This window comes from Erinaceus europaeus, chromosome 15, assembly GCF_950295315.1.
Source record: "Erinaceus europaeus chromosome 15, mEriEur2.1, whole genome shotgun sequence".
NCBI lineage: Eukaryota > Metazoa > Chordata > Mammalia > Eulipotyphla > Erinaceidae > Erinaceus > Erinaceus europaeus.
This window is the reverse complement of record NC_080176.1, coordinates 20,386,773-20,508,668: the sequence shown is the minus strand read 5'-3', so window position 1 is coordinate 20,508,668 and position 121,896 is coordinate 20,386,773. Positions and strand designations below refer to the sequence as shown.

Genomic DNA, 121,896 nt, shown 5'->3' with positions numbered 1-121,896 from the left:
CAGTGCTTTGTGGTCTCTTGTTGCTTTCTCCCTTCCTCTCTTTCATAACATAAGGAATAAAAAGTTGGGGGCCAGGTGGTGGCAGACCTGGTTAAGCACACACATTACAGTGTGCAAGGACCCGGGTTCAAGCCCCTGGTCCCCCATCTGCAGGGGGAAAGGCTTCAAGATGAGTGACATAGGGCTATATGTGCCTCTCTGTTTCTTTCCCCTTCTATCTCTCCCACCCTTCTCAATTTCTGTCTCTATCTAATAAATAAGTAATTTAAAAAATAAGTAATATTTAAAAAGATTTAAAAAGAGAATAAAAAGTTGGAGGGGCCAGGCAGTGCCACACCTGGTTAAACAAACATGTTAGCCTTCGCAAGGATCGGGCTCAAGCCCTCGTCCCCACCTACAGGGGGAAGCTTCACCAGCAGTGAAGCAGGTCTGCAGGTGTTTCTCTCACTCTCTTTATCTGCCCTTCCCCTCTCAATTTCTCTCTGCCCTATCAAATAAAGTTAATATTAAAAAAAAATTCTTAAGAAATGAATAAATTTCGCCTGGGGGGGGAGGGGCAAGTGGTAACACACTGGGTTAAGCGCACGTGGCACGAAGTGCAAGCACCAGGGCAAGGATCTGGGTTTGATCCCCCATCTCTCGATCTTCAGGGGCGTCACTTCTCAAGTGGTGAAACAGGTCTGCAGGTGTCTATCTTTCTCTCCCCCTCTCTATCTTCTCCTCCTCTCTCGATTTATCTCTATCTTATCCAACAACAACAACAGCAGCAACAACAACAATAAAAAATGGCCTCCAGGAGCAGTGGATTCATAGTGCAGGCACTGAGCCCCAGCAGAAACCCTGGAGGCAAAAAAATAAACAAAACCCAAAAACCCTGTAGACTAGTTTTCCCAGTTTTCTTTTATTAGAGATGCCTAATAAAAGATTAAGTTTTTCCCTGGGAAACTGAAAGTTACTTTTGATAAAAAGATGACAGTTAGAATTTGATTTAGGAAAGTTGTTGAAACTTCAAAAGGTTTGAACATTTGACTAGATAGAATCCTTGATTACTATGAAATAATTGACCATTTAGCCAAAGTGATAATAGAAAGTCAAAGGTCAATACAAACACTCCATGGTTTGTGAACAAAACTTAACTATTTTGAAACTGAGAAAACTGGTTTCAGGGACCCGGTGGTGGCACACAGGGTAAGCACACATAGTACAAAATGCAAGGACTCGAATAAGGATCCCGGTTTGAGTTCCCGGCTCCCCACCTACAGTAGGATTTTAAAAAAATATTTATTTATGTGTTCCTTTTGTTGCCCTTGTTGTAGTTATTGTTGTTGTTGTTGATGATGATGTTGTTGTTGGATAGGACAGAGAGAAATGGAGAGAGGAGGGAAAGACAGAGAGAGGGAGAGAAAGATAGACACCTGCAGACCTGCTTTGTGCCACCTGTGCTCAACCCGCTGTGCTACCACCAGACTCCCTAATTTTTGGAATTTTTAACTGGTAATTTTATAGAGGTTTACAAGATTTTAAAATCACAAGAGCATAGTTCCACACTGCCAGCACTCTCAGAAACTCTTAGAGACAGTTTGGCTACTTCACCTTCTCTTTCATCTCCTTCTCCTCCTCCATAAACTTTGTGTGTTTTCTTTTTTCTAGATATCAGTGAAACCATCCAATAGTTGTCTTTCATGTCTTTACTTACTTCACTCAGCATCCAAGAGGGAAAGGGACAATGGGACTCTTGGGGTTCAGGCGGTAGCTCAGTAGGTTAAGGGCACATGGTGCGAAGGGCAAGAACTAGCGTAAGGATCCCGGTTCGAGGCCCCCTTACCCCCCTGCTCCCCACCTGCAGGGAGGTCGCTTCACAAGTAGTGAAGCAGGTCTGCAGGTGACTACCTTTATCCCTTCATCTCTCCATTTTTCTCTGTCCTATCCAACAACAATGATAGCAATGACAACAACAACAATAATAACAACAATAATGATAAAAAAACAACAAGGGCAACAAAAGGGAAAAAATAGCCTTGAGGAGCAGTGGATTCATAGTGTAGGCACTGAGCCCCAGCAATAAGCCTGGAGGCAAAAAAAGAAGGAGAAGGAGAAGGAGGAGGAGAAGGAGGAGAAGTGAGACTCTCCTTTGATCTGGCAACTTCTCCCCTAGGGATTTACCCAAAGGGGAAAAAAAAAGCTATCTCAAGAGACCTGTGTACACCTGTATTCAGAGCAGCAGTTTGTTCTAGCCCAAACTTGGAAACAACCCAAATGCCCAACAACAGATGAGTGATTAAGAAAGTCCTGGACTGGGAGTCGGGCTGTAGCGCAGCGGGTTAAGCGCAGGTGGCGCAAAGCACAAGGACCGACATAAGGATCCCGGTTCGAACCCCGGCTCCCCACCTGCAGGGGAGTCGCTTCACAGGCGGTGAAGCAGGTCTGCAGGTGTCTATCTTTCTCTCCTCCTCTCTGTCTTCCCCTCCTCTCTCCATTTCTCTCTGTCCTATCCAACAATGACAACAACAATAATAATAACTACAACAATAAAACAACAAGGGCAACAAAAGGGAATAAATAAATAAAATAAATATTTAAAAAAAGATTTAAAAAAAAAAAGAAAGAAAGTCCTGGACTGTCTACACAGTAGAATACTACTCCACTGTAGAAAACAATGAAATCATCTCTGTTACTCCATCTAGGATGGCACTTAAAGGAATCCTGTTAAGTGAAATCAGTCAGAAGAAGAACAAATACTAGGTAATCTCACCTATAGGTGGAACTTAAGAAACAAGGGAAGAGTGAGAAATGTAAGGTGAAATTTCTGTTGAGAGTCATGTATTGCAGCAAAGCAAAGGACTCTGGGAAGGAAGAGATGGAAAGGGACAGAGAGGGTCCTGGGGACCCAGTGCATGATGCTGGAGAAAGACTTAAGTTGTTGGTGGAAGAGGTGTGCAGACACCTGTCAAAGGGAAATAAGAAAATCTCCACAAGACAACAAATAACCCCATCCAAAAATGGGGGGAGGACAGGGACAGAATATTCACCACAGAAGAGATCCAAAAGGCTGAGAAACACATGAAAAAATGCTCCAAGTCTCTGATTGTCAGAGAAATGCAAATCAAGATAACAATGAGATATCACTTCACTCCTGTGAGAATGTCAGACATCAGAAAAGGTAACAGCAGCAAATGCTGGAGAGGGTGTGAGGTCAAAGGAAACCTCCTGCACTGCTGGTGGGAATGTAAATTGGTCCAACCTCTGTGGAGAACAGTCTGGAGAACTCTCAGAAGGCTAGAAATGGACCTACCCTATGACCCTGCAATTCCCCTCCTGGGGATATATCCTAAGGAACCCAACACATCCATCCAAAAAGATCTGTGTACACATATGTTCTTGGCAGCACAATTTGTAATAGCCAAAACCTGGAAGCAACCCAGGTGTCCAACAACAGAGCAAGTTGTGGTATATATACACAATGGAATACTACTCAGCTATAAAAAATGGTGACTTCACTGTTTTCAGCCGATCTTGGATGGACCTTGAAAAATTCATAAAGCATAATCACTACAGAATTTTTCCACAAGTTAGGAAATCATGAAAAGCAAAGTGGAAATGACAACACAAATGCTAACATTTCACATCTTTTTTTTTTTTTTTGCCTCCAGGGTTATTGCTGGGGCTCTGTGCTAATCCACTACTTTTCGAGGCTATCTTCTTTCTGTTGTTGGTTGGATAGGACAGAAAGAAATTGAGAGAGATGGAGATGAGAGAGAGAGAGAAAGAGAGAAAGATAGACACCTGCAGACCTGCTTCACCACTTGTGAAGTGATCCCCCAACAGGTCGGGAGCTGGGGGCTTCGAACCAGGATCCTTGAGCTGGTCCTTGTGCTTTGTCCTATGTGTGCTTAACTTGCTGCACTCCCACCCAGCTCCTCACATCTGCCTCTCTCTGCACATCCATGCAGACATAATCTTTTAAAAAAATATTCATTTATTTTCCCTTTTGTAGCCCTTGTTGTTTTTTATTGTTGTAGTCATTGTAGTTATTATTGTTGTTGTTGGACAGGACAGAGAGAAATGGAGAGAGGAGGGACAGAGAGGGGTAGAGAAAGATAGACACCTGCAGACCTGCTTCACCGCCTGTGAAGCAACTCCCCTGCAGGTGGAGAGCCAGGGGCTCAAACCGGGATCCTTATGCTGGTCCTTGTGCATTGCGCCACCTGCACTTAACCCGTTGCGCTACTGCCTGACTCCCCAGACATAATCTTAACATTGGGACCATCCAGTATATACTTTTGGATCCTGCTTTCTCTTATTTTTATAGTGTAGGCATTCAGGAAAAAGATGTGAGAGTGTGACAGTTTCACAGGTCCTGAAATACACTTTTACTATCCTGGGGACTCTGCTTCCAATATGGAGGTTCATTATCAAAAGGCTGTGGGACAAAGTGATGGCACACCTGGTAGAATGAGCACATTGCTGTGCACAAAACCCCAGTTTAAGCCCCCGGTCTCCACTTGCAGGGGGACAGTTTCATAAGCAGGAAGCACTCTGTGTCTCTCCCTCTGTTTCCTTCTCAACTTCTCTCTGTCTCTATTTACAAAATACAGTAAATTTGGGGGGGCAGACAGGGAACAATGGCTGCTGAGAGAAGTAGATTTTTTATGTATAAGCTTTGAACCCCAGACATAAACCTAGTAGTAGTAAAAGAAGGAAGGAAGGAAAAAAAAAAAGGAAGAAAGAGAGAAGAGAGAAAGTAAATTTTTTTTGGTGAGGATGAAATGGAAACCAAATGAGGGTTTGGTTTCAATTTTGGCTTACTGTCCTGCATACCAGAAAGCCAAAAGCTATCACAGCAGAGTTTGCAAGAAGGGAAAAACTTTACTCCAATTCCAAATACATTGAAGGCAGGAGCAATGTTAAAGCCTCCCTTTCTGTCTCTCTGTTTCAGGAAATATTTGTACAGGTAAGGAAGACCTTGTGGACTGGCATAGGATCCCGGTTTGAGCCCCTGGCTCCCCACCTGCGGGGGGGGGTCACTTTACAAGCCGTGAAGCAGGTTTGTAGGTGTCTTTTTCTCCCCCTCTCTGCCTCCCCTCCTCTCTCAATTTCTCTCTGTCCTATTCAACAACAACAATACCAATGGCAAAAATAACAATAAGGACAACAACAAGGGCAACAAAATGGGAAAAAAAAAAATGGTCTCCAGGAGCAATGGATTCATAGTGCAGGTACCAAGCCCCAGCAATAACTCTGGAGAAAAAAAAGGAAAGAAAGAAAGAAAGGAAGAAATAACAAAAGAAAGAAAGGAAAAAAGGAGGACCTTGGAACTTCTGTCTTGTCTTTTTTTTAAAAAAAGCAGGAGGTGGGTTTCAGGACAAATAGGATGGAGGGATCTTGAGCAAAAACAGGAATTTGGCTTTAGGATAAATAGGATAGGGAACTCCAGGTCATCAAGGTCATAAGGCTTCCTGGATTATGATGTGTTTCTCTTCCTCTTTGTTTCCTCCTAACATATAATATGTAAGTGGGACATATAACATATAATATGTAAGTTTTTTTTTTAGCTTTTTTGAAAGTGGCAAACAGGAACTGAGGGGTGGAGGGTGTCTGAATGAATTTCTGCTTATTCCTTTCTGCCAAAACCGCTGAAGCATTTGCTTCTGCAAAGCAGCTCTTATAAAACAATTGTAAGGCTTGAGAGATAAGTCAGTGGGGCCTTGCCTCGCCAAATGTGCTTCTGGGGTTCAAACCCTAGCTCCACATGATGTGACAAAGCAACAGTGCAGTGGTTTCTCTCCCCCTTTGAAGCAAAAAAAAAAAAAAACAAACACAAAACAATGAAAAAGTTGGCTGGGATTGGTGACATCAAGCGTGGTGACATTCAAAGCCCCAGGTTCAATCCCCTGTATTACCATAAATCAGAGCTGAGCAGTGCTCTGGTAAAAACAAAACCAAACCGGTGTTATTTTTGTTTCTTCAAATGTATACATGTCAGATTGCTTTGTCCTTGTAAGGTTCTTGTTTCAAAGAAATATTTTAATTTTATTATTATTATTTTGGCCAGCTAACTGGGGGCATAAGCCCCTGCTCCTTGTGGTTTTTAGCACCAGCAATGCCATGAGGGAGTCCTGGGCTGCAAATGTGTGTTCCAGGTGACCACAGATGGAGGTCCAAGGTCAAGGACATGGCTAAATTTCTACGACAGCTTGCCACTAGCATTGGAAGTTAAGAGGTTTCCTGGGCTCACTAGGTGTCAGGAAGAAATGGGGAGGCAGTGTGGAACCAAATTAGGCAGTACTTATTACCTGTGCTCTAGGACCCAGATTCCAGGAAAACTTCAATGTCTTCTTCACAAAATTTCAAATGGTGCACATTCTACTGTCCTGGGGCACAAAAGACTTCCATGCCTGCAGCTCCAAGGTCCCAGATTCAATCCCCAGCACCTTCTCCAAATAAGCCAGAGTTGAAAAATAATAAATAAATAAATTTATTGTTCCTTAACTATTTGAGCGAGGTTTTTCAGAGTACTAGTTTCCCCTTCTTTAGCGAAAAAAATAAATGTCGCTTTAATTATGTGTGTGTATCCACTTCCTGCCTCATGGACCCCGGGAACTATTGCTAACAATTTTAGAACTGTTGGTATGCGCAGGGTAGAGTCCAGTCATCTCTGTTTGGACTGCAGGTTCTGGACACATTGCAAAAGCGGAAGAAAGAGATGCAAGGGCAGGGCAGAGCAGGGCGTCACGGAGCCCAGGCCCTTCGCCCTTCTGGGCTGTGGCTGGAGGCTGGAGGTCATTCCCCTGATGACTTTAGCTTTCAGTTGGGAGGAAGGACTCCTCTCAACTTCTACCTTTGGTTGGCAAGCAAGCAGTACGCATGCTCCCAGTAGCCCGGCTCCACTCCCGGGCTACTTCAGGCCTGGCAGTGCCATCAACAAACATGGCGCAGGTGGCCTCAGACAGTATACGTCACCACGCCCTACCTCGGCCCCTCCCACCGGCGGCGGCTGGCAGGCTGCTGCAAGGCTACCGGGCGCGGGCTGCGGCGCAGGAACCATGCTCCCGGCACTGGCTGCTACCTGGGCCACGCTCGGCCCGTTGCTTTGGGGGTGCGGGCTGGCGCTGCAGGGCGGGATGCTGTACCCCCGAGAGAGCCCTTCGCGGGAGCGCAAGGAGCTGGACGGCCTCTGGAGTTTCCGCGCCGACTTCTCGGAAAACCGACGGCAGGGTTTCGAGCAGCAGTGGTACCGGGCTCCGCTGCGGGAGGTGCGGGCCGGGCGGGGCTCTTGGGGACCCGCAACGAGTGGGTGTATGGGCGGCGCTGCGGATCGGGAGGCGCCAGACCTGCGGGGCCGGGGTGCACCGTCCTGGGGGTGCACGGTCCTCGGGGTGCACGGTCCTGGGCGTGCACGGCCCTCCGGGTGCACCGTCCTTAGGGTGTACGATCCTCGGGGTGCATCGTCCTCTGGAAGCGGCTGCGGCGGGAGTGGGGAGCAGCCGGCTCTGGGGAGTTGGGGCTCGGCTGTGCCCTGGAGCCCCGGCAGCCCCACACCGCGTCTCCGCTCAGATCTGAAGTCCGCGTATCCGTGGGGCCCGGACTGGCCTGTATGTGCACCGGGCGCCCCCCTGAGATCTGCACCGCAGGCCCCGCAGTCTGCCGTGCTCTTTGCCCCGCAACCCGGGGCTGGAGAGGAAGAGGGGGCGGGGCTGGTACCAGCCTTGAGCCCTACTGTTTCCTCAGCCGGGGCAGCCCTAGCGCCTGTCAGCTGACCATCTTCCTGGATTCAGGGTCTGGACTCTGCAGCTCCTCCTCTTCCCAGTCTGGGTAGTGAGCCTAGGCTCACCCTCTCCTCTTCCCAACCCCCTCTTTCCCCCCTCTTATCTATTTTAACATTTTATTTATTTGTTTGGTCATCGCTTGGGGCTTCGTCTCCTGAACAGCCTCCCCCCACATATAGTAAAAGGGAGACTGAGAGAGGGAAAGACACCACCGCCCAGGAGCTTCTTCCAGTGCAGCAGAGACTGGGCTTCTACCTGGGTGACTGGCACACATCACAAAACAGATGCGCTATCAGGGGAGTGAGCTTGTCAGTCTCACACCACCCTCCCTCCCCAGACTCAGCTCCTCAGAGCACTTGATCAGCAAATCAGCCTGTCAAGACCTGTGTATGTGTGTGTGTGTGTGGGGGGGGGGGCAGGGTCTGACCTATGACTGGGGGATACAGTCCTAAGGAGCAGAGAAAATCCCCGCCTCCAGATGTCTGGGGAAGCTTCCAGGCTCACTGAGCAATGTCCTACTCCTGTCAGGATGCCGGGAGCCAGTGTTCTGTGGGCCCCAGCTCCAAAAAGCCTTCTTGGCTCCTGAGATAGTTCTGGTCATGCTCCATATCCTGCCCAGCTTTAGTTAGTTGTTTTTTCTTTTCTTTTTCTTTTTACCAGAGCACTGCTCAGGTCTGGCTTATGGTGGTGCAGGGGACTGAACCTGGGACCTTGGAACCTCAGGCATGAGTCTCTTTGCATAACCATTATGCTATCTACCCCAGCTCCCAGCTGTAGTTTCTAAATAGCCCTCATTACCTGACAGCAGAAGCCTTACGCAGCAGCCACCCACCCCCTTTTTTACATTATGGGCCTGCGGTGGAGCAGCTCACTTGGATAGTGTGTGACCCAGGTTTGAATCTGGCCTATACTGCACTGAAGGAAGCTTCAGTGTTGTGGTGCTCCTTTCTCTTATTCTCAGTCTCTAACCAAAATAATAATAACAGTAATTGTTATTATTTATTAATTTATGGACCACCAAAAGAGCTAACTTGATTTGGCTAGTGGGCTGTTTTGCCATATGTGTGGCCAAGGTTCAAGCTTGGCCCCTACTGCATTGAAGGAAGCTTCAGTGCTGTGATCTCTCTCTCTCTTCCTTTTATGCCTCTATCAAAACAAACAAACAAACAAACCCCCCAAAATTATTTATTTGAAAGAGAGAACAAGAACCAGAGCACTGCTCTGGCACATGCAGTGCTGTAGATTGAACTCAGGACCTCATGCTTGAGAGTCTGACACTTTATCCCGGCCACCACCTCTGGGCTGCCTGTTCGCCTTTTTGCTGGCTCAGCGCTGTGGGTGTTCTCCCAGCACCACTGAGTCCTGAATGGCTGGGGGGCCGCTTTTGCCGGAGGGGTCCCCTGGCACAGAGTGCTAAGCCCAGTGTTTCTTCCTGCAGTCGGGCCCCACCCTGGACATGCCGGTACCTTCCAGCTTCAACGACGTGGGGCAGGACGCGCGGCTGCGTGGCTTCGTGGGCTGGGTGTGGTACGAGCGCCAGGCCGCCCTGCCCCAGCGGTGGACTCAGGACCCGGGCACCAGGGTGGTGCTTCGGGTGGGCAGCGCCCACTACCACGCCTTGGTGGTCAGTGCAGGGGATGGGATGGGGGGTGCACCCCTGTGCGGGGGTGGCGGAAGGGGCAGTACCTGGCTTCCAGTGTGCCCCCCACCCTGATGGTGGCCTCTTGATGCCCCTGCCCCCCCCTACGCTGGGACCTGTGCCCCGGGTTTCTGTGTATGTGTGTGTGTGTGGGGGGTGCCTGGCCGACCGTCCCCTCCTTACCCCGGTGCCCCCACCCTGTCTTCAGTGGGTAAACGGGGTCCATGTGGCAGAGCACGAGGGGGGCCACCTGCCCTTCGAGGTGGACATCAGCAAGCTGGTCCAGAGCGGGCCCCTGTCCTCCTGCCGCATCACCATCGCCGTCAACAACACGCTCACCCCCAACACCCTGCCGCCAGGGATCATCCTCCACCAGTCAGATACCTCCAAGTGAGCACCCCCTTACAGGCCCCCCAAGCCCCACCCACCAGGCGGGGCGCCCCTGACTCTGGGAGGCGGAGGTCCAAGGGCCCAGGGTGAAGGCCCTGCTGGCTTCTGGCCTCTTGATGCCCTAGATACCCCAAGGGTTACTTCGTCCAGAACACATACTTTGACTTCTTCAACTACGCGGGGCTGCACCGGCCAGTGCTCCTCTACACCACACCCAGCGCCTACATCGACGACATCACCGTCATCACCGCCCTGGACCAGGACATCGGTAAGGCTCCCGGGGCTGCCCAGCCAGGCCTGGCCACACTCAGCTCCCTGTGGAGGCCATGCTCTGGGACTAAGGATCTCCGAGGAGTTCTCTCTCCCCGCTCCCTCCCTTTTTCCCCCTTTTTTGCCACCAAGGTTATCACTGGGGCTCAGTGCCTGCTCTGCTTACCATTCACATTTCTTTATTTTTTTTTAAAATTATTTATTGGATAGAAACAGCCAGAAATTTAGGGGGAAGGAGTGACAGAGGGAGAGAGAGAGAGAGAGAGAGAGAGAGAGAGACCGACCTGCAGCACTGCTTCACCACTTGCAAAAGTTTTTCCCCTGCAGGTGGGGACTGGGGGCTTGAACCCGGGTCCTTGCACATTGTAGCATGTGCGTTCAACCAGGTGTGCCAGCACCTGGCCCCATTGCTCACATTTCTTAAACTATTTTTATTTGGGGGGAGTCGTTGGGTGGTAGCACAGTGGGTTAAGCGCATGTGGTGAAAAGTGCAAGGACCTGCTTAAGGACCCCGGTTGGAGACCCCAGCTCCCACCTGCAGGGGAGTTGCTTCTTTCTCTCTCCCTCTCTGTCTTCCCCTCCTCTCTCCATTTCTCTCTGTCCTATCCAACAATGACGACATCAATAACAATAGTAACTACAACAATAAAAAAACAAGGGCAACAAAAGGGAAAATAAATATGAAAAATATTTTTAAAAACTATTTTTATTTGAAAAAAATATATATATATTTGTTTGTTTTATTATTTATTTTTTTCTTTCTTTTTTTATATTTATTTTATTTATTTATTCCCTTTTGTTGCCCTTGTTGTTTTATTGTTGTAGTTATTATTGTTGTTGTCGTTGTTGGATAGGACAGAGAGAAACGGAGAGAGGAGGGGAAGACAGAGAGAGGGAGAGAAAGATAGACACCTGCAGACCTGCTTCACCGCCTGTGAAGCGACTCCCCTGCAGGTGGGGAGCCGGGGTTCGAACCGGGATCCTTATGTTGGTCCTTGTGCTTTGCGCCACCTGCGCTTAGCCCGCTGCGCTACAGCCCGACTCCCTGTTTGTTTTATTTTAATGTGAGAGATACAGAGACATAGATGCAGAGAGAGAGAGAGAGTATGGCCAGAGCACTGGGGAGCTCTTGCTTTTGGTGGTGCTGGGGATTGAACCTGGAACTTTGGAACCTCAGGTGTGAAAGTTTGCACAGCCATTATGCTGTTTCCCTCACCCTGAACCCTCACATTTCCATATTTTTCTTTCTTGTAGCTTGAGGGTCCGAGACAGAGCAAGATAGAAAAGGAGCAGGTGGGCAGGTGGTGGTGCACCTGGTTGAGTGCATATGTTACAATACTTAAGGACCTGGGTTCAAGCCTCCAGTCCCCACCTGCAGGGGGAAAGCTTTGCAAACGGTGAAGCAGAACTGCAGGTGTCTTTCTGTCTTTTTTCCTCTCTATCACCCCCTTCCTTCTCAATTTCTGGCTGTCACTATCCAATAAATAAAAAAAGATAATAAAGAAAATTAAAAGAGAGAGAGACCACTACTACTAGTGAAACTATGCCCCCTGCAGGTGTTCCCATGTGATGGCCCAGAGTTTGAACCCAGGTTCTTGTGCATGGTAATAGGTGCGCTTCACTGAGTGAGCCTCCTGCAGGCCCCTCTCCCAATATCTAACCTTCCCAGCTTCTTGTTCCACTCAAGAAGCTGAAAATCCGACCTGCCTCAGCCAACAAAGGCGTCAGAAACCACCCATCTTGCCTAAACTTCATTTTATAAGGACAGGAGATCTGGGGAGAAGTGGGGCTTCCTGAAACTCCAAAGCTCAGGAAGAGTGACTCAAGACTCCTGTAAGGACTCCTTAACAGAAATGACCTGTGGGCCCCTGTAGAGCACACACATTACCACGAGCAAGGACCTGAGTTCAAACCCCTGGTCCCCACCTGCAAGGGGAGAAACTTCACAAGTGGTGAAGCAGTGCTGCATATGTCTCTTTATCTCTCTCTTCCTCTCTACCCCCTCCTTCATTTTCTCTCTTTATCAAAAAAAAAAAATTAACAAGGCTGGGGAGACAGCATAATAGTTATGCAAAAGCCTTTAAGCCTAAGACTGTAAGATCCCAGGTTCAATCCCTAGCCCCACCATAAGCCAGAACTGAGTAGTGTTCTGGTCTCTCTCTCTCCCCCCCTCTCCGTATCTTTCCCTCTGTATCTACTCTTATCATTAAAATAAACTAAATAAAAATATTTTTTTAAAAATCTTTAAAAAAAGCTTTAAAAAAGAATTATCAACAACAAAGGAAGAAAAAATGGCTGACAAGAATGTTAGATTTATCTTGAAAGCACACTAAGCCTCAGAGACAACCCTAGTGATTAAAAGAGAGAGAGAGAGAGAGAGAGGAGGAGGAAATGAAAAAGACTCCCATTAGCAGCGGGTTCATCATGCAGGCGCCGAGCCTGAGTGATAACCCTGGTGGCAATAATCTATATATTCCATATCCCCTTCCCACCTTTCCAACTGTGCCAACATGGCCCCTGGTTGCAGACTAAGCAGAAGAAATAAACTCCTGTTGGCGTGGAGCTTGGTAGTGGCTGCAGGGCCACAGTCCAGGCCGCCAAACCCAGTTCTCACCCCTTCCTCTTCTCTTATGAATCCCTCTCTCTCTCTCTCTCTCCCTCCATCCCTCCCTCCTCACAGGGCTGGTGAACTACCAGGTCTTTGTTCAGGGCAGTGAACACTTCGAGCTGGAGGTGTTTCTCTTGGATGAAGACAGCAAGGTGGTGGCCAAGGGTACGGGAGGCCGGGGCCAGCTGCGGGTGCCGGGTGCCCACCTCTGGTGGCCGTACCTGATGCACGAGCGGCCGGCCTACCTGTATTCGCTGGAGGTAATGGGGGTTCACGTCTTCTGTCCACGCCCAGCACCCCCCAGCCTCCAGCAGGTTTTGGAGCTGGAGGGGCAGCCCTGGTCCTCTGAGCTTCCTGGGCCACTGGATGGGCTCCCGACCTGAGTTTGTTTTTTCCAGTTTTTTTTGTTGTTGTTGTTCTTGTGTTGTTTTTTTGTTTTTTTCCTTTTGGGAGTAGGCAGAGGGTACTAAGGGTTGAACACAGGGCTTGTGAGGCCCAGTCAAACACTGGGCCCCAAGAGGCCCAGTTTTGAAAAACACACCCCTGAGGCAGAGGAGGGAGAAGGCTTCTTTTACTAATAGCAAAAACCCATAGTTTCTCTCCCCTTTTCTTTCTTTGCTTTTAATGAATCTTTCTTGTTCTTTTTAAAAATTAGTTATTTATTTCCTTTTGTTGCCCTTGTTGTTTTGTTGTTGTTATTGGTGTCGTTGTTGTTGGATAGGACAGAGAGAAATGGAGAGAGGAGGGGAAGACAGAGAGGGGGAGAGAAAGACAGACACCTGCAGACCTGCTTCACTGCCTGTGAAGCGACTCCCCTACAGGTGGGGAGCCGGGGGCTCGAACCAGGATCCTTACTCCGGTCCTTGCGCTTTGTGCCACCTGCACTTAACCCACTGTGCTACCACCTGACTCCCTCTTTCTTGTTTTTTTAAGTCTTTCATTTTCTTTTTGATAGAGTCAGAGAGAAATTAAGAGGGGAGAGAGACAGAGAGATACCTGCAACACTGCTTCACCACTTAGGAAGCTTCCCCCCTGCAGGTGGGGACCAGGGGCTTGAATCCTGGTCCTTGTGCACTGTGACATGTGTTCTACCAGTTGTGGCATCAAACAGTACCAAATTTCTGCCTTTTTCTGGTTGCAGTGGTTGACTACTGTGTGTGTGTGTGTGTGTGTGTGTGTGTGTGTGTGTGCCTGCATGTGCTTGAGGGCGGTCCTGCTGAAGGGTGGGCTGTGTGTGCTGCCCTCAAGGGTGTCCCCCTCCTGTCAACGTGGCTTCCACAGGTGAAGCTCACCGTGCCCATGGCCGCTGGCTCCATCTCTGACTTCTACACGCTTCCTGTGGGGATTCGCACTGTGGCTGTCACCGAGAGCCAGTTCCTCATCAACGGGAAGCCTTTCTATTTCCACGGGGTCAATAAGCATGAGGATGCTGATGTGAGTTGGGACCCCTGAGGTGGGCTATTTCTCTACTTCACCCCCCCCCCCCATAGAAATTGAGGGCAGCTCAGAGCAGCTGAGCAAGTTGCTGGGCTGGATAGGCTCATGGGGTGACTAGAGGGACCTGACTATCTTATTTATTTATTATTATTTGTTTGATATTATTTACTTATTTATTATTGGATAGAGACAGAGAAATTGAGAGAGGAGGGAGAGATAGATAGAGAGACACCTGCAGACCTGCTTTGTCACTCATGAAGCTTCCCCCTTGCAGATGGGGACCAGGAGCTTGAACCCGGGTCCTTGAGCACTATAATGTGTGTGCTTAACGAGGTGTACCACCACTTGGCCCCTGTTTATTTATTTATTATTATTTTAATATTTATTCCCTTTTGTTGCCCTTTTTTATTTTAGTTATTATTGTTGTTGTTATTGATGTTGTTATTGGATAAGGCAGAGAGAAATGGAGAGAGGAGGGGAAGACAGAGAGGGGGAGAGAAAGATAGACACCTGCAGACCTGCTTCACCGCCTGTGAAGCGACTCCACCGCAGGTGGGGAGCCCGGTCCTTGCGCTTTGCACCGCCTGCGCTTAACCCGCTACGCCCGACTCCCTATTATTATTTTTTTTACCAGAGTATTCTTGAGATCTGGTTTATGGTAGTGCTGGCATTGAATCAGGGACCTTAGAGCCTTAGACATTAAAGTATATTTTTTAATATTTTTATTCCTATTCAATAAATAATATTTATTGGTTGGAGACAGAGAAATCGAGAGGGAAGGATTCAGCGGAGAGGGAGAAAGAGAGAGACACCCGCAGCCGCGTTTCATCGCCCATGAAGCTTCCTCCCCCTTTGCAAATAGGGAGCAGGGGCTTGAACCCTGGGGCCTTGTACCTGGTACCAGGTGTGCTCCAAGGGCTGGGCTATCTCTCCAGCCCAAACGGCGGGACTCTTACAAGGGTCGCTGTCCCCTGCCGTCCCCCAGATCCGAGGGAAGGGCTTTGACTGGCCCCTGCTGGTCAAGGACTTCAACCTGCTCCGCTGGCTGGGCGCCAATTCCTTCCGCACCAGCCACTACCCGTATGCGGAGGAGGTGCTGCAGCTCTGCGACCGCTACGGCATCGTGGTGATCAACGAGAGTCCCGGCGTGGGCATCGTGCTGCCGTGAGTGCCCGCCCCGCCCCGCCCCGCCCCGCCCCGCGCGCCCTTCCCCGCGGTCGCTGAGTGATCCGCCGCCTCTCCCGCCCGCCACCCGCAGCCAGAGCTTCAGCAACGTGTCCCTGCAGCACCACCTGCAGGTGATGGAGGAGATGGTGCGCAGGGACAAGAACCACCCCGCCGTCGTCATGTGGTCTGTGGCCAACGAGCCCATGTCCTCCCTCCAGCCCGCGGGTTACTACTTCAAGTGAGTATCCCGGGTCAGGGAGCGAGCACAGGGGGTTCTGCAAAAAGACTTTCCTGCCTGAGGCTCCAAAGTCCCAGGTTCAATTCCCAGTGTCGCCAGAAGCCAGGCTGAGCAATGCTCTGGTTAAAAACACAAACAAACAAAATGGGGGCCCGGGTGGTGGCGCACCTGGTTGAGCGCACATGTTACAGTGCACAAGGAGCCGGGTTCGAGCCCCTGGTTGGAAAGCTTTGCAGGTGGTGAAGCAGTGCTGCAGGTGTCTCTCTGTCTCACACCTCCCCCTCTCTTATTACCCCCTTCCCTCTCGATTTCTGGCTATCTCTAGCCAATAAGTAAAGATACTAAAATAAAAAGTAGGTATCTTCATGTCCCGCCGGACTGGCTCAGGGATGCCAGCACAGCCTTGACCAGCACCCATGTGAGAGTCAGCTTCCTCTCCCACCCGAGATTTGAGGATGACCAGACCTCATCAGTTCAAAGGAACCATATCCTTCCCTGTTTGAATTGTCATTCCAACCCAGTGAGACCCAGGTTTTCCTTTTCAGAGTTAAGTTTTGGATGCATTGCTTACATTGCTTTAAAGAAAAAAAAGTCAGGGCCTGTGATGCAAAGAAGACATGGTTATAAAGTGATATAGGGGACCAGGGAGATAGCATAAGGGTTATTGCAAAAGACATTCACACCTGAGGCTCTGAGGTGTCCCAGGTTCAGTTCCAGACACCACCATAAGCTAGAGCTGAGCAGGGCTTTGGGAAAGAAAAGAAGGTGTGTGTGTGTGTGTGTGTGTGTGTGTAGGTGAAAGGGGAAGCAGGGCTGCAGGTGTCTCTCTCTCCATCTCCCATTTCCCATTTGATTTCTGTCCTATCAAAATAACTCTTTCAGAAGGGCATTTTGAAAAGTGATGCAGAGCTGCACAAGCCTGACTCCCCCAGAAGACCCAGTAGGCGGTCAGAGCTGCACCCAGATGTGAACTCATTCTCGAAGCACAGCTGTATGAGCTGGTGGCAGGGCTGCCACCGCATTCGTGACTGGTGCCATCTGTGCCAGTTTCCGTCTGCGCTGCACATTTCTAAGATGTTGGACCACGCTGGGGAATGTGTCAGACAAAGCAGAGTATGATCTTCCCTCACTTTTATTCATTGAAAAAAAAATTAATTATTGATGATAAAGGGCTTCTGCCTCTCCCCCAGCATTGCAGTGCACAGCAGCGCCACTTGGGGGTTCACTGTCTCTGACACAAGTGAGGACAGGGGCTGCTGCTCCTTGACCTCCTTGTCTTCCTCCTCCTCATCTTCCTCTTCCTCCTCCTTTTTTTTTAAAAAAAAAAATCTATTTATGTTGGATAGAGACAGAGAAATTGGAAGAGGAGGGAGATATATAGAGAGAAGAGACAGAGACACCTTCAGCCCTGCTTCACCACTTATGAAGCTTTCCCCCCTGCAGGTGGGGACCAGGGGTTTGAATCTGGGTCCTTGTGCATTGTAATATGTGCACTTAACCAGGTGCACCATTTCTGTCTCTGGGGCCACTTCTTACAGTCCTGCAAGGACATCTGTGCACCTGCCAGAGGCCGTGGGCCATGGAGTCACACCAGAAGTAGCCAGTGCCCCCTAGTGGCCCTGAGCAGAGCTTCTTCTGCAGTAGCTGCCAGGCTGTGAGAGAGGCATTATCCCACATGAACACGAAAGTATATGGGGCTTGGGGGGCAGTAGCTGTGCCAGTAGACAGAACTTTTGCTGCAAAGGTGAAAGTGGTTAGGCTCCGAGGAATGAATGCCTGAGGCTTTAGATACGCTTTGGTGCGAGGGGGAGAGGGAGATGGCTGAGTTCGGGAGCAGCACAGCCGGGCCAGGTAGGGATAGGTCCACCCGGGCTGGAAACCGCAGTGAGGCCCTGCAGCTTCTCAACCAACAGACGGTCAGCGCGGGTTTGGGACTTGGGGGTGGGGAGTCACAGTGTGGAAAGCGTAGCCTTCTAAGACGAGGAACGCTGGTGGGGGGCGGGGGGGAGAATGAGAAGAAGAAAGAGGATGTGAGGCCAGAGAAACAAAGTGGAATGAGGTAAGCCCACAGGGGAGCCTGGCTGCAGGCCGCTCCCTGCGTCAGATGCTGCTTCTCACCGTCCCTCCCTGAGTAACACGGCTCAGCAGTGAATGCCATTATTTCATTTATTTGTTTTGAATAAAGACAGAAAAATTGAGAGGGGAGAGGGAGAGAGACACCTATAACTTTGCTTCACTGCTCACGCAGCTTCCCCTCTGCAGGTAGGGATTGGGGGCTTGAACCCAGGCCCTGTGCCTTCAGCCAGGTGCACCACCTGGCCTCATATACCGTTATTTTATTTTACTTTTTATTTTATTTCATTTTATCTGTTTATTTTGATAGAGACAGAAATTGAGAGGGAAGGGAGAGAGAGAAAGAGACCTGCAGCCCTGCTTCACCACTTGTGAAGCTTCCCCCCTGCAGGTGTGGACCAGGGGCTTGAACCCAGGCCCTTATGCATTGTAATGTGTTCGATCTACAAGGTGTGCCACCAGCCTTCAATGCCATTATTTTATTTATTGATTGATTGATTGCCTCCAGGGTTATCACTGGGGCTCAGTGCCTGCTCGAATCCACTGCTCCTGGAGGCTGTTTTTTTCCTTTTGTTGCCCTTGTTGATTTTTATAGTTGTTGTGGTTATTATTATTGTTATTGATGTCGATGTTGTTGGACAGGACAGCGAGAAATGGAGAGAGGAGGGGAAGACAGAGAGGGAGAGAGAAAGATAGACACCTGCAGACCTGCTTCACCGCCTGTGAAGCAACTCCCCTGCAGGTGGGGAGCCAGGGGCTAGAACCCGGATCCTTACGCCGGTCCTTGAGCTTATGCCACATGCGCTTAACCCGCTGCACTACCACTTGACCCCCAATTGATTTATTTTTATTTCATCTTAATTGAATTTTGTTTATTTTTTGGCATCAGGGTTATCGCTGGGGCCTGCACAGCTTCAAAGTCCATTCAGTGGCCATTTTGCTTTCCCTCCCAGTGGCTGTTTCCCCCTTTCCTCTAGATATTTATTGGGTGAGAGACAGTAGAGACATAGGGAGAGAATGAGAGAGAGAGAGAAGGACACCTCAGTACTGTTCCACCACTCATCGGCTTTCCCCTGTAGGAGACCCCAGATAGTGGTGCCCTGGGACTCCAAGCCGGGTCCTTGTACATGGTAATATGTGTGCTGTACCAAGCAAGCCACCTTCTGGCTCCCACCTTTTCTTAAGAGAAGCCGTCACTGACTCTCCATCTCAGTTCTGTGGCCCATTATTGTCGCTCAGACCCCTGGGCCTCCAATTTGGTAATCCTGCTGCCATGTCACTGGTGAGGAGCCATTACAGGAATCCTCTGTCCCTGCTGCTCTGAGGAGCGAGGCTGGAGCTGCGCAGGGCTCCCCTGGGTGCCTGGCCCACCCCCCATGGTCTGTCTCCCAGCACGCGCCCCTCAGTGTTTAAATAACGTTCCAGTCTTTTTTCTTTCCGCCACCAAGCCTGTTATTGCTGGCACATACTGCCCACCCAACAGCTCTACCCCACTGCTTTTGTTCCTTTTCTTTTTTCATTTATTTATTTTTAGACAGAAACAGACGAGAGGATGAAAGAGACCACAACATCAAAGCTTCCTTCAGTGAGATGGGGGCCGGGCTTGAACCTGGGCCACACACAGGACAAAGCAGCACACTATCCAAGTGAGCTATTTAATTTTTTTTTTTTAATATTTATTTATTCCCTCTTGTTGCCCATGTTTTATTGTTGTAGTTATTATTGTTGTTATTGATGTTATTGTTGGATAGGACAGAGAGAAATGGAGAGAGGCAGGGAAGACAGAGAAGGGGAGAGAAAGACAGACACCTGCAGACCTGCTTCACCACCTGTGAAGCGACTCCCCTGCAGGTGGGGAGCCGGGGGCTCGAACCGGGATCTTTACACTGGTCTTTGCGCTTTGCACCACGTGCGCTTAACCTGCTGCGCTACCGCCTGACTCCCCCAAGTGAGCTATTTCAGTGGCCATTTTTCTTTCTTTACTGATAGAGAAAGAGAGACGGAGAGGGAGGGCGGGAGTCCCAGGTTCAATCTCCCCACACCACCATAAGCCAGAGCTGAGCAGTGCTCTGGTAAAAAAAAAAAAAAAGAGAAATGGAGAAGGGGAAACAAAGAGAGGTAACTGTAGCCCTGCTTCACCACAGGTGGGCCTCGGGCATGGCAACTTGTGTGTTCTACCAGGTGTACCACCGCCTGGCCAATACTCCATTCCAGCCCATACCCCATCCATCCTGTTTTCAAGAGCTCAGAGACGCAGAGGTTGTTTCTGGGCAGTGCCTATTCACCCTGTGAGGAAGGCCCCTGCCCTGGACATTGGGATTTGGAAATGGATAAAAACCAATTTTAGCGTTTTTTCCCCCCTCTACCAGAGCACTGCTCAGTTCTGGCTCATGGTGATGCTGGGGATTGAACCAGGCCTATATTAGCTTTTAGACTCTAGACCCTGCCTGGCCATCTTATCTACCCTCTGAAGTGGCAACCTGCCAGCCTCTGAATGGCCCACAGTCCCAAGACCCTCTGTGAGGAGGGAGATATGTCTTTCTCCTTTGGGAATACTTCTCCAGGGCAGGCTGAGGGGGGACCCAGGACAGGGGTCCTGCCTGGGGAGTCTGATTTAAGGTTAGAGGACCGTGTACTGTACTTAACTTAAGCCGTCCGTCCCTCAGGGTGGTGAAGAAGACTGAGCTTTTGTTTTTAGTTTGTGTTGGGGGAGGTGTGGGGGGAGGGGACCGCTTCCCGAGACTGATGGCTCCTGTGTGCTCTGCCTCCCACCCCCTGTGGACAGGACGCTGATCGCCCACACCAAGGACCTGGATCCCACTCGGCCTGTGACCTTTGTGACCAACTCCAACTATGAAGCCGACCTAGGGGTGAGCCTAGGGGGTCTCCACACCCCTCCCGCCCTTTAGTCCTGCCTTGGCACTTGCTAACACCAACTTCAGGGAAGAGCCAGGAGTGACCGGGCCCACCATGCCCACAGGTGGCCTGTGAGAGGCCCGCTTACTCACAGGTGGTGTGTGACACCGCAAGTTTGGGCACAGGGACATCTTAATTTATTTGTTAATAATTTTATTGAGGGGTTAATGGTTTACACACATAGGTATGATTTCTCATCTGTGACGGGTGAACCCTCCACCCCACTTCCCCAGAGTCCTTTGCCATGGTGCGATACATCAAACCCAGTCCATGTTCTACTCTGTGTTTTCCCTTTCTGTTCTTGTTTCTCGACTTCCATCTATGAGGGAAATCACTCATCCTTCTCTTTTTGGCTTATCTCACTTAGCACGATTCCTTCAAGCTCCATCCAAGATCAAGTAAAGACTTTATCCTTTTTAACAGCTGAGTAGTAGTCCCATTATCTTAGCTACCCATCTATTGTTGGACACCAAGGTTGCTTCCAAGTTTGGTCTGTTGTAAGTTATGCTGCTATAAACATAGGTGTACAGAGGTTTCTTCAGATGAGTGCATTTGTCTCCTTGGATATATGTCCAGGAAAGGAGGTTTTTTGTTGTTGTTTTGTTTTTACTAGAGCACTATACAGTTCTGGCTTATAGTGATGTGGGGGATTGAACCTGGGACTTCAGAACCTCAGGTATGAAAGTCTATTGCAGAACCATCATGCTGTCTCCCCTTCCCTGCACAGGGAAATTTACTTCATACTCAGTTCATAGTTCTGCTTTCTACACCTTGGTTCACTTTTCTGTACCTCAAGACGCCCCCAGAATGGCAGCAGTTTTTAAAGGAAGGTGCTCAGTGTCATCAGTGGTCAGTGTTTCTTCTGGCTGGTGATCAGAATCACTAAGGGAGGCATTTTGGAGGTATAGGTGTGTGGGTTCTGAAACACTGATGGATGGAATCTATGATGTGAACCTCAGCTCGCACCATGCTCCTCAAGGGCCCAGTGGTGGTGCGTCCAGTTGAGTGTACATGTTACCATGCACGAGTACCTGGGTTCAAGCCCCCAGTCCCTACCTGCGGGAAGGGTGTGTGTGGGGGGTGGGGTGGGGAGGGACACTTCATGAGCAGTGGAGCAGTGCTACAGGTATTTCTCCTCTCTCTGTCTCTCTTTCCCTGTCAATGAAAAAGGAAAAAAAAAAAAAAAAAGGCTGCCGAGTGATAACCCTGGTGCCAGACTAACAACCGAAACTCCTCAGTGTCCACATCACCACTCTTCTGTGGGAAGCCCTGATAGGACCTTCTCGGGCTGCAAATGGAAGGGACAAGCTCACACAGTGATCCAGCCACAGGGCCTCGCTCATGTTCATGGCCATAGCTCTTCTTCAGGAACTTGAGTGGCACTGAAGCTCTGAATCTTGGGAACAAGAATCTGCTCCCTCACTGGAGAACTGAAGGCCAGTGTTTAAGAGACAAAGTGCTACAGGAAGGGAAGCCATCTTTAAAATGATGGATGTGAAGACACTATGTCCAATAATGATCATAAAAACATAGACCTTGTGTGGGGCACAGAGACAGAGCAGGCCGGGATGTTCCTGGAGCCCCTCCTGTGCTCGGGTTGGGTGTGGTGGTGGTAGGGTGGGGACTTCATATGACACTATGGTTGCAGGTCCCCCTCGCCCTGGTGACACTAGAACAGTGTGTCCACCCAAGGCCACCTCCCCTCACTTCCTCTGCCTCTCCCCCCATTTCTGCTATGGTCACATGGGAAAGAGGGGCCTCTGAGAGGAAGTGCAGGTTTGGGAGGTTGACGTCTGTCCAGGCGACTTGAGTGACCAAGCATTTGAGCTCTCCAGTCAGCTGCTCGGACCTGGCTCAGCTACTCTCGGGCCCCGCCTGGCCATCTTATCTACCCTCTGAGGCAAGAGCATGGGACCACCCCAGATTCTCTGTGAAGAGAGAGAGACAACATATTTTTCCTTTGGGAACACTTCTGTGGGGCAAGTGAGGGAGCATCAGGACAGGGGTCCTGCCTAGTGAGGAACAAAACCCATTTGGGATGGGCCCTGGGCTCCACGGAGGCCATTGGTCAAGTGCCCTCAGAGCTTAGCTGCAGCCAGGCTGCGGTGTTGCGCTTGCTCCATGCAGGCCGTGCCTGGATTGTCTTTCCTGTTTATGTGAGCATCACAGTTGTGTTCTGCTTCTCCCACTCACCCTCTCTGCCACGTCCCATGAGTGTGAGTCCTCAGACCCTGGCAGTCTGGTGAGCGCACTCCACTGCCCTCGTCTAGGTGCTGTATGTGGACGTCATCTGTGTGAACAGTTACTACTCCTGGTACCATGACTCTGGGCACCTGGAGGTGATTCAGCTGCAGCTGGCATCCCAGTTTGAGAACTGGTATCGGACCTATCAGAAGCCAATCATTCAGAGCGAGTATGGTGCGGAAACCATTGCTGGGTTTCACCATGTAAGTGATGCAGAAATGCATGTGGCTGTGGCAGCCCAGGAGCTGGTACAGTGGATAAAGCATTGGACTCTCAAACTTGAGGTTCTGAGTTTGATCCTCAGCATCAAGTGGGCCAGAGTCTCCAGTTCTCTCTCTTCCATAAATAAATGTGTATGTATATGTAATTGTGAGACACCAGAGCTCTCCCCTGCCGTAAAAGATGTCCTGTGAGGGTCAGGCGGTAGCCCACTGGGTTAAGCGCACATGGCGTGGACCTGCATAAGGATCCTGGTTCGAGCCCCCGGCTCCCCACCTGTAGGGGTCGCTTCACGAGTGGTGAGGCAGGTCTGCAGGTGTCTATCTTTCTCTCCCCCTCTCCGTCTTCCCCTTCTCTCCATTTCTCTCTGTCCTATTCAACAACAATGACATTAATAACAACAATAATAACAACACCCATAAAAAAACAACAAAGGCAACAAACGGGGAAAAAAAAAGATGTCCTGTTTATTTTAAAAAAATAACTTTATTTTAAGGAGATACACAGAGAGAGACCAGAACACCGCTCAGCTCTGCCTTATGGTGGTGCTAGGGCTTGAACCTGGGACCTCCAAGCCCTTGGGCGTGAAAGTCTTTTGCAGAACCATTATGCTGTTTTCCCACCCCTGTCCTGTTTATTTTGACATGATACTGGAGATGGAACCAAAGCATGTTATATACCACTATGTCACTTCCCCAGTCTAATAATATTATTATTATTATTACCCTCTCAGATAGTGATGTCATTCATTGCCCCAAGCTAGATATACCTCCTTCTTTGCCACTCCTGCTTCCCAGCCCTTCAGGGTCCTCAGTGGCTCCCTACAGGCTTTGAAGGCTGGACTGAACGGGGCTGTTCCTTCTACCTGGAACATGTCAACACCTGTTATAGCCATAGGTCCTTGCTGTGTATGGGTCTCAGCTGAGACGCTCCCTCCTGGCCAAGTCTCCCCGGCTGCCCCATGTGGAGACTTCTGACTTCTGTCTGCCCAGTCTCCAGCTCAGCATTTCACTGTCCCTTCATAACAGCTATGTTTGTTTGTTCGTTTGTTTTTACATAAAGAGGCAGAGAAAGAAAGACCACAGCACCGAAGCTTCCTTCAATGCAGTGGGGGCCGGGCTTGAACCTGGATCACAGAGCAAAGCAGCGCACTACCCAAGTAAACTATTTCACTGGGGCCTTGAACCTGGCTCCTTGCGCATTCTAACTTGTGCGCTCAACTGGGTTTGCCACTGCCCCTCCCCCCATTAAGACTTGAGTTTTTAAATTGTCATCTTAAGACATCTTTACTTTCAGTGTAATCCTGCTTTAAGATGGCACAGTGACCAGGGTGCTGGACCTGCAAATACAAGTTCCTGAGTTTGATCCCCAGCATCGCATGTACCAGAGTCATGCTCTGGCTTTTTCTTCTCTCCTGTTTCTCTCTCTCCTATAAATCAGTCTAACAAAAGAAACTCGTTGAAGGCTGGTGAAATAGCTCACTTGGGTAGTGTGCTGCTTTGCCGTGCGCATGCCCCAGGTCCAAGCCTAGTTTGATTCTGACACTGTGGTCTCTTCCACTCTGCCTTCTCTGACTCTGTTGAGAGATTAGCTGAGACCCTGGAGGTGGTGCAGCAGGTCAGTGTTGGACTCCAGGCATGAGTTCCAGAGTTTGATCCCTAGCATCGCGTGTACCAGAGTGCTGCCCTGGTTCTCCCTCCCTCTTTCTCATCAGTGTCAATAAATAAATCTTAAAAACAAACAAACAAAAATGGTTTACTGCACCAAAGTAAAAGACTCTGGGGGTTGGGGGAAGGAGTTCAGGTCCTGGAACAGGATGACAGAGGACCTAGTGGGGGTTGTATTGTTCTGTGGAAAACTGGGAAATGTTATGCATGTACAAACTATTGCATTTACTGTCGAGTGTAAAATATTAATCCCCCGATAAAGAAATTAAAAAAAAATCCAACCAAAAAAAAAAAAAGCCTGTGACTGGGCTATGTCACCTTTTCCTGAAACCTGTGAAGGGGATTGGAAATAATGCTTTGCAGTTTCAGGTAATGATTCCAAATAAATATATTTTTTTGGGGGGGTTGAGGGGGAAAGAGGGAAGAATAGGATAAGGCAATTACAAATTATGTTTAGAAATGAAGCAGTTGGGCTGGGGAGATAGCATAATGGTTCTGCAGAAAGCCTTTCATGCCCAAAGAACCAAAGGTCCTAAGTTCAACCCCCAGCCAAAGTCAGTGCTCTGAGGGGGAAAAAAAAATGAATTTTTGTTCCTAATGCTATTTCTTTTCTTTTTTTTCTCCTTTTTTTTTTTACCAGAGCACTGACCAACTCTAGCTTATGGTGGTGCAGGGGATTGAACCTGGGACTTTGGAGCTCAGATCTTTGCATAACCATTATGCTATCTACCCCCGCCCTTAATGCTGATTTTCTTTTTTTATATATATATGTTTATTTTATTTAATTTATTTATTCCCTTTTGTTGCCCTTGTTGTTTTATTGTTGTAGTTATTATTGTTGTTGTTGTTGGATAGGACAGAGAGAAATGGAGAGAGGGAGGGGAAGACAGAGAGGAGGAGAGAAAGATAGACACCTGCAGTCCTGCTTCACTGCCTGTGAAGCGACTCCCCTGCAGGTGGGGAGCCGGGTTTCAAACCGGGATCCTTATGCCGGTCCTTGCGCTTTGCGTCACCTGCGCTTAGCCCGCTGCACTACAGCCCGACTCCCTAATGCTGATTTTCTACACAAGCACAGGGAGTTCTATGGTTACTACCACTCACTGTGAGGACACAGACTTTGATCACCACCAGGCAGCTCCTTGATCTAACACTTTCAATGCTGCTGGTTCAGACTCTTAAGAATCACTCTGCCCTGAACCCCCAGGATCCGCCACTCATGTTCACCGAGGAATACCAGAAGGACGTGCTGGAGCAGTACCACTTGATCCTGGATCAGAAGCGCAAAGAGTACGTGGTTGGGGAGCTCATCTGGAATTTCGCTGATTTTATGACTGACCAGAGTAAGTTGCCATCTGGCTTATGGGGCTCCAGTGGTTTCTCACCTTCTCCAGGTTGGCGTTTTAATTCAGGACGTTGGGTTGTGAGGGAATAAGGGGAAAAGCGGCTCTGATCAATCAACTATGTGGAGACTTTACTCCAAGAACTTGAGGGTAGGAAGCAGTAGTCTTCCTGCTACCCAAATCACTTTGTGGAGGGAGGAAAGGAAGGAAGGAGGGAGAAAGGGGCCAGGTGGTGGTACACCTGGTAGAGCACACTCTGTCATGTGCAAGGACCCAGGTTCAAGCCTCCGGTCCCCACTTGCAGAGTGGTGAAGCAGTGCTGCAGGTGTGTCCCTCTCAGTTTTTCTGTTCTATCAAATTAAAAAAGAGAGAGAGAAAAAAATTATTTTGAGAGACGGACCACAGCATTGCTTGGCTCAGGTTTATAATGGTACAGGGATTGAACCTGGGACCACTGGTCTCAGGCATACAAATCCTGTGCTCTAGTACACTGAGCTATCTCCCTGGCCTGAACAAAGCCAGGACACCTATTATGAAACCCACCTGCCATCCAGGGTGTTTTTCAGGAGCTGCTAATCTTACCCGCCTAGCCACGCAGAGCTGTGTGTTCTCACTCCCTCCCTAGGTTGCAAAGTTTACAGTCTTAAGAATCTCTAATAGGAACAGGTGTATAAAGAGGGAAACGTGGATCTGGAACTTAACTGAAATAGCCCTCACACATCCCCGCTTGAGAGAGAGCACTGATCAGATCCTCTTTGAAGATTTAAAGTGACACCCAAAACAGCTTGAAGCTTAGCTATAGTCAGTGAATCTGCTTTATAGACGTGAGTAATAAAAAGATGGGAATAGCTTTAACTTCTTAGGCATAATGAGCAAATCTATCCACAAATAAATCCAATGCGAGGTCCAGACAAAAGATATTTGTGTCTTAGACAGCAGTCTCTCCCTTTTCTTGTTTTATTTTATTATATTTGCATTCAGGGTTATTGCTGGGGCTTGGTCCCTGTGCTACAAATCTGCTGCTCCTGGAGGCCATTTTTTTTTTCCACTTTGTTGTTATTGCTGTTGTTGGATAGGACAGAGAGAAATGGAGAGAGGAGGGGAAGACAGAGAGGAGAGAAAGATAAGACACCTGCAGACCTGCTTCACCGCCTGTGAAGTGACTCCCCTGCAGGTGGGGAGGCAGGGGCTTGAGCCAGGATCCTTAAGCCAGTCCTTGCACTTCGTGCCATGTGCGTTTAACCCACTGTACTACTGCCCAGCACCCGTTCTTTTATTTCTACTTATTATGATTTTATTTTTTGGCACAAGGGTTATTACTGGGGTTGGTGCCTGCACGACAAAACCACCACTCCTGGCAGCCTCCCCCCACTCCCACCCCACCCCCCACCCAGCCCCTCTCAATCTTTAAAAAGAAATCAGCTGTTTGACTGTAGGCAAGTCACCTAACCTTTTCTTATGCCTGTGAAGGGGAGGGAACGAGGGTTTGCAGGTTGAAGTAAGGATTCTGACTAAAGTGCTTCTCTCTGCCCATCAATCTGCTTATTATGGAGAACATTATTGTCTTGGATTTCTTGAAAAGACCTATTTTCCATAAGCAGAAACTGTTCTTTTTAGAATTTTCTTTTCTTGCCAGTTTTTTTTTTTATCCTTTATTTATTGAAGAGACAGACAGAAATTGAGAGAGGAGGGGGTAACACAGAGGGAGAGAAAACACCTGAAGCCCTGCTTCACCACTTGTGAAGCTTTCCCCCTGCAGAAGGGGACCAGGGGCTTGAACCTGGGTCCTTGTAACATGTGCACTCTACCAGGTGCACCACCACCCAGCCCCTCTGCAAGCTGCTTCACTAGGACGTGCAGGACACAGCCCTCCTACTTTGGCCAGATTTGCTTCTGTTCAGCTTCAGCTCCAGCTGGCCAGCTGCCAGCCATAGGGGCCCAGCTAGAAGCTGGACCTAGGGGACTCTCCAAACGAAAGTCAAAACCCCACCTGGGCACCTCTGACTGAATTAGTGTCCACTAGAGGTGCAGTCTCCTGAGAGGTCCGGGAGTCATCCTTCTAGTTCAGCATTTAAACCATTATTTTTTGCAAGTAAGCAATCATTTTGGGTTTCCTCCCTACCAGAGGAAAATGAGTACCATTTGTGGCCTGGGTGGCTGGGCAGTGGATCAAAGCATTGCACTCTTTAAGAATAAGGCTTCCTCTGGTTCTCTCCTCCTCTTCCTCTCTCTCTTAATCAGTACCAAGTCGGTGAAGTGTTTTGGGAAGTGGTAGCATTTTTATCTTTAACCCATGAAGTGGCTACTTTAGACCCAGTAACATACACTATATAAGACCACATTTCTGTTTGAGTGTTCAGCTTGGCTCCAGGGTGCGTTTCTGTTTGGCCCACTAGAAGTCACCTGGCCCACTTCTGTTTTTTTTTTTTTTTTTTTTTGCCTCCAAGGTTATTGCTGGGGCTCGGTGCCTGCACCACGAATCCACTGCTCCCTTTTGTTGCCCTTGTTGTTCATATTATTGTCAATGCTGTTACTGTTGTTGGATAGGACAGAGAGAAATGGAGAGAGGAGGGGAAGACAGAGAGGAGGAGAGAAGATAAACACCTGCAGACCTGCTTCACCGCTTGTGAAGCGACTCCCCTGCAGATGGGGAGTGGGGGCTCGAACCGGAATCTTTACACTGCTCCTTGTGCTTTGCGCCATGTGCGCTAAACCCTTCTGCTTTGTTTTTTAGCCATATACAGAGTCCTAGGAAATAAAAAGGGGATCTTCACTCGCCAGAGGCAGCCAAAAAGTGCTGCGTTCCTCTTGCGTGACAGATACTGGAAACTTGCCAATGAATCCGCGTATCATCAGTCAGTTGTAAAGTCACAGTGTTTGGAAAACAGCCTGTTTACATTGTAAAGCCAGAACTCTCTCTGCTTTAAGCCCATTCTGCAGCCCCTCTTCAAGTAAGAGGGTTTCCACAGCGCACAGAGCAAGTGCTTCCTGGACTGTGTGAGAGACTGGAAAGTTCCTGGTCTGGATAGTGTAGTGATCTGTGAGAAGGGAACACTGAGGTGGAAATAAAAGCTTTTGTAGTCTGGAAATAAAGAGTTGGCTTCAGAGCAAACCATTCATAAGCGGAGTGATCTGTCCTGCCAAAAGGCATCTGAAATCATTTTCCTGTGTCAGGCTGTTTTCATAGCAGTTACTGTGCATGGATTCCTAAGAAGTGTTTGCCTCAATACTCCCACCAAACTCAACTCTGCGCAGGCCCAGACCAGGTAAGCCTTGATCCAGTGAGTCAGCGTGAAGGACAATGGCTAAGTTCCACACGAGCCTAACTCCCACCAAACTTAGAGAAAGTGGGTTTTGTGCTGGACCCCAGTCTTCACAAACTGCAAATAAGCATAAGAAAGGTGAGCATTGGGTGGGGGGTAGATAGCATAGTGGTTAAGACTCTCATGCCTGAGGCTCTCCAAAGTCCCAGGTTCAATCCCCAACACTACCACCAGCCACCAGTTGAGCAGTGCTCTGGTTTAGCCTCTATCATAGTCCAGCAGAAAAGGCCATCAGCCTGATCATAAACAATCCCACTCAACGTGATGACACCTAAGTCAGGGTGACACACAAGCCTTCCAGGCCTTTGTCCCCTCTAAGCACCACTGTCTGCCCTGCTCCCAGAGGATGGCCTGTCTTCAAGAACTATCTTCTTCTGCAGGTTTTTTTTTTTTTTTTTTCTATTAAAGTCAGTAAACCATACCACCCCTAAGATTTTGGTATTCATCAATCCTGGTTTTAAGTCAAAGGAATGCTTTGGAAAAAAATGTTCCTTTTGGTGTCAAGTGGAAGACCATGAACCCAGAGCTCTGTCAGACAAAACTTGATTCACTTTACTTCTGGCTGGTCCTACATATACCAAGCCCCTCCCCGCCAACTTTCCAGACTCTCTGAAAAAGATAATAAAGATAATCCAACATTATTTTAGTATGTGTCTATAGACTACTTTATAAGAAAAGGTAGTTGGTTCAAACACTAAGCTTTCCAGAGGTTTTGTGTTTCTTTTGTCACCACTCAAGTTCTTCAAATCAAGTTTTGTGCCCTTCTTTATGTAAAGGAGTAACAGGTAAAAAACACCTTACATGACAAAAAGTTTTAAAAACACACCTCGAAACATTTTATAAATCAGGGAAGTTAGGGGTGCAGTCCATTTCATAGGTCCGAAGGTTCTATTCAATAAAATATAGCCAGGGAGTTGGGCAGTAGCACGTGGCGCAGACACAAGGACCGGCATAAGGATCCTGGTTCAAGCCCCCGGCTCCCCACCTGCAGGGGAGTCGCTTCACAGGCAGTGAAGCAGATCTGCAGGTGTCTGTCTTTCTCTCCCCCTCTGTCTTCCCCTCCTCTCTCCATTTCTCTCTGTCCTACCCAACAATGAACGACATCAACATCAATAACAATAATAACCACAACAAGGCTACAACAACAAGCAAGGGCAACAAAAGGGGGGGGAATACAGCTAAACCATTTCAAAAGGATCCCTCTTTCTTGCAAATGTAACCTTCTTAGAAGACCAAGTGGCATATCCATGTGCTAAAGTAAAGCTGTGGAAAAACAGCTGATTTATACATTATACCCAGAGACAGAACTATATATTATCTCTTCATGAATTCTTATCATCAAACACCAGGAGTTTCAGAGAACTACAGTTCCAAACTCTGCATCTTTTATGTTGCATATTTAAGAGGACAAGAATCTCAGTTCATCTGCAGAAATGAGGTTACCGTATCAATTCCAAAAAGTCTGGACTAGGGAGATAGCGTAATAGTTCTGTAAAAGATTGCCATGTCTGAGGCTCTGAGGTCCCAGGTTCGATCTCCAGCACACCATAAACTAGCTGTGCAGTGCTTTGGCATCTCTCATTAAAAAATGAAATGTAGGGGCCAGGTGGCGACGTACCTGGTTAAGGACGTAAGCTGCAGCGCACAGAGCTGCGGGTTCGAGCCCCTGGTCCCCAGCTGCAGGGAGAAGCTTCACGAGCGGTGGAGCAGGGCCGCAGGTGTCTCTCTCCCTCTCTGTCTCCCCTCCCCTCTCAACTCCTCTCTGTTTCTGTAAAATAGTAAATAAAGCATTTAAATAAAATAAAAATGAAACATTTAAATATTTTTTAACGGGAAAAGTGATTTTCAGATGCTCTTGAAATATATGACACTACAGTGGTGCGGGAGATGGTACAGTGGATAAAGCATTGGACTTAAGCATGGGGTCCTGAGTTCGATCCCCAACAGCACATGTACCAAAGTGATGTCTAGTTTTTTCTCTCTCCTCCTACCTTCCTAATAAATAAATTAAAAATCTTTAATATAAATGCCACTACAGCAGAAGAATGATGGCAGCACGACGCCCACAGGTAACATCTACATTTATTTTATACCAAAAAGTTATGTGGAACAAATAAACATTCTTACATATTTACATTTTTCTTTGTTTTATTTTACCAGTCAGCAAAACTGCGTCCTAATTTTCTGATAACGAGTTTCTCTCCAGTAAAGGGGCAACCTGCCCAGTGAACTCCATTTGAAATGAATGTTCCTCTGGAGCTAAGAGCACTAGTGACAGACACTTCTGATGGGACATACGATACAGACCATGTACCTGATACTTGGGCCATGCTTAATACAAGTGTATAGCAATATTTCACCTTTTCTGGGCCAATTTGTCAGGGAAATAAAAAATGCTTAGCCAAGCTCTCCACCCTTCCTTCCTTGTATTTAGTTGAAAGGTAGTTCTCATGGATAAGGGGTCCAAAGTGTCACCTAAAATGTCTGAATAGAAAGGATTGCATCAACACTTGTAGTTGAAGGGGGCAGAAGAGATACATAAAGGTTGTAACCTGGGTATTCCTCCCTAGACAGGTTACTAAAAAGTGAGAGTGAATTTCTTGTTGGCATTTTGTCTAATACTGACCTTAGAGACAAAAACTGTCAGCATCCACTGGGTTCAAACAGTGGCAAATAACTGCTGAAGGTAACTACAGCTTTGCTGGTCATCTTGACAATAAATGTAGATCAACTGTAAGCAAACTAAGAGCCAACAATCAACTGAATTTCAGTGCCATCCTGATCCTAGCTCAGACTGTCAAGGATCTCTAGAATCAAATGTCAGACTTTTGTCTATTTGTATGGGAGTAGCTGATGCTTTCAACACTTATCGTGGATTTAAAGAGAAGTTACATATATCGAGTAAAAGTGGTTTCTGGCACACAGCTAGTTAGACCTGAGTTGTTTTACTGGAAGTTCACCCTCTACTAACTGCAATGAGAAACCAAATGAGATCCTCCAAGCCACCTAGGTTCCCTAGATTCTGTCGCCTGACCACAACTTCTCATTTCTTCAAGTGATATTTAGTATAACTATCAAGTAAAGAAGGTTTCACTTGCTACAGATCATGTTAAAAAACAAGAGGCATGGGATCATTGCTAAAAACAAAAAATTCATTTCCCCTTCAATCAGTTCTTCAATTTTACTATTCCTCTAAAGTAGTCATAATAATCCACAAATTTTAAAAACATGATCACTCTCCCTCTTCTGGGATGGAACGTAGAGGGAAGCCGAAATTCCTCCAGGCAAAATGATCAAATCACAGCCACTAGGGTTCTATTGCTTTCAGAGATATTGGCATCACAATGCTGCATCATCATCATCATCATCATCATCATCATCATCGTCATCATCATCATTTCCGGGCAACACATGTTCGTCATTCAGTGAGGAGAAAGGATATTATTCTACTGGGGTCACAGGAATGTGGCAGAAATTCTTATACAAATCAAAACTGGTGTTCTCCCCAAGGCTTAGGAGAAGCAAAGGAAAAACCAGAAGAGTCTTTTACATTTCCTTGAGTAAGAGTTGAAGACATCTGCAAGAATGCAACATCAGGACAAGCTTTAACTACACTCTGCTGAGTTACACAGAGTCTGATGCGAACCCAGTATAAACTGGAACATGAGGGACTAGTTTCGCACAGCTGGTGTTACATACAAACCACAGACGTGTTCACCGTTAAGCTATTCCCATTCTACCTTAGGAAAGAGGAGCACTAAACTGCTTGGAACAACTGGTAGCACTGCTACAAGATGGTCTCACTGTTTTTCCATAAACACCAGCCATCCTATTAATGCTTTCTAGAGTTCTCTTAACTATAGAAAGAAGAATACATACATAATAAAACAAGCACTGAAATATTCACATTCATGGGAAAACATAACTCTTAATGGAATCTGAATTAAGCTATCTTTTACAAAACTGGTTAAAAGTTCATTACAATCAAATGTTCCATCTGTCTTGGACCAGAAGAACATTGCATCAATTATGACAGTTGGAAACTGAACAATTGCTGACTCGACGTGTTATGGTTTACAAAGCAGAGCCTGTACCCTCCCTTCAAAAAGAAGGCAAATGAAGTATTCAAATGACCAGACTTTGTTCTTTTTAAAAAACATAATAGTTAATTGAATCGGAAGCAAAACACTGCTACTACTTTCTCAGTCATGGAAAAAAGGATGGTACAGACCTTTCTCCAGAATGCATTAAGAAAGGAAGGAAGGACACTTCTGCCCAAGTTCAACGCACAAAATATTTGGTTTGAGGTTTAAGACAGAAGGCACTTTGGACATTCTGATGGAAGATGCTGACTGTGGAAACAAACTGCCGCCATTTCATTTGGCTTTAGTCTAATCACTTGAAATGCTGCTCTCGTGTGATTATTAGAGCACTCGTGTGTGGCTGCTGCATTCCATCTTCAGAGCTTTATTTCCACTGGGACTCCTCTTCCCGATCATGCAAATTGAGCAGTGTGTCAGCCCTAAAGTTGAGAAATTCATCTATGACTTGAAAAGAAACTAGATATCGGGTTAGTTAGCACAGAAAGAAACAGGGAAAAGCCATGAAGAGCTACCCGAGAGCAACCCTACTCTGAAGCAACTAGCTTCAAACCGGTGATTTCAAAGTCCTAACACTGTTTGGTTGATGGGCACCAATGTCAAGGAAAAAAAGTATATATATATATTTGCATGAAAATGCAATTGCTATAAGAGACATTACCTAAAAATGCCATCTTAGTATTTCCAGCTTTTCTCCGAGAAATGTCATTTCCTCATCTCTCAAGTTCTTAAGGTCTGGTGGTCACACTCTGGTTATAATTGATCCAGTTTTATGACTAGGCACAAGCTTGATTTTTATGTCCAAATTTCGTTTCCTTTCAGAGGAGATGAAAGGGAACCAGCCACAAGGTTATCCTCACTGCTAATGCCAGACTGACAGCTGTCAGTACTTTTCACAAGATGCTTTGAATGGACCCACTGGTTTCACTGTTTCTTCCACCAGTGTTGAGCTGACAAGTCTTCATCGCTACACTTCAACTAAACTGTACAATAAGTTCTGCAGGGATGGATCCAATATTTCTACCTTTATTTACAAATATCACTGAAATGGATTCTAGTTGAATCTACAAGTTTAAACCCATCAGCTAAAAACATATTACATATTGTAAACATGGCAATATTTAATACAGTATCTATTCTAAAATAGTTTCATGTCATGATCACATTTTGTTATACCTGAAATTTAATTTATAAACATTAGAGAATTACTAGCAATGGTTGCTCACTTTACAATTAAGGGCCGGGGGCTAGGGCTACATTTTATTATTTCAGAAACATCTCCAAAGTAAAGTTAAAGCTTGTCTTTGATTGGCTCAGCATATCCTTGTTTGTGTGTTGGTTTCCATATTTAAAATGAAGATTGACACAGAAGATAGGGCCCCTTCTAATTCACAGGAATTTTAAAAAATCAGTTTAAGATTCTCAGGGGGGAAAATGTCTGTTGTGAAGAATTAAAAAAAAAAAGTTTCAAAATAAACTTAATGGAAAAAGGGATCTCAGACTGTCAGTTAAGAGTCCGTAAGGTTGTCAGTCCTGCTTGGGCGGTAGTTGCCGTTTCCAGGCCTCGTTCAAGTAAACTAGTCGTTTGTAGTTGATGATAAGAAGAATGAAGTTCAGCACGTATGTGATGATGCAGATGATGCAAAACTCCTTCAGCACAAAGTACAGAATGTAGGCCAGGTACAAGGAGCCTACTACAGACACGATGGAGGAGGTCATGAGGATTAAAGCTGCAACTGCACTTGCTGTCATGCCTGCAAGAGAAGGACACAGGGCTCAGTCACATCTTGACCCCGGTGAGAAAACTTCCGGGTCAAATAGTAGCATCTCGTCACTGACTGCAGTGCTGGGATCCCAATCTCCCAGCTACAGACTGAAATCTGAACGCACTATGAAGAGACTATTGGTCTGTTTTTACTAAGGTTCTGCAGGTTGACCCTGCATGTAAGATACCAGTTTCACAGTTACAATATCTATGACTTATCAAAATTCTAAGACACACAGGAAACATATGCAATCTTACACTCACACTATGTTGTGAAGCTGATTTGGAAAAGGGAGGGTCCCATCTCTCCTGACAAGAGAACCCAAGGACCCAAGCTGCTTCCAAGCAGGACACCTTTGCTTACCTTTCCCTATTTTTTCCACCATCTGTGCAAAATACAACTGGTTTGCCTGTGTTCAGATCAAGTCAATCGAAAATCCATAGAAAGGGGAGGGAGGGACAGCATAATGGTTGTACAAAGAGATTCTCACGCCTGAGTCTCCAAAGTTCCAGGGTCAATCATCCTGCTACCCCCATAAGCCACAGCTGAGCAGTGTGCTCTGCTTAAAAAATAATAATAATAATATCTCCATCCACTTAATCTCTTCTTAGGCCCCTCTCTCCTCTCTGTCACCAGCCACGCGTGTTTGTACTCAGGGGTGATTTACTGGGTTTCTGTGGTCATTCTAGTCCTGTCTTGTTTCGGTCCGGGTGGTCTCCTTTGGTATTCCTAGTTCTAATATCTCCATCCAGAGGAGATGATTATACCAACATGTTGCAAAATAAGGGAATAAAAAAAATGTGTTTTCTTCCCTTCAGAGAAAGTTCACCATAGAGAACAGGGAAGCCACAGTGACTATCCAGCCGCTGGTGGGTCTAACCACGATCAAAAAAGGTGATACTGTGTCCTTTGGAACAAAAATGGATGGAACTGGAGGTGCTAATACTTAGTGAAATAAGTAGAGATAAAAGACAACTATCAGATATAGTTGTCATCTATGGAATCTAGAGATCTGATTTACATGAACTTGCCAAAAAAGGGGGGGTGGAGTCCAAACAAGACAGAAGCAAGCAAACTGTTTTCTGAGACTTATGAGAACTACGGTGGTCATCTTTGGGTGGGAGAACTTTGGTGGTGGGTGTGATGTGGACTATACACTGTCATCTAACAATCTGGTAGCCTACGATTAATCACAAATAAACAAAATAAATACGCATTTTAAAAATTTTGCATAAGAAAATAGCAGAATTAAGGGAGCGGAGAGATGGCTCACCTGGTGAAACACATATTTCACCAAGCAAGAGGACCCATGTTCGAGCCCCTGGTCAGCATATGGGAGCTCCAAGCAAAGAAAAAAATCCAAACAAAGCAGAAGCAAGCAAACTGTAAGACTGGTGAGAACATACATGGTGGTTCTCTTTGGGAGGTTGGACGGTGGGGACACAGAACTCTGGTGGTGGGTGTGGCGTGGAGCTCGACATTGTCATCTTAAACTCTTGTAACAAACTATTAACAAAAATTATTTTAAAATAATAGTGTATATAATGAAACCAACAGGCTAAATAATATGTCTCACCTCTAGCTTCAAAAATTTAGTGAGAACAGTGACTCTGGGCTGTCAAGAAAGCTCACCTGGGAAGGTGCCTACTTTGCCCTGTGTGGGGACCAGGTCGCATCTGGCCCCTGCTGCTCTGGGGAAGCCTGGGTGCTGTGGAGTCTTTCTCTCTCCCCTTTCCCTTTCTGTGTGAATGAATCAGCCTGGAGAAGTAAAGCCCCAGTGACGGGGTGGGGGATGGGGTGCTTAATTTGGGCTTTTAATTTTTTAAAAAATATTTATTTATTTCCTTTTGTTGCCCTTGTTTCCATTGTTGTTGTAGTTATTGTTGTTGATGAGGTTGTTGTTCTTGTTGGATAGGACAGAGAGAAATGGAGAGAGATGGGGAAGACAGAGAGGGGGAGAGAAAGAGAGACACCTGCAGACCTGCTTCACCGCCTGTGAAGCGACTCCCCTGCAGGTGAGGAGCCGGGGGCTCGAACCGGGATCCTTACACTGGTCCTTGCGCTCTGCACCATGAGCGCTTAAGCCGCTGCGCTACCGCCTGACTCCCTGGGCTTTTAATTTGCATTCTTCTTTAGAAATACCAAACAGTCACCCATCCCAAGATCCTTTTCTATGCACTGTCATTTGTCCGTGTGTACACACAGACACGCACACGATCCCATACCTGTTACACATTATTAGCTTTTCTTCACTAAACTATGTCTTGATCTTTCTAGAATATCCATATGCACTTACTTTTCAGAGTATTTTCTAGTCTGGATGTAACCTAGTTTACTCAACCATTTCATTTTGTTAAACTACCTCTAAGTTTTGCTCTTTTAGACTGTACTGCTTTGATGTCCTTTTGTGTAATTTTGTATTTCTCTGGGAAAAATATACAGCAGTGGAACTAGGCCCACTTGACAGAAATATCTAAATAAATTTTTATTTACAAATTGTCTTACAATAAATCAGCATCAGGTGAACAAAGGAGCTTAGAAGAGGTGTCAGATAATTGTCTAAAATATAAATACACATATGGTCTGTGAGATCTTAAGTTCATTTTCCTGGCATTATGTGTCCTAAAGTGATGTTCTGGTTATCTCTCTCTCCCTTCCTTTCTTATTTTCTCTCATGTAAATAAACAAATCTTTTACAAATAGTAACTTAGAATAGAAGGGTGAAAAGGATACATTTTATTCTTAAAGTATAAAGCCCTTTGTGCAGTCAAAATACAAAATTGAAATAAAAGACTGGGCAAGGTGTAACAGATAAGTTATTTTCTGGCTCTTAACTAAATCTACTAAAGTATAGTGAAATTAAAGACAATGCTACTTGGATGTAACCATAAAATAAAAATGTATGGAAAACAATTTCCTTTTTTAAAAAAAAGATCTGCTTATTTAACTTATTAATAGTAGGGTGAGAGAAAGAGACAGACGTCGGGGGGTGGGGGGCAGCCTGAGAGCCTAATTCTGACAAGCGGGGTGCCTGGGATTAACTCCGGAACCACATGTTTGACAGCTGGATGTTTTATCCACCGTGCCACTTCCTGAGCTGATCTTTTAAAAGATTTAGTTATCAATAAGAAAGAGAGAACCATGGGGTTCTGGTGGTGGGAACTGTGTGGAAATGTACCCCTCTTATCCTACAGTCTTGCCAACATTTCCATTTTATAAATAAAAAATGTTAAAAAAAAAAAAAAAAAAAAGGGAAAGAAAAGAACTAGGGCCCAGGCACCTGGTAGACAGCACACGCTACAGTGCACAAGGACCCAGGTTCAAGCCCCTGGTGGCCCCACCTGTGGGGGAAAGTTTCACAAGCAGTGAACGCAGCGCTGTAGGTGTCTCTCTGTCTCCATCTCTATGTACCCCCTTCTCCCCTCTCAATTTGTCTCTACCCAATAAATGAATAAGATAATAAAGAGAGAGAGAAGGAACTAGAACCTCACTGTGTGGCATATGCAGTATCAGGGCTTGAACTTGGTACCTTGCACCAGAGGAGTCAAGACTATCCACCATGCCACCTCCTGGGTCACAGAAGACATTTTTTAACCTGAAGATGGATGAAGCTAGAGGGAAATTTGACCACGGAGGGGAAAACAAGTTGGGAGATGAAGATCTTTGGGGGTACTCAGGAGGGGGCCTGCACTGCCAAATGCGGAAACCAGCCGGCTCTGTGGCCCCATGGGAAGCTTCAGTGCCGGGATAGCTTTCTGTTTCTTTCAAAGGGGTCGGCCTAAGGCAGCAATGCCCAGATAATACAATCAACCTGTTTTCTACAACAGGATACTTACCAAGTAATAGCTGTAGTATATAAAATATAAGTCCAAAGACACTGTTCGGCTGATTTAATACACCATCCTTTCCAAAAATGGAACCCAAAAGACCAAATCCTCGACCCCATCTGTAAAGCAAGGAAAATCAGTCAGTCATCTAGATCTGCATTTCCTTGCTTTTTTTTTTTAAATGCAAAACTTTCTGAGAGTGTTGTGCCAGTATACCCACCCCATTCTCTAAGTTGCTACTTTCTACATATCCTCTTTTCTGAAGGCATAAGACAAAGGCTTCTTTTTCCCAGATGGCATTACTCACTGCAGAGAAAGGGCTCTCTTAATGGGAGGCACGGTCTCTCAGCAGTGGTACCACTGACACTCACGCCCACCATTCATCCATCCACTGTGCCGTGGCTGTTCAGTGTTTCTTGCAGGGTTTAGCGTTGTGCTGAGTTTCCCTCCACTATAAGTTAGTGTCACACACTCCCCTTCCCACACTGTGACCACAAGAAACATCTTCAGCCAATGCCAGAGATCCCCTGGGAACAAAACCACCCGCTTTTGAAAGTGTCTGACACTCGCTGTTCTCATTCAAAGTATGCAGACTGAAACTTTTTTTCCCCTGACAAATTTCACCAGAATCTGCATAGGAAACACCTCAGATGAAGGACAATTTCAGGTGTTCTAGGCCTTTCCTGGAATCACATCTAAAGAGCGAAAAACAGGGAGTCGGGCGGTAGCACAGCAGGTTAAGCGCAGGTGGGGAGACAGCATAATAGCTATGCAAACAGATTCTTATGCCTGAAGCTCCCAGGTTCAACCCCCCAGCCCCCACCAACACTATATGCCAGAGCTGAGTAGTACACTGGTAAAACAAAACAAAACATGAAAGAGAGAGAATGAAAGAGATCACAGTACTAAAACTTCCTTCAATGCTGTGGGCGCTGGGCTTGAACCTGGGTTGCACACATGGCAAAGCAGTGCAATATCCAAGAATACTATTTTGCTGGCCCTGGTGATTTTTTTTTTTAATTCATTTACTATTGGGTAGAGACAGAAACTGGGAGGGGATCGGGGAGATGCAGAGATACCTGCAGACCTGCTTCACCACTCATGAAGCCTTCTCCATGCCGGTGGGGACCAGGGGTTAGAACCTAGGTCCTTGTGCACTGTCATGTGTGCACTTAACCAGGTTCACTACTGCCTGGCCTCTGCCCTGGCGATTTTTTTTTTTCTTCCAGGATTACTGCTGGGGCTTGGTGCCTGTACTATAAATCGACTGCTCCTGGCGGCCAACTTTCCCATTTTTGTTGCCCTTGTTGTTGTTGGACAGGACAGAGAGAAATCGAGAGAGGAGGGGAAGACAGAGAGGGGAAGTGAAAGACACCTGCAGACCTGCTTGTGAAGCGACTCCCCTGCAGGTGGGGAGCTGGGGGCTTGAAGTGGGATCCCTGCTTCATGCCATGTGCTCTTAACCCAGTGCACTACCCGCATCTAATACATAAATCTTTTTTTTTTATATTTATTTTATTTATTTATTCCCTTTGTTGTTTTATTGTTGTGGTTATTATTGTTGTTGTTATTGATGTCGTCATGGAGAGAGGAGGGGAAGACAGAGAGGGGGAGAGAAAGATAGACACCTGCAGACCTGCTTCACCGCCTGTGAAGCGACTCCCCTGCAGGTGGGGAGCCGGGGCTCAAACCGGGATCCTTATGCCGGTCCTTGTGCTTTGCGCCACCTGCGCTTAACCTGCTGTGCTACAGCCCGACTCCCTAATACATAAATCTTGACTGTAACTTTGGGAAATGAGCACATACCTGACTGACCTAAAGTCCAACACCATATAGAGGGGCTCCGCTTTCCAGACTCAATCCCGACTCCTTCCCATCCAGAAGCAAGAAGCTGGTTTGGTTAGCTTGTAGGAATCCACTACCCAAACCAGAGTTTGCTCATGCTATCTATTAATATGTTCTTTCTGCTACCTCACATTCAGTTATAAAAGGCAATGACTACTACAGAGCTTTGACTTCCTGATAATTACAACAGTTAACACAGTTGATTCAACTAAAAGGTGATGTGATTATAACAGTCAAGAGAATTGACTGGCATTACATAAGGTTCTTTTTCTTGGAAAGATGAATCAGAGCCGATTTTTCACAAATGAGAATACAAAACTGCTAAGGGCAGTGTGAGTAATTTCAAAGTCCTCTCAGTGGGAACATTTAAAAATACCATACTTTCTCCTCATCATCTGTCTCCACGCCACCCTGTTACAGTTAAATGAAATATTTTCTCCTCAAGTTTATTTTAGTTTCCAAACCATTTTCTCCTTGTTCCATTTCTCCCACAAAAGTTCTGCTGTACTCCTTATCTTCAGAACTGCCCCTAAGCAATTTATGGAACAGGGTGGGAAGAAAACCAGCCGAGCAAAAAAAAAAAAATGTTGCTTTAAGTAACACTTAAAACAAAAACCGCAAACTGATGGTTATAACAACACTGGTCTCCTAGTACCGAAGGATAAATCTAACTTTTTTCAGTCTCCAGGGCTATTGCTCCAGGTTACTGCTGTGCCTGCACTATGAACCCACTGCTCCAGGAGTCTATTTTTCCCCTTTTGTTGCCCTTGTTGTTTATCTTTGTTGTTATTATTATTTTTATTGCTGTCGTTGTTGGATAGGACAGAGAGAAATGCAGAGAGGAGGGGAAGACAGACGGGGAGAAAAAGACAGACACCTGCAGACCTGCTTCACCACTTGTGATGTAACTCACCTGCAGGTGGGGAGCCGGGGGCTTGAACCAGGATCTTTATGCCCGTCCTTGCGCTTCACGTCAGTGCACTTAACCCGCTGCGCTACCACCCAAATCCCTGCTATGTTTTCTTTAAGCTTTGCCATCAGGGCTTATCAGTGGGGTCGAATTCCTGACTGCATCACGACTCCACTGCTCACAGTGGCCCTTCCCAGTCGGTCCCTTCCCTCCCCTTCCCTTCTTTCCTTCCTTCCTTCCTTCACAGAGAAAGAGAAAAATGGGGAGGGGAGAAGAGAAAGAGAAACATCTGTAGTACTGTTTCGCCACTCATGAAGCCTCCCCCTTGCAGGTGGAGACCGCAGGTTTGAACCGGGGTCCTCAAGCTTGGTAACATGTGCTTTCTACCTGGTGCGTTGACAGCCAGCACAGAATTTACTGTTTTGTTACTGCTGTTTCCTCTCTCTGTCTTCCTCTCTCTCTCCCTCTCTCTCTCTCTCTCATGGGAGGATGAAGGAGAAACACCAGAGCACAGAAGCAGCCTTCCCCCACCCACACTTAGTCCTCCATCCTTGTGCTAAATACATAGGCCTTTTTACATGCATGTGTGTTTTAAAATGTCTAATATAGTAAATAACAAAAGCCAAATCCAACATAACAGAAACATTTTGGGTTCTCAGCAATAGTTTTTAAAAGATTTGCCATTCATCTCTGGCTTTGACGGTGCCGAAAATTCAACCTGAGACCTACCTTAAAGGCCTTGGGCATATAAATCCTGTGCTTTCACACACTGAGGTAACATCCACCCTGGTTTCTTAATATTTATTAAAAATATAAAGGAGTAGGGGCCAGGCAGTGCACATGGTGCAAAGAACAAGGACCAGCTTAAGGATCCCAGTTGAAGCCCCCACCTGCAGATGTCCATCTTTCTCTCCCCCCCTCTTGATTTCTCTCTGTCCTATCCAACAACATACTAACAACAACAATAACAATAATGTCAACAACAAGGGCAACAAAATAGGAAAAGTTGGCCTGCAGGAGCAGTGGGTTCCTTGTGCAGGCACCGAGCCCAGCAATAACCCTGGAGCAAAATAAATGAGTTCTAAAATTAAAGAAGTTTGAAAATAGCTGATAGCATTAGCCCCATAAAAAGACCACAGCAGATAAAATCATTTACAATAAATTACTTTTGGGGGACCAGGTGGTGGCGCACCTGGTTTAGCACACATGCTACAGTATGCAAGAACCCAGGTTCAAGCCCCTGGTCCCCACCTGCAGGGAGAAAGCTTCACGAGTGGTGAAGCAGGGCTGCAAATGTCTCTGTCTCTCTCCCTCTCTATAATCAGCCCCTTCCCTCTCGATTTCTAGCTGTCTCTATAAAATACATAAAGATATTTTTAAAATATTTAAAAAAATAAATTTCAATTTTAGAAGGTTCCATGGTTCCAATAATTTTTAAAAGCAACAGGAACGGGAGCTTGGCAAGAGCGCAGCGGGTTAAGTGTACGTGACGCAAAGCGCAAGGACAGGCCTAAGGATCCCGGTTCGAGCCCCCGGCTCCCCACCTGCAGGGGAGTCTCTTCATAGGTGGTGACACAGGTCTTTAGGTGTCTATCTTTCTCTCCCCCTCTCTGTCTTCCCCTCCTCTCTCCATTTCTCTCTGTCCTATCCAACAATGACGACATCAGGAACAACAATAATAACTACAACAATAAGGGCAACAAGAGCAACAAAAGGAAATAAATAAGGAAATAAATTTTTTAAAAAATAATTTCTTTTAAAAAGCAACAGGAACAGAAATCAATAAATAAATGAAAGTAGTGACACTGGAACTCTTACACACCATTAGCAAGTAAAAGCTGGGTGGTCCAGGAGGTTGCACAGTGGGTAAGATGAAAGCACTGGACTCTCAAGCATGAGGTCCTGAGTTCAGTCCCCGGCTACACATGTACCAGAGCGATGTCTGGTTCTTTCCCTCTTCTCCTGCCTTTCTGATTAATAAATAAAATCCTAAAAAAAAAAAAAAGGCACAGTTGGTTTAAAAAGGGCTTTGGAGGCTCATCAAAAAGTTAAGCAGAGGGTGTGTGTGTGGGGGGGGGGGGGGTGGGTGTCCTTTGACCAAGAGCACCACAAGACAACAACAATTACAGAATAAGTCAAGCCACGGATGCAGGGTGCTTTGCATGCTTCCTCTCCTTAAAAATATAAACACAGACTTGCCACATGGGGCCCGGGAGACAGCTCGGCAGCAGAGCATACGACTTCCATCCCAGGCCCCACATCTGAGCCCTCAAATAACATGTGCCAGGAATCAAGGCTCTCGCATTCCTCATTAAATACACTTTTAACGAATTTTTTAAAACTCTTTCCCCCCCTTTGTTGTTTATCATCGTTGTTATTATTGTTGTTGGATAGGACAGAGAGAAATCGAGAGATGAGAGGAAGACAGAGAGGAGGAGAGAAAGATAGACACCCGCAGACCTGCTTCACCGCCTGTGACTCTTCTGCAGGTGGGGAGCCGGGGGCTCAAACCAGGATCCTTTCGCCAGTCCTTGCGCTTTGCCGACACCTGAGCTTAACCCACTGCGCCACCACCCAGCTCCCATTTTTACGAATTTAACCTAAACACACACCGTTAAGCTCTGTCATACAGAGGAAATGGTGCAGTGGTGTGAACTTGTGGGGTTCAGCCCTGCCCCAGGTGCATTCATTCCCTCTGGCCAGCGAGCCCAAGTCCTGCGTTGCCCTCCGCACCACCTATGACAGCAGGGTGCACACGCACACGCGCACACACACACACACACACACACTCTCTCTCTCTCTCTCCCCCCCAATAGAACAGATAAATAACGAATATACTCCTCTCATCCCTAGACCCCGTTTACTGGCTACAAATTTTTTTAAAAAACATGGTTAAGATACAAAAAGCAACTACTTGAGGACCCTGAACAACAAGTGGAAAGAAGTAAAAGCTGAAGTCTCACTGGTGCGGCAAGTTTTTCTGATTTTTCCCCCTTGTTTATTTTCTGTCTTTGAACCAAGTTTGAGCCCCTGGCTCCCCACCTGCGCACGGCAGGGGAAGGAAGGGTTGGGCGCTTCACAAGAGGTGAAGCTGGTCTGCAGGTGTCTATCTTTCTCTCTCCCTCTGTCTCCCCTCCTCTTTTGATTTCTCTCTGTCCTATCGAACAACAACAATAATAAGGGCAACAAAACGGAAAAAATAGCCTCCAGGAGCAGTGGATTCGAAGTGCAGGAGATAATCCTGGTGGCAATAAATAAATAATAATAATAAATATATATATATATATATATATAGCTTAAAACAAATTTTTGGTATATAAAAAACTAAGTCATTCATATTTATTTACTTATGGATGTGGGGCTGCATGCATGCATTTCACCACTGGCGGGTGGCTTTCTCATCCAGAGACAAAGAGGGAGCGAGACCACAGCACCAGAGCTCACACTCCCTGGTACCGTGGCGCCTCCCATGTGGAGGTTGGGGCTCCAACTGAGCCGTGTGCCTGGCAAAGCACATACCCTCCTATGGAGCTATCTCTCCAGCTTGAATGCAGGTCGTCTAGATATTGATATTATTTATACCTGCCAAAAAAAAAACAAAACTAAGAAACAAATGTTTTGTGATTTTTTTTTTTTTTTAATTGCTGGGGCTCAGTGCCTGCACAACAAATCCACTGCTCCTGGCAATTATCTATGTTCTTTTTTTTTTTTTCTTCATCTTCTTTGATAGGATAGAGAGTTTGAGAGGTATGGGGGAGACAGAATCAGGACGACAGAAAAATACCTGTAGTACTTGCTTCATCACTTGGGAAGCATCTCCCCCTGCAGGTGGGGAACAGGGGGCTTGAGCCCAGGTCCTTGGCATGGTAATGTGTGTGCTTAACCAGATGTGCTACTACCTGGCCCTGAAAAGTTTCTTCTAAATGATATTGTTAGGTCAGGGCAACAGCCCAGTGGTAGAGCACAGGGTTTGTAAGCTTGAGGTGCCAGGTTCAATCCCTGACACCTCATATTCCAGAGCTGAATGGTGCCCTGGTCTCTTGATCCCAGTCCCCACAACACTGGAGGAAGCTCCAGAACTGTGGTCTCCTTACCTCTCTCCCTTTGTCTTTCCACATTCTAGAAAGAAATAAATACTTCTTTAAAAAAAAAAAGTGACCCTACCAATGTGTCCTGGAGCTCCACTTCCCCAGAGACCCACCCTACTAGGGAAAGAGAGAGGCAGACTGGGAGTATGGACCGACCAGTCAACGCCCATGTTCAGCGGGGAAGCAATTACAGAAGCCAGACCTTCCACCTTCTGCAACCCACAACGACCCTGGGTCCATGCTCCCAGAGGGATAGAGAATGGGAAAGCTATCAGGGGAGGGGGTGGGATATGGAGAATGGGTGGTGGGAATTGTGTGGAACTGTACCCCTCCTACCCTATGGTTTTGTTAATCAATACTTTCTTAAATAAAAAAAAAAAGTGATATCCTTCAAGGAGAAAAACAAAGACTAATGCATTTTACCTCACTGTTATTTTAGAATTACTTAATGATTTTTGGTTATCAATAGTAACCAAAAGCTAGTTTGTAACTATTATATCTCAGCTGAAAAACCATTAGGGCTAGGGAGATAGCATAATGGTTATACAAAGACACTTTCAAGCCTGAGGCTCTGAAGTTATAGGTTCAGTCCCCTGTACGTACCAACATAAGCCAGAGCTGAGCAGTGCTCTGGACTCTTTGTCTTTGTCTTTCTCTCTCATTAAAATACATAAATAAAATATTAAAAAAAGAAAAACTGTTATTGGCTGTACTGTGTCATAGAACAGGCATTAAAAAGTATTTTAAAAAGATGCATTGAAGAGCGGGGTGGTTGGTGCACCTGGTTGAATGCACAAAGACCCAGGTTCGAGCCCCCAGTCCCCATCTGTAGGGTAAAAGCTTCACAAGTGGTAAAGCAGGGTTGCAGGTGTCTCTCTTCCTCTCTACCTCTCCCTCCCCTCTCCATTTCTGACTATCTCTACTCAATAAATAAAGATGATAGCAAATTTTAAAAAAAGATGCAGTGAACACAGTCAACAATTTTACAGAGGTTAATAGTAACCTCTAACTCACAGTCATTTACATGAGATCAGTGATGGTCTATAATTTTTTTTTTTTTTTGTTATAAATCTGTGGTGACATACAGATCAGAAACTAAAAAGCACATTCTTAGAAACTTTATAGAAGTCTGGCACTGCTGTGACATCTAAGAGCCAATGGTTCGATCTTGTTGGGCAGAATACGGACAGATCCCAGAGCAGCCAAGTCATGTGATGAGGTGCCCAGCACAGGACATGCGCCAAGCACACTAGAATTAGTTACATGTGTATTTTATCAGCTACCTACAGGTGTGTACAAAAATAGGAAGAAATGCACAAGTCTACATGTTTTTTTAAATTTATTATCTTTTATTTATTTATTGGATAGAAACAGCAAGAAATTGAGAGGAAGGGGAAGATGGGGGGGAGAGAGACAGAGACACCTGCAGCACTGCATCACTTATGAGGCTTTCCCTCCTACAGGTGGGGGGCTGGGGGCTTGAACCTGGGTCTTTGGGCATTGTAATGTGAGTGCTTAACCAAGTGTGCCACTATCTGGCCTCCAAGTCTACACGTTTTTATAGCTAGGTAATCATATACTTAGAACTATTTTAGTTTAACATAATTAGCTAAGCTAGAGAAATGGACATATTTCTGTGGACATTTTAATGCACATATAGACAGAAAAGCTTTAGTGGATTTGTCAGCATCTTGTTACATCAGGATGTACAGGTAAGAGTAAAAGGAGAGGATGAAGAGGTGATTCTGAAGAGACAAAGACCAAAATGTCCTCATATAATGAGTTCAGTTCTGAGTCATACCAGAGGACAAAGTGTGAACATTGCGGTGTACTCATTAAAGAGATAGAGGGACGGAAGGAGGGAGAGGAGGAAGGTAAAGGAAAGGTTGATTCATTAAACTGATCTCAGAAGCAAAAAAAGTCTTTGAAAGAAAGCAATGGATTAAAAAAAAAATGAGGGAGCTATTCAGTATTTCATCTACAAATTTGTTTCCTATCCGAGTCTGTTCAATTATTACAATTTTATAAAAATCATTATCATTATGTTAACAAATTATTCTTTTGGTCCAGTTCTTCACCTTTAGCTCAAGTAGATGTCTAGACTACTGCCACATGACAATCATTGCAAAGAAAAATACTAAGCCCAAACTTACAACTAGAATTCTTACGGCACCACACTAACTGTGTCAACGTGATGGAGCGCAAAGCAGTGACTTACAAATGGACACGCCACTTTATTTTTTGGTTCTACATTGCTTAAGAACATACTGGGGCCAGGAGACAGCTCACACAGTGGCGCCTGGTGAAACTCCACAAATGCGAATGTCTCTTCAGCTACACTTTCCCCCACTTCTACCCCCATCTTTGCGCTATCGATCTCCCTCCATCTCCCTGTCCCTCTCCCCCTCTCTCTGAAGTGAAAAGAATAGGGGGTGGGGGGGGGGAGAGAACCAGCCAGAGAGCAATGGAATCATACTTGCAGAAGGTGCCACAAAAAAATGAAACAACACATGCTGATGGCAGACTACCCTAGAGATGAAGAGAGACGGGGAAATCTGCCGGTGTGGAAAGGCCAGCAGAGGCAGGAGAGACGGCTCACTGGCTCACCGGGGAAATGCCATGCCGGGGGCCCCCACCCTCCCTGTGTGTGTCATATAAAGGGTTTGCACTGTTCAGCTCTGGTTTACGGTGGTGCTGGAAGGTGGAACCTGAGACCTTGGTGCCCTCAGGCACGGGCCTATTTTTGTATTGCCTCTATGCTATCCCCCCAGCCCCCAGCCGCTATCTGAATGAAAAAGCAGGCCAGAAAAGATGAGGCTATGCATGTATGAAGCCCAGATACAGCAAAACAAACAAGCCAAACCACCCTTGCATTCCTCAAGTAGCTGGCTTAAACTGAGGGAAAATAATTAACTGCATGGCCCCAAGCCATCATGAAAGTGAGCGCAAACTGAGACAAGGGAGATTTTAGAGATGAAAAAAAAACGATCTGCCAAACATACTTGTGTGGAACACAAGACCTCTTGCATGTGCAGCCTCCATTGCCCTTTCCTTTTCTTTTCTTATTATGAGAGGAGGGGAAGAGAAGAGATAGACACAAAGAGATGAAAGACACCACAGCACCACTCTGCCATACATGGAACTCTCCATTATTGCTTCTAGATCATGCCATGATGTCAAACCCAGGGTCTCAGCCTAACAAGACATGCACTCTATCCACTGAGCTACCTACTGGTCCTTGCCAAACTCGAAGCAGCACTGGAGTATTACCAAACAAGACTTAGTGGCATAAAAATTAAATGAGCTATCCCACAACTCTAGTCAAAAGGACAAAACAGATGAATATGAAAGAAAGTTTGAAAAATTATCTAGGGGGACTGGGTGGTAGCACACTTGGTTGAGTGCAGATGTTACCATGAGCTATAAAAAATACAGAACACCAGAGTTGGGCGGTAGTGCTGCGGATTAAGCACAGGTGGCACAAAGCGCAAGGACCGGCATAAGGATCCCAATTCAAGCCCCAGGCTCCCCACCTGCAGGGGGGTCGCTTCACAAAAGATGAAGCAGGTCTACAGGTGTCTATCTTTCTCTCCACCTCTCTATCTTCCCCTCTCTGTCCTATCCAACAACGACTACATCAATACAACTGTAATAACTAAAACAATAAAACAAGGGCAACAAAAAGGAATAAACAAACAAACAAACAAACAGAACACGTTGGTGGTACATTCTAGGACCTTAACATCTAAGAAGTACCTGGAGACTTAACCCCGTGGGCAAGGTAAATTAAAGCAAGATTAATTAAATGGGATTGTATCAAATGAAAAAGCCTCTACACATCAAAAGAAAAAAGCCACAAAGAGAAATAGGCAACCCAGCAACTGGGAAAATTATTTGCACACCATACATCTGACAAGTGAGTGCTATCAAACACCTCTGAAAAACTCATACAGCTTAACAAAAAGAATAACCCAATAAAAAAGTGGGCAGAGGATATTAATAGACAGTTCTCTAAAGAAGAGTATGCATGGCCCACAGACACATGCAGAAATAACTCCACCTGACTCATCATTACAGAAATTAAACCACACTGAGATTCCACCTCACATGTGTAAGAATGACCTTCATCGGGAGTTGGGCGGTAGCGCAGCGGGTTAAGCGCTTGTGGCGCAAAGTGCAAGGACCAGCTTAAGGATCCCGGTTCGAGCCCCTGGCTCCCCACCTGCAGGGGAGTCACTTCACAGGCGGTGAAGCAGGTCTGCAGGTGTCTATCTTTCTCTCCCCCTCTGTCTTCCCCTCCTCTCTCCCCTTCTCTCTGTCCTATCCAACAACAATAACTACAACAATAAAACAAGGGCAACAAAAAAGGGAAAAATTAATAAATATATTTTAAAAAAATTTTTAAAAAGGATTTTCATCAAAAAAACAAGAAACAAGTGCTGGAGAGGATGCGATGGAAAAGGAATTCCACTACACTGCTGGTGGGAATGCAAACTGGTGCAGCCGCTAGCTATGGAGAATTCTTAAACAGCTAAAAATGGCAAAAACGTATGACCCAGCACCACCACCCCTAGCCATTTATCCAAGACGTGAAAACACTAATTTGAAGGGACACACAATTAACAACAGCCACAACACAGAAGCCACCTAAATGCCCACTGACAGGCGACTGGGTAGAGAAGTCATGGGAGGGGCCAGGCAGTGGCACACCAGGGTAAGCACACATAATACAAAGCACAAGGACAGGCTTAAGGATCCCGGTTCAAGTCTCAGGCTCCCCACCTGCAGAGGGGTCACTTCACAGGCTTCAGGTGAAGCAGGTCTGCAGGTGTCTATGTTTCTTCCTTCCTCTCTATTTTGCCCTCCCCTTCAATTCCTCCCTGTCCTATCCAATTAAGTAGAAGGGGGGAAAAGGAAAAAAATGGCTGCCAGGAGTGGTGAATTCGTAGTGTTGACACTGAGCCCCAGCAATAACTCTGTTGGCAATAAAATAAAATAATTAAAAAAAAAGTTATGGGGGAGTCGGGCGGTAGCGCAGCAGGTTAAACGCATGTGTTGCAAAGCGCAAGGACTGGTTAGGATCCCAGTTCAAGCCCCCGGCTCCCCACCTGCAGGGGAGTCGCTTCACAGGCGGTGAAGCAGGTCTGCAGGTGTCTCTCTGTCTCTCTTTTTCTCTCTATCTCTCCCTTCTCTCTCAATTTCTCTGTCTCTACCCAATAACAAATAAATAAATTTAAAAAAATTTTTAAGTTATGGGACATATAATCAGTAGAGTTGCTACTCAGTAATTAAAAAAAAGATACTGCACATTTTGTGATAAAATAAATGGAATGATTATGCTTAGTGAAGGATAACTATTGGATGGTTTCACTTTTATGTGAAATACAGAGAACTGAAACACATGAACTTGGGGAAAAGAAAAAGAAAAGGCCTGTCTCTAAAACCATGGGAGAACTACAGGGTTACTGTTGGGGGTGGGGGGCGCGGCAGCAAAACTTTGGTGGTGGGAATGGTGTGAACTACAGCCTTGTTGTCTTCAAACTTCATAAATCACTAACAACAACAACAATGTGGGAGTTGCAGTCACAGCTTTCCCCAGACCACAGCAGCTTGCTGAGGGACAGACACCCCACAGCCACTTTGGACTTGAGTTGTGGGCCAGAGCCAAGGAGAAGCTCCATTTACTCTCCTGCCTGTCAGATCTGTCCCCAACCAACACCACTAACCTCAAACCTCTAGTCACAGCCAGGTCAGCACATACTTGTGCAACAGCCTCTTGTGACTTTGAATTCCTCCTGGTCCCCTCTTTTCTTTTTCTTTTTTTTTCCCCCTCCAGGGTTATTCTTTTCTTTTTACTTTTTCTTTTCTCCAAGTTCATGTGAACATATTACAGAAATCAAAGTTCACAAAGTAAAGAACCTTAAGAATATTGTGCTATGTGAAATAAGTCATGTACACACAAAACGCTGTTTCTGCTTTTACAAAGTATACAGGCGTTACATTACAGAAACAGAGTTTCTGGTTGCCAGGGATGGAGGGATGAACAGGGGTTTAACTGGTCAGAAAGTTCTGGAGAAGGGCCCGGGTGGTGGCACAATTATAAAGCTCCTAATGAAATAGTGTCTACTTAGACTTAGATACCCTCCTCACCTACTTGCTATTATACTTCCCTTAGTCACTCCAAAACTAACTTTATCAAAGCAAGGACTGCAAAAGCTGAATAAGGGCAAGAGACTGGCATACTTTAATGATGACTCTTTGTCACTATCAGGCCACCTCATCAGCAGGGCCCTAGTCAGGGAGTTCTGAGATTCCCAAACAGACATGATGGGCCTAGACCTCAAATAAATCCCTCTCTCCATTGTTACTGGTCATCTCTATCAGGAACAAACAACACAATAGACCCCTCTATGGGCCCCCATAGGACCTTGCCCTCAACATGGATCAACAATGATAGAGAATGTTCCATCCTCTGAAGGGAGGCTGGATAACATATTCTATCCTCCACCTAAGGAAGATGGGTTCTGAAATTGGGGCAGCTTGAAACGTTCCTACTCATGACCATAGAATGTGAGCTCAGATCTACACGGATGCAGAGGTCACATAGGCTCAGGAGCTGAATATGGGCCCCAGATCACACCAAATCGATGGGTTTTACAGTCAATAATATTTATACACCTTTCCCATATCTAGGAGCTACTCTCTTCCCTGATCCAGATTTCTGGTCCTTTTTCCGGCCACGACATCATCTCCCCAGACAATAACTTGGATCCACCTGCATATCAGATTTCAGGCTCAGACCCAAAAAAAAAAAATTAAAAAAAAATATATATATAGTATAGCCACAGGCCCTTTGGAATATAACTAAAATATGCCTACTAGCTATCTACAAAATGGAGACCCTCCCAACTCTTCATCTGCACTACTCCAGCCTTTAGGTTCATGATTAGTCAACAATTTGTTTGGCTTTGTATGTTAACTCTCTTTTCAGGTACCAGGTTCCAGATGCTACCGTGATGCCAATCAGACTTCCCTGGACAGACAACCCCACCAATGTGTCCTGGAGCTCCAATTCCCCAGAGCCCTGCTCCACTAGGGAAAGAGAGAGGCAGGCTGGGAATATGGATTGACCTGTCAACGCCCATGTTCAGCAGGGAAGCAATTACAGAAGCCAGACCTTCAACCTTCTGCATCCCACAATGACCCTGGGTCCATACTCCCAGAGGGTTAAAAAATAGGAAAGCTGTCAGAGGAGAGGGTGGGATACGGAGTTCTGGTGGTGGGGACTGTGTGGAGTTGTACCCCTCTTACCCTATGGTTTTGTCAGTGTTACCTTCTTATAAATAAAATTAAAAAACTAAATAAAAAGAGAGCATTACTGAGGGGGGAAAATAAGGAAGGCCAGCAAAAGAGAGGTGTTCATAAATTGAGAACTTAACAATACAAAAGAAATACTTAAACTATTCCTAGTCTTATTCAAGGTAATGTCAATTAAAATACTACCAGGCATTCTTGTGGGACTTCAAAGTTGATTCTAAAATGTATCTGCAAGTGCCAAAAATAATCAAAACTCAAGACTGTAATAAAAGAGTAATGAGTCTCAAACTTTTGGCTTACATCCTCACAAAATACTGAATTTCCAACAAGTCTTAGTTTAGGGGAGTTTACCCATTTGATTATTGCTTTCAGAGTGAAAACAGAAACATCTGAAATAATATATTCACTTAAAAATAACAAGACATAAAAAGGAACTAGATAATATGAACAGGCCCATCACAGCCAACGAAACTTAAACAGTTATCAAAAACTTTCCCAAGAATAAAATTCCAGGACCAGATGATTTTACAAGTGAATTCTACAAAATCTTCAAGGAGGAGTTAATACCTCTACTTTTAAAAGTCTTCCAGAAGATTGAAGACACTGGAATACTCCCTGCCAGCTTCTATGAAGCCAACATCACTCTGACACCAAAAGCAGACAGGGAAACAACAAAAAAAGAAAACTACAGACCAATATCTCTGATGAACATAGATGCTAAAATATTGAACAAAATTCTAACCAACCGGATACAGCAGTGTATCAAAAAGATTGTTCATCATGACCAAGTGGGGTTTATCCCAGGCATGCAAGGTTGGTTTAATATACGTAAATCAATCAATGTGATCCACCACATCAACAAAAGCAAGACCAAAAACCACATGGTCATATCAATAGATGTAGAGAAAGCCTTTGACAAAATCCAATATCCCTTTACTATCAAAACGCTGAAAAAATGGCAATAGATGGAAAATTCCTGAAGATAGTAGAGTCCATATATAGTAAACCTACAGCCAACATCATACTCAATGGTGAAAAACTGGAAGCATTTCCACTCAGATCAGGTACTAGACAGGGCTGCCCACTGCCACCATTACTATTCAACATAGTGTTGGAAGTTCTTGCCATAGCAATCAGGCAGGAGCAAGGAATTAGAGGGATACAGATTGGAAGAAAAGAAGTCAAACTCTCCCAATTTGCAGATGACATGACAGTTTACATAGAAAAACCGAAAGAATTCAGCAAGAAGCTTAAAAAAAAATTTCTTTATTGGGGGATTAATGTTATACATTCGACAGTAAATACAATGGTTTGTACATGCATAACATTTCCCAGTTTTCCATATAACAATACAACCCCTACAAGGTCCTCTGTCATCCTTTTTGGATTTGTACTCTTGCCCCCACCTACCCCAGAGTCATTTACTTTGGTGCGATATGCCAATTCCAGTTCAGGTTCTACTTGTGTTTTCTCTTCTGATCTTTTTTTTCAACTTCTGCCTGAGGGTGAGATCATCCCATATTCAGAAGGACTGTCTGCATGTACAAACTATTGTATTTACTGTTGGATGTAAAACATTAATTCCCCAATAAAGAAATAAATTTTTTTAATAAAGGACTGTCTCTGACTTATTTCACTTAACATGAATTTTTCAAGGTCTATCCAAGATCGGCTGAAAATGGTGAGTAGTATTCCATTGTGTATATATACCACAACTTGCTCAGCCACTCATCTGCTGTTGGAACACCTGGGTTGCTTCCAGGTTTTGGCTATTACAAATTGTGCTGCTAAGAACACAGGTATACACAAATCTTTTTGGATGGGTGTGTTGGGTTCCTTAGGATATATCCCCAGGAGAGGAATTGCAGGATCATAGGGTTGGTCCATTTCTAGCCGCCAGAGAGTTCTCCAGACTGCTCTCCACAGGGGTTGGACCAATTGACATTTCCACCAGCAGTGCAGGAGGGTTCCTTTGACCCCATACCCTCTCCAGCATATGCTGCTGTTACCTATTCTGATGTGTGACATTCTCACAGGACTGGCTACGGAAGAAGGGCAAACGCTAGAAGAAGAAGAAGGAGTCAAGTGGTATCTCATTGTCTTTATTTGCATTTCTTTGACAATCAAAAACTCGGAGCATTTTTTCATGTGTTTCTCAGCCTTTTGGATCTCTTCTGTGGTGAATATTCTGTCTATATTCTCTCCCATTTTTGGATGGGGTTATTTGTTTTCTTGTGGTTGAGTTTGGCAAGCTCTTTATATATTTTGGTTATTAGCCTGGCAAGAAGCTTTTGGAAACCATCAGGCAATACAGTATTGCATCAGGCTACAAAATTCACATACAAAAGTCAGTGGCATTCCTCTATGCAAACACTAAGAAGAAGATGAAATCCAGAAATCAATTCCTTTTACTATAGCAACAAAAACAATAAAATATCTAGGAATAAACCTAACCAAAGAAGTGAAAGACTTGTATAGTAAAAATTATGAGTCACTACTCAAGGAAATAGAAAAAGACACAAAGAAGTGGAAAGATATTCCATGTTCATGGGTTGGAAGAATTAACATCATTAAAATGAATATACTGCCCAGAGCCATCTACAAATTTAATTCTATCACCATCAAGATTACAGTGGCCCTATAATACAATTTGAGATCTGGAAGTGTGATGCCTCTGATTCTGTTCTTTCTTCTCAAGATTGTTTTGGCTATTCTAGGTCTTTTCTTGTTCCAGATAAACATTTGTAACAATTGTTGTATTCTAAAAAAATGTTGTTGGGATCTTGATGGCTAGTCACAGTAGCCAAGTTAAGCAAACAAGCCCAGAGCCCACAGCAGGTGAGAGGTGGTAAAGAAGTGGTGTTTATACACGATGGAATCCTACAAGGACCAGATCTTGACTTTGCTCCTACACGAGACCTAAAGGTAGCCGCGCTAAGTGAAATGAGTCAGAAGGAGGTGCAAGGACACAGGGTGATCTCAGATGTGAAATGAAAGGAGGTGAGGCAAAGAACGTCAAACAGAAGTGAACTCTGAGATTTTGATGCAGAACTGAGGTCAGCAAAGTGAGAGGGAGAGTGTCATGTGGGCTCTGGGAGCGGCATGCTGGCACACCGGTGAAGGGCATGTGGTGTGGTAACACACAATCTGATGAAAGGTGAGGTCACACCTATAAGGTACACACAGTTTTGTAAAGCAATGCTATCTTGGCAAATAAAAGTGACCTGGTTGAAAGCCACTGCCATGCTCCTGCGCCCCTCTGATTTTAAACTGTTAACATAATTATTCTGAAAAGAGGAAGCTGGGGCCAGGAGGTGGTGCACCTGGTTAAGCGCTCACATTACAGTTGCGAGAACCCAGGTTCAAGCCCCTGGTCCCCACCTGTAGGGGGAGCCTTGCGAGTGGGGAAGCAGGGCAGCAGGTGGCTTTCTGTCGCTCTCCCTTACTTTCACCCCTTTTCCTCTTGATTTCTGGCTATTTCTAGCCAATAAATAAAGATGACAAAAAATTTTAATGGGCACAATTATGTGCCCAAGGAAAAAACACACGAATGGCCAACAGATGGTGAAAATATACTCAACATCACCAGTCATCTGGAGAGCCAAATCAAAGCCACAACGAGCTGCATTGCTGCCTGTTAGAATGACTATGACCAAAAAGACAAGCGTTGGCATGGGTGCAACCTAGGTTTAGGCCTGGCCCCCACAGCACTGAAGAAAGCTTTGGTGCTCTGGTCTCTTTCACTCTATCTCTCCACCTCTCTGTCTCTACCTAAAAAACAAAGACCAAAAGCAACAAGGAAGTAAATAAAATAAGACCCTTCTGCACTGTTGATGGGAAAGAAGAGTAGTATAGTTACTACGGAGAATAGAATGGAGACTCCCCAAAATATTAAAAACAGAACAAGGGTAGGGGGAGATAACATAATAGTTCTGCAAAAGACCTGTATGTCTGAGGCTCTGACGTCTCAGGTTCAATTTCCCGTACCACCATAAGCCAGAAAAGTGCAGTGTTCTGGAAAAAAGAAAATAACTGAATGATCAAGTGAGTGGTAGAGAGCATAATGGTTATGCAAAGAGACTCTCATCCCTGAGGCTTCAAAGTTCCAAGTTCAATCCCCTGTACTACAAGCCAGAGCTCCATTATTAAAATAGAAATAAAAACCTGCATAATCATATGCATCATCAGTTTCACTTCCAGATATTTGTCTGAAGGAAAAAAACACTAAATCAAAAAGGTATCTGAACCCTAGTGTTCATTATAGCATTCTGTACAGTAGCCAGGTAAATGTTTTTATTAAGTGTCCACTGATAAATAAATGGATACAATGAGGTACAAGTCTCCTCAGTTTACACAGATTGCAAACCCATCTTCCGGTGGTGGGGCACCTGGCTGAGCGCACGTTACAATGTGCAAGAAACCAGGTTCAAATCCCCCTCCCCTGCCAAAGCTTTGCAAGTGGTGAAGCGGGGGCTGCAGGTGTCTCTTTCTATTTCTCTCTTCTCTCTCAATTTCTGACTCTCTATCCAATAGAGATAATTAAATTATTTTTCTTTTTTTTAAAAAAATTATTTCTTTATTGGGGAATTAATGTTTTACATTCAACAGTAAATACAATAGTTTGTACATGCATAACATTCCCCAGTTTCCCATTTAACAATACCACCCCCACTAGGTCATTTATCATCCTTCATGGACCTGTATTCTCTCCATCCACCCACCCCAGAGTCTTTTACTTTGGTGCAATACGCCAATTCCATTTCAGGTTCGACTTGTGTTTTCTTTTCTGATCTTGTTTTTCAACTTCGGCCTGAGAGTGAGATCATCCCATATTCATCCTTCTGTTTCTGACTTATTTCACTTAACATGATTTTTTCAAGGTCCATCCAAGATCAGCTGAAAACGGTGAAGTCACCATTTTTTACAGCTGAGTAGTATTCCATTGTGTATACAGACCACAACTTGCTCAGCCACTCATCTGTTGTTGGACACCTGGGTTGCCTCCAGGTTTTGGCTATTTTACAAATTGTGCTGCCAAGAACATATGTGTACACAGATCTTTTTGGATGGATGTGTTGAGTTCCTTAGGATATATCCTCAGGAGAGGAATTGCAGGATCACAGGGTAGGTCCATTTCTAGCCTTCTGAGAGTTCTCCAGACTGTTCTCCACAGAGGTTGGACCAACTGACATTCCCACCAGCACTGTAGGAGGGTTCCTTTGACCCCACACCCTCTCCAGCATTTGCTGCTGTGACCTTTTCTGATGTATGACATTCTCACAGGAGTGAAGTGATATCTCATTGTTGTCTTGATTTGCATTTCTCTGACAATCAGAAACTTGGAGCATTTTTTCATGTTTCTCCGCCTTTTGGATCTCTTCTGTGGTGAATATTCTGTCCAAGTCCTCCCCCCATTTTTGGATGGGGTTATTTGTTGTCTTGTTGTTGAGTTTGGCAAGCTCTTTATATATGTTGGTTATTAAACTCTTATCTGATGTATGACATGTAAAGATCTTCTCCCATTCTGTGAGGGGTCTCTTGGTTTGGGCAGTGGTTTCTAAAATTTTTTTTTTTAATATTTATTTTATTTATTTATTCCCTTTTGTTGCCCTTCTTTTTTTTTTTTAATTGTTGTAGCTATTATTGTTGTTGTCGTTGTTGGATAGGACAGAGAGAAATGGAGAGAGGAGGGGAAGACAGAGAGGAGGAGAGAAAGATAGACACCTGCAGACCTGCTTCACCGCCTGTGAAGCGACTCCCCTGCAGGTGGGAAGCCGGGGTTCGAACCGGGATCCTTATGCCGGCCCTTGTGCTTTGCGCCACCTGCACTTAACCCGCTGCGCTACAGCCCGACTCCCTAGAATTTTTTTTTTAATCTCAGGATGTTTCACAATATCAGTATCTTTAGAATGCATCCTCTTATCTCAGTATATATACTGAAAATGCACTTCAGACACCTAACCTACCGAGCGACACAGGTTACTCTTGCCTACCTTAAACTGCTCAAAAGACTTTCACTAGGCTAATGTTGGGCAAAGCCACGCCAGGGATCAAGCTCATTCATGCCTGACAGTTCAGCGCTTCGTCCACTGCACCACCTCCTGGGCCACCAGGCAGGTGTTTCACCATAAGTACTGACTGTCTCATGCAACACACTCAGTACTGCTGAAAGTGAAAACTATTCTGTAGAGGATTGGCTGCTCACCCCTGTGATCCCTTGCCTCCCTGGGACTGTCACTAATTGCTGCAAGGGAGCAGCAATTAACTCATCATCAGAGAGTCTCTCAGTGCACTGAGCTAGCCCAGAAAGGATTACAGGTTTTTTTTATATCTACTGAATATGCATCACCTCTACACCATCATAAACTTTTCTTTAAAAATAAAGTCAACAACAAAAAGAGCAGGAGCAGTGGATTCCTACTGCAGGCAGCGAGCCCCAGTGATAACCCTGGGGGCAAAGAAAGAATAAAAAAACCACCGTATTTAGGAGATTTAGGTGAATGACTATATAATACAAGAAAGTATTATTCAGTCATAAAAAAATGAATGAAATCTTGCTGTTGGTAACAAAGATAGACCCTCAGGCTACTATACTAAATGGAAGAAATCAAAGTTGAATACAGAATAGTCCCTCACACACAGAAACTAAAGATGGCAGAGAAAACACAGAAGAAGCAGATGATTAAAAGTCATTTGGGGGGTCGAGTGGCAGCGCAGCAGGTTAAGCATAGGTGGCATGAAGTGTAAGGACTGGCGTAAGGCTCCCAGTTCAAGCCCCCGGCTCCCCACCTGCAGGGGAGTCGTTTCACAGGCAGTGGAGCAGGTCTGCAGGTGTCTGTCTTTCTCTCCCCCTCTCTGTCTTCCCCTCCTCTCTCCATTTCTCTCTGTCCTATCCAACGATGACATCAATAGTAACAACAATAACTACAACAATAAACCAACAAGGGCAACAAAAGGGAAAATAAATATTTAAAAAAAAAAAAAAAGAAGTCATTTGAAAGGAGTGGGAAGGAGGGGAAATGTGTGAAGGGACTCAAAGGGGAGAAAACTCAATTCTACTACATGGTGACTATAATTAACAAACCTGTATTATATATCTGAAAGTTTCTTTAAAGTTTTCATCACAGTAACAAAAGTTTTTGTTAACTATATATGGTGACAGATGTTAGCCATTCACTATGGTTACTTTGACCTTAAATTTCCTAGCAGAGAAAGAATACATAGTTTCCAGGAAGAATGCTCAAATTGCCCATCTACAGGTAAAATATCTAGGGGAGAGGACACACACTCTAGCCCAGCTCCTACTGAATATGGGGGACGTTTCAATGCTGTGGTCTCTATCTTTAAAGGGGGGGGGGGAGTCACAGAGACAGACTTGAGACTTGAAAAAAGGAGGAAGAATAGAGTTAGGAAGTAGCTTAAGAAAGATTCTTATTGCGGGAGTTGGGCGGTAGCGCAGTGGGTTAAGCGCAGGTGACTCAAAGCACAAGGACCTGCGTAAGATCTTGGTTCAAGCCCCCGGCTCCCCACCTGCAGGGAAGTTGCTTCACAGGCAGTGAAGCAGGTCTGCAAGTGTCTTTCTCTCCCTCTCTGTCTTCCCCTCCTCTCTCCATTTCTCTCTGTCCTATCCAACAACAATGACATCAATAACAACAACTACAACAATAAAAAACAAGGGCAACAAAAGGGAAGAAATAAAATAAAGAAAAAATTTTTTTAATTATAAAAAGAAAGATTCTTATTGCACCAAAGTAAAAGACTATTGGGTTGGTGGGGGAGAGAGTACAGATCCAAAAGGGATGACAGAGGACCTAGTGAGGGTTGTATTGTTATGTGGAAAACTGAGATATGTTATGCATGTACAAACTACTGTATTTACTATCAAAAGTAAAACATTAATCCCCCAATAAAGAATTTAAAAAAAAGATTCTATGAGGTGGGGCTGATATCTAAAAAGTTTTCATTCCTGATTTTCCAGAACCCCAGATTCAATCTCACACACAAGGCAGAAAAAAAAAAAGTCTATAGAATACTGACAATCATCTATTAATAATCTGAATGTTGGTTACAGGGGTTATATTTTTTCAATTTTAAAAAATATTTATTCACTTTTGTTGCCCTTTTTTTTTTTTCAGTTTTATTATTGTTGTTATTGATGCCATTGTTGTTGGATAGGACAGAGAGAAATGGAGAGAGGAGGGGAAGACAGAGAGGGGGAGAGAAAGATAAGATACCTGCAGACCTGCTTCATCGCTTGTGAAGTGACTCCCCTGCAGGTGGGGAGCCGGGGGCCTGAATCAAGATCCTTACGCCAGTCCTTGCGCTTTGCGCCACATGCACTTAACCCACTGCGCTACCTCCCGACTCCCACAGGAGTTGTATTTTATAATAATTATATCCAAAAAAAGAGGCAGATAACTCAATGACTTCTCTGTATTTATGTTGTAAATCATGGCCAAAAGAAACTTTAATTTTTTTTAATCGCTAAAACAATCCTAAGTGGGGGGAAAGCTTAAAAAATTAATTAGTCCTAGTGGTAAGATTTCATGGGGGAGGAGTAGGTGGACAAACTACCAGAAACAACACCCAAGTTTCTGTCTCATAACTGCCTAAAGGATTATGTCTTTCACTAAGATAGAAAACAGCAGTGAAGTCATGTTGTGTTTACAGTACTTCTGACACATCCAAGTAGAGGCGTTCAGCAGGCATTTCGATATGCAGTTCCAAGGTGAGGTCCAGGCTCAAAACATAATACTGAGTTTATCCATAAGTGAAGTCATGGACATGGGTGTGAATATTTAGGAAAGAAGGTGTGTTGGAAGGTGTAAGGCTCATCTCTGATACATCAAATCTTAATGGACAGTTAAAAGAAGGACGTGTTAGAGAAAATGGAGAGGAAACAAGGGCTAGGAGGAAAATCATGAATATGTCTTGAACCATTAAGCAAGAGAAGAGAACATCTCGTGATGTTCTCACTCACTGCAGGTCAGTGCATAGCTAATGAGTTGTGTGCAATACTCAGCAAGCCAGTTTTTACTCCACCTCTTCTCAGTTGATGTGAAACAAGCAGTTTACCCAAGAGAAAACCAGTATCTCTGGGTGTGACGGGGTTTGTCTTGTCGTTAGAAGTAAGGAATCAAGGCCCCTCTCTTCTTTCTCCTCGAATCAAGAAAGAGCACATTTGAGAGCACTGGTGATTGGGTCTGTACTATTGGCTAGAATCATCCAAAGGTCAGCTTGTATATGAGGCCTACTTCCGTCTGACTAAAGCGGAGTGAGAAGCCTCTAAGAGGAGCTCCTCTTTTCTCCAAAATGAGAATTAGGACCAAACCAACCAGTACTTCCGCAGAGAAAGGCCTGAGGCAGGTGGCCAAGGCGAAATTAGCAGTGAGCCAGAGCAAATGGGCTCTCTCTGGTTACATGGCCCTGAGAACTGATCGGAGCGTGTTACAGTAGGCTCTGCTCACACCACACAGGGGAACGCTGACCGGGTTTGAGAACGGGGGAGATGGAGGTAGTCATGGTTTGTTTCAGTTGAGACAAGTTAAGCTTCACTTAATTAGGGGGGAGAGAGGGGAGAGACCACCCAAGGCTCATTTTGTAGTCCTCAGTCTTGGAGTCTGGATCACCCAGTTGAGAATAAAGTGTGAAATATTTTGTTTTTTCATTTGCCAGTGCAGATATTTCACAGAAATCTCTCCCTCAGGGACCCCACAGACTTGAAAACAGTGATTATAGACTGGAGAAAATTCTAGTATTCCCAAGACCCTGACCGGAGAAATCACCATCAAGTTTCTCGATTTCTCACGTCCCATAAATCAAATACAAAGTAAAATAAAAGCACAATGCTATCTATGTTCAAACAGTTTCCAATTAGGAGCTCCAGAACAGAAATCGGTCTGCACCTGATGAGAACATCTGAGTGAATGTGAACTCTTTTCTAAGTTTTGCTATAAAGTCGGTGCAATTCCAAATACAGAAAATTCACCTGCAACAGCAAATATGTAAGAGGAAGGCAAGAAAAAAGGTCTTCAAAGAGCTTGTCTGCCATATCAGGCATCAGTCTTCTCACATCCAGCTAGAGCAGAAGGGGACAAAGGGCACTGAGACTACAGAAAGGAGCCCTGTGTGTACAGGACGTGCCTTTGCTATTTCAGATGTAGAGAAGTCAGTGATGGAGCTAGACAAAAGTCTACGTTCACACGTGCCCATAAACTAGGGCAAAATATAGACCTGAAAGCAAAAGTACACAAGAGTCTGCAGTGAGTACCCCCCAACACTTCATCTGCACTATTCCAGCCTTTAGGTCCATGATTGCTCAACAATTTCTTTGGCTTTGTATGTGAACCCTCTTTTCAGCCACCAGGTTCCAGATGCCAGCATGATGCCGACCAGACTTCCCTGGACTGAGGAACCCACCAATGTGTCCTGGAGCTCCACTTCCCCAGAACCCAGCCCCACTAGGAAGAGAGGCAGGCTGGGAGTATGGATCAACCTGTCAATGCCCATGTTCAGCGGGAAGCAATTCCAGAAGCCAGACCTTCCACCTTCTGCACCCCACAATGACCTTGGGTCCATACTCCCAGAGGGATAGAGAATAGGAAAGCTATCAAGGGGAGGGATGGGATATGGAGATCTGGTGGTGGGGATTGTGTGGAGTTGTACCCCTCTTATCCTACAGTTTTGTTAATGTCTCCTTTTTTAAATTAAAAAAAAAAATTAAGTCTATCAAAATAAACAAAAAAATCTTAAGGTTGGCTTTCCTACCTCACACCAGATACAAAAGTAAATGTCACACAAAAAGAAAGAGCTAAGTAGGAAAATAAATATCTTTGAAACAAAATATGAGTTGATTGTTGGAGGGTGGGGGAGGGACCTGCATACAAGCAGTCCTGAGTTCAATCCCCGGGGCCACCAATAGCCAGCTCTGAATGGTGCTCTGGTAAATAAAAATAACAAATGTGGAAAGGTGGTGATTTTCCTAAACAAGATTAAAGGAAAACACAAAATTCAAAAGCTACAAAGTCAAAGATATGACACAACACATACAAGTTTAAACTTCTGGGACCAAGCGATAGCTCACCTTGCCAGTCACTGGGTTCAAGCCCTGCCATCACATGGGAGGAAGCCTGGTGGCAATAAAATCAAACTTTTAACTTACAAAATGTTCACAGGGGTCGGGCAGTGGTGCATCAGGTCAAGCACACATAGTACGAGGACCCAAGAAAGGACCTTGGTTCAAGCCCCCAACTCTCCACCTGCAGGGGAGTCTCTTCACAAGAAGTTCTGCAGGTGTCTGTCTTTCTCTCCCTTTCTGTCTTCCCCTCCTCTCTCCATTTCTCTCCTATCCAACAACAACATCAACAACAACAACAAAATAATTACAACAATAAGACAAGGGCAACAAAAGAATATTTTTTAAAAGTCATTTTAAAACACTCTTTTTACATATTTTGTTTATCCTAAAGAGGAACACACACACACACACACAAGCACTGGCTCATGGTGGAGATAGAGGCTGAGCCTGGGAGCTCTGAACTTCAGGCATGAAATCTGTCGGCATAATCATCATACTGTCTCCCCAGCCTTAAAACACTTTAAAATAGGGAGTCGGGCAGTAGCTCAGTGGGTTAAGTGCAGGTGGCGCAAAGCACAAGAACCGACGGAAGAATCCCAGTTCGAGCCCCCGGCTCCCCACCTGCAAGGGAGTCGCTTCACAGGTGGTGAAGCAGGTCTGCAGGTGCCTTATCTTTCTCTTCCCCATCTCTCTCCATTTATCTCTGTCCTATCCAACAACAACGACATCAATAACAACAACAAAAAAAAAAAAACTAGGGCAACAAAAGGGAGTAAATAAATAAATATAAAATATTTAAAAAACTTTAAAATAAATAAAAATAAGAAAGACTTATGAGCACTTACTATTCTGCCAGATGCCATGCTACAACTGTTTGCACACAGTGGTGCACTTCACCTGATATTCACAATGAATCCTGAACTAGACATGACTATATTCATTTTATGGAGAAGGAAACCGACAAGGAAGAAATCGAGTTTTCAACCCATGAACTCTTGCTCTAGAGTGTTCAAGCAAGCTTAACTATTTGTACAATGAACTGGATGAAATCAATCAAACTCATGTGACAGGGTGGAGGTGAACAGAGTCAAAATCTTGATTTTGTCAAGGAACATGCAGCTTTTAACTTATCAAATGCAATGACTAGGGTTTTGTTTGTTTGTTTGTTTTAAGGTCAATAGCTACTCAATCCAGGATGATTTAGCTTTGCAATCCTGGGCTTGGTCCCTAGCACTACATATGACCCAGTAGTGTTTTCTCATAAATAATTATTTTGATGGGGCCAGTGGTGGTGCATCTGGTTGAGCACAGTGTGGGAGTAGGGCAGTAGCGCAGTGGGTTAAGCGCACGTGGCGCAAAGCGCAAGGACCGGCATAAGGATCCCGGTTCGAGCCCCGGCTCCCCACCTGCAGGGGAGTCACTTCACAAGTGGTAAAACAGGTCTGCAGGTGTCTATCTTTCCCCTGTCTACCCCTCCTCTCTCCATTTCTCTCTGTCCTATCCAACAATGATGACATCAATGACAACAATAACTACAACAATAAAAAACAAGGGTGGCAAAAGGGAATAAATAAATAATTATTTTTTAATGTTACAGTGTGCATGTAGGACCCAGGTTCAAACCCCTGGTCCCCATCTGCAAGGGGAAAGCTTTGCAAGTGGTGAAGCAGTGTTGCACGTGTCTGTCTGTCTCCCTCTCTATCACTCCTTCCCTCTTGTGTTCTGGCTGTCTCTATCCAATAAATAAAGATAATAACATTTTCTTCATTATTATTTTGAGGGCCAAGGAGATAGCTTGGCCTGTGTGAGCACTGAGGTGCATGCCTGGGACCCCAGGTTCCATCACAGCACAAACTATGCCAGCGCTGAGCAGTCTCTGGTCTCCCTGTCTCCTCACCCAATAAATAAATACATCACTTTAACAAAAGAATTAATTTTACAAATGTTTAAAGGTTGGGTCAGGAGAATAACACCAGTGATACCATATTTCACTCTCATGCCCAAAACCCCAGAGGTCCCAGGTTCAATCCCCGGCACCACCATATGTCAATGCTGAGCAATGCTCTGGTCTTTCTCTCATGAAAATAAACAGATCTTTGGGGGGTAGGGGAGAAAAACTTTAAAGGTCACACAGAAGCTTAGAATAAAGTTCTTAAAATTCTAAGTTATGAACACACTACAGTAACAAAAGTTATAGCAATTTTTTCCAAGTGAAGTTTTCTGTGTATTTACAATATGATCAACACAGACTAAGGCAGGTTTTTTGTATGATTATTATTCTATCAGGATACTTTAAGAGCTCAAATATCTAAGTTTCCCAGTAAGGTTCTTCTGATGAATACAAACTTTTTGATTACGGTTGATAAAGGCGGTCAGAGCAGATCTGCTTTGATTACATAATATCAAGAAAAATATGATTCCAGAGACTAAGCAGTTGTAAATGACAGGGATTTTATTATTATTATTACTTAATTTTGGGAGAAGATTTTTAGAAGAAAAACCTTGCAGGCTGACTAAAAGGCTTACCCGGGTTCAAGCCTGGCCCATACCACACTGAAGGAAGCTTTGGTGCTATGGTCAATCTCTCTCTCTCTCTCTACCTCTTAGCTCTTAAGAAAATGAAACAAACAAAAAATAGTGCAAAGCTGTTAAGAAAGTCCTCATCCAAAAGACAAGAGAGAGGCTGGCAAGATAACACACCCAGCAGAGTGGCTCCCTTGCCAGGCCATGAGCCCCTGGTACACACACCACAGGGTGAGTGGGGAGGGGTGGAGAAGGGAGCTTCAGCGCTGTGGGACCCTGCCCTCACCGTCCACCTCTCACTGGAACAGCAGGTCCTGGACAGTGAAATTAGGAGCAGCAGCATGGGGAGGGAGATCTCGTTCACCAACACTGAAGCACTGCTACAATATCTCTCCTTTTTCTCTCCCTCTGCCTCTCACACTCTATCTAAAGGGGAGGGAGGGGAGTCTGCCAGAAGCATGGAATCATGCAGGAACAGAGTCCCAGTGATAACCTTGGCCACCACACACACACACACACACACACACACACACACCCTCATATACATGGGGGGGGATGTGTTAAACAGCATTAGTTATGCAAAAAGACTCTCATGCCTGAGGGTCTAGTGTCCCAGATTCAGTCCCCCACACCATCATAAACCCGAGCTGAGCAGTGCTCTGGTAAAAAGAAAAAAATTCGCTGATCTTTTATTAAACAGTTTGTCCTGCCTCATAACTAAGTACCTTTCAGACACCAAGCTGCAGATGCTATGATTCCATCCCACACTGGGCAGATGACCAATATGTCCCGGAACCTTACCTCTGGGGGGTATGGATCAACCTGCCAACACTCATGTCCAGCAGAGAAGCCAGGACTCCCACCTTCTGCACCCCAAAAAATTTAGGTCTATACTCCCACAGGCAGAGAAATATTAGGGGAAGATGACTAGAGGGCTCTGAAAGCCAATTCCATTAGGACCCAGAGAGAGAAGAGCAAAAAAGGACAGACATCTGGGAGCAGTAACAAGTGTAGCTGTGACTTAAAGTGGAAGAGAAAGCAGGACCATAGAAAAAATGGACAGATAGATACATAGAAAGATATAGAAATAACAGTCAAGCCGTATCTGTAACCTTGAGAGAATCACTGCAGTTTCCAATGGAGGGAATAGGGACACAGAACTCTGGTGGTGGGAACAGTGTTGGAATGTAACCTTGTTATTTTTGAATTTTGTAAATCACTAATAAAAATGTTTAAAAGAAAATATTTTAAAAAGAGTGTTAATAATGTTCGTTATCAGTATTAACAAATACTGTTGTGGACATGGAGACAAGGGGACCGTTGTGCAATGCTGGTGGAATTGTAAACTGGTACAGCCACTATAGAGTGTGGAAGAGTCACATAAACTTCAGAACTAGAATGACTGTGGGGGATGGGCGGTAGCTCGCCGCTAAGTTCACATTTACAGTGCACAACGACTCAGGTTCAAGCTCCCGGTACCCACCACAAGTGGTGAAGCAACGCTGCAGGTCTCTTACTCTCCCTCTCTCTCTCTCCCATCTCTCTCAATTTCTCCTTTTTCTTTTGTCTTTTTTGTTTTTATTTTAAAATAGCCTCCCTTCCCTTTCCACTCTCTTCCTCCCCCCTTCTTCCTGTTATTTATTTATTGGATAGAGACAAAGGGAAACCAAGAGGGAAGGGGGAAGACAGAGAGGGACAGAGACCAACAGACGTCAGTAGCACTGCCTGTGAAGCTTTCCCCCTGCAGGTGGGAAGTGGGGTTGGACCCAGGTCCTTGCGCACTGTAATTTGTGCCCTCAACTAGGTGCAGCACTGCCACCCCCACTCAATTTCTATCTCTATCCAAAGTAAATATATATATATGTATGAAATAAATTACAAGAATAACTATGATTCAATAATTCTTCTGAGACCATACCCAAGGGAGATGAAAACACAAACTTGAGACACTACCTTTACCCTCATAGTCTTAGCAGCATTATTTACAATGGCCAAGACACAGAAACAACCGTCAACGGTTTTATTTTATTTTGTCATAATAAATGAGGCAACCCTACCATTTTAACTGCATGAGTGAATCTTGAAAGCATTAAGCTAAGTGAAATTAAATCAGAAAGACAAACCTTGCATGATTTTACTTAGATGGGAAATCTAAAAGACAAAATAGAACCAAAACAAACCAAACTCATGGGGGGAGGGGAACAGATCAGATACGTGTTGTTTACCAGAGGCAGAAGGGACTGGAGCAGAATTGCCAAAAGGTACTAGCTTCTAGTAATAAGCAGTAGAAATGTGATGCACACAATGAGTTATTAAGAGAACAAACCTCACAAACATCACAAAGAGGAAGAAAAAACTTTCCCCCCTCTTGTTTAAATTGTTTTTTTTTAATGTAGCACCAGAGAACAGGTGTCTCTCCCCTTCCCCTCTCCCCTTTTGATTTCTCTCTTTACTCAATAAATAAGGCATATATTTTAAACCAAGTACTGTGCATAATGGTAGAGAAGGATTTGAGTTGGTGGTGGGAGACACCGCTCATGGAGAGACAAGAAACTGTAACCAGGGGGTTGGGCGTTGGTGCACCAGATTAGGTGCACGCAGTACAAAGCACAAGGATCCCAGTTTGAGGCCCCGACTCCCCACCTGCAGGGGGGTCGCCTCACAGGTGGAAAAGCAGATCTGCAGGTGTCTTTCTCTCTCCCTATCTTCTCACTCCCCTCTCAATTTCTCTTTCTCCTATCCAATAAAAAAATAAATAACTAAAGGAAAAAATGGCCACCAGCAGTGGATTTGTAGTGCCAGCACCCGGCCCCAGTGATAACCCTGGAGGCAAAAAAAAAGAAACTAATTATATGACAACTGTCTTGTAAAAGGTTTATTATTAATTAATTAATTTATTATTGGATAGAGAGAAACTGGGAGGGGGAGATAGAGCGGGAGAGAGTTAGACACCTGCAACACTGCTTCACCACTCGTGAAGCTTTCCCCCTGCAAGTGGGGACCAGGGGTCTGAACCTGGGTCCTTGCACACTGTAAAGTGAGTGCTTAACCAGGTGCACCACCGCCTGCCCCGTCTTGTAAATAGTTGTTTCACTAATGAAATGATTTGAGACAAGAATACAGTATATTTGTGCCCTCTAAGAATGTTATTACAAAAATCTAAGAAACAGAGTATATCTAAGTTAAATCTCTAATTCTATGAAAGGTGAATGCTTAGTAAAGCAATAATGTTTTTAAAAATTAGATCTCAAATGCACACTGAAAATAAATGCACAGTGCAGTCATGTCATTGTAGATTTCAAGGAAAACTCTATAGGAATGAGTCTATAAAATTTTACATGAGCACATAAGCACTGGATATACATATATATATATATACATACATACACACACACATATATATATAATTTATTTATTGGTTAGAGACAGAGAAATCAGGAGAGAGGGAGAGATAGAGAGCCACTTGCTTCACTGTTCCTGAAACACATACACACACTGTGGGTAGGGATGGAGGGCTTGAACCTTGGTCCTTGCACATTGTAACAATGTGCACTCAACAAAGTTTCTGGTCTGAAATTTTTTAATGTTACAATCTTTCCAGCCAAGATAATGTAGGCACATGTTACTAATAGTTTCGAACTCGAGTGCACATATCAAGAAACCAAGAGCCTATTTATTACCCATACTGTCAGCCCAGGTGATGGCATTACAGATTTTTTTCCTTTTGTGCTTGCTTTCCCTCAAGTATTCTTGATTTTTTGTTTACTTTTTATTCTAAAATAATTGTATAAAGCTGGGGAAGTAGCATAGAGGTAATGCAAAATATTTTCCTGCATGAGGTTACCAAGTCTCAGGCTCAATCCCCAACACCAACTTAAGTCAGAATTAAGTGCTCATCATGATAGAAAGAAAGGAAAGGAGAAAAAAGAGAGAAAGAAAGGAAGAAATTAAAGAAAAGAAAAAATAAACAAACACAGATGCCCAGGGAGCTCCCCAGCACCATGGTTATTCCCTTTAAACCCCCCTCCCATCTTGCATTACTCTCATCCAACAGCACAGCCAGCAAACTGACCTGGGTACAATCTGAAGAGTATATTCAGAGGTTTGTTTTTTTAAAAATATATATATTTATTTATATTATTGGATAGAGACAGAGAGAAACAGAGAGGAGGGGAAGATAGAGAGGGGGAGAGGCAGAAAGACACCTGCAGCCCACTTTACCACTTGTGAAACTTTCCCCCTGCAGGTGGGGACCAGGGGTTTAAACCTGGGTCCTTGTGCACTGTGATGTTTGTGCTTAACCAGGTGCGCCACCACCTGGCCCCGAGAGTGTTTTTTTGTTTTTTTTTTAATATTTTTTACAGGGAGTCGGGCTGTAGTGCAGCGGGTTAAGCGCAGGTGGCGCAAAGCACAAGGACCGACATAAGGATCCCAGTTCGAACCCCGGCTCCCCACCTGCAGGGGAGTCGCTTCACAGGCGGTGAAGCAGGTCTGCAGGTGTCTACCTTTCTCTCCTCCTCTCTGTCTTCCCCTCCTCTCTCCATTTCTCTCTGTCCTATCCAATAACGACAACAATAATAATAACTACTACAATAAAACAACAAGGGCAACAAAAGGGAATAAATAAATAAAATAAATATTAAAAAATAGATAAATAAAAATAAATAAAAAATAAAAATATTTTTTACAGAACAGACAGAAATAGAGTGGAGAGGGGTAGACAGAGGAGAGACACCTGCAGAGCTGTTTCATTGCTCCTGAAGCGTCCCCTGCAGGTGGGGACCAGGAGCTTGAACTACGGTCCTTGAGCATAGTAGCAGGTGCGGGGTAACAGGTGCACTCAACCAGGTGTGCCACCGCCTGGCCCTAGAGTGCTTTTTGTTTTGTTAATTACATTTATTTATTTATTCCCTTTTGTTGCCCTTGGTGGGGTTTTTTATTGTTGTAGTTATTATTATTGTTGTTACTGACATCATCATTGTTAGATAGGACAGAGAAGAGGGTAAGTCAGAGAGGGGGAGAGAAAGACAGACCTGCTTCACTGCCTGTGAAGCGACTCCGAGGGCTTGAACCAGGATCCTTGCGCCCATCCTTGCACTTTGCGCCACGTGTGCTTAACGCACTGTGCTGCCACCCAACTCCCCAGAAAGTGTTTTTAAAGACTTATCTGTGAGAGTGAAAGAGAGGGTGAGAGTGAGAGTGTAAGAGAGAGAAAAACAGTTAGCACTCTAGAACATCATCACACTGGAGCCTGCAACACCAGGGATCAAGCTCCTGCTTGAGACAATGCGTTATCCACTGCGCCATCTGTCCGTGGGCTTAGTCAAATTCCATGAGTTTTACGTGTACGTCTATACAATTTTATCATTTAGCTGAGAGTAACCACGAGGCAGACAACAAAGTGTTCCTGTTCCCACAAAGCTACTTCAAATCTCTCTAGCCACACACCCCTTCCCCAATGCCTAAAACCTGACAAACATGCAGAGTTTCTTTCCCTTCCTCCCTTTCTTCTTCCCTTCCTTCCTTTGTTTTACCAAAGTGCTGCTCAGCTGACCTCCGCTCTGGTGGCACCAGGATTTGGACATGGGACTGCTGGTGTCGCAGGCATGAATGTGGTGTCGCAGGCATGAATGTCACTACTGTTGGTGCTAAGCCCATGGCCTTTACTCCTTTTTTTTTTTTTCCTTTTAATTTTAAAAACAGAAAGAGGCAGAAAGAACAACAGAGGCATCATAGTACTGCTCCACTATCCATGACTTTCTCCTGGCGCTATGGTGCTCTTATGTGGCTCCGGGGTTCAGGGCTCAACCCAAAGCACCAGGCTGGTAAGGCTTGGTGAGGCACATGCTCTACCAGGTGAGTCACCGCTCAGCTCCCAGAAAGGTCCTTTCCCGAGAGAGTTCTTCTGAATCATGGAGGAAATGCATTCCTCTTAAATGCCGGTGCCAAGTTCCTGGCCTGATTCTCCTGTCTCCGTATGACTCAACAGTCCCTCACAGAGGGGGACTCCACCCTGGGAACTCGGATTCCCCTTCTCCACACCCTCAACCTGCAGGTGCCTAAACGGATTTTATCTCTCTCCCCTAGAGTTTCCTGCAAGTCTTCCTCATAGCTCAGCCCACTCCTAATCTGTTCACTGAGTATGCCAGGCCCCAGGCAAGCCTACTTGAATACTATGCCCCTGTTTTTCCACCATGTGCGCTTAACTCACTGTACTACCAGCTGACCCCCTTGCCCCTGCTTTTCCAAAAGAATCCCCTAGACAAGTTAAAACTATAATGCAAACTCTTAATATGTTTTGGCATATAGACACTAAAATAAAATGGTGCAAAAGCTTGCACACTTTCCAAGTGCGGCTGCTAAGGGCAGTCTGATCTAGTACTGTCAATATCAGATCTAAATGCAATTTAAAGTAGTGATAAAGAGATTTCCGGAGGGAGATTCCCTGGGTTAGAAGCGGGCTTCTGCCACTCTATGTTGGGATTAGATGTCACTCCCATCTGGATGCCTGTTTTCTCAGCTGTAAAATGTTGACAGAATGTCTAAGCCTCACCTGGCAGGCAACACAGTTTCCCATGTGTGAGGACCTGGGTTTGGGCCCCATGCCACCACAAAGATGCACCACACAAAAACAGCAAGTTTCAGAAGTGGTAAAGCAGTGCTATGGTGTCTCTCTTTCACCCTCTTATCTTTAAGGGGCAGAAAAAAAGGTTCAAAGGGATTGATGGAATCAATCATGCAGGTACCAAGTCCTAAAAAAGCTCTAGAAGAAAAAAAAAAAAAATTAGAAGCTCTGAACCCCACAGGGCCACTATGAGGATGAAATCACATGTGGACTGCAGCACTGCCTGGCACACAGCACTATGGGAGTGTTAGCAGATACTCTAACACACGGAGGTCCAGAGACAACCCTGAGCTACCTTTCTGCTCCTCCTACCCTCTTTGGTGCATAGTCTAATGCACACCAATAATAATGGGAAGAAAAGAATCCATATCTCAGGCATTAAATTCATCTTGGTCAAAACTACTAGAATGAATTTCCCATTACATATGACCCGTTCTTAGCATTCAGAAGTCTAAGCACCACCCAGAAGTACAGGAGTGACAGAAAGAATGCTAGCAGAGCATAGCCAGAAAGTGTAAGCACTAAAGTGTGTGTTCCAAATGGAGCAGGTAATGAAGTCATGCTTCTGGGAAGTTTCAGGGCGGCTCACCCAGAGGGATGAAGAAGCCCATTCACTGTATATGGCTAGTATCTTTCCATGGGAAGCAGTGGCTCTATTAACTATACATGAATTTAACTGGAAAATGGGGGAGGAGAGACTCCACTCAAGTGCTCTGAAAGCTAGACTTCCAGTTCCAAACTGCTTGCATTGAACCCTGGGGATCTCAGCTGGATGAAGAATGGAGCAGAAAAGATTTCTGGGTTCTATTCTGATTCTAAAAATGGATGATATCTCAACTGAGGGGACAACAAATAGATGGAACTGAACTTTCCAGAGACACACCAGTCAATCCACCTATCAACAACTGGACTGTAAGCCATTAACCCTCCCACAAAATGAGGTCTAAAAACAAACAAAACAAAAAAGGACACCTGTTGAATATTTTGCAAAACGGGCAGCTGAGAACTTAAAATGATTTCTGTCGGGAAATTGTGTGGATGTGGTTGAGCTTGGCAGGGCTTGACTTGAGGAGTGTGTCTATCCTGTCAGTCTCTCTCTCTACCAAGAGGTTGAGCAAAGAGGGACAAGAGTAACCCCAAAGGTGTGCCTTGTCATATTAGACTCCCTGCCTCACAATGCATACCGCATTCCTGATATTATGGCCATTAGATAAAAAGAAAGGGGGAGATGTTGGGAAATTGTGAGGAGCCTCACAAAGCACCCTGCATTCCTGATACTAAGGCCTATCTACATAATCATTGTTTTGCCTGAAACATCCCCACCCATTCCATCCATTCCTTTGATCTATCTTCTTTCTACCCTTGAGACCCTCCCTGCCTGCAGGACAATATTAATCCTACCAGTTAAAACCCTTGCAACAGTTGCTAAGGAAGTTTCTACCTTCCCAGGCCCTTTTGCCTTTCTCCAGCCCTTTCCTAGTGATTTTCCATTTCCGACTTGCCACTTCTGGGTCTGCCCTTAAAAAAGCCTGGGCCCTCTGATCAATAAACACATTGCATTGTCTCGCCACCACGTGTGTGTTCCTGAGTCATCTCCCTTGTGTCGCTGAGTGAGTAGCAGCCCAGGCTGGTTCCAGTCGAGTTCTCTCCAACCCAGAGAGTACGCGCCCGGGAAGAGACACCCCCACACTAGCCCGGTATCTAGCACCCAATGTGGGGCCTATCCCCCCTCAGCTCCACATAAGTGGCAGATGTATGAAGGCGCCCCAACCCCAGGTAAGTACACAGCTGCTTTGCTCTCTGCAGACTTGTGTTTACGAGGGCACTGCGGTTCTTTTTCTCTCTCTTCTTGTTTTCCTGAGACGCCTCTGTCATGGGCAACCTTTCTTCTTATCAGGAGGATTCCCAAATCCTCTACTCCTTTTTCACTAGACAGGCTCTCTGTCTCTGGGACATTTTGCTCTGGGCCACACCTTGGTTCCTCTTGACCATGATTGTAGCTTTCAGGAGATATGCAGGGCCCTCTCCCAAAAAGACCAAGGAAGTTCCCGCTAAGACTTCCCTGGCTCCCTCTCCCGTGTCTCCCGCAGAGAGTGGCAACTCTAACTTGGAAAACGGCCCCAGTCTAAGGGACCTTGAGGCTGCGATCCAAGATTTAAAGGAGAAGGTCATTCTGCTTGCCCAGCACCATACATGCCTTCTAGAGAAAGCAAAACCTCCCCAGCCTGCCTCCCCCCCCCCCCCCCCCCGATCCTGACCCACCGTAAGCCCTCTGCACTTGGCCCAGCAGCTGCCTTTTAGGCAGACCCATCTCCGGCTGCCCCCTGCCGCTTCTGCAGCTCCTTATACCGCGGCTCCTCCCCCTGCCGCTACGCCACTATCTGACACAGAATACCTTTGCCGGCTTCGTGACAGAGCTTTTCCTCCGGAGCAAGTCCACACATTCCCAGTAAATGTTAGCCCCAATAGACAGAGACCTCAGACGTGGTATCCATATGCTTCCACAGATCTTAAGGAACTTTGTCAGGTACTTAAAGAGGATGGAATCACGCTCCATGGACCAGATCTATTTTACAAGACCTTCTCCAGAACCTTAACACTCCCCAAGACCAGAGGGACGTAGCTCGCTCTATGCTCCCAGGCCCACTCTTCCTTCAATGGGAAGCCTTTTTTCAGGGATGAATGCCTGCAGCAATCCCGCAGGAAGAGTCAGAACCAGCCTAACTGGGATTTTGAGGCCCTTTTTGGAATAGGACGTCGGGAGACAGGTCTCCAGCAATCGGAAGCAAAATTTTCCCCCTGTCATTTTGATCAGGTATGCCTCTGTGCATTACAAGAGTGGGAGCGGTTAACACCCCCCACGGGAGTGGCCTCAGCCCCCATTCTCTCCCTTCGCCAAGAACCTGATGAATCCCTAGCTAAATTCATTACCAGGGTCCAATCAGGTTTGGAGAGAAAGATTTCTGATCCTGACGCCCATTTCCTTCTCCTGTGCTCTATAGTCTGGGATAGCATACTTCCTGATTTCCGTCAGGCATGCCTCAGTCTTAAAAAACAAGCACCCTGACAGATGGACTGTGGCAACTTAAGAGATAAATTATAAAACCTACCAAGCTTTGGCCATGGCACAAGCCTTTGCTGCTGCTTTAGAGAAGCAAAAAGGGGACTGCTTTAGGTGTGGCAGTTCTGGCCATTGGAGGAATGAGTGCCCTAATCCTAGGTGTAACTTTCGCCCTCGGCCGGATTCCCGGAAGCCCCGAACGCCTTGTCCTAGATGCCGGGCTAGCATGGGGGTGCCTCTTCCCAGGCGCGTACTCTCTGGGTTGGAGAGAACTCGACTGGAACCAGCCTGGGCTGCTACTCACTCAGCGACACAAGGGAGATGACTCAGGAACACACACGTGGTGGCGAGACAATGCAATGTGTTTATTGATCAGAGGGCCCAGGCTTTTTTAAGGGCAGACCCAGAAGTGGCAAGTCGGAAATGGAAATCACTAGGAAAGGGCCGGAGAAAGGCAAAAGGGCCTGGGAAGGTAGAAACTTCCTTAGCAACTGTTGCAAGGGTTTTAACTGGTAGGATTAATATTGTCCTGCAGGCAGGGAGGGTCTCAAGGGTAGAAAGAAGATAGATCAAAGGAATGGATGGAATGGGTGGGGATGTTTCAGGCAAAACAATGATTATGTAGATAGGCCTTAGTATCAGGAATGCAGGGTGCTTTGTGAGGCTTCTCACAATTTCCCGACAGATTTCTCCTTTTGTTTTTGAATGAATAAGCTAGAGCTAGATAAAGTTAGAATCAGAGACTGAACACCAGACCTTCCCTGCAAGGCCTGTGCTCTACTGCTGTGCCACCTCCCAAATACCAATATTAAGAATGCCAGGACCAGGAGTCAGGCGGTAGTGCAGTGGGTTAAACGCACGTGGCGTGAAGCTCAAGGAACAGCATAAGGATCCCAGTTCGAGCCCCCAGCTCCCCACCTGCAGGGGAGTCACTTCACAGGTGGTGAAGCAGGTCTGCAGGTGTCTTTCTTCTCTCCTGTTCTCTGTCTTCTCCTCCTCTCTCCATTTCTCTCTGTCCTAACAATGACAACATCAATAACACTACAATAAAAAAGACAGCAAGGACAACAAAAGGGAAAATAAATAAATAAAACTTTAAAAAAAAAAGACTGCTAGCACCACCTAGACTACTAATAACTCAAGATCATCCCTACTATTTTTACACAAAAACCCTCCCTAGAAGGAGTCTAACTGGGTAGAGCATAGACTGTGCATGGAGTCGCAGTCCCAAGGCCCCAAATTCATACAGCTCAGATCAGTTCTGGTTTCCCTCTCTAAAAAGTAATGAAATGAATCCTAACAGTAAATAAATAAATAATTCACATTGTGGAGGCCCGGAAGGTGGCAGTGGACAAAAATTTGGGCTCTCAAGTATGAGGATCTGAGTTTATGCCCAGCATGCCCAGTATCACGTGTGCCATGTGGAACTCCGGTTCTTTCTCTTCTCTTCCTTCTCTCTTTCCCATAGATAAACAAATGAACTTGACAACAACATTAAAAAAGCGGTGAAGCAGGTCTGCAGGTGTCTTTCTCTCCCCTCTGTCTTCCCCTCCTCTCTCCATTTCTCTCCCTCCTATCCAACAACAACGACAAGAACAATAATAACTACAACAATAAACACTAAGGGCAACTAAATGGAATAAATAAATAAATAAATAATTTTAAAAGTCTTTAAAAAAAGAAAAGCTGTTGATGCAGCCCAGCTGATAGAGTGTACTCGTTACCATGTGCAAAGACCCAGGTTCAAGTTCCCTGTTCTTGCCTGCAGGAGGAAACTTCCCCAGCAGAGGAGCAATGCTGCAGGTCCCCCCCCCCCAACTTCACCCCTCACTCCTTCCCCCTCTCTGCCTCTCACTTTCTATTAAAAAAAAAAAAAAAAGGAAAAAAACAAAAATTTTAAAAAGCCCACCAGAAATGGTGGACTTGTACAGGCACTGAGCCCCAGCAATAACCCTGGTGGGGAAAAATAAAGAAAAGGCTAAGTTCTGAAATTTTATCTTCAAATGATTTGGACAAAAAGGAACATGTGATTTCGCCTTATTAATTTACCACTGGTTTACAAAAGTATATGCTTCATTAGTATAGCGTCACACCTCAAACAAGTATCAACATATCACATGGTACCAACATATCACATGGTACCAGGCACACCCATCACCTAAGCTTTCTTATCAAACAGATGCCTTCTACCCAGAACTTACACCATCTTCCCTCCTGCTCTAGTTATCACTGCTTTCTGTCAGTCTAAAAGTTATTGGCATTGGGTTTTGTTATACTGATACATTATAATTTTAGGAACATATAAAAATACCTTTCTTTTAGGGGTCTGTCAGTGGTGGACGCAGTAGAGTGCACGTTACCATGTGCAAGGACCCAGGTTGTAGGCCCTGGTCCCTACCTACAGGGGGAAGCTTTATGAGTGGCAGAGTAATGTTGCAGATAATAATGTAAATATTCTTTAAATATTAGAGAAAAACTTTTATAAATGAAGTGATGATGGCTGGCAATAGATAAAAGTATGAGTTACTACTGCTTTTTTTTTTTTTTTGCATATACCTAGCAGAACAAACAAACAAAAGCAACTCTACTAAAACTTCCCAATTTTGATTTTTTTTTTTTTAACCAGAGCACTGACCAACTCTGACTTATGGTGGTACAGGAGACTGAATTTGTCGGAGACCAATGCAGGACCCCATGCTTGAGAGTTCAGCACCTTAGCCACTGCACCACCTCCCAGAACACCGTTAATTTTTCTTTTTTTTGTTTTTTAGCTTCAACCCCTTTCTCAAACGTGAGCTCAAACTTCACTTTCCTAATGATCAACATATTCTAGGAATACTGCTACATGGCAATCAACACTTCAGTCAAATAAAAAGCTCTCTCCCCTGGGGACCCAATAGTCTGTTTTGACTTACAGCACTTCTGCATACTTCCAGAAGAAAACCAGTCTATTAGTCAGAGTCGGACCACTTGAATTTGCAAATTTCTATATTGCCATAGGCATATATGATGTTGCAGTTTGTGAATAGGCTAAGGGAACAGGATCACTTTCTTGAAAAGTGATATGTACACATGGCAAGTAGATTATTTACTCTATTACCATCTGTCATTTCTTATCTGTCTTTAGTGACCACCAAGTTTAAAGTACTGTAGGCAGAGCTGGGTAACGTATGCTATACCACCAGCATAGATCCAGGACAGAGCCCCAACATCACCTGAAAGCAGCCCAGAACAGAAGCAAGCTCGACGAATGAGAATGCTCCGGCTGTGGTCAGATCAGCATGAGAGACCCTGACCAGCAGAAAGTAATAATAATTGATTTTATGGAGCGCTACGGAAGAAACACTAGTTCCGGTAGCAAAATATTAAATTCACATTAAAAACTAGAGAGCAATCCAGTTATTTACATATGTCTCTACAGACAGTGTTAATATACTACACGAAGTGGTTTAACATTATCTCAGGCTGCTTTATAAAAAAGTGAAACTTGGCTTTCGGGGCACACAACTAAAAATATCTACAATCTACACTTGGTTCAGAAGCATTCCACTTAAAGAAAAGAGTTTAAGCTTATACAGCTTGGATAATGTAACTGTTTCCATGTCCAAATGTTAAAAGATCCAGTTAAATTTAGTACACACAGACACATATTACAGATGTTTCCAGAATCTAAAATCGGTATTAATTTTGCCTACTAAAGCCCATATCTACCTAACAAGTTGTTTCCATTTCTTTCTTTTTTTAAGATTTGAAATGTACTGCTGGATTGTCTTTTCCTTATATATTTATTCATGCAACTAACTTCAGGTGTAAGGTATCTTTAAGTGCAAATCTTTCCCAATGACTACGGTCCTTGCATGTTATACTCTCAGGAGTACCTGGGCCTTTTATTAAGTGTCCTAACTCGGATCAAAACAGCCAACCACTGAATGGTTTTTGTCACACTGATGTATCTTCCTGTAATGGGGTTGCTACCATTGTAAAACTCATTGAGTTCAATGTGACTATAATGATGGCTATTTCCCACTAAAAAGTTACAGTGTTCTAACTTAAGGGTAAGCGAGGTAGAGTACCTGACTCCTGAGAATTTATAAATAGTGGCAAGACACACTACTACGTGTTGGTTCTGTAATCAGCAATATGTAGGTCAAAACAGCAAGCTCTCCATTACCGGCTACCTAGCAATTTACGGATCAACAGGAGGGAATGGGAAGAAACTGCTCCAACATGACTCCAAGTTCAAACACCGAGCCAAAGTGTGTCTCTATTAATATCGTAACCTATCAATTTGAAAAGAGCAAACCCTTCATTTTCCTGTTCTCAATGAGTCCTCAAAAAGCAGCAGTGACTTTTAAATCCCTTCCTTTCAAAGTCACTTGCCCAGGAAAATCCAGCGCAGACGATCAAAGTGTAACGGGGGGGGGGGGGGGCGGGGGGGGGCTTTTTTTTTTAAAGCTAAAAATTTCTGCACAGCGACATCACCCCGAGTTTCAGCACGACGTGCCTGCCACACATCACCCGCAACGGCCCGAGAAGTCGCCCTCCGAGCCCCCAGCAGATGCGGCCGCCGCTGGCAGGCGGAGGCGGCGAGACGGAGCCCCCAGCTCGGGCCACTCACCGCCCGGCACGGCCGCTCCGAACACACGCCAGGGCGGCGGCGGGGGACGGCGGCGGGCGAGGGGCGGCGGGCGAGGTCCGAGAAACCAGATGCGCCGGGCGCCGGCGTCCGCTTCCAGAGCCGGGTCGGACGCCCGGCCCCGCGGGTCCGCACACCCGCCCCGAGCGCCACAAAGAGGCCTGAGCGCGGAAACACCTGTCCCGGCCCCGGGCGCCCGCAGGGCAGAGCCGCCCCGAGCCCACGCCGCCCGCGGACCCGCCTCCCGGCCCTCCCCGCCGGGGCGCCCCCTCCGGCCGCCTCCCATCCCACGTCCAGAAGCCCCGCGGTCCGTCCAGCCGCCCGGACCCGGGGGGAACCACACTCCCTCGCTCCCTCCGGCGCCCTCCCGGCCCGGCTCGGCCTCCCCGAGCGCCGCCGAGCCGCGCCGGCCTCCCGGCTGCGCGCTGCCACCTCATCGGCGTCGCGGCCGCGGCCCCGCAGCTCCCCGCCGCCCGGCCCGCGCCCCCCGCGGCCCCCGCGCCCGCCCCGCCGAGGGTCCCCGCCGCCTCAGGCCCCGCGCCGCCCGCCCGCGCGCTCCCCGCCCCCGGCCTCCGCCCTCGCCCCGCTCGGCCGCTCCCGGCCCGCTTCCCGGCCCCGGCTACCTGGAGGCGAGGGCGGCGGAGCACTTGACCCAGGGCCCGAGGTCGCAGAGGGCCCGGTGCTCGGGGTCCCGCTCCTTCTCCCGCTCCACGTGGTAGGCGTAGATGGACAGCAGGATCCCGGCGGCGCACACCGCATACCGGGCCACCCGCTCCCACCGCGGCACCGACACTCTCAGCAGGACGGGCGCCGCCATCTTCCCCCCTCCGCCGCGGCCGCCGCCGCCTCGGCCGCCGCCTCCACCTCCTTCGCCGCCGCCGCCGCCGCCTCCCTCCGCCTCCACCTCCGCCGCCGCCGCCCGTCGGGGCCCGACCCAGCCGCCGCCGCCGCTGCCGCCGCCGCCGCCACCGCCGCCGCCAGCGCCGCCGCCGCCGCCGAGCCCCATTGGCCCGATCGCCTGCTCCGGGCCCCGCCCCCACAGGCGCGCGGCCCAACCGCCCAGAAAGGAGAGAGGCGGGCGGCGCGGGGCAGCGCGCGGCGCGGGGGGAGCCGCGGAGCGCGCAACCGCCGGGCGACGGAGGCGGCGCGGCGCGGGGGCGTGGCCTCGGAGGGGCGCGCCCGCTCTGGGCGTGGTCTGGGTTGAGGGGCGGGGCCCGGAAGGGACGGGAGGACACGTGAGCAAGTTCAGCGGTACCGCCGTTTGTGATGGGACAAACCCTTGACGCTAGAGGTTGTGATCGGTTGCGGTCTCCTTTTTTTTTTCCCTTTTTGGCTTGATGTTTTCTAAGCCAATCCCAATTATCTTATTTTCTCCACCACCACCCCTAGGCGCTTCGTGTTTCGCAAGAACAAACTTAAATATCTAATTAGGAATGCCTTGCTTCACTGTAAAACAGAACTCGAGGTGGATTAGCATAAATCATGACATAAATACATGAAGACAAGAAAGACAGCTTATAATAAATGGAAAGACAGCAGAGGAGTAAGAACAGACTACAGGGTCCTGCACGATTAGCAAAACAGCCATAAGCTAGGCTCTGAGCTTCCGAGTAGCCAATATTCAAAAGAAAATGTGTGTGTGTGTGTGTGTGTGTGTGAGAGAGAGAGAGAGAGAGAGAGAGAGAGAGAGATTTCCCGTATCTCTAGAAGAAAGAAGAAGAAGAAAAGCATATACGATTCATGGAGCTTCACAGAGCACAGCTCAACTCCAGTTTATGGCGATATATAGGCTTGAACCTGGGACCTCAGAGATTCAGTCATGAAAGTTTGTTTTTGTTTACATAACCACTATGCTATCTTGCCTGCCTGATTAACAGCTTTTCCTTGGTTGCAGCTCTCAGATTTTCCAGGGCATCACATGATGATGATTTTTGAGTAATAAGCAATGTCTTTGTACTATTAATCTATTGTTGCATAGAAAATTACCCAAAACTTAGCAGACTGAACAAAAAGCTCTTATTTTTCTCACAGTTTCTGTGGGTCAGGAATCTAGTTGCTATTCACATATTCTCTGACTCAGATTCTTTGACAAGACTGCAGTCAAGATGCCAATCAGGACTGAGGGGGCTCACTGACTTGAAAGAGCAAGGTGACTCACATGGCCATGGTTAGCCCTCAGGTCCTCTTCAGCTATTGACTTCAGCTGTTAGCATTTACCAGTTCCTTGTCACCCGCACCTCTCTATGAGAAGCTGCTAACAATGGATATAAGAGAGAGAAAGGTGGAGTCACTGTCTTTTCTGTAACCTAATCTCAAGAGAGATTTTACTGCTATTACTTGAAAATCAGGAGGTGACACAGTGAATAAAGCATTGACTCTCAAGCATGAGGTCCTGAGTTCAACCCTCAGTAGCACATGTTCCAGAGAGATGTCTGGTTCTTCCTCTCTCTCGTATCTTTCTAATTAATAAATAAAATCATAGCACAGCGGATTAAGCGCACATGGCGCAAAGTGCAAGGACTGGCATAAAGATCCCAGTTCAAGCCCCGGCTCCCCACCTGCAGGGGGAGTCGCTTCACAGGCGGTGAAGCAGGTCTGCAGGTGTCTTTCTCTCCCCCTCTCTGTCTTCCCCTCCTCTCTCCATTTCTTTCTGTTCTATCCAGCAAGGACGACAATGATAATAACTACAACAATAAAACAACAAGGGCAACAAAAGGGAATAAATAAATAAGTATTTAAAAAATAAATAAATAAAATATTTTTTTTATTTATTCCCTTTTTGTTGTCCTTGTTGTTTTTATTGTTGCAGTTACGGACGTTGTTGTTATTGGATAGGACAGAGAGAAATGGAGAGAGGAGGGGAAGACAGAGAGGGGGAGACAGAGACACCTGCAGACCTGCTTCACCGCCTGTGAAAGCATCTCCCCTGCAGGTGGGGAGCCGGGTTTGAACCAGGATCCTTCCACGGGTCCTTGAGCTTTGCGCCACCTGCGCTTAACCCGCTGAGTTACCACCCGACTCCCAAATAAAATCTTTTTTAAAAAGAAATGATTTAACTAGAATTGCCCATCTAACTATGAGTGGATAAAGGAAATGTGATTTGTGTATGCAATGGAAGGTAATTCAGCCATTAAAAATTAAATTTTACCATTTGCAACAACATAAATTAGCCTCAAAGGCATTATACTAAGTGAATAAATTCAAAAAAGAAAAATACTATATAACTAGTTATATGTGGAACCAAAGAAGTGGGCGTGGATGGGGACATGTTGGTCAAAAGGTACAAACATTCAGGGACCAGGCAATGGCAGGCCTGGTTGAGTGCACACGGTTACCCAGGTTTGAGCCTCTGCTCCCCATCTGCAGGGAGGAAGCAACATGCAGGCACCAGACCCCAGCGATAGCCCTGGTGACAAAAATGGAAAAAAGAAATAACGGTTATGCGAGAGGGGCCTGGGCGATAGCACAGTGAGTTAAGCGCAGGTGGCACAAAGCGCAGGGCCTAGTGTAGGGATTCAGGTTCCAGCCCTGGACTCTCCACCTGGCGGTGTCGCTTTGCAAGCGGTGAAGCAGGTCTGTAGGTGTCTTATCTTTCTCTCCCCATCTCTGTCTTCCCCTCCTCTCTCCATTTCTCTCTATCCTATCCAACATCAACAGCTATAACAACAATAACAACTACAGCAAGGGCAACAAAATGGGATAAAATGGCCTCCATGAGCAGTGGAGTCGTGGTACAGATACTGAGCCCCAGCAATAACACTGTAGGCATAAAAAAAAAAAAAAAAAAAAAGGAGAAGGGGAAGGGGAAGGGGAAGGAAGAATACATGGTGGGGGTCAGTGGTAGTGCAGCGGTTTAAGCACACATGGTGCGAAGCGGGCTAGGGATCCCAGTTCCAACCCCAGTTCCAACCCCTGACTGGAACCCACGGCTCCCCACCTGCGGGGGAGGGGGGGTGGCTTCGCAAGCAGTGAAGCAGGTCTGCAGGTGTCTATCTTTCTCTCTCCCTCTCTGTCTTCCCCTCCTCTCTCCATTTCTCTCTGTCCTATCCAACAACGACAGCAATAACAACAACAATAAACAACAAGAGCAACAAAAGGGATAAAATGTCCTCCAGGAGCAGTGGATTTGTGGTGCAGGCACCGAGCCTCAGCAATATCCCTGGAGGGAAAAAAATGCATTAGGAGCATTCTAATATACAGAATGGTGACTTTAGTAATAATACTGTAGTGTATATTTGACAGGTGTTAATGGCCCGAGGAGATGGGAAAGTAGTAAGGATCTTACATGTATGAGCTACTGGCACTACATAAACAAGAAAGACAATAAAACATCATAAATGGTGGAGCAGTGCCTTTATGTCTCTCTTACACACACACACACACACACACACACACACACACAGAGTTAAGAAAACATTAATAACTGTTAGGTCTCACACACAGGAAGATAATTATGTACCAGGAGTCAGGCGGTAGCACAGTGGGTTAAACACACAAGGACCAGGCTTAAGAATCCCTGTTCCAGCCCCCGGCTCCCCACCTGCAGGGGAGTCGCTTCACAGGCGGTGAAGCAGGTCTGCAGGTGTCTTTCTCTCCCCCTCTCTGTCTTCCCCTCCTCTCTCCATTTGTCTCTGTCCTAACAACGACGACATCAATAACAACAATAATAACTACAACAAGAATAAAAACAAGGGCGACAAAGGGAAAATTAAAGTTTATTTAAAAAAGATAATTATGTATCACCTAATCTTATTGTTAGTGTAGCATATGTTTATATACAGAGTCGTTATATTATACACTTTAAATGAATAGTGTTATACATCAATTATAGCAGGCTAAGAGGTGGTGAAGTGGATAAAGTTCTGGACTCTCAAGCATGAGATCCCAAGTTTGCTTCTTGCTATCACATGTGCCAGAGTGATGCTCTGATTCTCCATCTCTCTCTCTCTTATCAATAAATAATCAATAAAGCTTTGAAATAACCCAATTATATCATAATAAGTCTGGAGGAGAGGATTAATACACAGGTCCAGACCACACTCAAAGGGAGGGGATGACATAAAGACATGAACACCAGCAGGAAGATAATTAACTTCCAACTGTAGGAGTCAAAACGATGACCACTCTTGTTCTAATGGTTTGCACAAAGCTACATGGTTTAACTGTCCCTCTCCCACTCCTTTACTTGATTGACTTGATGACTAATATTATTCACCTAAATTCTTTTGGTAATTATGTCTGTGAGGTTTATCTGTGCTTTATGTAGTTATTTTTCATCATCCTTATGTGGCTAGCCATACTTTGATGTTATGTCCACTAACGGTGGGCTTTTGGCCTATTTTTGCCTATTACATATGAGGGTGTTCTATAAATACTTTTTTTTTTGCCTCCAGGGTTATTGCTGGGGCTCGGTGCCTGCACCACGAATCCAGTGATCCTGGAGGCCATTTTCTCCTCCTTTGTTGCCCTTGTTGTTTAGTCACTGTTGTGGTTATTATTGTTGTTGCTGCTGTCATTGTTGGATAGGACAGAGAGAAATCGAGAGAGGAGGGGAGACAGAGAAGGGGAGAGAAAGATAGACACCTGCAGACCTGTTTCACCACTTGTGAAGAGATTCCCCTGCAGGTGGGGAGCCAGGGGGTCGAACTGGGATCCCTACGCTGGTCCTTGCGCTTAGCGCCACGCGCGCTTAACCCACTGCGCTACCGCCAAACTCCCTATAAATACATTTTTTTCTAGAGCACTACTGAGCTCTCCCAATAAAGGAGAAGTAGCCCTCCCCACAAAGACCACACTTTTTTTTCTTTTTTGCCTCCAGGGTTATCACTGGGGCTTGGTGGCTGCACAATGAATCCACTGCTCCTGGCGGCCACTTTTTCCATCTGTTGTTGTTGTTGCTGTTGTTGTTGTTCGGTAGGACAGAGAGAACTTGAGAGAAGAGGGGAAGGTAGAGAGGGGGAGAGAAAGACAGACACCTGCAGACCTGATCAACTCACTACTTGTGAAGCGACCCCCCTGCTGGTTGGGAGCTGGGGGTTCGAACCAGGATCCTTGCTTGGGTCTTGTGCTTAGTACTATGTGTGTTTAAACCAATGCACTACCACCTGGCCCCCAGAGACTACATTTAAAAAATTTTATTTATTTATTTATTTTTATTTAAGAAAGGATAAATTAACAAAACCATAGGGTAGGAGGGGTACAACTCCACACAATTCCCACCAGCCAATCTCCATATCCCACCCCCTCCCCTGATAGCTTCCCCACTCTCTATCCCTCTGGGAGCATGGACCCAGGGTCATTGTGAGTTGTAGAAGGTGGAAGGTCTGGCTTCTGTAATTGCTTCCCCGCTGAAAAAAAAATTTTTTTTAATATTTATTCATTTTCCCTTTTTGTTGCCCTTGTTTTATTGTTGTAGTTGTTGTTATTGATGTCGTCATTGTTGGATAGGACAGAGAGAAATGGACAGAGGAGGGGAAGACAGAGAGGGGGAGAGAAAGATAGACACCTGCAGACCTGCTTCACTGCTTGTGAAGCGACTCCCCTGCAGATGGGGAGCCGGGGGTTCGAACAGGGATCCTTACTCGGGTCCTTGTGCTTTGCACCACCAGCACTTAACCCACTGAGCTACTGCCCGGGTCCTGAGACTACATTTTTTTTTTGGACTCTTTTTTTTTTAAATATTTATTTTATTTATTTATTTATTCCCTTTTGTTGCCCTTGTTTTATTGTTGTAGTTATTATTGTTGTTGTCGTTGTTGGATAGGACAGAGAGAAATGGAGAGAGGAGGGGAAGACAGAGAGGAGGAGAGAAAGACACCTGCAGACCTGCTTCACCACCTGTGAAGCGACTCCCCTGCAGGTGGGGAGCCGGGGTTCGAACCGGGATCCTTATGCCGGTCCTTGTGCTTTGCGCCACCTGCGCTTAACCCGCTGCGCTACAGCCCCACTCCCGAGACTACATTTTTTAAACAGCCCAACACAATAGACAAAGCTCAAACTTTCACCACAGCCTCAGTTTGCTCTCCTAGGCTCCATGGGTGCTGCTGCCCTAAAACTATCAATATCTGTGTGGACAGTCATGTAAGTTCCCTAACTCCCAATCCCACACCTTCTTTGGCCCATAGCACCTCTGTCTCCAATCCACTTGAGCTGCCTGTGAGAGCGACCCTTGTGCTCCTTTCCAGCAGCCAGATAGTAGTTGTCTCCTTTTTGTACTCACCTTCCACGGGAGACAACATTTTCCCCAGATGGCTGCAACAAGAGCATCCAAACCACAAGCTCTTCTCTGTGGCCTCCAGAGCTTGGGTCTATATTTCTTCTCCTTGAAAGCAAGAGGGTCTGTGACTTCAGCGGAAGTGTTCTTAGCTTGGGTTGGGGAGATAACATAATGGTTATGCAAGAAAACTTTCATGCTTAAGGCATCAAAGATCCCCAGATTCAATCTCCAGCACCATCAGAAGCCAGAGCTGAGCAGTCTTCTGATAAAATTAATTAATTAATTAGTCAGTTGATTAATTAATTAAAGGTGATCTTTGTGGTGTGCTCATTTTATAAATAAACTTAAGACACTTAGGCAGCATTGAGACCATCCAGCTGGTAGCCTCAGGTCTCAATCACTAGACACGTGACCACAGAAGCCCTTGAGATGAACCCGGCATCCTGACAACACAAGAGACTCAAGTGGACACCACTGAGCTGAAGCCAGTCACTGCCCAGAACCATGAGAAATAAGAGGGGCTGAGGAGATAGCGTAACACAAAAGGCTTTCATGCCTGAAGCTCTGAAGTCCCAGGTTCAATCCCCAACACCACCATAAACCAGAGCTGAGCAGTGCTTTGGTCTCTTCCTCTCTTTGTCTTCCTTTCTGTAGCTCTCATTAAAATAAGTAACGAAAATAAGAGGGAGTCAGGCGTAGCACAGCGGGTTAAGTGCAGGTGGCGCAAAGCGCAAGGACCGACTTAAGGATTCCGGTTCGAGCCCCCGGCTCCACACCTGCAGGGGAGTCGCTTCACAGGCGGTGAAGCAGGTCTGCAGGTGTCTGTCTTTCTCTCCCCCTCTCTGTCTTCCCCTCCTCTCTCCATTTCTCTCTGTCCTATCCAACAACAATGACACCAATAACAAGAACAATGATAAACAACAAAGGCAACAAAGGGGAAAATAAATAAATAAATAAATAGAAAAAAATATTTAAAAAAAGAAAATCTAAGAAAGAATAAGTCATCTTCCTGATGTAATACCAAGCGAAATGATTATGCTTAGGGTAAAAGTTTTAGACTCTTCTTTCCAATTCCTTTGAACACAGATGGAAAATAGACATTAATAAGGGGGGTGGGGCTGAGCAGTGTTAGCACATGGTTGAGTGCATATGCCGTGTACCATGTAAAAGAACCTAGGTTCCAGCCTCCAATCCCGTCTGCAGGGGGAAGCTTCCCAAGCTGTAAAGCAATGCTGCAGGTCTCTCTCTCTCTCTCTCTCTCTTTCTCTATCTCTCCCTGCCTTCTCAATTTCTCTCTGTCCTAACAAATTTAAGAAAAATAATATAAAGCAAAAAAAAAACCCTAAAATATATATTTCTATTGTTTAAAACAAGGAGGAGATGCAGTAGAAAAAGATGATGATGGAGGAAGAGGAGGAGGAGGCTGGGCACCTGGTTCAACACACACATTACAGTGTTCAAGGATCAAGGTTCAAGACCCCAGTCCCCACCTGCAGGGGGCAGATTACACAAGTAGTGAATCAATGCCGCAGTTGTATCCCTTCTCTCTCTCTTTCCATCTCCCTCTTCCTCTTCAACTTCTCTCTGCCTCTATCCAAAAGAAAAAGAAAAATAAGATAGCATAATGGTTCTGCAAACAAACTCTTATGCCTGAGGCTCCAAAGTCCCAGGTTCAATTCCCCCACCACCATAAGCCAGAGCTGATCAGTACTCTGGTAAAAAGAGAGTGTATGCGTGCATATGTTGGATATAGAGACATTTTTGGCTACCTACCCAGGATGGGAAATGCTCTGGAGATAGTTTAGAAGAGCTGAGAGATGGCCCAACCTGGCTCAGGCTGAGTTTCTAGTGAAAATATTGATCAGGATGCAGCAGGTGTGCAGGGTGAGATTAGGTTTGGCAAGTAAGATCTTGGGCAAGCTGGAAGGAAAGGAAGCTGTTTAAGTTACTTTTGCTTCATAATGTATAGCCCTCAAATGCTCTCTCTCTCTCCCTCTCTCCTATCATGACAATACAATAAATAAATAATGAAATATTTAACCAAAAAAAAAGTAAAATCAGGGTGGGGTAGATGGCATAATGGCTATGCAAACAGACTCTCATGCCTGAGGCTCCAAAGTCCCAGGTTCAATCCCCTGCACCACCATAAGCCAAAGCTGAGCAGTGCTCTGGTTAAAAAAAAAAAAAAGTAAAATCAATGTTAGGGAAAGTGAGGGTTCTTGACAGTTTGGGATTCTGTGATGGCTATTTATTGCTTCATCATGAATCTCCCCCAAACTTGACAACCTTTAGTATTTAAAAGCAAAAACATTCATTGCCCCCCCGGGCGTGCCCCAACCCCCCTCAGCCCATTTCTCCCAGACACACCTGAGCCATCACACCCTCTGCTTCAGGGTCTCTAACAAGGCTGCAGGCAGGTGTGATCATGAGAACATCTGTTTCCAAGCTTCCTCGTGGCTTTGGCAGCATTCTCTTCCTCGCTGCTTGCTGGGCTGGAGGGGAGCCTCAGCTCCTCATGGCTGTTGCCCAGAAGTTACCCTGGGCATCTGTGCCTCTCCACATGGCAGGTGGCTTCCTCGGAGTGAGCAAGCAGTGTGAGAGAGTGCCAGCAACAGAGAACTTGCCAGGAAGCTCAGAGTCCCCATCTTTTGTAGCCTTATCATGGAGGTGACATCCTGTCACCATTGTGTGTTCTCTTTCTTAGAAGAAAGGTCCCAGGTCCAGCCCACACTGAAGAGGAGGCTATTATGCACAGAAGTAGATATCAGGAGGCAGGGTGGTTCGGAATTGCGTCAGAAGCTGCCTACTACAGATGGTAGACAGAAGGTAGGGTCGGAGTCACAGAATTGCAGAATTGTCTGGTTGAAAAGGAAAGGTTCTGAGAAGCCAGCCACCCACGTGGTGCCTGGCTTTCTGCTATAGCTCCCTGCCAAGTGGCTTTTAGTCTATATCTGCACAATGACATGGCATAGTGACTAGAGTATTGGGCCTAAGAGCTGAGGTGCCAAGTTCAATTCCTGGCATCTCATGTACCAGAGTGATCCTCTGGCTTGTTCCCTCCCTCCAACCTCATAAATGAATATGTAAATTTTTAAAAGGGAGAAAGGAAGAAAAGAAACCATCTGCCTGTGACATTCATCAGTGGTCCATCTCATCCATGAAAAAGAGAAAAAGATCAGAAGACTCTGTTCCCTCCATCCATCCCTTCCTTTCTCTCTCTCCTCGTCATCCTCCTCCTTCTTCTTCCTTCACTTTCTTCTTTTCTGCATTTATTTTCACAGTGCTGAGCATGAACCCAGGATCTTGTATAAGTGCCATGCTGCTGAGAAATTTTCCAGGTCCAATTTTAGCTTAATATTTTGAGAGACGGAAAAGTGTCACCCCAAAGCACCACTTCACCGTCTGTGGCGTTGCTCTCGTGCTCCTATGTGTCACTGGTGAAGCATGGACTTTACCTGCTGAGTCAGCCCCCGGGCCCCTCTATGCTCTTTAAATGGTGGCTCACCACTTCGAATGCAGAGTGGGGGTAGGAGGTGTGCACCAGGTTGAGCACACATGTGACCATGTGCAAGCCCCTCCAGTCCCCACCTGCAGGAGCCAAGTTTCACAAGTGTTGAAGCAGGGCTGCAGGTGTCTCTTTTTCTCAATTGTCCTTTCTTCTTTCAATTTCTGTCTGTTCCACCATAAACAAAGAAAGAAAGAAAGAAAGAAAGAAAGAAAGAAAGAAAGAAAGAAAGAAAGAAAAAAATGGCCACTAGAAACAGTGGATTTGTAACATGTGCACTCAACCAGGTGCCGCACCACCATAAACCAGAGCTGAGTGGTGCTGTGATAAAATAAAATAAAATAAAATAAAATAAAATAAAATAAAATAAAATAAAATAAACCATCATTAAACCATTAATAAAAAACTTTTAAAAGAACCGAATCAGGGAGTCGTGCGGTAGCACAGTGGGTGAAGTGCATGTGGCGCAAAGTGCAAGGACCAGTGTACGGATCCCGGTTCGAGCCCCCGGCTCCCCACCTGCAGGGGAGTCGCTTCACAGGCGGTGAAGCAGGTCTGTAGGTGTCTATCTTTCTCTCCCCCTCTCTGTCTTCCCCTCTTCTCTCCATTTCTCTCTGTCCTATCCAACAACGACGACATCAATAACAACAACAATAATAACTACAACAATAAAACAAGGGCAACAAAAGGGAATAAACAAATATTTTTAAAAAGAGGTAAAAAGAACCAAATCATTACTCTGGCACATATGATGCCAGGGATTAAACTTGGAACCATAAGTTTTTAAGTCCAAAACTCTAGCCATTGTGCCACCTCTGAGGCTGTTTATTATTATAACTTTTAAAATATTTTATTTTATTTTTAATGAGGTAGATACAGAGGGAAAGATAGGTAGAGACCAGGACACTACTCAGCTCTGGCTTATGGTAGTGCTGGGGTTGAGCCTGGGACCTCAGAGCCTCAGGCATGAAAGCTTTTTGCAGAGCCACTGTGTTGTCTCCCCAGCCCTAGTTTTTTTTTTTTTTTCAATTTCTTTTATTAATTTACATTATTCTTATTTATTTACAAAAGATGAAGAAGAGTTGAAAGAGAGAATCAGAGCATCACTCTGGCACATTCGATGTCAGAGATCAAACTGTGGACCTCATGCTTTAGAGTCTAACACTTTATCCACTGTGCCACCTCCCAGGCCAGTATTATTTGATTTGTTTAAATAACCAAATGAGAGTCAACACAAAGTATAACTGCAATATCCATGGGCTTTTCCTTTATGTTCTCTCATTGGTGCTGGGGATTGAATCCACAGCCCTGCACATGTAAGGAGGCAGTGTGCTGCTAAGCCATCTCCCAGGCCACACACAGCTCTGTTTCCAACGTGTGTATTTATGGAGAAACAGGTCTCATTAATCATCTCATACAGTGACCAAGATGAAAGTATCTTCTTTTTTAAATTTTTTTATTTATTTATTTTCCCTTTTGTTGCCCTTGTTGTTTTTCATTGTTGTTGTAGTTATTATTGTTGCTGTTACTGATGACATTGTTGTTGGATAGGACAGAGAGAAATGGAGAGAGGAGGGGAAGACAGAGAGGGGGAGAGAAAGACAGACACCTGCAGACTTGCTTCACTGCCTGTGAAGTGACTCCCCTGCAGGTGGAGAGCCGGGGGCTCAAACTGGGATCCTTACTCCAGTCCTTGTGCTTTGCACCACATGCGCTTAACCCACTGCACTACAGTCTGACTCCCAAGATGAAAGCATCTTAAGGGACCACGTGATCTCATCCCTACCTGTGGTGGGAACTCTTCTTTGTCATTGCCAGAGCTTGACTACTGCAGGATGACTTTTTCACATAGGAAGAGAGAGACAGGTCCAGCAAAATAGCTCACTTGGATAGTGTCCTGCTTTACCATGTGTACAGCCTAGGTTAAAGTTTGGTTCTCACCCTGTTGAAGGCAGTTTTGGTGCTGTCCTCTCTCTGATTCCTCCCCCTCCCCATGTCTATCTTAAAAAATAATAAATAGATACGAAAGGAAGAAAGGAAGGGGACCAGGTGGTGGTGCACCTGGTTGAGTGCACATGTTACAATGCACAAGGAACCAGGTTCAGGCCCCTGGTCCCCAACTGTAGGGGGAAATCTTTGTGAGTGGTGAAGCAGTGTTGCAGGTGTCTCTTTGTCTCTTTCCTTCTCTCTCCCCCTTTCCCTCTCAGTTTCTTACTATCTCTATCCAATAAATAAATAAAGATAATAAAAATGTTAAAATAAATGAAAGAAAGAAGGGAGGGAGGGAGGGAGGGAGAGAGGAAGAGAGGAAGAGAGGCTACTGCACTGAAGTTTCCCCTGTGCCCTGAGTGCCAGGAACTCAAACCTGGCCACACTCATTACAAAACAATTGCTTCCCCAGGTGAGCTATCTCAGCTACCTCACTCCTAATTTTAGTAATGAATAAACAGAGTTCCAAAAGAGGCCGAGTCTTTTGCCAAGTAGATAGAGAAGAGCAACTTTTAGGTCAGCCATTCCCACAATTGCTCAGTGTGGAACAAAAGCGGATGCAGCAACTCTACCTCAGAGGCTAACCAGTCCTTCCTTTGCCTTTGGCACCCTTTCCAACAAGCAGTTATTTCTCAATTTGTTGTTTGTGTAACCTCTTGAGCTGTGCAAACTCCCAAACTAAGAGACTCTTCACTGTGAAACTAGTGGCAAAGGCTGGGATGGCTTGGTCCTGCCCTGAACTCCTTCCCTAGAGACCTGAGGTAATAGTGGAAATGCATTTATTTTTCCTGGTCAGATGAGGAGAGACCAGGCTCATTAAATGGGGTGAGGAGTGGGGAGGGATCTATTTTCCTCTTGGAATAAAAGAAAAGCATACCAGCCCAGAAGGGCACTGGCAGATGACCATTCTGTATGAAAGTTCATGACTGGCCAGTTGACAGGGAACAGAGAGAAAAGGGTGATAGGCTCTCAAGTCCCAGGTTCAACCCCCTACACTGCAATAAACCAGAGCTGAGCAGTGCTCTGGTAAAAAGAAAAAGGAAAAGAAAGGAAAAGAAAAGAAAGGAAAAGAAAAGAAAAGAAAGGAAAAGAAAAGAAAGGAAAAGAGAAGAGAAGAGAAGAAAAGAAAAGAAAAGAAAAGAAAAGAAAAGAAAAGAAAAGAAAAGAAAAGAAAAGAAAAGAAAAGAAAAGAAAAGAAAAGAAAAGAAAAGAAAAGAAAAGAGTGATAGGGGGCTGGATGGTAGCACAGTGGGTTAAGCGCACATGGCACAAAGTTCTGGGAAAGGCCTAAGGATCCCGGTTTGAGTCTCCAGCTCCCCACCTGCGGTGGAGTCGCTTCACAAGCAGTGAAGGAAGTCTGCAGGTGTCTATCTTTTCTCTTCCTCTCTGTCTTCCCATCCTCTCTTGATTTCTCTTTGTCCTATCCAACAACAACAGCAATTAGAACAATAACAATAAGAACAACAGCAAGGGCAACAAAAATGGGAAAAAATGGCTTCCAGGAGCAGTGGATTCGTAGTGCAGGCACCGAGCCCCAGTGATAATCCTGGAGGAAAAAAAAGGGGGGGTGATAAACCCTCAAAGGTATTTGATGCTACTGGTAATAGAAATGATTTCTCGGGAGTCCGGCAATAGCGCAGCGAGTTAAGCGCTCGTGATGGCGCACCCAAGGTCCGGCGTAAGGATCCCGATTCAAGCCCCCGGCTCCCCACCTGCAGGGGAGTCGCTTCACAGGCGGTGAAGCAGGTCTGCAGGTGTCTGTCTTTCTCTCCCTCTCTCTGTCTTCCCCTCCTCTCTCCATTTCTGTCTGTCTTATCCAACAATGACGACACCATTAACAACAACAATAACTACAACAACAACAATAAAAAAAAAAACAAGGGCAACAAAAGGGAGAATAAATAAATATTATGTTTTTTTAAAAAAAGAAATTATTTCTCTTCTTCTCTTTCTCTTTTTAAAGTTGTTTTGTGTACTTCAGAAGTCAGGAGGGTTTCACATAAGAGAGAAACCAGAGCACTAGAGGTTGAACCAAGAACCTCAGATATGCAAGTACTAGGTTATCAGAGCTGAGCTATTTCCCAAGTCACTTTCTCTTTTGCTTTCTCCTTCCTTCCTTCCTTCCTTCCTTCCTCCCTTCCTTCCTTCCTTCCTTCCTTTCCTTCTCACCAGGATTGATGCTCAGTGCCTGTATGACATTGCCACTTCTAGCGGCCATCTTTTTTTTTTTTTTTTAATAGAGAGGGAAAGCAGGAAACAGAGAGAAGGGGAGACACCTATAACACTGTCCCACCACTTCTGAAGCTTCCCTTCCACCTCAGTCCTCTCACATGGCAATGCGAGTCACCAGCTCACTCATCTGCTCTTCTGCATGCTTCCTCTCAGCCCAAATGCAACTTAACTTTGAGTTCCTGAGGCAGAATGCACAAGGAAATGCCAGGCAGCACAATTACAAGGATCACAGAATGTGTCCAGAGGCAGTCAATAAAGGTGTCAGACTTAGAGGTAAGGGAAGGGGGGGGGGAATCAAAGAGGGAAAGAATGACACTCAGAGACATGAGCAAGTTTTCCTTACCTCTTTCTTTTCTTTTCTTTCCTTTTCTTTTTTAACATCAAAAATCATGTTTTTGGACTTTTTAATTCAAAGATCACCCATGAAAATAAAATTGATGTTTATTCTCTATGGTCTCAAGAATACCAAAGAAAAAAGAAAAAGAAAGGAGAGGAGGTTAGTGGAGGGGGTGGAGGAGAGAAAGAGAAGGGAGATTTGATCATGCACTGGGGAAATACCCAAGAAAATTGGGGCAAGTCCAAGCTCTTGCTTCACTACACTCTCTTCCAAGTCTATATTTAACACAAGAAGGACTTCCAAACCCTGGTTTGGCTTATCTATCATATTCCTAAATTTATGCCTATTCCTCAAGTATTGAGTGAGACAGCAAAGTCACGAGCTAATACAATCTGCCCCCTCCACCACCTCTGGAATGTTCCCCATGGAAATGGGACACAATAAAATCAGACAATGCAAGCATTCACTTCCCAGCCACCAGAGAGGGATGCCTTTGTCCTGTTGAATCAGAATGACGCTCAACTAAATATGGAGGGGAGACCCTTAAAAGTGGAAATGGACAATGGTTACTTCCTTCTAGATACAGGAAAATATATTATTAGCAATACATCTGGAGTCTGAAGAATAAATCCAATGAGTTTCTGAGGTTTATTTTTCATTGTATCTTAATGAGATTATGCCCCTGGTCCCCACCTGCAGGGGGAAAGCTTCATAAGTGGTGAAGCAGGTATCTCTCTGTCTCTTTCTTTCTCTATCTCCCCCCTCTCAATTGATCTCTTTCTCTAGCCAATAATAAAATAGATAAACGAATAGATAAATAAATAACTCCCTTGATTGGTGTCCTTGATTTGTCACTTGTACTACCCTGGTTTGAGCCTGGCCCCCACCACACTGAAGGAAGTTTTGATGTTATGTTATCTTTCTCTCTACCTCTATATCTTTCTGAAAAAGTTGGCACTGGGTGGTGGTTCATCCAGTAGAGTGCACATGTTACTATACTCAAGGATCTGGGTTCAAGCCCACAGCCTCCACCAGCAGAAGAAACTTCACAAGTGGTAAAGCCATGTAGCAAGTGCCTCTCCTTTTCTTTGTCTTTCTCCTTCTCTCTCTTTCCCTCTCTGTCTCCTTCTCTGTCTCTCACTTTCTATCAAGAAAATGGCCACCTAGTGGGGGTTGAATGGTTATGTGGAAAACTGGGGAATAGTATGCATGTACAAACTATTTTATTTTACTGCCAACTGTAAACAACTTATCATCCCCCAATAAAGAAATTTTTAAAAAGAAACAAAATGGTCACCGCAGTGGCACACCTGGTAGAGCACACACATTTCTATGCTCAGGGATACAGGTTCAAGTCCCCAGTGCCCACTTGCAGAAAGGAAGCTTCACCGGCAGTAAAGCAATGCTGTGAGTGTTTCTCTATCTCCCCTTTCCCTCTCATTTTTTCTCTGTCCTATCAAATAAAAGAAAAAACAACAAAAAATGGCCACTGGGAACAATGGAGGTGTGCAGGCACTGAACCCCAGCAACAGCCCTGGTGGTAAAAAGAAAGAAAGAAAGAAAGAAAGAAAGAAAGAAAGAAAGAAAGAAAGAAAGAAAGAAAGAAAAGAAAAGGGAGAAAGAGGGGGGAAGGAAGGGAGGGAGAAAAAGGAAAAGAATGAAAAAGGAAAGGAGAGAAAAGAAGGAAAAAAGAAAAGACAAACTGGCTCTTAATTGTGATGGTCCAGTGAAGAGAGAGAGAGAGAGAGAGAGAGAGAGAGAGAATACCAAATCAGGAAGCAATTCAGCAATATCACTTGGTTTATTCCCCAGCACTGCCAAAATTAAAATAGCAAACAATAAGTCAAAGGCAGAGTGTGACACATTTACAAGAATCCCCCTGGGAGCCCCTGCAGAGCTCTGGATCAACAATAGTCATAGCTCAAGCCCAGCAGAAGTGGTGGGGACAAGGGGCAGGGAGGCACCTGGGAGAGTTGGCCCAGAGGTTCTGTCAGCTGAGACTTGGAGAGCAGGTAGGTCTGGTGGTGAGGAAATAGCAGGTGGAAAGACAACTTCAGGGAGGTCCTGGGATGAGATGGCAGGGGTGGAGGGTGGCACAGGGTGGTCCCAGCCACAGAGCCGGCAGTGAGGGAGGAATGCCGCCACGCAGCCAGTTAGCACACTCTCACCCGCCTGTCTTCTTTGAGCAGCACACCCACCCTGCCTACACACCTCCACAGCGACACTCCAAGGCTGGTTTAGAGGAAGCACTAACATTATTGTGTTTTGCAGTAGATATTCAGAAACCTTCAGCCTGGGTGCATAGTGAACGAGTTCCATGAGTAAACAAGTTACATGAGTGTGAGGATGTCATTCCACAAAATTAAAAGTGGTGCCTTTCGGGCCAGGGAGACAGCAGAGGAGTTTTGAAAAAAAAAAAAAAAAAAAAAAAAAAAATATATATATATATATATATATATATATATATATATATATTTCTGCCACTTATCTCATCATTGGGACGAGTATGTGCATAGCAGGGAAAGCTGTCCCAATGGAACAGGGGACTGAGGAGATGGAGAGAACCAGAGGGACAATGCCATTGTGACACCCCACTAGGCCTACCCCCAATCTTTTGTGCCTTTTCTTCCTTCCTTCCTCCCTCCCTTCCTTCCTTTCTCCCTTACTTTCTTTTGTTCTTTCATTCTTTTAATACAGAAAGGCAGAGAGAGAGAGAGAGAGACCACAGCACCAAAGCAACTTTCACTGTGATGGGGGCCAGGCTCGAACCTGAATCACTCATGTGGCAATTCAGCACACAATCCAAGTGAGCAAATTTTTGCCAGCCCTCTGTTGCTTTCTATAACCCAATTATTTAATAAAAATAGCTTTGGGGGCGGGTGGTGAGTGCACGTTACAAGGTCCCGGGTTCCAGCCCCCAGTCCCCACCTACAAGGGGAAAGCTTTGTGAGTGGTGAAGCAGTATGGCAGGTATCTGTCTGTCTGTCTGTCTGTCTCTCTCTCTCTTAATGTTTTTGTTAAGTTTTTAAAAATTTATTAATGAGAAAGACATGTGGAAAGAGAGAACCAGACAGCATTTTGGTACATGTGCTGCTGGGAATTGAACTCAGGACCTCATGCTTGAGAGTCCAGTGCTTTATCCATTGTGCCATCTCCCCAACCACCTGTCTCTCTCCTTCTGTATCACCCACTTCCCTCTTGATTTCTGGCTGTCTCTAACCAATAAATAAATAAAGATAATTTAAAATTTTAAATTGTTTCCAGCATGTCAATATTTTCTTATTTATTTATTGGCTTTTATTTTTTATTTTTATTTATAAAAAGGAAACACTGACAAAAACCATAGGATCAGAGGGGTACAACTCCACACAATTCCCACCACCAGAGCTCTGTATGCCATCCCCTCCCCTCCCCTAATAGCTTTCCTCTGCTTTATCCCTCTAGGAGTATGGGGTGCAGAAGGTGGAAGGTCTTCTGTAATTGCTTCCCCACTAAACATGGGCTTTGACAGGTCGATCCATACCCCCAGCCTGTCTCTCTCTTTCCCTAGTCGGGCAGGGTTCAGGGAAATCAGGGCTCCAGGACACATTGGTGGGGTCGTCTGCCCAGGTAAGTCCACTTGGTTTTATGTTAGCATCTGAAACTTAGTGGCTGAAAAAAGAGTTAAGATACAAAGCGAAAAAAATTCTTGTTTTATGTTTTTAAATTGTTTTTATGGTCGCTATTTATTTACTGGATTGATAGTCAAAAATTGAGAGGAAGGAGGAGCTAGACAGGAAGAGAGACAGAGAGACACCTGCAACACTGCTTCACCACTTGCAAAGCTTTTCCCCCTGCAAGTGGGGACCAGGGGCTCGATCCTGGGTCCTTGTTCATTATAAGATGTGCACTCAACCAGGTGCGACACCACCTGGCCCCTCGATTTTTTTTCTTAAATCTGTGACAAACTGGATACTCAATGTTTGAACTCACTGAGGAGTCCAAGAGATAGCTCACCAAGTAGGGAGTATGCCTAGCCAAGCACTGCCTAGGTGAGAGCACCAACACTACCAGGAGGTCTACAGCACCGGAAACTACCTCTATCTCACTCACTCACTCTCCCTGAAAAAGTCATCCCAGAGAGGTGAAATCACACGTGTATGAGGCCCCAGCAGACAGATACAGACACACACACAAGAATCACTGGGATGGAAAACAATTCAGACCCCATCTAGACAGTCCCTGAGGTGTGGCAGCTGGGAAGAGATGGGACTTGTGTGCATGAGGCCTTGAGTTTGATCCTCAGTACTGCATATACCAGAGTGATGTTCTAGTCCTGTCTCTCGCTAAGTAAATAAATCTTTAAAAGTATCGTCTGGGAACTTGTCAAAACAAACGCAGCTCAAAGAAATTGAGAAGGAGCTGAATCAGATATATTAATGGAAACACAATCAACTTTTTTCTTTTATCATTTTATTGCGGGGGGGGGTAATGGTTTACAGTGCAGTTGCTGACACATGGGCATAATTTCTCACCTCCCCATTATAGGTGTCTGCAAAACATTCTCACCCCCAACTTGGGTCCTTTTCTACCTTCATGCACCAGGAACCTGAAGCCCCCCACCTCTGCCCCCTTACTGCCCTCCTTCCCCAGAGTCCTTTGCTTTGGTGCAATACACCCAACCTGGTCCAGGTCTCACTTTGTGTTTTCTCTTTCTGTCCTTGTTTCATAAGTTCCACTTATGAATGAGATCATCTAGTATTTACCCTTCTCTTTTTGGCTTATCTCACTTAACATGATTCCTTCAAGCTCTGTTCATTTTAAGGGACTTTATGTTCACAAAGGCAAGCCTGGTTGGTATCTTAGTGTTCTGCCTCTCAAACTATGAATTTTCATTTTCTCTTTTTTTTTTTTTTTTTTGTTCTTTCGTTCTTAGCCTCTAGGATTATCCCTGAGACTCAGTGCCTGAAGGATAAAATTCAAAGTCCATAACCAGGAACTGTAAATCTGATCATATTAAAACCCCTAATGTTTCATCCGTCTTCTAAGTTTCACACATTACATGGAATGCTAAGCCTCAGCCACACTGTTCTCTTGCTACTCCTTAAACATCCAAACAGAGGCCCAGTTAACCAGCCCTGGGTCCCTCCGAGGAATTCCTCACCAGCCGACCCCTCAGTAGGAGACTCATGAGGATCTTCAGGCTGTTCCTTCTCTCGGTGTTTTCAGGTTTTTGCTCGTCATGTCCTCAGAGATTCCCCCTCTGACACATCATCAGTCCCCATTACTCTCGATTTCCCCGCACTGTTTGATCCTTCTTCCGATTATCACCTCCTAACACTGCTGTGTAAACTGTTTGTGACTTTTTTAAAGTTTTTTTTATTTAGTTTCCCTTTTTTAAAATTTTTATTGTTGTTGCAGTTATTGTTGTTATTGATGTCATTGTTATTAGATAGGACAGAGAGAAATGGAGAGAGGAGGGGAAGACAGAGAGGGGGAGAGAAAAATAGACACCTGCAGACCTGTTTCACCGCCTATGAAGGGGCTCCCCTGCAGGTGGGGAGCCGGGGGCTCGAACTGGGATCCTTACATAGTCCTTGCTCTTTGTGCCACGTGCACTTAACCCGCTGCACTACCACCCAACTCCCCAGGAGTCTTTATTTATTTATTTATTTATTATTTAATTTTTTTTTATTTAAGAAAGTATTGATTAACAAAACCATAGGGTAGGAGGGGTACAACTCCACACAATTCCCACCACCCCCTCCCCCGATAGCTTTCCCACTCTGTATCCCTCTGGGAGCATGGACCCAGGGTCATTGTGGGTTGCAGAAGGTGGAAGGTCTGGCTTCTGTAATTGCTTCCCCGCTGAACATGGGCGTTGACTGGTCGGTCCATACTCCCAGTCTGCCTCTCTCTTTCCCTAGTAGGGAGGGTCTCTGGGGAAGCTGAGCTCCAGGACATATTGGTGGGGTCTTCAATCCAGGGAAGTCTGGCCGGCATCCTGATGACACCTGGAACCCAGGAGTCTTTTTGCATAACCATTATACTATTCCCCCCCCCACACACACACACATCATAAATAACCATTTAATGCTTATTGCTCGTTTGCCTCATGTTCTGGGAGAGGGAATTGTGTACCAAAGTGGCAACTACTAAAAAAAGGTTATTCTCTTGTAATGAATCCAGCTCTGTGAGAGGTAATGTCATCCAATGACATATTTCAACACCAGGTAGGAATCCCACAGGAAGCTGACAAATCACAAATCTCTCTCTCTCTCTCCCTCTCTCTTTTAAATTCCTTTATTATTTTTTTATTATTGGATAGAGACAGAGAGAAATTGTGAGGTGAGGAGGAGATAGAGAGGGAGAGAGACAGAGAGACACCTGCAACTCTGCTTCACCACTTGTGAAACTTTCCCCCTTCAGGTGGGGACCAGGGGCTTAAACCTGGGTTCTTGTGAGCTGTAATGTGTGCACTTAACCAGGTGCACTACTGCCTGGTGCCCACAAATCTCTCTCCCTTGATTTTCATTTTTCTTGTGTACCTTCTATGTGCTGACTATTATACTAGGCTCTGAGAAGCCTGCTATAAGTAACATGTTCTGATTTGGGGACAGCATGCTGTATTTAAAAGAGAGGCTTAGTCCCAGGTTTAAGCCCCTGGTCCCCACACAGAGAAGGAAAGCTTCACAAGCAGTGGAGCAGTACTGCAGGTGTCTCTCCTCTCTGTCTCTTACCTAAAAAAAAAAGAAAAGAAAAGAAAGGGAGAGGGAATGGGAGGTAGCCCCACCAGATTAAGTGCACATAGTAGGAAGCGCAAGGACCCATACAAGGATACCAATTCAAGCTCCCGGCTCCCCACCTGCAGGAGGGTCGCTTTACAAGTGGTGAAAAACAGATCTGCAGGTGTTTATCTTTCTCCCTCCCTCCCTGTCTTCCCCTCCCCTCTCGATTTCTCTCGGTCCTGCCCCCCCCCAAAAAAAAAAAGGTCAAAGAAATGGCTGCAGGAACAGTGGATTCATAGTGCAGACACCCTGTGCAGATAACCATAGTGCAGATAACCCTGGAGGCAAGAACAAAAAATAAAATAAAACGAGAAAAATGGCTACCAGGAATGATGGAGCCTTCATGCAGGCAGAGTCCCAGTAACAACCCTGGTGGCAAAGCAAAACAAAATACCCTGGTGCTTACAGGCACAGAGAAAAAGTCCATTTGACTGGAGTGCAATGAACAAGAAAGTAGGGGAGAAGGGGGTCAAGTGGTGCTGGACCCAGTTGAGCACACACATCACTGTGCACGAGGACCCAGGTTCAAACTCTTGGTGCCCACCTACAGAGAGGAAGCTTCACAAGTGGTGAAACAGTACTGCAGCTCTCTCTCTCTCCCTCTCTCCCTCTCTCCCTCTCTCTTTCTCTCCATATCTCTCTTCCTCTCTCTCTCCATCTCTATCTCCCCTCCCCTCTCAATTTCTCTCTGTCCTAGAAAATTAAAAAATCTAATAAAGTGGTCCGGGAGGTGGCGCAGTGGATAAAGCCTTGGACTCTCAAGCATGTGGTCCTGAGTTCAGTCCCCGGCAGCACATGTATCAGAGTGATGTCTGGTTCTTTTTCTCTCTCTCCTCCTTTCTCATTAATAAATAAAATATTTTTTAAAAAAATCTAATAAATAGATATTCAAAGTGAGTAGAAGATGGTTATCTGGGAGGTGGTATAGCAAATAAAATGTTGGACACTCCAGCATGAGGAAGTCCTGAGTTCAATCTCCAGCAACATTAAATAAATAAATAAATAAATAAAAGCTTGATGAAGAAGAAGTGGCACAGACCACCAGAGAGTGCCACAGTTTTGGTTTTGGTTTTCTGTTGCCTTTCAATTCTCAACCTAAAAGCTGGGTAAATGTGATTTCTATTGGAAACATAATTTCTATTGGAAAGCAGCTCTGTGTAATCCTCTGACACTGTGTAACCAATTATGCCAAGCTGAATGGGATAAAGTGAGGCCAAGCCTGACTATTCTCATAGTTGTAGATGCTGACTGCACTCAACAAGATGGTTCTGGTTTAAGGTCTCTTTGTGTGGATGTCTTTAAACAGTGACAGGGGTCGGAGTCTTCTCAGGATTTCCTCACTAGCCTCTCAGGGAATCATATGGGCTGTTGACTAGAACGTCAGCTGGAGCCAGGGAGAGGCTACCACAAAGCCTTTCTCTGTGACCTCAGTTTACTTACAAGACTTACGATGACTGGAACCCAAGAGCAACCATTCTAGGAGAGAGAACCAGGTAGAAGAAACCCCCCCCAACACACACATACAGACATACAGACATACTCTCACAACCCCCACACACACATACAGACATACTCTCACACAACCCCCCACACACACACATACAGACATACTCTCACACAACCCCCCCACACACAGACATACTCTCACACAACCCCCCGCACACACACAGACATACTCTCACACAACCCCCACACACACATACAGACATACTCTCACACAACCCCCCACACACACACATACAGACATACTCTCACACAACCCCCCCCACACACAGACATACTCTCACACAACCCCCCACACACACGCACAGACATACTCTCACACAAACCCCCACACACACACACAGACATACTCTCACACAACCCCCCCCACACACACAGACATACTCTCACACAACCCCCACACACACACAGACATACTCTCACACAACCCCACACACACAGACATACTCTCACACAACCCCACACACACACACACACATACAGACATACTCTCACACAACCCCACACACACACACATACAGACATACTCTCACACAACCCCACACACAAACACACATACAGGCATACTCTCACACAACCCCCCCACAGACATACAGACATACTCTCACACAACCCCACACACAAACACACACACAAACATACTCTCACACAACCCCCCACACACAGACATACTCTCACACAACCACACACACACACACATACAGACATACTCTCACACAACCCCACACACACACACATACAGACAAACTCTCACACAACACCACACACACACAGAGACATACTCTCACACAACCCCACACACAAACACACATACAGACATACTCTCACACAACCCCCCCCACACACATACAGACATACTCTCACACAACCCCCCCACACAGTTATACAGACATACTCTCACACAACCCCCCCACACACAGACATAGTCTCACACAACCCCCCACACACACGCACAGACATACTCTCACACAAACCCCACACACACACATACAGACATACTGTCACACAACCACCCCCCACACACAGACATAGTCTCACACAACCCCCCCCACACACATACAGACATACTCTCACACAACCACACACACACACACACACATACATACTCTCACACAACCCCCCACACACACACATACAGACATACTCTCACACAACCCCACACACACACACATACAGACATACTCTCACACAACCCCCCACACACACACATAGAGACATACTCTCACACAACCCCACACACAAACACACATACAGGCATACTCTCACACAGCCCCCCCACACACATACAGACGTACTCTCACACAACCCCACAAACACACACACATACAGACATACTCTCACACAACCCCCCCACACAAACACACACACAAACATACTCTCACACAACCCCCACACACAGACATACTCTCACACAACCACACACACACAGACAGACATACTCTCACACAACCCCACACACACACACACAAACTCTCACACAACACCCCACACACACACATAGAGACATACACTCACACAACCCCACACACAAACACACATACAGACATACTCTCACACAACCCCACACACAAACACACACACAAACATACTCTCACACAACCCCCCACACACAGACATACTCTCACACAACCACACACACACACACATACAGACATACTCTCACACAACCCCCCCACACACATACAGATATACTCTCACACAACCCCCCCACACACACATACAGACATACTCTCACACAACCCCCCCACACATACAGACATACTCTCACACAACCCCCCCACACACATACAGACATACTCTCACACAACCCCCCCCACACATACAGACATACTCTCACACAACCCCCCCACACACATACAGACATACTCTCACACAACCCCACACACACACACACATACAGACATACTCTCACACAACCCCCCCACACACATACAAACATACTCTCACACAACCCCCCCACACACACACAGACATACTCTCACACAACCCCCCCCACACACATACAGACATACTCTCACACACACAGTTATTTATTTATTTATATTTTTTTACTTATAAAAAGGAAACATTGACAAAACCATAGGATAAGAGGGGTACAACTCCACACAATTCCCACCACCCAATCTCCATATCCCACCCCCTCCCCTGATAGCTTTCCCATTCTCTATCCCTCTGGGAGCATGGACCCAGGGTCATTGTGGGTTGCAGAAGGTGGAAGGTCTGGCTTCTGTAATTGCTTCCCCGCTGAACATGGGCGTTGACTGGTCGATCCATACTCCCAGTCTGCCTCTCTCTTTCCCTAGTAGGGTGGGTCTCTGGAGAAGCGGAGCTCCAGGACACATTGGTGGGGTCTTCAGTCCAGGGAAGCCTGGCCAGCATCCTGATAACATCTGGAACCTGGTGACTGAAAAGAGAGTTAACATACAAAGCCAAACAAATTGTTGAGCAATCATGGACCCAAAACTTGGAATAGTGGAGAGGAAGTGTTAGGGGGATACTCACTGCAAACTCTAGTGTACTTCTGCTTTCAGGTATATATTTTGCAGTAGTTTATGGATATGTGTGAACGTATGCTCTCTCTCACAGAAATTGGTGTATAGCTAGGTTTTGGGACTTTGTTAGAAAGTGAACCACCTGAAATGGAATTAGAGTATACTATGAAAGGAAAGGTCTCACCCGAGTAATGAAGCTGAAGGGTTGTCATTCCACACGTGAAGTCTCTGGACACAGTCTGAAGTGAAGCATGTTGAGGTGTCAATCGTTGTGTTGATTAGGTTGTGATTGGCAGATGCAATATTATTTGATATGGATTGGGAGAGGCATACGGGAAAGTGGGTCCTATCCAAGGGTTCCAGGACTGGGGGAAGTAGAGGCTCTATAGTGGAGATGTGAGATTCCTGCTGTCTTAGGGTTCAAAAAGACAATCGATAGTTAATGTTATCATCACATTATTTGGTAATTGGGTTAACTTTGAAAAGTCCTTTTGTTAGGGTTTGCTGTATCCTCCTATCTTTCTAATAAATAAATGAATAATCTTAGTTTTAAAAAAAAAGACTTCCATGTCTGAAATTCTGAGGCCCCAGGTTCAATCCTCCAAACCACAATAAGCCAGAATTGAGCAGTGCGCTCTGGTCTCTCTCTCTCTGTCTCTCTCTGTCTCTCTCTGTCTCTCCCTTTCTCTTATTAAAAACAAACTCTTGGGCTGGGGGTAGATAGCATAATGCAAAGAGACTCTCATGCCTGAAGGTTTAAAGTTCTAGGTTCAATCCCCTATACCACCATAAGCCAGAGCTGAACAGTGCTCTTATAAAAATAAATAAATAGGAAGCAATTACAGAAGCCAGACCTTCCACCTTCTACATCCCACAATGACCTTGGGTCCTTACTCCCAGAGGGTTAAAGAATAGGAAAGCTATCAGGGGAGGGCATGGGATATGGAGTTCTGGTGGTGGAAATTGCGTTATGGTTTTGTTAATTTATCCTTTCATAAATAAAATAAAATAAAATAAAATAAAGAAAGAAAGATAGGAGGAGAGAAAGTACCAGACATAACTCTGGTACATGTGCTGCCAGGGATCGAACTCAGGACTTCATGTTTGAGTATCTAAAACCTTAACCACTGCACCACCTCCAGGACCACCAGACATGGAAGTCTTTTGCAGAACCACTATGCTGTTTCCCCAGCATAACATTCATATTTTATGACTTAACCTTGAAAGTCATAGGCATTGTGGTCTAGGAGGTGGCACATTGGATAAAGCATTGGGCGCTCAAGCATGAGGTCCCAAGTTCAATCGCCGGCAGCACATGCACCAGAGTGATGTCTGGTTCCCTCTCTATCTCTCTCTCTCCTCTTATTTTTCTCATTAATGAATAAAATATTTCTCTCTCTCTCATCTTTCTCATTAATGAATAAAATATTTTTAAACAGAAAGAAAAGAAAAAAGAAAGTCATAGGCATTCAGTTATCTACCACCAAAAGCAGGTGACTTTTTATTTTGTATTTCCAAATAACAAATTTTATTCTGCAATCCATCTACACTTGGCAGAAATCAGTAAGAAAGATGTGAAATAAGGATCCCAGTTTGAGCCCCCAGCTCCCCATCTGCAGGGGGTTGCTTCACAAGTAGTGAAGCAGGTCTGCAAGTATCTATCTTTCTCTCCCTCTCTGTCTTCCCCTCCTCTCTCGATTTCTCTTTCCTATCCAACAACGACTACATCAACAACAACAACAATAATACTGTGACAACAGTAAAAAAAACAAGGGCAACAAAAAGGAAAATAAATAAATATTTTTAAAAATTCAAAAAATTTTGAGAAGGAACAGGTGACTAGGAAACAGGAGATGAAAAAAACCAAGAGTATTTGTATAGGGGATAGGATTTTTGAGATGTGTATTACATAGACAAATAAGCTGAGGAGACAGCATAGTAGTTCTGCACAAAGACTGTCATGCCTTGTGGCGCAAAGCGCAGGGACCCGCGTAAGGATCCTGGCTGGAGGCCCCTGCAGGGGAGTCGTTTCACAGGCAGTGAAGCCAGTCTGCAGGTGTCATTCTCTCCCCCTCTCTGTCTTCCCCTCCTCTCTCCATTTCTCTCTGTCCTATCCAACAACGAACAACATCAACAATGGCAATAATAATAACCACAGTGAGGCTACAACAACAAGGAAAAAAAAAAAAAGACTGTCATGCCTGAGGCTTCAAGGTCCCTGGTTCAATCCCCAGCACCACCAGGGAGGGGAAATATTTATGAGTGGTAAAGTAGTGCTGCAGATCTCTCTCTTTCTCTCTCTCTTTCTCTCTCTCTCTTTCTCTCTCTCCCCTTCAATTTCTCTCTGTCTCGATCAAATAAATGAAGTAATAAATTTGTTAAGGAGCAGGCTCAGAATTATACCTAATGCCAAAGCCAATGTCTCTCCTACGAGCCTACCTCTCACTACTTTTATCCAATTCAACCCCCACCGCCCACAGCCCACCCCCTCACCCCTGTTTATGTGCACAAGTCTTCCCACACACTGAGTTCTGCAATCTTCCAATCTCCCAGGCCAGAAATCTGTTGGGACAAGTCCAGTGCAATCTCCATGTCCCTGCCAATGCTATTGTTCAATCTCTCTGTGGCTTGGGAAATAGCTGTAGATTGCACCCCCGACAAGCGTCCGACTTTAATCTTAAGAAAAGTCCTGAGTCCAAGCCTCCAGCTCTCTGCAGAAGGGTGTGAAGTTCAGGTCCAGCCTTGGAGATGCTCTGTTGGCAGGTGGGTGAAGTGCAAAGGGCTATGGACTCGTGGTCCTCTCTGTCCATTTCTCTGACTAATGAGACTTTGGACTTCATTAGTATTTGCTCTAGAGGTAGTTTCAAAAGCCTGAGGAAACTTATCAGTTTGAAGGAATTCAAATATCTCTTTCACAATGAATACTTATATGTGTATGCTATCACACACACAAACACACACTATAAAACAAAAAAGAGCAACCAGTACCACCTCTACACATTTCATTTCATATTGTGTCTAGAGACACTAGGCGTGGAATGTCAACCCTTCAGCTCCAGTACTCTGCCACCAAGTTGCAGATGCTACCATGATGCCAACCAGACTCCCCTGGGCAGACGACCTCACCAATATACTCTGGAGCCCCGCCTCCTCAGAGCCCCACCCCACTAGGGACATAGAGAGACAGGCCAGGAGTATAGATCGACCTGTCAACACCCATGTCCAGTGGGGAAGCAATTAGAGAAGCCAGACCTTATGCATCCCACAATGACCTTGGGCCCATGCTCCCAGAGGGATAAAGAATAGGAAAGCTCCCAATGGAAGGGATGGAATGTAGAACTCTGGTGGTGAGAATTGTCCACACAAGTCCTACAGTCTTGTTTATCATTATTAAATCAATAATAAACAAATATATATATATATTTTTAAAAGTTTGTTTTGTTTTGTTTTTTGCTTCCAAGATTATTTGTGGGCCTTGATGCCAGCATTATGAATCCATTGCTCCTGGTGGTCATTTTTTCTGTTTTATTGGATAAGACAGAGAGAAATCGAGATGGGAGGGAAAGACAGAGGGGGGAAAGAGAGACACCTGCAGACTTGCTTCACCATTTGTGAAGCAACACCCCTGTAGGTGGGGAACCGGGAGCTCGAACAGGGATCCTTGTGTGGGTCCTTGTGCTTAGTTTTATGTGTACTTAACCTGGTGCGCCACCACCCAGTCCCCCCAAAATAAATTAATTTAAAAAATATTCTAGATCATTTCATTTAAGAGGGTCAGGTGGTGGTGCACTTGGTAAAGCACACGTCAAATGTGTGGGGACTGGGGTTCAAGCCCCTAGTCCCTACCACACTAGGGAAAACTTTGGTGTTCTGGCCTCTCTCACTCTCTGCATCTCTTGTCTCTAAAAATTAATTAATTTTTTTTATTGCCACCAAGGTTATCGCTGGGGCTTGGTGGTGGTACTGGGAATCCACTTTTCCCAGTAGCATTTTTTTTCATTTTATTTATTTTTTTCTTTCTATTTTATTTGACTGGACAGCAAGAAATTGCGAGCCAGGCAGTGGTACACTTGGTTAAGTGCACACATTACAGTTCACAAGGATGAAGGTTCAAGCCCCTGGTCTCCACCTTCAGGGAGAAAGCTTCACAAATGGTAAAGTGGGTCTGCAGGTGTCTGTCTCCCTGTCTCTCCATTTTTCTCTGACTCTAGCCAATAATAAATAAATACATTTTCTAAAAAGAAAGACATTGAGAGAGGCAGGAGACACAGAGAGGGCAAGGTAAAGAGAAATCCCTAAAAACTTGCTTCACAAGCAGGAGCTTCAACTCAGGTTTTTGGACGTGGTAAAGTGCATTTAACCAGGTGTGTCACCACTTGACCCGTAACTAATGAATTCTGCAATGAAAGAGAAAGATGCCAAAGCTCTAGTACATGGCGTACCAGGGATTAAACTGGAAGCCTCAGGCATGTAAGTCCTGGACTCTACCAGCTGAGCTACTTCCCTGGCCAAATGTCTTGTTCTTGTTTATTATTATGTTGTTGTTGTTATTATTATTATTATTAATGTAGAACCGTGTTCTCATGCAATTTCACTGCTTCTGGGGCTGACTCTCATTGAGACACACACAGAAAGAGAGAGAGGGACCATAGCACCTGGTGCCATGGCACCTCCATGTGGTGCCAAGGTTCAAAGCCCAGGTCATACATGACAATACACATGTCTTTCCCAGTGATCTCTGGGCCCCAAAAGTTTTTTTATTTATTTTTTTATTTTTTAGCCTCCAAGGTTATCGCTGGGACTCGGTGCCTGCACTACAAATTCACTGCTCTGGGAGGCTATTTTTTCCCTTTTGTTGCCCTTGTTGTTATTATTATTGTTGTTGTCATTGCTGTCATTGGATAGGACAGAGAGAAACTGAGAGGGGGGAGACAAAGAGGGGGAGAGGAAGATAGACACTTGCAGACCCCCTTCACGCTTGTGAGGCAACCACCACCACCCCAGCCCCTACCCCGCCACCCCTGCAGGTGGGGAGCCCGGGGGCCTGGAACCAGGATCCTTACGGTACCTGCGCTTCACGCCATGTGCACTTAACCCACTGCAATACCACCTGCCCCCGCCAAAAGTAAATTCTCATTTAAAATATTTATTTATTCCCTTTTTGTTGCCCTTGTTGTTTTATTGTTATAATTATTATTGTTGTCATCGTTGTTGAATAGGACAGAGAGAAATGGAGAGAGGAGGGGAAGACAGAGAGGGAGAGAGAAAGATAGACACCTGCAGACCTGCTTCACCACTTGTGAAGCGACTCCCCTGCAGGTGGGGAGCAGGGGGCTCGAACCAGGATCCTTACGCTGGTTCTTGAGCTTTGTGCCACCTGCGCTTAACCCACTGCGCTACCACCAGACTCCCCAAAAGTAAATTCTTAATGAGAGATGGAAATCACGTGGCAGTAAAGGTGTGACCCATGTTCCCCAGATGATGAAAACGCTGGCCTGGAGATGAAAAACAAGACCGTCCTCATAGTTACAAGACCATCGAGGGCAAGGAGAGAGGACACGTTGCCAAGCAAGAGGATCGAGGTTCAAGCCCCCAGTCTCCACCTAGACTTTTTCCTCCCTAGAAAGCTTCATGAACAGTGGAGCAGTGCTGCAGGTGTCTTCCTTTCTGTTGCTGCTTCTGTCACATCATCTATCAGAAGAAAAAAAAAAAATTAAAGCCACTGAGAGCAGTGAACTTATTGTTCAGACACTGAGCTCCAGCACTTATCCTGGTGTCAAAAGAAAGAGAGAGAAAGACCTGGGGAGACAGCATAATGGTTCTGAAAACGATTCTCATGCCTGTTGGGCAGTAGCGCAGAGGGTTAAGCGCACAGTGCAAAGCGCAAGGACCGGGGTAGGGATCGCGGTTCAAGCCCCCGGCTCCCCACTTCAGGGGAGTCGCTTCACAAGCAGTGAGGCAGGTCTACAGGTGTCTATCTTTCTCTCCCCCTCTCTGTCTTCCCCTCCTCTCTCCATTTCTCTCTGTCCTATCCAACAACGATGACATCAATAACAACAACAATAACTACAACAACAACAGAAACAACAGGGCAACGAAAGGGAAAATAAACAAATATTAAAAAAAAAAAGATTTTTGTGCCTGAGGTTCTGAGGTCCCAGGTTCAATCCCCAGCACCACCATAAACCAGGGCTGAACAGTGCTCTGGAAGAGGGGGGGCTGGGTGGTGGCGCACCTGGATAAGTTCACATGTTACAATGCACCTGGGTTTAAGCCCCCATCCCCACCTGCAAGGGGAAAGCTTTGTGAGTGGTGAAGTGGTGTGGCAGGTGTCTCTCTCTCTCTCTCTCTCTCTCTCTCTTATCTATCACCCCCTTCCCTCTCAACTTCTGCTGTTTCTATCCAATAAATAAATAAAGATAATAAAAAATTTTTAAAAGAAAAAAAGAGAGAGGAAAATACTATTTTGTACAGTCTTTTTTCCTTCCATAAGACAAATGGTATGTGAACCTACCAAGAATGGTGCAGTAGATCAAACAATGAACTCTCAAGCATGAGGTCCTGAGTTCAAGTCTCTAAATCACATGTTGTTAAAACTCGGCGGCTCTAGCCGGGTGGGCTAGCTTCACGGCAGGTAACAGAGACGCAGAGACAACGGCTGGGCAAGGAAGCTGTATTTCTTTATTCAGGAACAACGATTCATAAACTAAGACAAACTAATCACCAAACAGAACTCTGCTGTCTCTTTGCGGCGGCGCAAGCACTCTCTCTAACTCTGCAACTCTAGAACTCAGGAACTCTCTCTTACTCTGGAACTCAGGAACCCTCTTACTCTGAAACTCCCGAACTCTGGAACTCTGGCGGGGTTCCTTGGGGCAGGGCCAAGCGAGCCTGCAAAATTAACAGGGCTGATCCAATTCTCTTGGCGGGGGAAAACTAGAACCCAATGTAAAGCATACGACAATCACATGTGCCAGAGTGATGCTCTGGTTCTCTCCCCCTCTCCTCTCCTCCTCTTCCATTCATAAACAACTCCTTTTTTAATTGTTATTATCTTTATTTATTCATTAGCTAGAGAGCTAGAAATCAAGAGCAAAGGGGAGATAAAGAGGGAGAGAGACAGAGAGACACCTGCAGCACTGCTTCTCCACTGGCAAAGCTTTCCCCCTGCAGGAGGGAACTAGGCGATGGAACCCAGGAACCCCGGTCCTTGAGCATTGTAACATGTGTGCTTAACCAGGTGCACCAGCACCCCGCCCCTAAACAAAACCTTTTTTGAAAAAGCCAGACAGTATGTGAAGATGAATCGACCCTCTAATATCCTGACTCCAGCCCTCAAGTGTCCCAACCCTCCCACATCCTGAATGACTCACGAGGCCTGTGCGACTCTGCAGGCCCCAGGTGCCTCTAACATCATCTCTAATATGGAGCTGGTCTGAGAATGAGAAGGAAGGGCTGACTAGAAGTCTCAGAACCACTGTCCCCTTGACACTGAGCCATCACTTCTGTTTGTTTTATTTATTTTAGCAGAGCACAACTCAGCTCTGGATTGTGGTGGTGTTGGGGACAGAACCTAGAACCTCTGAGCCTCAGGCATGAAAGTTTTCTGCAGAACCATTATGCTCTCACCATCACTTTTGAACCAGACACATGTACATGGGGGCTCTTTCTAGCCAAGGAATCCCCTATAGTCACACACATACACACACACACACACACACACACACACATCAATCCCTGAGATATACCTATGGGGTGTGTGCTGAGACATTCCCACCTGCTCATCATCCTCCACACCCTCCACGGCATCTGGTGTTTGAGGGGGGAAAGAACGTGTTTGCCATACAAAGTCAGGAAGCCCCAACTCCATCCATACCCAACAACTTCAGCCAGATTTCTGCCTCCAAATCTTCCCAGGTAGAAATTCTTGGGTTTCCTCTAAGGAAAACTACGCTGGAAAAAATGAGAATAAAAGGGACTGTGAGATCTCAGACAAAAGCCTCCAGCTTCAACATGGAAATTGTAAGAAGGTTGTAAGAGTGAGGCAGTTTTTAAATATATATATCTTCTATATGACAGAGCTGAGCAGTGCTCTGGTCTGTCTACCTATCTATCTCTGCCTCTATTTATTTATATTTATTTATTATCTCTATTTATTGAAAACAGACAGCCAGAAATTGAGAGAGAGGGAAGGGGTGATAGAGGGGAAAGAAACTTAGAGACAGGGAGTTAGGTGGTAACACAGAAGGTTAGGCACACATAGTACAAAGTGCAAGGACCAGCATAAGGATCCCCACCTGCAGAGGAGTTGCTTCACAGGTGGTGAAGCAGGTCTGCAGGTGTCTATCTTTCTTTCGCCCTCTGTCTTTCCCTCCTCTCTCCATTTCTCTCTGTCCTATCCAGCAGTGATGGCATCAATAACAACAACAGTAATAACTACAACAATAAAAAACAAGGGCAAGAAAAAGGAAATAAATAAGTAAATATTTTAAAAATTAAAAAAAAGGGAGTGGGGTGGTAGTGCAGCGGGTTAAGCACACGTGGTGCAAAGCACAAGGACCGCGTAAGGAAACTGGTTCAAGCCCCTGGCTCCCCACCTGCAGGGGAGTCGCTTCATAAGCGGTGAAGCAGGTCTGCAGGTGTCTATCTTTCTCTCCCCCTCTCTGTCTTCCCCTCCTCTCTGCATTTCTCTCTGTCCTATCCAACAACAACAACAACAATAATAACTGCAACAACAATAAAACAACAAGGGCAACAAAAATGAAAAATAATAAAAAAAATTTAAAGAAATAAAGTTTCATAGCAAGATTATTACAACAGAGGCTCAGAATAAAGAGGGACTGGCTTTTAAAAAAAGGGAAGAGAGTTCTACAGAATAGCAGAACAGCAGGTATAAGGAAAAACAGAGTCTCCACAAGTGGAGCTAATGGTCTCCTTGGACAGGTAGAGAGTCAGCTCTCACAGCCGACTTCTTTTTTTTTTTTGTAAACAAGAGTAAGAAGAAGGAGGAGGAGGAGAAAGAGCTGCAGCTCTGATGCCCAGGCATCCAGTTCAAAGGGGGTGAACCCAAACACAGTACTGGCTTCACCAGTGAGACTGCTTCCCACAGAGAAACTCCTCCATTTACAAATCCTTTTGTTTTTCAATCAACTTTTTTTTTTAAGAATAGAAACAAATAAATTGAGAGGGATGGGGGAGATAGAGAGGGAGAAAGAGACAGAGGCCTGTAGCACTGCTTTTCCACTCATAAAAATTCTCCCCTCTGAGTGGGGACCAGGGGCTTGAACTGGGTCCCTGAGCGCACGCAGTAGCATGTGAGCTCTACCAGGTGCAGCTGTTACACGAATCCTGATGGACGTAGGTATCTGGTCAGGTGGGACATTCTTTTTGTCCTCTGTGTCTCTCCCTTCTAGAGTTTTAAGCTTTGACTCAGAAGAGTCACATGCAATTTTATTTTAATTTAATTTAATTCAACAATGAGTTCCCAAAGACCTAGACTACCCTACCCTTAGCCCCTTAGTGAAAATGGTGCCTCCTGTACTCTTTCTTTCTCCCCCTCTCCCCACCCCTTCCAACTTCACTGGAACCCAAGTATGCTGTGTAATTTCCAGGTTTTGTAATGATCATCCTATATATTTTTTGTTTGTTTGTTTTAAAGTCTCCTGATGAAAAAATAAATAAAGTTTCCAGATGGTTGTTGCTGATTCTAATTACAATTGTAATAGGCCATGGGGTGGATGCAGAAGGAGTTATCTGTCCCCCTCCTTTTCTCTCACATGAAAAGGAGAGAGAGAGAGAGAGAGAGAAAGGTGGGGATAGATAGCATAATGGTTATGCAAAGAGACTCTCATGCCTGAGGCTTCGAAGTCTCAGGTTCAATACCCTCCACCACCACCCCACTCACCCCCACCATCATAAGGTTGAACTGATCAGTGCCTAGGGAGGAAAAAAAAGGGGGGGGAGAAAAAGAGGCAGCTAAGGGCCAGTCCAGTCATACCACTGGCTTAAAGCGGGGAGAATATTTATGGACAACTAACCCATTTACACATGAGAAGCTCTGAGCCTACAGATCTGCTACCTCTAGCTCCTCCTCCGACAATGTCTTCCCCAGCACCCTCTACTGACCACGTTCGGTATGGCATCAGCTGGCTAAGGAAACTCGTGTTTACACAGCAGGCCTTGAAGGACAGATTAGGAGCTGAGAGGCACTGATAACTGTCACATGATAGGGCGTCTTCTCCTGCCAAGCAAAGCAGGGGCAGAAAGAGAGAGGAAAGATGGGAGGAAAGAAGAGGAAGCTGGCCTTTCCGGGTTTGCAGGACCCGTCTGAGGAGGAGAGGAGAAACTCCCCCTCCACCCAAGGCGTTCGTGTCTGAACCACACATGCTCACTGTGACTTCTGGGGCATCGCCCTTCCCAGACCCTTCGTGTTTCGGAGGTCTCATCTGCATTCTGGAATCATCCTTTTGTCTTCTCAGTACCCCAAGATGCTTCCCTGATTTTTTTAAGGTAACATTTTATTTATTTATTTATTTATTTATTTATTTATCTCTATGGGGGGGGGATTAATAGTTTACAGTCAACAGTAAAATATAGTAGTTTGTACATGTGTAACATTTCTCACTTTTCCACATAACAATTCAACCCCCTCTAGGTCCTCTGCCATCATGTTCCAGGACCTGAGCCCTCCGCCCCACCCCACCCCCAGAGTCTTTTACTTTGGTGCAATACACCAAACCCAGTCCAGGTTCTGCTTTGTGTTTTCTTATTTTTCAACTTTTTTTTATTAGTGATTTAATAATGATCAACAGGATTATGGGACAAGAGAGGTACAATTTACACAATTCCCACCACCAGAGTGCCATCCCCTCCACTGGATGCTTCCCTATTCTTTATTCCTCTGGGAGTGTGGACCAAAGATCTCTATGGAGCACAGAATGTTGGAAGTCCGACTTCTGTAACTGCTTCTCCAATGGACATGGGAATTTATAGGTTGATCCACACCCCAGGTCTGTCTCTGCCTTTCCCTAGTGGAGTAGGGGTCTGGGCAGGTGGGGTTGCAACGTCTGCTCAGGGAAGGCAGGTTGGCATCATGGTAGTATTTTCAACTTCTGTCTATAAGTGACATCATCCCATATTCATCCTTCTCTTTCTGACTTATCTCACTTAACATGATTTCTTCAAGCTCCATCCAAGATTTTGGACACCTGGGTTGCTTCCAGGTTTTGGCTATTACAAATTGTGCTGCCAAGAACATATGTGTACACAGATCTTTTTGGATGGGTGTGTTGGGTTCCTTAGGATATATCCCCAGGAGAGGAATTGCAGGGTCATAGGGTAGGTCCATTTCTAGCCTTCTGAGAGTTCTCCAGACTGTTCTCCACAGAGGTTGGACCAATTGACATTCCCACCAGCAGTGCAGGAGGGTTGTTGCTTTGTCCCCACAAACTCTCCAACATTTGTTGCTGCTACCTTTTCTGATGTGTGACATTCTCACAGGAGTGAAATGCTATCTTATTGTTGTGCTTCTCTGATTTTTTAAAAAATATGTATTTATTCCCTTTTGTTGCCCTTGTTGTTTTATTGTTGTGGTTATTCTTGTTGTCATCGTTGTGGATAGGACAGAGAGAAATGGAGAGAGGAGGGGAAGACAGAGGGGGGGAGAGAAAGACAGACACCTGCAGACCTACTTCACTGCCTATGAAGCGACTCCCCTGCAGGTGGGGAGTCAGGGGCTTGAACCGGGATCCTTGCGCTTTGAACCACGTGCGCTTAACCAGCTGCGCTACCTCCTGACTCCTGCTTCTCTGAATTTTTTAAAGTCATCTTTATTTATCAGATAGAGACAGCCAGAAATTGAGAGGGTAGGGGGAGGTGGGGGGAGGAGAAAGAAAGACAGCTGCAACCCTGCTACACCACTCAGAAAGCTTTCCCCAGCAGGTGGGGACTGGGAGCTTGAACCTGGGTCTTTGAGCACTGTAAAATGTGCACTCAACCAGATGTGCCACCACCCAGTCCCTACTTCTCTGATTCTTAACCACTAACATCACCTTATTAGCAGTCAGCGACCCCCCCCATTTTCAATTTCACAAAAAGTTCAGAAGTTATCAAACAGAAACTGCCTTGACTTTGCCTCCAGACCTACATAATATCCTGTGTTCTACCTTCCTCTTTTATCTGGGTTAGAGAGAAAGTACTCCCCAAGGCCTCCCTCTCCCCTCCCCCCTCTTCCCTGTCTCTTCCTCACACACACTTTCTTGGAATTATCTCCTTTCCTCCTGCCTTCTCTGGAACCTCATTTATCAATTTTCTTCGTGTGTGTGTGTGTGTGTGAGAGAGAGAGAGAGAGAGAGAGAGAGGGAGAGGGAGAGGGAGAGGGAGAGGGAGAGGGAGAGGGAGAGGGGGAGAGAGAGAGAGAGAGAGAGAGAACCAGGAGTTCAATACTATGGGTTGGCTTGTTTACAAAGCTTATTGCTTTTTTTTTTTTTTCTTTCCACAGCACTGTTCAACTCTGGCTTATGGTGGTGTAGGGGGATTGAACCTGGGACTTTGGAGTCTCAGGCACGGAATTTATTTTTTTTCAAAGAGAAAGAGAGGCATTAGCACCATAGCACCAAAGGTTTGACCAGCGCCATACTACTCCCATGTGGTAGACTGGGGACTTGAACTTGGGTCGTGAGGATGATAAAGCAGGAGCCCTGCCATGTAAAATTTTTAACTTATTTATTATTTTCATTAATCTATAATATAGTGTATATTATAGATTAATCATTAAAAATCATAGTTTCCGCTGGCTGTTCTCTTGCGAGGAGGCAGCAGCCATGGCGCCCAGCAGGAATGGCTTGATCCTGAAGCCACACTTCCACAAGGATTGGTGGCGGGTGGCCAAGTGGCTTAACCAGCCAGGGTGGAAGAGCCGCAGGGCTAAGCCAGGCGAAAGCGTGCTGCATTGCCCCCCAGGCAGTGCGCTTCCACACCAAGGTGCGCTGAGCTGTGGGTTGCGGGCCTCCACTTAAAGGTGGCCTGGGCTGTTGACATCCCCGTGGATCCTCAGAGGTGGAGTAAGTCTAGAGTCCCTGCAGGCAAATGTGCAGTGGCTGACGGAGTACCGCACCAGACCTATCCTCTCCCCCAGGAAGCCCTCTGCTCCCAAGAAGGGAGACAGCTCTGCCGAAGGGCTGAAACTGGCCACTCAACTGACAGGACCAGTATGCCCATTCAGAATGTCTACAAGAAGGAGAAAGAGCCATAAAAGGGTCGCCTAACTAAACGTGTTCCCTATCTCTTTCCTCTATACAAAAGTCAGATTCTTTCTTTTCTTTTTTTTATTTTTTATTTATTCCCTTTTGTTGCCCTTGTTGTTTTATAATTATTCTTGTTGTCATTGTTGTTGGATAGGACAGAGAGAAATGGAAAGAGGAGGGGAAGACAGAGGGCGAGAGAAAGACACCTGCTTTACCGCTTGTGAAGCGACTCCCCTGCAGGTGGGGAGCCGGGGGCTCGAACAGGGACCCTTATGGCGGTCCTTGCACTTTGTGCCACATGCGCTTAACCTGCTGCGCTACTGCCCAACTCCCAGAAGTAAAAAATTTTAAAGCATCTTATTACACATACACCAAAATACAGTCCTGGGCTGGGAGACAGTACAAAGGCTATGCCTGAGGTACCAAAGATCCCAGGTTCAACCCCCAGCAATACCATAACCCAGAGCTGAGAAATGCTCTAATAAAAAAATAAAATAGGAGCTACGAGCAGCAGATCGCTTTCTCTCCTCTTCTCACCTCTCCTCTCCCGGATCAACTAGGAATACCAAAGGAGACCACCTGGGACTGAAACAAGACAGGACTAGAATGACCACAGGAACCCAGTAAATCACCAGTGAGTACAAACACGTGTGGCTGGTGACAAAGAGGAGAGAGGAGCCTAAGGAGAGATTAAGTGACTGCTAACAGTTCAGCAGTTTATCAGTTGAGACACCACCTCCAGTCTGCTCCACCAACAAGGAGACAGCTGAAGGGCGGAGAGGACTCCCCAGAGACTCATCAAGTGCAACTCTGAGTCTCCATTGCTACTACCCTCAGAATCTAAAGCAGCAACAGGGAGGGACACAAGGGGACAGAGATCTAACCAGGAAACTCAGGAGAAGACCTATACCTCAGTGGCATAGCTGAGGGGCTGTGAAAGTCTCTTTGCATAACCACTGGATTATCTCTGCCACACCCTACTTTATCTCTTGGTCAGGAGTCAGTGATTAAGCTAAGAAGCCTATTTATAGTTTAAAAGCCTTCAGGCTCCCATAGCCTACAAGGAAGAGAAAAAAAAGAGGCTTTTAAACCACTGAGCTCCAACTCAAGGATTGAAACAACTGGTAACTTCCACCACTGTGAACCCTTTAATTAACTTACTTCGACACAAGTCAATCCAGGCAATAGTGATCAATAATTTGAAAAGTACTGATAAAGGGAACTCATAAAATAATATATAAAATGGTTAAAACAACAAGAAAAAATATTGGAGACTCGAACCAGGACAAGTGTCCAGCTAAAAGTCCTCCAGAGGATGAAGCACAACATAACGAGTTAAACATCCAAACATTAGCTAAGGAAATAATAACAGGAGTGAGTAAAGAATTTGAAAAAATTGTAATCAGAAATGCAGGAACAACAAATGAGAATATGGAAGAAAATACTAATTATCTCATGGTTATTAGAGAGCTGAAAGCTGAAATCGCTGAGCTAAGAAGGCAACTAGCTGAACAAGCTAAAACAGTATCAGAGCAGGGC

General features: G+C 45.5%; 2 protein-coding genes, 1 long non-coding RNA gene and 1 pseudogene across 4 annotated transcripts; 3 read left to right on the top strand and 1 right to left on the bottom strand.

Moving 5' to 3' along the window:
- The first annotated feature begins 4,749 nt into the window (after positions 1 to 4,749).
- On the top strand, positions 4,750 to 6,561 carry LOC132533118 (uncharacterized). Its single transcript, XR_009545001.1, has 2 exons — positions 4,750 to 5,052; positions 6,305 to 6,561. It is a non-coding gene; the product is annotated as an uncharacterized LOC132533118 (long non-coding RNA).
- Positions 6,562 to 6,977: 416 nt separating this feature from the next.
- Positions 6,978 to 29,938, top strand: GUSB (glucuronidase beta). Of its 2 annotated transcripts, XM_007530056.3 has the most exons (12): positions 6,978 to 7,253; positions 9,205 to 9,390; positions 9,614 to 9,795; positions 9,921 to 10,063; positions 12,746 to 12,933; positions 13,955 to 14,107; positions 15,096 to 15,274; positions 15,369 to 15,515; positions 20,374 to 20,458; positions 22,775 to 22,951; positions 25,839 to 25,974; positions 28,709 to 29,938. In XM_007530056.3, exons 1-12 carry the CDS (start codon positions 7,044 to 7,046, stop codon positions 28,876 to 28,878), a joined length of 1,956 nt encoding a protein of 651 aa, XP_007530118.1. In that variant the 5' UTR covers positions 6,978 to 7,043; the 3' UTR covers positions 28,879 to 29,938. The 2 variants fall into 2 exon arrangements, with proteins under 2 accessions (XP_007530118.1, XP_016046770.1); XM_016191284.2 differs by lacking the exon at positions 22,775 to 22,951.
- A 1,423-nt stretch (positions 29,939 to 31,361) lies between these two features.
- Positions 31,362 to 82,118, bottom strand: VKORC1L1 (vitamin K epoxide reductase complex subunit 1 like 1). Its single transcript, XM_060173130.1, has 3 exons — positions 81,696 to 82,118; positions 39,000 to 39,109; positions 31,362 to 35,151 (listed from the first exon to the last, which is right to left on the bottom strand). The coding sequence occupies exons 1-3, from the start codon at positions 82,076 to 82,078 to the stop codon at positions 34,925 to 34,927; spliced, it is 720 nt and encodes a 239-aa protein (XP_060029113.1). The 5' UTR covers positions 82,079 to 82,118; the 3' UTR covers positions 31,362 to 34,924.
- Positions 82,119 to 119,472: 37,354 nt separating this feature from the next.
- Positions 119,473 to 120,479, top strand: LOC132532983 (large ribosomal subunit protein eL13-like; annotated as a pseudogene).
- The last annotated feature ends 1,417 nt before the right edge of the window (positions 120,480 to 121,896 follow it).

Excerpts from the sequence above, each read along its gene's own strand:
- GUSB (XM_007530056.3), top strand. The coding sequence starts at position 7,044 with ATGCTCCCGGCACTGGCTGCTACCTGGGCCACGCTCGGCCCGTTGCTT. Across the intron at positions 9,391-9,613 it reads CCCACTACCACGCCTTGGTG|TGGGTAAACGGGGTCCATGT; the intron begins GTCAGTGCAGGG and ends CCCTGTCTTCAG. Across the intron at positions 12,934-13,954 it reads CCTACCTGTATTCGCTGGAG|GTGAAGCTCACCGTGCCCAT; the intron begins GTAATGGGGGTT and ends TGGCTTCCACAG.
- VKORC1L1 (XM_060173130.1), bottom strand. The coding sequence starts at position 82,078 with ATGGGGCTCGGCGGCGGCGGCGGCGCTGGCGGCGGCGGTGGCGGCGGC. Across the intron at positions 39,110-81,695 it reads TCCGCCGCCCTCGCCTCCAG|ATGGGGTCGAGGATTTGGTC; the intron begins GTAGCCGGGGCC and ends CTTGCTTTACAG. Across the intron at positions 35,152-38,999 it reads TATACTACAGCTATTACTTG|GCATGACAGCAAGTGCAGTT; the intron begins GTAAGTATCCTG and ends CTTCTCTTGCAG.